At 46.4% G+C, this 136,634-nt stretch overlaps 1 protein-coding gene and 2 non-coding genes across 4 annotated transcripts; 2 read left to right on the top strand and 1 right to left on the bottom strand.

The window, feature by feature from the left end:
- The first annotated feature begins 25,374 nt into the window (after positions 1 to 25,374).
- On the top strand, positions 25,375 to 114,156 carry SLC35F5 (solute carrier family 35 member F5). Of its 2 annotated transcripts, none has more exons than XM_038744463.1 (14): positions 25,375 to 25,582; positions 29,854 to 29,997; positions 42,791 to 42,853; positions 49,028 to 49,109; positions 61,302 to 61,453; positions 70,870 to 70,951; positions 77,052 to 77,139; positions 80,982 to 81,046; positions 81,122 to 81,226; positions 86,231 to 86,390; positions 93,871 to 93,961; positions 100,080 to 100,234; positions 105,128 to 105,215; positions 113,821 to 114,156. In XM_038744463.1, the coding sequence occupies exons 1-13, from the start codon at positions 25,457 to 25,459 to the stop codon at positions 105,210 to 105,212; spliced, it is 1,398 nt and encodes a 465-aa protein (XP_038600391.1). In that variant the 5' UTR covers positions 25,375 to 25,456; the 3' UTR covers positions 105,213 to 105,215; positions 113,821 to 114,156. The 2 variants fall into 2 exon arrangements, with proteins under 2 accessions (XP_038600391.1, XP_038600390.1); XM_038744462.1 differs by having other exon boundaries at positions 61,302 to 61,486.
- On the top strand, positions 40,079 to 40,206 carry LOC119936013. The gene has a single exon (XR_005453612.1). It is a non-coding gene; the product is annotated as a U6atac minor spliceosomal RNA (small nuclear RNA).
- Positions 114,157 to 121,906: 7,750 nt separating the features above from the next.
- TRNAI-AAU lies at positions 121,907 to 121,980 on the bottom strand. Its single transcript has one exon. It is a non-coding gene; the product is annotated as a tRNA-Ile (tRNA).
- Between the last annotated feature and the right edge of the window lie 14,654 nt (positions 121,981 to 136,634).

Raw genomic sequence — 136,634 nt, 5'->3', positions numbered from 1 at the left:
GAATTGTACTTCCCAAGCACTTAGTCCAGTGCTCTGCTCAATAAACATGATTGAATGAATGAATACTAGTCGCTGGGGAGATTACGAGATTGTACACTCATTATGGGCAGGGGACGTGTCTGCTAATTTGACCGTATTGTCCTCTCCCGAGCGCTTAGTATAGTGCTCTGCTCATAGCAGTGTGGCAGAGAAGCAGTGTGGCTCAGTGGAAAGAGCACAGGCTTTGGAGTCAGAGGTCATGGGTTCGAATCCCAGCTCCGCCGCTTGTCAGCTGGGTGACTTTGGGCAAGTCACTTCACCTCCCTGGGCCTCAGGTCCCTCATCTGTAAAATGGGGACGAAGACTGTGAACCCCCCGTGGGACAACCTGATCACCTTGTAACCTCCCCAGCGTTTAGAACGGCACATAGTAAGCGCTTAATAAATGCCAACATTATTATTATTATTATTATAGTAAGTGCTCAATAAATACCACTGATTGATCAATTGACTGATTGATTGAATACAAGAGAGTTGTTAGACCCGTTCCCTGCCCACAAGGCGATTGCAGTCTAGAGGGGGAGACAGACATGAATAAAGCAGAGCACTGTAGTCAGTGTTCGAGAGAGTACAATACCGGAGAGTTGAGTCAATCAATCAATCAACCATATTTATTGAGAAGCAGCCTGGCTCAGTGGAAAGCACCCGGGCTTGGGAGTCAGAGGTCATGGGTTCTAATCCCGGCTCTGCCACTTGTCAGCTGGGTGACTTTGGGCAAGTCATTTCACTTCTCTGGGCCTCAGTTCCCTCATCTGGAAAATGAGGATGAAGTCTGTGAGCCCCACGGGGGACAACCTCATCACCTTGTATCTCCTCCAGTGCTTAGAACAGTGCTTGGCACATAATAAGTGCTTAAGAAATACCATTATTATATATCTTTATTACTCTATTTATTTCACTTGTACATATCTATTCTATTAATTTAATTTTATTAGTATGTTTGGTTTTGTCCTCTGTCTCCCTTTTAGACTGTGAGCCCGCTGTTGGGTAGGGATTGTCTCTATATGTTGCCAGCTTGTACTTCCCAAGTGCTTAGTCCAGTGCTCTGCACACAGTAAGCGCTCAATAAATACGATTGATTGATTGATTGATTATTAGAGAAGCAGCGAGGCTCAGTGGAAAGAGCCCAGGCATGGGAGCCTGAGGTCATGGGTTCAAATCCTGGATCCGCCACTTGTCAGCTGTGTGACTTTGGGCAAGTCACTTCACTTCTCTGAGTCTCAGTTCCCTCATCTGGAAAATGGGGATGAAGACTGTGAGCCCCCCGTGGGACAACCTGATGACCTTGTATCTCCCCTAGTGCTTAGAACAGTGCTTGGCACATAGTAAGCGCTTAACAAATACCATTATTATCATCATCATCATTATCATTATCTCATCCCACCTCGACTGTATTACTTCATCGGCCTCGTCTCTGATGTCCCATCCTCCTGTCTCTCCCCGCTTCAGTCTACACTTCATGCCGCTGCCCGGATCGTCTTTGTCCAGAAACGCTGTGGGCATATTACTCCCCTCCTCAAAAATCTCCAGTGGCTGCCAGTCAACCTACGCACCAGGCAAAAACTCCTCCCCCTGGGCTTCCAGGCTGTCCATCCATCCATCCATCCATCCCCTTGCCCCCTCCTCCCTCACCTCCCTTCTGTCCTTGTCCATCCCAGCCCGCACCCTCCGCTCCTCTGCCGCTAATCTCCTCACCGTTAGGCCTCGCTCTCGCCTGTCCCGCCATCGACCCCCGGCCCACGTCATCCCCCGGGCCTGGAATGCCCCCAATCCCTCTGCCCCTCCGCCAAGCTAGCTCTCTTCCTCCCTTCAAGGCCCTGCTGAGAGCTCACCTCCTCCAGGAGGCCTTCCCACACCCAGCCCCTTCCCTCCTCTCCCCCTCATCCCCCTCTCCATCCCCCCATCTTACCTCCTTCCCTTCCCCACAGCACCTGTATATATGTATATATGGTTGTACATATTTATTACTCTTTATTTATTTATTTATTTATTTATTTATTTATTTATTTATTTATTTATTTAACTTGTACATTTCTATCCTATTTATTTTATTTTGTTGGTATGTTTGGTTCTGTTCTCTGTCTCCCCCTTTTAGACTGTGAGCCCACTGTTGGGTAGGGACTGTCTCTATGTGTTGCCAATTTGTACTTCCCAAGTGCTTAGTACAGTGCTCTGCACATGGTAAGCGCTCAATAAATACAATTGATTGATTGATTGATTGATTTCTCCCTTCAAAGCCCTCCTGAGAGCTCACCTCCTCCAGGAGGCCTTCCCACACTCAGCCCCCTTTTTCCTCTCCTCTTCCCCATCCCCCCCGCCCTACCTCCTTCCCCTCCCCACAGCAGCTGTATATATGTTTGTACAGATTTACTACTCTATTTATTTTACTTGTACATATTTACTATTCTATTTATTTTGTTAATGATGTGCATCTAACTTTATCTCTATTTCTAGAGAAACAGCGTGGCTCAGTGGAAAACAGCCCGGACTTTGGAATCAGAGGTCATGGGGTCAAATCCTGGCTCTGCCAATTGTCAGCTGGGTGATTTTGGGCAAGTCACTTCACTTCTCTGGGCCTCAGTTCCCTCATCTGTAAAATGGGGATTAAGACTGTGAGCCCCCCGTGGGACAACCTGATCACCTTGTAACCTCCCCAGTGCTAAGAACAGTGCTTTGCACATTTCATTTTCATTTCATTTAATAGTACTTATTGAGCACTTACTGTGTGCAGAGCACTGTACTAAGCGCTTGGGAAGGACAATTCAGCAACAAAGAGAGACCCTCCTTGCCCACAGCGGGCTCACAATCTACAAGGGCGGAGGCAGACAGCAAAACAGGCATTAGAGAAGCAGTGTGGCTCAGTGGAAAGAGCCCGGGCTTTGGAGTCAGAGGTCATGGGTTCTAATCCTGACTCCGCCAATTGTGAGCTGCTTGACTTTGGGCAAGTCATTTAACTTCTCTGGGCCTCAGTTCCCTCATCTGCAAAATGGGGATAAAGACTGTGAGCCCCCCGTGGGACAATCTGATCAGCTTGTAACCTCCCCAGCGCTTAGGACAGAGCTTGGCGCGTAGTAAGCGATTAATAAATGCCATTATTATTATTATAGATGAGGTAAACTCAGGCCCAGAGAAGTGAAGTGACCTGCCCAAAATCAGCCAGCTGACAAGGGACGGAGGTGGGATTAGAACCCGCAACCTCTGACTCCCCAAGCCCATGCCCTATCCGCTGAGCCACAATGCTTAGGGTTGATCAGCGCTTAGAACAGTGCTTTGCATATAGTAAGCGACAGTGCTTTGAACATAGTAAGCGCTTAACAAATGCCATTATTATTATTATTATTATTATTATTATTATTATTATTAACAAATGCCATTATTATTATGGACACCTTCATGCCCACACTGAGTTTATTATTAGTAATAATAATAATATTCATTCATTCATAGTATTGAATATTCATTCAATAAGTAATAATAATAATATTCATTCACATAGTAAGTGCTTAATAACTGCTATTATTATTATTATTATTTGTTCTGATGACACCTGTCCACATGCTTTGTTTTGTTGCCTGTCTCCCCCTTCTAGACTGTAAGTCCGTTGTTGGGTAGGGACCGTCTCTCTATATTGCCAACTTGTATTTCCCAAGCGCTTAGTCCAGTGCTCCGCACACAGTAAGCGCTCAATAAATACGATTGAATGGATGAATTATTATTATACTAAGCACTTGGGAAAATGCAGGCTAACAAAAGAACAGACGCATTCCTTGCCCGCAGTTTAGCCAGGAAGACAGATATGAATAGACAGAAAGAAACGAGGGGTGGGGACGTAAGTGGTGTGGGGCTGGGATGGGGGATGAAGAAAGGGAGCGAGTCAGGGCGACGCAGAAGGGAGGGGGAGAAGAGGAAAGGGGGGCGTAGTCTGGGAAGGCCTCTTGGAGGAGGTGGGCCTTCAATAAGGCTTTGAAGAGGGGGAGAGTCATTGTCTGGGGGGTTTGAGGTGGGAGGGTCAGAGGAAGGATGTGGGCGAGAGGTCAGTGGCAACATAGAGGAAATGGAGGCTCAGTGAGAAGATTGGCGTTAGAAGAGCGGAGCGACGGTGAGAAGATTGGAGGAGGAGAGCGGCCAGGGGAGGGAAGAGGGGGCGACCCAATGGACGGCTTTAGATCAATCAATCAATCAATCAATCAATCAATCAATCGTATTTATTGAGCACTGACTGTGTGCAGAGCACCGGACTAAGCACTTGGGAAGTCCAAGTTGGCAACGTATAGAGACGGTCCCTACCCAACAGGGGGCTCACAGTCTAGAAGGGGGAGACAGAGAACAAAACCAAACATATTAACAAAATAAAATAGAATAGATATGTACAAGTAAAATAAATGAATGGAGTACTAAATACGTACAAATATATATAGACATATACAGGTGCTGTGGGGAAGGGAAGGAGGTAAGGCGGGGGGAGAGGAAGGAGGGGGCTTTGTGTGGGAAGGCCTCCTGGAGGAGGTGAGCTCTCAGTAGGGCCTTGAAGGGAGGAAGAGAGCTAGCTTGGCGGTTCAATCAATCAATCAATCATATTTATTGAGCGCTTACTGTGTGCAGAGCACTGGACTAAGCGCTTGGGAAGTCCAAGTTGGCAACATCTAGAGACGGTCCCTACCCAACAACGGGCTCACAGTCTAGAAGGGGGAGACAGACAACAAAACAAAACATATTAACAAAATAAAATAAATAGAATAAATATGTACTCAATCAATCAATCAATCATATTTATTGAGCACTTACTGTGTGCACAGCACTGTACTAAGCGCTTGGGAAGTACAAGTAGGCAACATCTAGAGACAGTCCCTACCCAACAGTGGGCTCACAGTCTAGAAGGGGGAGACAGAGAACAAAACAAAACATATTAACAAAATAAAATAAATAGAATAAATCTGTACTCATCAATCAATCAATCAATCAATCATATTTATTGAGCGCTTACTGTGTGCAGAGCACTGTACTAAGCACTTGGGAAGTCCAAGTTGGCAACATCTAGAGACGGTCCCTACCCAACAGTGGGCTCACAGCCTAGAAGGAGAAGACAGAGAACAAAACGAAACATATTAACAAAATAAAATAAATAGAATAAATATGTACTCAATCAATCAATCAATCATATTTATTGAGCGCTTACTGTGTGGAGAGCACTGGACTAAGTGCTTGGGAAGTCCAAGTTGGCAACATCTAGGGACGGTCCCTACCCAACAGTGGGCTCACAGTCTAGAAGGGGGAGACAGACAACAAAACCAAACATATTAACAAAATAAAATAAACAGAACTCGTCTCTCTCCTTCGACTCACTATTCAATCCATCACTACATCCTGTCATTCATTCATTCATTCAATCGTATTTATTGAGCGCTTACCGTGTGCAGAGCCCTGTCGGTCCCACCTTCACAACATGGCTAAAATCCACCCTTTCTCTCCATCCAAACCGCTACTCCGTTAATTCAGTCGCTCGTCCTCTCCCGCCTGGATGACCGCATCGGCCTCCTTGTTGACCTCCCGGCCTCCCGCCTCTCCCCGCTCCGGTCCACGCTTCACTCTGCTGCCCAAATCATTTTGCTACAAAAACGTTCGGGACCCGTCACCCCGTTCCTCAAACAACTCCAGCGGTTGCCCATCCACTTCCGCATCGAACAAAAACTCGTCACCGTTGGCTTTAAAGACGTCCATCCCCTGGCCCCCTCCTCCCTCACCTCCCTTCTGTCCTTCTCCAGCCCATCCCGCACCCTCCGCTCCTCTGCCGCCGCTCACCTCCTCCCTGGGCCTCCTTCATCATCAACCAACATCAGTCGTATTTATTGAGCGCTTACTATGTGCAGAGCACTGTACTAAGCGCTTGAAAAAAAAATTTACTATGTGCAAAGCACTGTTCTAAGCGCTGGGGAGGTTACAAGGCGATCAGGTTGTCCCACGTGGGGCTCACAGCCTTCATCCCCATTTTGCAGATGAGAGAACTGAGGCCCAGAGAAGTGAAGTGACTTGCCCAAAGTCACACAGCTGACAAGTGGCGGAGCCGGGATTTGAACCCATGACCTCTGACTCCAAAGCCCGGGCTCTTTCCACTGAGCCACGCTGCTTCTCCTTCTCACCTATCCCACCGCCAACCTCTGGCCTACATCTTGCCTCTGGCCCGGAATGCCCCCCACTCCCCTCGCCAAATCAATCAATCAATCAATCAATCAATCGCATTTATTGAGCGCTTACTGCGTGCAGAGCACTGTACTAAGCGCTTGGGAAGTACAAATTGGCAACACATAGAGACAGTCCCTACCCAACAGTGGGCTCACAGTCTAAAAGGGGGAGACAGAGAACAAAACCAAACATACTAACAAAGTGAAATAAATAGAATAGATAGGTACAAGTACAATAAATAAATAAATAAATAGAGTAATAAATATGTACAAACATATATACAGGTGAATATAATACTTATAATACTTACAGTACTTTATATTTATAATATAATACATTCATTCATTCATTCAATCATATTTATTGAGCGCTTACTGTGTGCCAACAGCGGGCTCACAGTCTAGAAGGGGGAATATTTATAATCATCATCATCATCATCAATCGTATTTATTGAGCGCTTACTGTGTGCAGAGCACTGTACTAAGCGCTTGGGAAGTACAAGTCAGCAACATCTAGAGACAGTCCCTACCCAACAGTGGGCTCACAGTCTAAAAGGGGGAGGCAGAGAAGAGAACCAAACATACTAACAAAATAAAATAAATAGAATAGTACTTTATATTTATAATACAATACATTCATTCATTCATTCAATCGTATTTATTGAGCGCTTACTGTGTGCCAACAGCGGGCTCACAGTCTAGAAGGGGGAATATTTATAATACTTATAGTACTTTATACTATAATACATTCATTCATTCATTCATTCAATCGTATTTATTGAGCGCTTACTGTGTGCCCACAGCGGGCTCACAGTCTACAAGGGGGAATATTTATAATACTTATAGTACTTTATACTATAATACATTCATTCATTCATTCAATCGTGTTTATTGAGCACTTACTGTGTGCCAATAGCGGGCTCACAGTCTAGAAGGGGGAATATTTATAATACTTATAGTACTTTATATTTATACTATAATACATTCATTCATTCATTCATTCATTCAATCGTATTTATTGAGCGCTTAGTGTGTGCCAACAGCGGGCTCACAGGCTACAAGGGGGAGACAGACAACAGAACAAAACACGTGGACAGGCGTCAAAATCGGCGGAGCAAATCGAATCAGGAAAAGGTACGAAAGTGGTGCCCACCTGTTCACCCCGGAGGGGTACGAGTGACAGACAGCCCCGATTCCTCTTTTATTCCTCTTTTATTTATTCCGCTTCTTCCTCTTTTATTTGGTTCCCCATCCGAGCTACACGAAGGATTCCCGGGAGCGCAACTGTGAGCCAACTGTTGGGTAGGGACCGTCTCTATATGTTGCCAATTTGTACTTCCCAAGCTCTTAGTACAGTGCTCGGCACACAGTAAGCGCTCAATAAATACGATTAATTGATTCCTAAATCCTTAGTTAAGTTACCCCCGACCTTGTCCATCATGGTCTGGTTAGTGTCAGAATCCCTGTTATCAGGATGTTATCAGGAGATGACGGCACATTCATTCATTCATATTAGTGTCAGAATCCCTGTTATCAGGATGTTATGAGGAGATAACGGCACATTCATTCATTCATATTTATTGAGCGCTTACTGTGTGCATAGTGCTGTACTACTACTACTACTAATGATAATAATGGCATTAATAAGCGCTTACTATGTGCAAAGCCCTGTTCTAAGCGCTGGGGAGGTTACAGAGTGATCAGGTTGTCATCATCATCATCAATCGTATTTATTGAGCGCTTACTATGTGCAGAGCACTGTACTAAGCGCTTGGGAAGTCCAAGTTGGCAACATATAGAGGCAGTCCCTACCCAACAGCGGGCTCACAGTCTAAAAGGGGGAGACAGAGAACAAAACCAAACATACTAACAAAATAAAATAAATATTTTTAAAATATTTAAAATATTTAATATTTAATTAATATTTAATTAATCAATATTTAATTAATAATTATTGACTTTAATGTTTGATCTTTAAATTTAATATTTAATTTAATATTTAATTTAAATTTAATATTTAATTTTATTTAATATTTAATATTTAATATTTTAATGTGAAATATTTAAATATTTAAAATGTCCCACGGGGGGCTCACAGTCACAATCTCCATTTTACGGATGAGGTCACTGAGGCCCAGAGAAGTGAAGTGACTTGCCCAAAGTCCCACAGCTGACAATTGGTGGAGCCAGGATTTGAACCCCTGACCTCTGACTCCCAAGCCCGGGCTCTTTCCACTGAGCCACGCTGCTTCTGCAATAATAATAATGATGATGGCATTTGTTAAGTGCCTACTATGTGCAAAGCACTATTCTAAGCGTTGGGGAGGATACAAGGGGATCAGGTTGTCCCATGTGGGGCTCACAGTCTTCATCCCCATTTTCCAGATGAGGGAACTGAGGCCCACAGAAGTGAATTGACTTGCCCAAAGTCACACAGCTGACAAGTGGCGGAGCCGGGATTTGAACCCATGACCTCTGGCTCCCAAGCCCGGGCTCTTTCCACTGAGCCACGCTGCTTCTCTAAGCGCTTGGGAAGTCCAAGTCGGCAACCTATAGAGACAGTCCCTACCCAACAACGGGCTCCCAGTCTAGAAGGGGGAGACAGACAACAAAACCAAACAGGTGGACAGGTGTCAAGTCATCAGAACAAATAGAATTAAAGCAAAATACACAGCATTAACAAGATAAATAGAATTCAATCGTATTTATTGAGCGCTTACTGTGTGCAGAGCGCTTGGGAAGTACAAGTTGGCAACATATAGAGACGGTCCCTACCCAATAGAATTAAAGCAAAATGCACATCATTAATAAAATAAATAGAATTCAATCGCATTTATTGAGCGCTTACTGCGTGCAGACCGCTTGGGAAGTACAAGTTGGCAACATATAGAGACGGTCCCTATCCAATAGAATTAAAGCAAAATGCACATCATTAACAAAATAAATAGAATTCAATCGTATTTATTGAGCGCTTACTGCGTGCAGAGCGCTTGGGAAGTACAAGTTGGCAACATATAGAGACGGTCCCTACCCAATAGAATTAAAGCAAAATGCACATCATTAATAAAATAAATAGAATTCAATCGTATTTATTGAGCGCTTACTGCGTGCAGAGCGCTTGGGAAGTACAAGTTGGCAACACATAGAGATGGTCCCTACCCAATAGAATTAAAGCAAAATGCACATCATTAATAAAATAAATAGAATTCAATCGTATTTATTGAGCGCTTACTGTGTGCAGAGCGCTTGGGAAGTCCAAGTTGGCAACATATAGAGACGGTCCCTACCCAATAGAATTAAAGCAAAATGCACAGCATTAACAAAATAAATAGAATTCAATCGTATTTATTGAGCGCTTACTGCGTGCAGAGCGCTTGGGAAGTCCAAGTTGGCAACATATAGAGACGGTCCCTACCCAATAGAATAAAAGCAAAATGCACATCATTAACAAAATAAATAGAATTCAATGGTATTTATTGAGCTTTTACTGTGTGCAGAGCGCTTGGGAAGTCCAAGTTGGCAACATAGAGAGACGGTCCCTACCCAATAGAATTAAAGCAAAATGCACATCATTAACAAAATAAATAGAATTCAATCGTATTTATTGAGCGCTTACTGTGTACAGAGTGCTTGGGAAGTACAAGTTGGCAACATATAGAGACGGTCCCTATCCAATAGAATTAAAGCAAAATGCACATCATTAACAAAATAAATAGAATTCAATCGTATTTATTGAGCGCTTACTGTGTGCACAGCGCTTGGGAAGTACAAGTTGGCAACATATAGAGATGGTCCCTACCCACCGGTGGGCTCACGGTCTAAAATAGTAAATCTGTCCAAGTAAACTAGAGTAATAAATCTGTACAAAGATCTATACAGGTGCTGTGGGGAGGGGAAGGAGGTAGGGCTTTGGGGATGAGGAGGAGGAGAGGAAAAGGGGGGCTCAGTGTGGGAAGGCCTCCTGGAGGAGGTGAGCTCTCAGGAGGGCTTTGAAGGGAGGAAGAGAGCTAGATTGGCGGATGGGCGGTTCAACAAGCCGTCGAAGCTGAAAATCCATCAGAGGGCTCAATCAATCAATCGTATTTATTGAGCGCTTACTGTGTGCAGAGCACTGTACTAAGCGCTTGGGAAGTACAAGTTGCCAACATATAGAGACAGTCCCTACCCGACAGTGGGCTCACACTCTAAAAGCTCACACGCGAGAGAAGCCATACATCTGCCCTGTTTGTGGGAGAGGCTTCAGTCAGACTTCCAACCCGAATAGACACACGGGGGAGAATCAATCAATTGATTATTGGTATTTGTTAATCATTTATTCATTTAATAAATGAATCATTGAATTTTTTATTTATCAATTGATTATTGGTATTTACTGAGCGCTTACTGTGTGCAGAGCACTGTACTAAGAGCTTGGGAAGTACAAGTCGGCAACCCATAGAGACGGTCATCATCATCATCAATCGTATTCATTGAGCGCTTACTGTGTGCAGAGCACTGTACTGAGTGCTTGGGAAGTATAAGTTGGCAACATATAGAGACGGTCCCGACCCAACGACGGGCTCACAGTCTAGAAGGGGGAGAAGACCGAAAAATGTCCCACCTGTGGCGAAGGATTCAGCCAGAGCTCCCATATTTATAAACACGAGAGGATCCACTTCAGAGGGGACTCGGGTTAAGAGAGAAATGGGTTGAGGCAGAGTTGGAGTGCTGAGTTAGGACCGCCTAGAAGTAGCGTGGCTCAGTGGAAAATCAATCAATCAATCAATCAATCGTATTTATTGAGCGCTTACTGTGTGCAGAGCACCGTACTAAGCCCTTGGGAAGTCCAAGTTGGTAACATCTAGAGACGGTCCCTACCCAACAGTGGGCTCACAGGCTAGAAGGGGGAGACAGAGAACAAAACCAAACATACTAACAAAATAAAATAAATAGAATAGATATGTACAAGTCAAATAAATAGAGTAATAAATATGTACAGACATATATACATATCAATCAATCAATCAATCGCATTTATTGAGCGCTCACTGTGTGCAGGGCACTGTACTAAGCGCTTGGGAAGTCCAAGTTGGCAACATATAGAGACAGTCCCTACCCAACAGTGGGCTCACAGTTTAAAAGGGGGAGACAGAGAACAAAACCAAACATACTAACAAAATAAAATAAATAGAATACATATGTACAAGTAAAATAAATAAATAAATAGAGTAATAAATATGTAAAAACATATATACGTATATACAGGTGCTGTGAAAAGAACACGGGCTTTGGAGTCAGAGGTCACGGGTTCAAATCCCGGCTCCGCCAATTGCCAACTGTGTGACGTTGGGCAAGTCACTTCTCTTCTCTGGGCCTCAGTTCCCTCATCCGTAAAATGAGGATGAAGACTGTGAGCCCCCCTAGGGACAACCTGATCACCTTGTAACCTCCCCAGCGCTTAGAACAGTGCTTTGCACGTAGTAAGCGCTTAATAAATGCCATCATTATTAGTATTATTATTATAAATGTCCCACCTGTGGCAAAGGATTCAGCCAGAGCTCCCACATTTATAAACACGAGAGGATCCACTTCAGAGAGGACTCAGTTTAAGAGAGAAATGGGCTGAGGCAAAGTTGGAGTGCTGAGTTAGGACCGCCTAGAAGCAGCGTGGCTCAGTGGAAAATCAATCAATCAATCAATCAATCAACCAATCAATCGTATTTATTGAGCACTTACTGTGTGCAGAGCACTGTACTAAGCGCTTGGGAAGTACAAGTGGGCAACATCTAGAGACAGTCCCTACCCAACAGTGGGCTCACAGTCTAAAAGGGGGAGACAGAGAACAAAACCAAACATACTAACAAAATAAAATAGAATAGATATGTACAAGTCAAATAGAGTAATAAATATGTACAGACATATATACATATCAATCAATCAATCAATCGTATTTATTGAGCGCTCACTGTGTGCAGAGCACTGTAGTAAGCACTTGGGAAGTACAAGTTGGCAACACATAGAGACAGTCCCTACCCAACAGTGGGCTCACAGTCTAAAAGGGGGAGACAGAGAACAAAACCAAACATACTAACAAAATAAAATAAATTGAATAGATATGTACAAGTAAAATAAATAAATAAATAAATAGAGTAATAAATATGTACAAACATATATACATATATACAGGTGCTGTGAAAAGAACACGGGCTTTGGAGTCCGAGGTCATGGGTTCAAATCCCGGCTCCGCCAATTGCCGGCTGTGTGACTTTGGGCAAGTCACTTCACTTCTCTGGGCCTCAGTGAGCTCATCTGGAAAATGGGGATAAAGACTGTGAGCCCCCCATGGGACAACCTGATCACCTTGCAACCTTCCCAGCGCTTAGAACAGTGCTTTGCACATAGTAAGCGCTTAATAAATGCCATTATTATTATAGAAGAGGCACCCATAGATTTTTGTTAGGCTCTTAGAACCGCAAAATAAAATAAAATAAATAAAATGAATGATTTCATTCATTCAACTTCTTTTCAACTCAGCGCTTAGGACAGTGCTTTGCACATAGTAAGCACTTAATAAATGCCATTATTATTATTATTACAGAAGAGTCCCCCATAGATTTTTATTAGGCTCTTAGAACTACAAACTAAAATAAAATAAATAAAATGAATGATTTCATTCATTCAACTTCTTTCCAACTCAGCGCTTAGGACAGTGCTTTGCACATAGTAAGCACTTAATAAATGTCATTATTATTATTATTATAGAAGAGGCACCCATAGATTTTTATTAGGCTCTTAGAACCGCAAAATAAAATAAAGTAAATAAAATGAATGATTTCATTCATTCAACTTCTTTTCAACTCAGCGCTTAGAACCGTGCTTTGCACATAGTAAGCACTTAATAAATGCCATTATTATTATTATTATAGAAGAGGCACCCATAGATTTTTATTAGGCTCTTAGAACCGCAAAATAAAATAAAGTAAATAAAATGAATGATTTCATTCATTCAACTTCTTTTCAACTCAGCGCTTAGAACCGTGCTTTGTACATAGTAAGCACTTAATAAATGCCATTATTATTATTATTATAGAAGAGGCACCCATAGATTTTTATTAGGCTCTTAGAACCGCAAAATAAAATAAAATAAATAAAAGGAATTATTTCATTCATTCAACTTCTTTTCAACTCAGCGCTTAGAACAGTGCTTTGCAAATAGTAAGCACTTAATAAATGCCATTATTATTATTATTATAGAAGAGGCACCCATAGATTTTTATTAGGGTCTTAGAACCGCAAAATAAAATAAAATAAATAAAATGAATGATTTTATTCATTCAACTTCTTTTCAACTCAGCGCTTAGAACAGTGCTTTGCAAATAGTAAGCACTTAATAAATGCCATTATTATTATTATTATAGAAGAGGCACCCATAGATTTTTATTAGGGTCTTAGAACCGCAAAATAAAATAAAATAAATAAAATGAATGATTTCATTCATTCAACTTCTTTTCAACTCAGCGCTTAGGACAGTGCTTTGCACATAGTAAGCGCTTAATAAATGCCATTATTATTATTATTATAGAAGAGGCACCCATAGATTTTTATTAGGGTCTTAGAACCGCAAAATAAAATAAAATAAATAAAATGAATGATTTCATTCATTCAACTTCTTTTCAACTCAGCGCTTAGGACAGTGCTTTGCACATAGTAAGCGCTTAATAAATGCCATTATTATTATTATTATTATAGAAGAGGCACCCATAGATTTTTATTAGGGTCTTAGAACCGCAAAATAAAATAAAATAAATAAAATGAATGATTTCATTCATTCAACTTCTTTTCAACTCAGCGCTTAGGACAGTGCTTTGCACATCATCATCATCATCAATCGTATTTATTGAGTGCTTACTATGTGCAGAGCACTGTACTAAGCGCTTGGGAAGTCCAAATTGGCAACATATAGAGACAGTCCCTACCCAACAGTGGGCTCACAGTCTAAAAGGGGGAGACAGAGAACAAAACCAAACATACTAACAAAATAAAATAAATAGAATAGATATGTACAAATAAAATAAATAAATAAGTTTTTAGTAGTAAGCACATAGTAAGCACTTAATAAATGCCATTATTATTATTATTATAGAAGAGGCACCCATAGATTTTTATTAGGGTCTTAGAACCGCAAAATAAAATAAAATAAATAAAATGAATGATTTCATTCGTTCAACTTCTTTTCAACTCAGCGCTTAGAACACTGCTTTGCACATAGTAAGCACTTAATAAATGCCATTATTATTATTATTATAGAAGAGGCACCCTTAGATTTTTATTAGGGTCTTAGAACCGCAAAATAAAATAAAATAAATAAAATGAATGAGTTCATTCATTCAACTTCTTTTCAACTCAGCGCTTAGGACAGTGCTTTGCACATAGTAAGCACTTAATGAATGCCATTATTATTATTATTATAGAAGAGGCACCCATAGATTTTTATTAGGGCCTTAGAACCACAAACTAAAATAAAATAAATAAAATGAATGATTTCATTCATTCAACTTCTTTTCAACTCAGCGCTTAGGACAGTGCTTTGCACATCATCATCATCATCAATCGTATTTATTGAGCGCTTACTATGTGCAGAGCACTGTACTAAGCGCTTGGGAAGTCCAAATTGGCAACATATAGAAACAGTCCCTACCCAACAGTGGGCTCACAGTCTAAAAGGGGGAGACAGAGAACAAAACCAAACATACTAACAAAATAAAATAAATAGAATAGATATGTACAAATAAGTAAGTAAGTTTTTAGTAGTAAGCACATAGTAAGCACTTAATAAATGCCATTATTATTATTATTATAGAAGAGGCACCCATAGATTTTTATTAGGCTCTTAGAACCGCAAAATAAAATAAAGTAAATAAAATGAATGATTTCATTCATTCAACTTCTTTTCAACTCAGCGCTTAGAACACTGCTTTGCACATAGTAAGCACTTAATAAATGCCATTATTATTATTATTATAGAAGAGGCACCCTTAGATTTTTATTAGGGTCTTAGAACCGCAAAATAAAATAAAATAAATAAAATGAATGAGTTCATTCATTCAACTTCTTTTCAACTCAGCGCTTAGGACAGTGCTTTGCACATAGTAAGCACTTAATGAATGCCATTATTATTATTATTATAGAAGAGGCACCCATAGATTTTTATTAGGGCCTTAGAACCACAAACTAAAATAAAATAAATAAAATGAATGATTTCATTCATTCAACTTCTTTTCAACTCAGCGCTTAGGACAGTGCTTTGCACATCATCATCATCATCAATTGTATTTATTGAGCACTTACTATGTGCAGAGCACTGTACTAAGTGCTTGGGAAGTCCAAATTGGCAACATATAGAAACAGTCCCTACCCAGCAGTGGGCTCACAGTCTAAAAGGGGGAGACAGAGAACAAAACCAAACATACTAACAAAATAAAATAAATAGAATAGATATGTACAAATAAAATAAATAAATAAGTTTTTAGTAGTAAGCACATAGTAAGCACTTAATAAATGCCATTATTATTATTATTATAGAAGAGGCACCCATAGATTTTTATTAGGGTCTTAGAACCGCAAAATAAAATAAAATAAATAAAATGAATGATTTCATTCATTCAACTTCTTTTCAACTCAGCACTTAGAACAGTGCTTTGCACATAGTAAGCACTTAATAAATGCCGTTATTATTTTTATTATAGAAGAGGCACCCATAGATTTTTATTAGGGTCTTAGAACCGCAAAATAAAATAAAATAAATAAAATGAATGATTTCATTCATTCAACTTCTTTTCAACTCAGCGCTTAGGACAGTGCTTTGCACATAGTAAACACTTAGTAAATGCCATTATTATTATTATTATAGAAGAGGCACCCATAGATTTTTATTAGGGTCTTAGAACCGCAAAATAAAATAAAATAAATAAAATGAATGATTTCATTCATTCAACTTCTTTTCAACTCAGTGCTTAGGACAGTGCTTTGCACATAGTAAGCGCTTAATAAATGTCATTATTATTATTATTATAGAAGAGGCACCCATAGATTTTTATTAGGCTCTTAGAACTGCAAAATAAAATAAGTAAAATGAATGATTTCATTCATTCAACTTCTTTTCAACTCAGCGCTTAGAACGGTGCTTTGCACATAGTAAGCGCTTAATAAATGCCATTATTATTATTATTATAGAAGAGGCACCCATAGATTTTTATTAGGCTCTTAGAACCGCAAAATAAAATAAAATAAATAAAAGGAATGATTTCATTCATTCAACTTCTTTTCAACTCAGCGCTTAGAACAGTGCTTTGCACATAGTAAGCGCTTCCTAAATGCCATTATAAAATCAAAAAAATAAGAACTCAAAAAGCAACTTTTACATAGGAATCCTTTTGATTCCGGCAGCTGCTGTGTGTGAAATTCCCGAGCTCTTCGAAGGCAGGGACGTCGCCTACCAACTGTCTCACTGGCCTGGGAATCAGAAGGACCTGGGTTCTAATCCCAGCTCCATCTCTGCTCCGTTGTGTGACCTTGGGCAAGTCGCTTCACTTCTCTTTGCCTCAGTTACCTCATCTGTAAAATGGAGATGGAGAATGTGAGCCCCGTGTGGGACAGGGACTGCGTCCAATTAATAAATGCCATCATCATCATCAGGGGGAGGACGTGGGCCGGGGGCCGACGGCGGGACGGGCGAGAACGAGGCCCATCATCATCATCCTCAGTCGTATTTATTGAGCGCTTACTGTGTGCAGAGCACTGTACTAAGCGCTTGGGAAGTACAAATTGGCAACATATAGAGACAGTCCCTAAGCGGAGGCAGAGGAGCGGAGGGTGCGGGCTGGGAAGGAGAAGGACAAAAGGAAGATGAGGTAGGAGGGGGCGAGGGGATGGACGGACGGGCTTGAAGCCGAGATTGCGGAGTTTTTTCCTTGACGCGGAGGTCGACAGGTAGCCAGACCCACACAGGATGGAGATGTCCCCGACAGAGTGGAGCCGCTTTGATTAATGTAGGCCTTTGACACACTGTGCAAAGCACTGCTCTCCGTCCGCGCGAAATGGAGGGTTACTGTCGGAGTGCACAAGATGGAGTCAGTCACGCCAAGTCCGCTGGTGGACAACAGAAAGTGTGTTGAGAGAGAAAGAGGGAAGGGAGAGGGAGAGAAGAGGGTGTGATCAATTTGAAGCTTTTGAGCGTTCTGCCTCCTAATGCACTACACAGAACAGGGATGTCTAATTTTGACATCCCCTTTAAAAACCACAAACTATGGTTAACTTGTACTTGTAACTTGTACTTGTATTTCCCAAGCGTTTAGTACAGTGCTCTGCATACAGTAAGCGCTCAATAAATACGATTGATTGATTGATTGAGAGAAGAGAGAGAAAAGAGTGTGAGAGAAAATACCATCATCATTATTATTATATTATTATACATTATATTATATTATTATATTATATATTATATTGATTATATTATGTTATTATTTTTATTATATTATAATATATATATAGAAGCATTGTGCATTATTATTATATATATAGAAGCAGCGCGGCTCAGTGGAAAGAGCACGGGCTTGAGAGTCAAAGGTCAAGGGTTCGAATCCCTGCTCCGCCACTTGTTGGCTGTGTGATTTTGGGCAAATCACTTAACTTCTCTGTGCCTCATTTACCTCATATGGAAAATGGGAATAAAGTCTGTGAGCCCCACATGGGACAACTTGATTAGCTTGTATCTATCCCAGTGCTTAGAACAGTGCTTTGCACATAGTAAGCGCTCAATACATGCCATCATTCTTCCTTCTGCATCATCATTCCTTCCCCAGCCCAGCCCGCACCCTCCGCTCCTCCGCCGCTAATCTCCTCACCGTTAGGCCTCGTTCTCGCCTGTCCCGCCATCAACCCCCTGCCCACGTCCTCCCCCGGGCCTGGAATGCCCCCAATCCCTCTGCCCATCCGCCAAGCTCGCTCTCTTCCTCCCTTCAAGGCCCTACTGAGAGCTCACCTCCTCCAGGAGGCCTTCCCACACTCAGCCCCCTCCTTCCTCTCCCCCTTCTCCCCATTTTCATGCCCCCCGCCTTACCTCCTTCCCTTCCCCACAGCACCTGCATATATGTATATATGTTTGTACGGATTTATTACTCTATTTATTTATTTATTTATTTTACTTGTGCATATCTATTCTATTTATTTTATTTTGTTAATATGTTTGGTTTTGTCCTCTGTCTCCCCCTTCTAGACTGTGAGCCCACTGTTGGGTAGGGACAGTCTCTATACGTTGCCGACTTGGACTTCCCAAGCGCTTAGTACAGTGCTCTGCACACAGTAAGCGCTCAATAAATACAATTGATTGATTGATCATTATTACTATTATTGTCTGCTGTGTGACCTTGGGCAAGCCACTTCACTACTCTGTGCCTCAGCTCCCTCATCTGTCAAACGGCGATGAAGACTGTGAGCCCCACGTGGGACAACCTGATCACCTTGTATCCCCCCAGGGCTTAGAACAGCCCTTGGCACATAGTAAGTGCTTAACAAATGCCATTATTATTATTATTTATTATTATTTTAAAATGGGGAAGGAGACTGTGAGCTCCACGTGGGACAGGGACTGTGTCCAACCCCCACCCCCCCCGCCCTACCTCCTTCCCCTCCCCACAGCACCTGTATATGTGTTCGTACAGATTTATTACTCTGTTTATTTTACTTGTACATATTTACGGTTCTATTTATTTTGGTTAATATATTTTGTTTTGTTGTGTCTCCTTTCTGGACTGTGAGCCTGTTCATTCATTCATTCAATCGCATTTATTGAGTGCTTACTGTGTGCAGAGCACTGGACTAAGCGCTTGGGAAGTCCAAGTTGGCAACATCTAGAGACGGTCCCTACCCAACAGAGGGCTTCTAGACTGTTTTCTAGACTGTGAGCCCACAGTTGGGTAGGGACCGTCTCTAGATGTTGCCAACTTGGACTTCCCAAGCGCCTAGTCCAGTGCTCTGCACATGGTAAGCGCTCAATAAATACGATCGAAGGAATGAATGAACCCACTCTGCTTGTATGGCTCAGTGGAAAGAGCCTGGGCTTTGGAGTCAGAAGTCATGGGTTCAAATCCCGCCCCCGCCACTTCTCAATCAATCAATCGTATTTATTGAGTGTTTACTGTGTGCAGAGCACTGTACTAAGCTCTTGGGAAGTCCAAGTTGGCAACATATAGAGACAGTCCCTACCCAACAGTGGGCTCACAGTCTAAAAGGGGGAGACAGAGAACAAAACCGAACATACTAACAAAATAAAATAGAATAGATATGTACAAGTAAAATAAATCGAGTAATAAATATGTACAGACATATATACATGTTATCGACAAGTAGGGTGCAAAATAGGTTAACTCGGTGTAAATCGGCCGCAGGGTTCTTGAACCCAGGGTGGTGATGCAGATAGGAAAAATGACTCGGAGACATGAGTTCGGATAGAGCAGGAAAGAAGGAAAGTGGCTACCTGCCCGTTCACCTCCCGGGAGAGGTAGGAGTGACAAGCAGCCCCCATCCCAATATCACTGTGTCTTTTATTGAGTTACAGCAACATGGGAGGGGGCATTTGGGACTTTCAGGAATTGGGACCGGCAGGATGTTACAGATTATCTTTTGTTCTCCGTTCCCACGCCTTGCATAGATAGGTAATAGGGATGTAAATTCTTGTGCCCCATGGCCTTGCATAGGTAGGTAATAGGGATGTAAATTCTTCTCTTCGGATGGGTGTTACTTGTTGATGGCCTTGAAGGCATCCTTTACAGACTTGTTCTCTCAGCCTGCAGAAACGGAGGGTTACTGTCAGCAAGCATATACAAAATGGAGTCAGTCATGTCAAGTCTGCTGTGGACAACAATACATATATACAGGATATATTCTCAGCTGTGTGACTTTGGACAAATCCCTTGACTTCTCTGGGCCTCAGTTCCCTCATCTGTAAAATGGGGATGAAGGCTGTGAGCCCCATGTGGGACAACCTGATGACCTTGTATATGCCCAGTGCTTATAACATTGCTTTGCACAGAGTAAACTTTTAACAAATACCATTATTATTATTGTATCACAGTGTCGGGCCCATAGTAAGAGCTGCACCAATGTCACTATGGCTACTCTCAGAGGCCAAGATGGCCGGCTCGGCCCACATCCGGGGCTCTGGACGAGGGGACGCGACCACGTGACGCAAGCTCGCACCGACGTCGGGGGCAGCCCCGCCCTGCGTCATGACGTCACGGGGCGGGGGGGGCAGAGCCGGAGCGCCCCGCTCGTCTGCGGCTGCGCAGAGACACGGCCCCTTTCCCCGCTCCAGCGTCAGGCCACGCCCCTAGACACGCCCCCTCCATTGCGCACGCTCTATGACCACACCCCTCCATTGCGCATGCGCCTTGGGCACAACTCTCCGCTGCGCATGCTCAGCGACAACGCCCCCTCCCGGGGCGTGTCGTACTGAGTCTGCGCGGAGCGGGCGCTGTGAGTGACGGCCGGGCCGGTGGGGGGCGCCCTGGCTTCCCTGACCCTTGACCCCCTCTGTCTGTCCCCCTCCATCCCCCCAACCTAGACACCCCCCTGCCCCCCATCTAACCCCCTCCATCCTACCCTGACCCCTGACACCCTGTTTTATTTTATTTTATTGTTTTTCATTTTATTTTGTTAACATGTTTTGTTTTGTTGCCTGTCTCCCCTTCCTAGACTGTGATCCCGCTGTTGGGTAGGGACTGTCTCTATATGTTGCCAACTTGGATTTCCCAAGCGCTTAGTCCAGTGTCTGCACACAGTCAGCGCTCCATAAATACGATTGAATGAATGAATGAATGTTGCCAACTTGTACTTCCCAAGCGCTTAGTCTAGTGCTCTGCGCACAGTAAGCGCTCCATAAATACAATTGAATGAATAAATGAATGACCCCCGACCCTCCTCTGTCTGACCCGCCCCCATTCATTCATTCATTCAATCGTATTTTTTGAGCGCTTACTGTGTGCAGAGCACTGGACTAAGCGACCCCCATCCCCCCAGCCTAGACAGCCCCCTGCCCCCCCTCTGTTCTGACCCCTCCCCTCCATCCCCCGGCCTGGCCTGCCCCCTGCCCCCGTCTGCCCCCTCCCCTCCGCTCAGCCAGACTGACCCCTGCCCCCCCTCTGTCTGACCTCCTCCCCCCATTCCCCCGGCCTGGCCTGCCCCCCTGCCCCCCCTCTGTCTGACTCTCCCCCCATCTGACCCCCCCATCCCCTCTGATCCCCTCTTTCTGACCCCTTCCATCCCCCAGCCTAGACTGACCCCTGACCCTCCCCCATCTGACCCCCTCCATCCCCCCAGCCTAGACAGCCCCCTGCCCCCCTCTGTCCAACCCCCTCCATCCTCCAGCCTAGACAGACCCCTGGCCTCCTCTGTCTGACCCCCTCCCCTCCATCCCCCAGCCTAGACAGCCCCCTGGCCCCCTCTGTCTGACCCCCTCCCCTCCATCTCCCCGGCCTAGACAGCCCCCTGACACCCCCCATCTGATTCCCTCCATCCCCCCAGCCTAGACAGCCCCCTGGCCCCCCTCTGTCTGACCCCCTCCATCCCCCAGCCTAGACAGCCCCCTGCCCCCTGCCCCCCCTCTGTCTGACCCCCTCCCCTCCATCCCCCAGCCTAGGCAGCCCCCTGACCCTCCCCCCATGTGACCCCCTTCATCTCCCCAGCCTAGACAGCCCCCTGACCCCCCCATCTGATTCCCTCCATCCCCCCAGCCTAGACAGCCCCCTGCCCTCTGCCCCCCTCTGTCTGCCCCCCTCTCCTCCATCCCCCGGCCTAGACAGCCCCCTGCCCCCTGAGCCTCCCCCCGTCTGATTCCCTCCATCCCCCCAGCCTAGACAGCCCCCTGCCCCCTGACCCCCTCTGTGCAACCCCCTCCCCTCCATCCCCCCGGCCTAGACAGCCCCCTGACCCCCTCTGTCCGACCCCCTCCCCTCCATCCCCCCTGCCTAGACAGACCCCTGACCCCCTCTGTCCGACCCCCTCCCCTCCATCCCCCCTGCCTAGACAGACCCCTGACCCCCCTCTGTCTGACCTCCTCTATCCCCCAGCCTAGGCAGCCCCCTGACCCCTGACCCTCCCCCCATGTGACCCCCTTCACCTCCCCAGCCTAGACAGCCCCCTGACCCCTGATCCCCCACCTGACTCCCTCCATCCCCCCAGCCTAGACAGCCCCCTGACCCCCTCTATCCGACCCCCTCCCCTCCATCCCCCAGCCTAGACAGCCCCCTGACCCCCCATCTGATTCCCTCCATCCCCCCAGCCTAGACAGCCCCCTGACCCCCTCTGTCTGACCCCCTCCCCTCCATCCCCCGGCCTAGACAGACCCTTGATCCCCCATCTGATTCCCTCCATCCCCCCAGTCTAGACAGCCCCCTGACCCCTGATCCCCCATCTGACTCCCTCCATCCCCCCAGCCTAGACAGCCCCCTGACCCCCTTTGTCCGACCCCCTCCCCTCCATCCCCCGGCCTAGACAGCCCCCTGACCCTCCCCCTGTTCATTCAATCGTATTTATTTATTGAGCGCTTACTGTGTGCACAGCACTGTACTAACCGCTTGAATAATAATGATGGTATTTGTTAAGCACTTACTGTGTGCAAAGCACTGTTCTAAGCGCTGGGGAGCTTACCAGGTAATCAGGTTGTCCCACGGGGGGGCTCACAGTCTTCATCCCCATTTTCCAAATGAGGTAGCTGAGGCACAGAAAAGTTAAATGACTTGCCCAGAGTCACACAGCTGACAGTTGGCGGAGCCGGGATTTGAACCCATGACCTCTTACTCCAAAGCCCGGGCTCTTTCCATCATCATCATCATCATCAATCACATTTATTGAGCACTGAGCCACACTGCTTTTTTCTCCATCCCCCCAGCCTAGACAGCCCCCTGACCCCCCCATCTGATTCCCTCCATCCCCCCAGCCCAGACAACCCCCTGCCCCCGATCCCCTCTGTCCGACCCCCTCCCCTCCATCCCCCGGCCTAGACAGCCCCCTGACCCTCCCCCTGTTCATTCAATCGTATTTATTTATTGAGCGCTTACTGTGTGCAGAGCACTGTACTAATCGCTTGAATAATAATGATGGTATTTGTTCATTCATTCATTCAATCGTATTTATTGAGGGCTTACTGTGTGCAGAGCACTGGACTAAGCGCTTGGAAAGTCCAAGTCGGCAACATATAGAGACGGCCCTACCCAACAATGGGTTCACAGTCTAGAGCAGCGTGGCTCAGTGGAAAGAGCCCGGGCTTTGGAGTCAGAGGTCTTAGGTTCAAATCTCGGCTCCGCCAATTGTCATTCATTCATTCAATCCTATTTATTGAGCGCTTACTGTGGGCAGAGCACCGTACTAAGCGCTTGGGAAGTACAAGTTGACAACATATAGAGACGGTCCCTACCCAACAGTCAGTTGGGTGACTTTGGGCAAGTCACTTCCCTTCTCTGTGCCTCAGTTCCCTCATCTGTAAAATGGGGATTAAGACTGTGAGCCCCACGTGGGACAATCTGATCATCTTGTAACCTCCCCAGCACTTTGAAGAGTACTTTGCACATAGTAAGCGTTTAATAAATGCCATTATTATTATTACTATTAGAAAGGGGTGACAGACAACAAAACAAAACATTCATTCATTCATTCAATCGTATTTATTGAGCGCTTACTGTGTTCAGAGCACTGTACTAAGCGCTTGGGAAGTACAAATTGGCAACATCTAGAGACGGTCCCTACCCAACAGTGGGCTCACAGTCTAGAAGGGGGAGACAGACAACAAAACCAAACATATTAACAGAATAAAATAAATAGAATAAATCTGTACAAGTAAAATAAATCAATAAATAGAGTAATAAATCTGTAGAAACATATATACATATATACAGGGGCTGTGGGGAGGGGAAGGAGGTAAGGCGGGGGGGATGGAGAGGGGGGACGAGGGGGAGGGGAAGGAGGGGGTAGGTGTCAAGTCGTCAGAACAAATTCATTCAATCGTATTTATTGAGCACTTACCGTGTGCAGAGCACTGTACTAAGCGCTTGGGAAGTACAAGTTGGCAACATATAGAGACGGTCCCTACCCAACAAAGGGTTCACAGGCTAGAGCAGCGTGACTCAGTGGAAAGAACCCAGGCTTGGGAGCCAGAGGTCATGGGTTCTAATCCCGGCTCCACCACTTATCGGCTGTGTGACGTTGGGCAAGTCACTTCACTTCTCTGGGCCTCAGTGACCTCATCTGTAAAATGGGGATTAAAACTGTGAGCTCACTGTGGGCAAACCTGATCACCTTGTAACCAGTGCTTAGAACAGTGCTTGGCACATAGTAAGCACTTAACAAATACCATTATTATCATTATTATTATTATTATTATTATTGTTGCCAACCTGTACTTCCCAAGCGCTTAGTACGGTGCTCTGCACACAGTGAGCGCTCAATAAATACGATTGATTAATTGATTGTACATATCTATTCTATTTATTTTATTTTGTTAATATGTTTGGTTTGGTGGTCTGTCTCCCCCTTCTAGACTGTGAGCCCGCTGTTGGGTAGGGACCGTCTCTAGATGTTGCCAACCTGTACTTCCCAAGCGCTTAGTACGGTGCTCTGCACACAGTAAGCGCTCAATAAATACGAGTGGTGATGATGATGATGAATAAATATGATTGATTGATTGATTGTACATATCTATTCTATTTTATTTTGTTAATATGTTTGGTTTTGTCGTCTGTCTCCCCCTTCTAGACTGTGAGCCCACTGTTGGGTAGGGACCGTCTCTATATGTTGCCAACTTGGACTTCCCAAGTGCTTAGTACGGTGCTCTGCACACAGTAAGCGCTCAATAAATACGATTGATTGATTGTACATTTCTATTCTATTTATTTTATTTTGTTAATATGTTTTGTTTCGTTGTCCGTCTCCCCCTTCTAGACTGTGAGCCCACTGTTGGGTAGGGACCGTCTCTAGATGTTGCCAACTTGTACTTCCCAAGTGCTTAGTACGGTGCTCTGCACACAGTAAGCGCTCAGTAAATACGATTGATTGATTGATTGATTATTATTATTAATTATCCAGTCTCTCCTCAGGCTTCCCGGGCCTCCCCGAAGCAGTCGCCCTGAGCGTCCTCCCGGTCTCCCCCCGGGTCTGTCGTCGCCGTGGGGTCTGCCAGGAGGTGCCCGCTGCCGCCGTGGGCCGTGGGCCATGCCCCGGGCGGGCCCCCCCGGCGGGCCGGTCGGCGGTCCATCACAGCGTCGCCGCGTGGCCCTCGGGGTCTCCGTCCTCCTCCTCGTCGACGTCATCTGGGTGGCCTCGTCCGAACTCACCTCGGTACGTCTCCTTCGTTCCCTCGCATTTCATTTAGTCAGTCCAGAAGCGGCGTGGCTCGGTGGAAAGAGCCCGGGCTTTGGAGTCAGAGGTCAGGGGTGCGAATCCCGGCTCCGCCACGTGTCTGCTGTGTGACCTTGGGCAAGTCGCTTCTCTGAGCCTCAGTTGCCTCATCTGTAAAATGGGGATTAAGACTGGGAGCCTCATGTGGGACAACTTGATCACCTTGTGTCCCCCCCCCCCAGCGCTTAGAACATCATCATCATCATCAATCGTATTTATTGAGCGCTTACTGGGTGCACAGCGCTGGACTAAGCGCTTGGGAAGTACAAGTTGGCAACGTATAGAGACGGTCCCTACCCAACAGTGGGCTCACAGTCTAAAAGATAATAATGGCATTTGTTGGGTAGGGACTGTCTCTATATGTTGCCAATTTGTACTTCCCAAGCGCTTAGTCCAGCGCTCTGCACACAGTAAGCGCTCAATAAATACGATTGATGATTTGTTAAGCGCCTACTATGTGCAAGTACTATGTACTTGTCCTCTCCCTAACTTTCCCATCTCTGTTGACGGCACTACCATCCTTCCCGTCTCACAAGCCCGCAACCTCGGTGTCATCCTCGACTCCGCTCTCTCATTCCCCCCTCACATCCAAGCCGTCACCAAAACCTGCCGGTCTCAGCTCCGCAACATTGCCAAGATCCGCCCTTTCCTCTCCATCCCAACTGCTACCCTGCTCATTCAAGCTCTCATCCTATCCCGTCTGGACTACTGCATCAGCCTTCTCTCTGATCTCCCATCCTCGTGTCTCTCTCCACTTCAATCCATACTTCATGCTGCTGCCCGGATTATCTTTGTCCAGAAACGCTCTGGACATGTTACTCCCCTCCTCAAAAACCTCCAATGGCTACCGATCAATCTGCGCATCAGGCAGAAACTCCTCACCCTGGGCTTCAAGGCTGTCCATCATCACCTCGCCCCCTCCTACCTCACCTCCCTTCTCTCCTTCTACTGCCCAGCCCGCACCCTCCGCTCCTCCACCACTAATCTCCTCACTGTACCTCGCTCTCGCCTGTCCCGCCATCGACCCCCGGCCCCCGTCCTCCCCCGGGCCTGGAATGCCCCCAGTCCCTCTGCCCATCCGCCAAGCTAGCTCTCTTCCTCCCTTCAAGGCCCTGCTGAGAGCTCACCTCCTCCAGGAGGCCTTCCCAGACTGAGCCCCTTCTTTCCTCTCCCCTCGTCCCCCTCTCCATCCCCCCGTCTTACCTCCTTCCCTTCCCCACAGCACCTGTATATATGTATATATGGTTGTACATATTTATTACTCTATTTATTTATTTATTTATTTATTTTACTTGTACATTTCTATCCTACTTATTTTATTTTGTTGGTATGTTTGGTTCTGTTCTCTGTCTCCCCCTTTTAGACTGTGAGCCCACTGTTGGGTAGGGACTGTCTCTATGTGATGCCAATTTGTACTTCCCAAGCGCTTAGTACAGTGCTCTGCACATAGTAAGCGCTCAATAAATACGATTGATTGATTGATTGATTGCAAAGCACTGTTCAAAGCTCTGGGGGGGATACAAGGTGAGCAGGTTGTCCCCCGTGGGGCTCACAGTCTTCATCCCCATTTTACAGATGAGGTCACTGAGGCTCTGAGAAGTGAAGTGACTTGCCAAGGTCACACAGCAGAGCCGGGACAGTGCTCTGCACATAATAAGTGCTTAACAAGTGCTATTATTCTTATTCTTATTATTATTATTATTATGTCAGCTGGGTGACCTTGGGCGAGTCACTTCACTTCTCTGGGCCTCAGTTCCCTTATCTGTAAAATGGGGGTGAAGACTGTGAGCCTCTCATGGGACAACTTGATCACCTTGTAACCTCCCCAGCGCTTAGAACAGTGCTTTGCAGTCACTCATTCATTCATTCATTCATTCATTGATTCATTCATTCAATCATTCATTCAATCATTCATTCATTCACTCGTATTTATTGAGCGCTTACCGTGTGCAGAGCACTGTACTAAGCGCTTGGGAAGTCCAAGTCGGCAACATATAGGGACGGTCCCTACGCAACAATGGGCTCACAGTCTAGAAGGGGGAGACAGACAACAAAACAAAACCTGTAGACAGGGGTCAAAATCGTCAGAACAAATAGAATTAAAGCTAGGTGCACATCATTAACAAAATCAAAAGAATAGTCAATATGTACTAAACGTTTTCCAATGGCTGTTAACACTGTCCAGATATTTCCTAACAATAGTGTTGTGATGACCCAGCCAAGAGGAAAAAGTCTCAGTTGCATTTTCAACACAGTCTTATAGATGTCTCTTAAATATCTGATGCAGAAAGAAATATTTGATACCACCGGCATCTGAAGTCGTTCCCTCGTATTTCATTTAGTCAGTCAAGAAGCAGCGTGGCTCAGTGGAAAGAGCCCGGGCTTGGGGGGTCAGGGGTCACGGGTTCGAATCCCTGCTCTGCCACTTGTCAGCTGGGTGACTTTGGGCGAGTCACTTCACTTCTCTGGGCCTCAGTTCCCTTATCTGTCAATCAATCAATCAATCAATCGTATTTATTGAGCGCTTACTGTGTGCAGAGCACTGTACTAAGCGCTTGGGAAGTCCAAGTTGGCAACATCTAGAGACGGTCCCTACCCAACAGCGGGCTCACAGTCTAGAAGGGGGAGGCAGAGAACAGAACCAAACATATTAACAAAATAAAATAAATAGAATAGATATGTACAAGTAAAATAAATAAATAGAGTAATAAATATGTACAAACATATATCCATATATACAGGTGCTGTGGGGAAGGGAAGGAGGTAAGATGGGGGGATGGAGAGGGGGACGAAGGGGAGAGGAAGGAGGGGGCTGTAAAATGGGGATGAAGACTGTGAGCCCCCCGTGGGACAACCTGATCACCTTGTAACCTCCCCAGCGCTTAGAACAGTGCTTTGCAGTCATTCATTCATTCAATCGTATTTATAATAATAATAATAATGATGACATTTATTAAGCGCTTACTATGTGCAAAGCACTGTTCTAAGCGCTGGGGAGGTTATTGAGCACTTACTGTGTGCAGAGCAATCAATCAATCAATCATATTTATTGAGCGCTTACTGTGTGCAGAGCACTGTACTAAGCGCTTGGGAAGTACAAGTCGGCAACGGATGGAGACGGTCCCTACCCAACAGCGGGCTCACCGTCTAGAAGGGGGAGACGGACGACAAAACAAAACACGTAGACAGGTGTCAGAGTCGTCTGAACAAATAGACTTATCATCATCAATCATATTTATTGAGTGCTTACTGTGTGCAGAGCACTGTACTAAGCGCTTGGGAAGTACAAGTTGGCAACATATAGAGACAGTCCCTACCCAACAGTGGGCTCACAGTCTAAAAAATTAAATTAAATTTTTAATAGAATTAAAAATTGAATTAAATTAAAAAAATAGAATTAAAGCTATATGCACGTCATATAAGCGCAATTAGTAAGCGCTTAACAAATCCCATCGTTCTTCTTATGATGATGATTAGAGAAGCAGCGTGGCTCAGTGGAAAGAGCCCGGGCTTTGGAGTCAGGGGTCATGGGTTCAAATCCCGGCTCTGCCAACTGTCAGCTGTGGGACTCTGGGCAAGTCACTTCACTTCTCCGGGCCTCAGTGACCTCAGCTGTAAAATGGGGATCATCATCATCAGTCGTATTTTTTGAGCGCTTACTATGTGCAGAGCACTGTACTAAGCGCTTGGGAAGTACAAGCTGGCAACCTATAGAGACAGTCCCTACCCAACAGTGGGCTCACAGTCTAGAAGGGGGGAGACAGAGAACAAAACCAAACATATTAACAAAATAAAATAAATAGAATAGATATGGACAAGTAAAATAAATAAATAAATAAATAGAGTAATAAATATGTACAAACATATATACAGGTGCCGTGGGGAAGGGAAGGAGGTAAGATGGGGGGATGGAGAGGGGGATGAGGGGATCAATCAATCAATCAATCAATCGTATTTATTGAGCGCTTACTATGTGCAGAGCACTGTACTAAGCGCTTGGGAAGTACAAATTGGCAACACATAGAGACAGTCCCTACCCAACAGTGGGCTCACAGTCTAAAAGAAGGGGCTGAAGGGGATGAAGACTATGAGCCCCCCGTGGGACAACCTGATCTCCTTGTAACCTCCCCAGTGCTTAGAACAGTGCTTTGCACATAGTAAGCGCTTAATGAATGCCATTATGATGATGATGATGATTTGCCCCCCGCCAGTACGTGTTCAGTCAGTACAACAAGCCGTTCTTCAGCACGTTCGCCAAGACGTCCATGTTCGTCATCTACCTCCTGGGCTTCGTGGTGTGGAGGCCGTGGCGGAGGCAGTGTGCGCGCCGATTCCACGCCGGGCCCCTGGCTTGGGTGAGTGGCGGGACCCAGGCCGGGTGGGGTGGGCGGGGGGCAGACCCCGGTGGACCCGGAGGCGGGGGCCGTGGGTTCCAATTCTGGCGCCACTGGGGGCATATTTTACTATTCTCTTTATAAAAAATAATAATAATAATGATGGCATTTACTAAGCTCTTACTATGTGCAAAGCACTGTTCTAAGCGCTGGTGAGCTTACAAGGTGCTCAGGTTGTCCCCCGTGGGGCTCACAGTCAATCCCCATTTTACCGATGAGGTCACTGAGGCACAGAGAAGTGAAGTGACTTGCCCAAGGTCACACAGCTGACAATTAGTGGAGCCGGTATTCGAACCCATGACCTCTGACTCCAAAGCCCGGGCTCATTCCACTGAGCCACGCCACTTCTCTGTTTATTTTGTTCATTCATTCGTTCATTCAATCGTATTCCCCCCATCTTACCTCCTTCCCTTCCCCACAGCACCTGTATATATGTATATATGTTTGTACGTATTTATTACTCTATTTATTTATTTATTTTACTTGTACATAGCTATTCTATTTATTTTATTTTGTTAGTATGTTTGGTTTTGTTCTCTGTCTCCCCCTTTTAGACTGTGAGCCCACTGTTGGGTAGGGACTGTCTCTATATGTTGCCAATTTGTACTTCCCAAGCGCTTAGTCCAGTGCTCTGCACATAGTAAGCGCTCAATAAATACGATTGATGGTGATGATGATGATGATTGAGCGCTTACTGTGTGCAGAGCACTGGACTAAGCGCTTGGGAAGTACAAGTCGGCAACATATAGAGACGGTCCCTACCCAACAGCGGGCTCACAGTCTAGAAGGGGGAGACAAGCAACGAAAGAAAACATGTGGACAGGTGTCAAGTCATCAGAAGAAATCGAAATAAAGCTAGATGCACAGCATTAACAAAATAAATAGAATAGGAAATATGTCCAAGTAAATCAATCAATCAATCGTATTTATTGAGCGCTTACTGTGTGCAGAGCACTGGATTAAGCGCTTGGGAAGTACAAGTTGGCAAAATATAGAGACGGTCCCTACCCAACAGTGGGCTCACAGTCTAGAAGGGGGAGACGGAGAACCAAACCAAACGTACTAACAAAATAAAATAAATAGAATAGATATGTACAAGTAAAATAAATAAATAAATAAATAGAATAATAAATATGTGCAAACATATATACATATATACAGGTGCTGTGGGGAAGGGAAGGAGGTAAGATGGGGGAATAAATAGAGTAATAGATCTGTACAAACATATATAGGAGGACTTCCCAGACCGAGCCTCCTCCTTCCTCTCCCTCTCCATCCCCCCCACCTTACCTCCTTCCCTTCCCCACAGCACCTGTATAGATGTATATATGTTTGTATGTATTTATTACTCTATTTATTTATTTATTTTATTTGTACATATTCTATTTATTTTATTTTGTTAATATGTTTTGTTCTCTGTCTCCCCCTTCTAGACTGTGAGCCCACTGCTGGGTAGGGACTGTTTCTATATGTTGCCAACTTGGACTTCCCAAGCGCTTAGTACAGTGCTCTGCACACAGTAAGCGCTCAATAAATACGATTGATTGATTGATGGATTAGTCCAGTGCTCTGCACACAGTAAACGTTCAATAAATACGATTGATTGATTGATACATGCAGGTGCTGTGGGGAGGGGAAGGAGGTAGGGCCGGGGGGATGGGGAGGAGGAGAGGAAAAGGGGGGCTCTGTGGGAAGGCCTCCTGGAGGAGGTGAGCTCTCATCAGGGCCTTGAAGGGAGGAAGAGAGCGAGCTTGGCGGAGGGGCAGAGGGACTGGGGGCATTCCAGGCCCGGGGGAGGACGTGGGCCGGGGGTCGACGGCGGGACGGGCGAGAGCGAGGCCTAACCGTGAGGAGATTAGCGGCGGAGGAGCGGAGGGTGCCGGCTGGGCTGGACAAGGACAGAAGGGAGGTGAGGTAGGAGGGGGCCAGGGGATGGATGGATGGATGGATGGACAGCCTGGAAGCCGAGATTGAGGAGTTTTTGCTTGATGCGTAGGTTGACTGGCAGCCATTGGAGATTTCTGAGGAGGGGAGTAATGTGCCCAGAGCATTTCTGCACAAAGAAACTCCCTCCCTATTGGAGGACTGTGCCACCCATGGCTCCATCTTGACAGCAAGGCAGGTCTGGGCCTTGTTCTGTGTCCATATTAGAAAGATGAGCTTCTCTGCCCATCCGCCAAGCTCGCTCTCTTCCTCCCTTCAAGGCCCTACTGAGAGCTCACCTCCTCCAGGAGGCCATCCCACACTCAGCCCCTTCCTTCCTCTCCCCCTCGCCCCCCTCTCCATCCCCCATCTTACCTCCTTCCCCTCCCCACAGCACCTGTATATATGTATATATGTTTGTACGTATTTATTACTCTATGTATTTATTTGACTTGTACCTATCTATTCTATTTATTTTATTTTGTTAGTATGTTTGGTTTTGTTGTCTGTCTCCCCCTTCTAGACTGTGAGCCCACTGTTGGGTAGGGACCGTCTCTATAGGTTGCCAGCTTGAACTTCCCAAGCGCTTAGTCCAGTGCTCTGCACCCAGTAAGCGCTCAATAAATACGATTGATTGATTGATTGGAGAGATTCATTGAGCAATTTTTTTTTAAAGAGTAGTAGTTAGATTCTCCCCTCGGCCATCCCGCCCTGAGCTGAGGGATGCCAGGGGGTTGGGGCTGTAGGGCTTCGAGCAGACTGGACATGAAATTGTGGGAGAGGGGGGTCCTCAGGACTCACTCAGGCCTCCTCTGGGGATGGACAGGAGAACCTTGGTCTCATAGGAGCGAAGTGACACTGGAGCTTTTCCTCTGGTCCCAGCCCATGGACATTTAGCGCTCCGGACCCTGGTCTTGAGGTACCTGAATTAGCGATCCTGAGGGTCCGATCGGGACACCAATCCCCAAGTTTCCCCAAGATTCGTGAAGACAGACCCCCGGCAGAAGAGTTTCAACGAGTCTGGCCCCCCACAGCATGCCATCCTGGTTCAAGTCTTTGGCCTCGGCCCTGTTAATGATGTGCATCTAGCTTTATTTCTGTTTATTTTGATGACTTAATAATAAGTAATAATAATGGTGGTATTTGCTAAGCGCTTACTGTGTGCATCATCGTCATCATCATCAATCGTATTTATTGAGCGCTTACTATGTGCAGAGCACTGTACTAAGCGCTTGGGAAGTACAAATTGGCAACATCGAGAGACAGTCCCTACAGAGCACTTGACACCCGTCTACGTGTTTTGTTTCATTGTCCGTCTCCCCCTTCTAGACTGTGAGCCCGTTGTTGGGTAGGGGCCGTCTCCACATGTTGCCGACTTGTACTTCCCAAGCGCTTAGTCCAGTGCTCTGCACACAGTAAGGGCTCAATAAATACGATTGAATGAATTATTACTCTATTTACTCTATTTATATTTATTTCTATTTCTATTTATTTATTTTACTCTATTTATTTTACTTGTACCTATCTATTCTATTTATTTTATTTTGTTAGTATGTTTGGTTTTGTTCTCTGTCTCCCCCCTTTTAGACTATGAGCCCACTGTTGGGTAGGGACTGTCTCTATGTGTTGCCAACTTGTCCTTCCCCTATTTCTATTTATTTATATTACACTATTTATTTATATTACACTATTTATTTATTTATTTTACTTGTACATATCTATTCTATTTCTTTTATTTTGTTAGTATGTTTGGTTTTGTTCTCTGTCTCCCCCCTTTTAGACTGTGAGCCCACTGTTGGGTAGGGACTGTCTCTATATGTTGCCAACTTGTACTTCCCAAGCGCTTAGTCCAGTGCTCTGCACACAGTAAGCGCTCAATAAATACGATTGATTGATTGAATGAATGAATGAAAATGAGTGGGGGACCCCGGATGAGTCCCTTCACTTCTCCGGGCCTCAGTTCCCTCATCTGGAAAATGGAGATTCATTCCTTAACAATAATAATAATGATGGCATTTGTTAAGTGCTTACTATATGCCAAGCACTGTTCTAAGTGCCGGGGAGATTACAAGGTGATCAGGTTGTCCCTCAGGGGGCTCACAGTCTTCATCCCCATTTTGCAGATGAAGTAATTGAGGCCCAGAGCAGTTAAGTGAGTTGCCCAAAGTCACCCAGCTGACAATTGGCGGAGCCTGGATTTGAACCCATGACCTCTGACTCCAAAGCCCGAGCTCTTTCCATTGAGCCATGCTGCTTCTCCTTGTTCTCCCTTCTCCTTGGACTGGGTCCGACTTGCTGGCCTCATCTCATAATGATGGTATTTGTTGAGCGCTTACTATGTGCCAAGCACTGTTCTAGATTCCAGGTCATCAGGTTGTCCCACGTGGGGCTCCCAGTCTTCATCCCCATTTACAGATGAGGTCACTGAGGCCCAGAGAAGTGAAGTGAGAAGTGAAGTGTCAGCTGTGTGACTTTGGGCAAGTCATTTCCCTTCTTTGGGCCTCAGTTACCTCATCTGGAAAATGGGGATGAAGACTGGGGGCCCCCCGTGGGACAGCGTGATCACCTTGTAACCTCTCCAGCGCTTAGAACAGTGCTTTGCACATAGTAAGCGCTTAATAAATGCCATCATTATTATTATTAAGTGACTTGCCCAGAGTCACACAGCTGACAAGCGGCGGAGCTGGCATTCATTCATTCATTCAATCGTATTTATTGAGCGCTTACTGTGTGCAGAGCACTGTACTAAGCGCTTGGGAAGTACAAGTTGGCAACATACAGAGACGGTCCCTACCCGACAGCGGGCTCACAGTCTAGAAGGGGGAGACAGAGAACAAAACAAAACATATTAACAAAATAAAATAAATAGAATAAATATGTACAAGTAAAATAAATAAATAGAGTAATACATCTGTACAAACATATATACACATATACAGGTGCTGTGGGGAGGGGAAGGAGGTGAGGCGGGGGGATTCGAACCCATGACCTCCGACTCCCAAGCCCGGGCTCTTTCCGCTGAGCCACACTGCTTCTCATGGCCCAGTGGATGGAGCCCGGGCCTGGAGTCAGGAGGACCTGGGTTCTAATCCCGGCTCTACCACTTGTCCGCTCTGTGACCTTGGGTGAGTCACTTTGCTTCTCTGGGCCTCAGTTTCCTCATCTTTCAAATGGGGATGAAGACTGTGAGCCCCCTCTAGGAAGGGGACCGTGTCCAACCCCGTTATCTTGTATCCCTCCATCCCTGCAGCGCTTAGTTGGGTGCCTGGCACATAGTAAGCGCTTGACAAATACCACAAGTACCATTATTATTATGCCAGCGCTAAACCCAGTGCTTCATTCATTCATTCAGTCGTATTTATTGAGCGCTTACTGTGTGCAGAGCACTGTACTAAGCGCTTGGGAAGTACAAATTGGCAACATATAGAGACGGTCATTCATTCATTCAATCGTATTGAGCGCTTACTATGTGCAGAGCACTGTACTAAGCGCTTGGGAAGTACAAGTTGGCAACATCTAGAGACGGTCCCTACCCAACTGCGGGCTCACAGTCTAGAAGGAGGAGACAGAACAAAGCATTCAGTCATATTTATTGAGCGCTTACTGTGTGCAGAGCACTGTACTAAGCACTTGGAAAGTACAGTTGGGCAACATAAAGAGACGATCCCTTCCTAACAACAGGCTCAGAGTCTAGAAGGGGGAGGCAGACAACAAAACAAGTAGACAAGGGTCAATACTGTCAGAATAAGCAGCGTGGCTCAGTGGAAAGAGCCCGGGCTTTGGAGTCAGAGGTCATGGGTTCGAATTCCGGCTCTGCCACATGTCTGCTGTGTGACCTTGGGCAAGTCACTTGACTTCTCTGAGCCTCAGTTCTCTCAACTGTAAAATGGGAATTAAGACTGTGAGGCCCACGTGGGACAACCTGATCACTTTGTATCCCCCCAGCGCTTAGAACAGTGCTTTGCACATAGTAAGCGCTTAACAAGTGCTATCATCATCATTATTATTTAATAAATAGAATTATAGCTATGGATGAATCATTAATAAGATAGAGTAGTAAATATGCACAAATAAAATAGAGTAATAAATATGTCAGCATAAATAGAACTATAGCTATGGATGCATCATTAATAGGATAGAGTAGTAAACATGTACAAATAAAATAGAGTAATAAATATGTACAAGTGCTGAGGGGAGGGGAAGCAGTAGGGAAGAGGGGGATGGGGAGGAGGAGAGGAAAAAGGGGGCTCAGTGTGGGAAGGCTTCCTGGAGGAGGTGAGCTCTCAGTAGGGCTTTGAAGGGAGAAAGAGAGCGAGCTTGGCGGATGGGCGGAGGGATGGGGGGCATTCCAGGCCTGGGGGAGGACGTGGATCGGGGGTCGACGGCGGGACGGGCAAGAAGGAGGCCCAGTGAGGAGGTGAGCGGCGGCAGAGGAGCGGAGGGTGCGGGATGCGATGGAGAAGGAGAGAAGGGAGGTGAGGGAGGAGGGGGCCAGGGGATGGATGGATGGATGGATGGACAGCCTGGAAGCCCAGGGGGAGGAGTTTCTGCCTGATGCGGAGGGGTACGGGCAACCCCTGGAGGGTCTTGAGGAGTGGGGAAACATGGTCAGAATGTTTTTTGTAGGAAAATAACCCGAGCAGCAGGGTGAAGTCTGGACCGGAGTGGGGAGAGACAGGAGGCAGGGAGGTCAGCGAGGAGGCTGATATAATAATCAAGATGGGCTAGGATAAGTGTTTGGATTAACGTGGTAGCAGTTTGGATGGAGAGGAAAGGGCGGACTGTAGCGATGTTGTGAAGGTCGAACCGACGGGACTGAGGGGTGACGGGAAGCAGTGCGGCTCAGTGGAAAGAGCCCGGGCTTTAGAGTGGGAGGTCACGGGTTCTAATTCCAGCTCTGCCAATTGTTAGCTGGGTGACTTCGGGCAAGTCACTTCTTTGTGCCTCAGTGACCTCATTTGTAAAATGGAGATCAAGACTGTGTGCTCCCTTGGGGACAACCTGATCACCTTGTAACCTCCCCAGTGCTTAGAACAGTGCTTTGCACATGGTAAGCTCTTAATAAATGCCATCATCATTATTATTATAGATTGAATGTGTGCGTGGAGTGTGAGAGAGAGGAGTCAAGATTATGCCAAGGTTACGGGTCTGTGAGACTGGAACGCTGGTGGAGAAACAGCGTGTTTCAGAGGGCTTGGGAGTCAGAGGTCATGGGTTCTAATCCCGGCTCCGCCACTTCTCAGCAGTGTGACTTTGGGCAAGTCACTTCACTTCTCTGGGCCTCAGTTCCCTCATCTGGAAAATGGCGATGAAGACTGAGCCACACGTGGGACAACCTGATGACCTTGTATCCCCCCAGTGCTTAGAACAGTGCTTGAAACATAGCACTTAACAAACAATAATAATAATAATGTTGGTATTTGTTAAGCGCTTACTATGTGCCAAGCACTGTTCTAAGCGCTGGTGGGTGGGGGGGGATGCAAGTTAATCAAGATTGTCCCAAGTGGGGCTCACAGTCTTAATCCTCATTTCACAGATGAGGGAACTGAGGCCCAGAGAAGTGAAGTGACTTGCCCAAAGTCACACAGCTGACAATCAATCAATCAATCGTATTTATTGAGCACTTACTGTGTGCAGAGCACTGTACTAAGCGCTTGGGAGGTACAAGTTGGCAACATATAGAGACAGTCCCTACCCAACAGTGGGCTCACAGTCTAAAAGGGGGAGACAGAGAACAAAACCAAGCATACTAACAAAATAAAATAAATAGAATAGATATGTACAAGTAAAATAAATAAATAAATAAATAGAGTAATAAATATGTACAAACATATATACATCTATACAGGTGCTATGGGGAAGGGAAGGAGGTAAGTTGGGGGGGATGGAGAGGGGGACGAGGGGGAGAGGAAGGAAGGGCCTCAGTCTGGGAAGGCCTCCTGGAAGTGGCAGAGCCGGGATTAGAACCCACAACCTCTGACTCCAAAGCCCGGGCCATTATTATTATTACAGGGATGGGAAAGTCAGGGGGAGGATGCGATTTGGATGGGAAGATGAGGAGATGTGTTTTGGACAGGTTAAGTTTGAGGTGATGGGAGACGTCTTGAAGGCGGGAGGAAACACGAGACTTCAGAGAGGGAGAGAGATCGGAGCTGGAGAGGGAGATTTGGGAATCATCCGCGGAGAGGTGGGAGCTGAAGCCGTGGGAGCGAATGAGTTCTCCGAGGGAGACGGAGACTGGAAGGGGACCCAGAGGGACCCCCACAGTGAGGGGGTGGGAGGCGGAGGAGGAGCCCGCCAAGGAGACGGAGAATGAGCGGCCGGAGAGATAAGAGGAGAACCAGGAGAGGACGGAGTCGATGAAGCCGAGGTTGGCTAACCCCCCCATCTTACCTCCTTCCCTTTCCCACAGCACCTGTTTATATGTATATATGTTTGTACATATTTGTTACTCTATTTATTTATTTATTTTACTTGTACATGTCTATTCTATTTATTTATTTATTTATTTTACTTGTACATTTCTATCCTATTTTATTTTGTTGGTATGTTTGGTTCTGTTCTCTGTCTCCCCCCTTTTAGACTGTGAGCCCACTGTTGGGTAGGGACTTTCTCTATGTGTTGCCAATTTGTACTTCCCAAGCGCTTAGTACAGTGCTCTGCACATAGTAAGCGCTCAATAAATATGATTGATTGATTGATTGATTCTGTTTATTTTATTTTGTTAGTATGTTTGGTTTTGTTCTCTTTCTCCCCCTTTTAGACTGTGAGCCCACTGTTGGGTGGGGACTGTCTCTATATGTTGCCAACCTGTACTTCCCAAGCGCTTAGAACAGTGCTCTGCACACAGTAAGCGCTCAATAAATACGATTGATGATGATGATGTTTCCAGGAGCGGAGGGCGGCCCACAGGGTCGAAGGCCGCCGAGAGGCGGAGGAGGTTGAGGATGGAGTAGAGGCCAGCGGATTTGGCGAGAAGGAGATCGTCGGTGACTTCGGAGAGGACGGTTTCTGTGGCGCGAAGGGGACGGAAACCAGATTGGAGGGGGTCCGGGAGAGAGTCGGAGGAGAGGAAAGCGGAGCCAGCGGGGGTAGACGACGCGCTCGAGGAGTTTGGAGAGGAATCAATCAATCAATCAATCAATCAATCGTATTTATTGAGTGCTTACTGTGTGCAGAGCACTGGACTAAGCGCTTGGGAAGTACAAGTTGGCAACATATAGAGACGGTCCCTACCCAACAGTGGGCTCACAGTCTAGAAGGGGGTGACAGAGAACAAAACCAAACATACTAACAAAATAAAATAAATAGAATAGATATGTACAAGTAAAATAGAGTAATAAATATGTACAAACATATATACATATACATATATATACATATGTATATATATACATATATACATATGTGTATATATATACATATATACATATGTATATATGTATATACATATGTACATATATACATATATACAGGTGCTGTGGGGAAGGGAAGGAGGTAAGAGGAAGGGTAGAAGGGAGACGGGGACCGTCACTGGAGGAGCCGTGGGGTTAAGGGAGCGTTGTTTCAGGCTAGGGTAGGCATGGGCATATTTGAAAGTAGCGGGGAAGAAACCACTGGAGAGCGAACGGTTTAAGATGGAGAAAAGATATGATTGGTTAATAATAATTAATAATAATAACTGAGACATTTAAGTGCTTACTATGTACCAGACACTGAACTAAGCGCTGGAGTGGTTACCAGAAAATCAGTCCCTGTCCCACGTGGGGCTCGCAGTCTCAATCTCCATTTTCCAGATGAGGTAAACTGAGGTACAGAGCATCAATCAATCAATCAGTCGTATTTATTGAGCGCTTACTGTGTGCAGAGCACTGGACTAAGTGCTTGGGAAGTACAAGTTGGCAACATATGGAGACAGTCCCTACCCAACAGTGGGCTCACAGTCTAGAAGGGGGTGACAGACAACAAAACCAAACATATAAAAAAAAAAATAAATAGAATGGATATGTACAAGTAAAATAAATAGAGTAATAAATCTGTACAAACATATATACATATATACAGGTGCTGTGGGGAAGGGAAGGAGGTAAGGCGGGGTGGGATGGAGAGGGGGAGGAGGGTGTTGTATGAAAGGAGAGAAGGTTAGCACTCCCCTTGAGAAGGATGGAAGAGGTCCTAGTGGCCTATACAACACATATATGGTTAAGGCATTGTCACCTACTTCGTGGCATCTAACCAAGTTTTTCCAGGAGGTCTTCCCAGACTGAGCCCCTTCCTTCCTCTCCCCCTCATCCCCCTCTCCATCCCCCCCCATCCTATCTCCTTCCCTTCCCCACAGCACCTGTATATATGGATATATGTTTGTACTTATTTATTACTCTATTTCTTTATTTATTTTACTTGTACATATTTATTCTATCTATTTTATTCTGTTAATATGTTTGGTTTTGTTCTCTGTCTCCCCCTTTTAGACTGTGAGCCCACTGTTGGGTAGGGACTGTCTCTATATGTTTCCAATTTGTACCTCCCAAGCGCTTAGTACAGTGCTCTGCACAGTAAGCGCTCAATAAATACGATTGATGATGAGGGGGAGAGGAAGGAGGGGGCTCAGTCTGGGAAGGCCTCCTGGAGGAGGAGGAGAGAAGACAAGTGACTTGCACAAGGTCACACGTTAGACAAGCGGGGGAGGCGGAATTAGAACCCGTGACCTTCTGACACCCAGGCCCGGGAGCTATCCACTTCACTCCTCTGGGCCTCAGTTCCTTCATCTGCAAAATGGAGGTTCAATCCACGTTTTCTGGGCAATCTGCTACAAGCCAACGCAAAAATTCCTCGCCATCGACTTCCAGGCTGTCCATCCATCCCCTGGCCCCCTCCTCCCTCTCCTCCCTTCTGTCCTTCCCCTAGCCCAGCCCGCACCCTCCGCTCCTCTGCTGCTGCTCACCTCCTCCCTGGGCCTTGTTCTCGCCCATCAATTAATCAATCAATCAATCAATCAATCGTATTGAGCACTTACTGTGTGCAGAGCACTGTACTAAGCGATTGGGAAGTACAAGTCTGCAACACATAGAGACAGTCCCTACCCAATAGTGGGCCCACAGTCTAGAAGGGGGAGACAGAGAACAAAGCCAAACATATTAACAAAATAAAATAAATAGAATAAATATGTACAAGTAAAATAAATAAATAAATAAATAGAGTAACAAATATGTACAAACATATACATATATACAGGTGCTGTGGGGAAGGGAAGGAGGTAAGATGCGGGGGGACGGAGAGGGGGACGAGGGGGGAGAGAAAGGAAGGGGCTCAGTCTGGGAAGGCCTCCTGGAGGAGGTGAGCTCTCTGTAGGGCCTTGGAGGGAGGAAGAGAGCGAGCTTGGTGGATGTGCAGAGGGATTGGGGGCATTCCAGGCCCGGGGGAGGACGGGGGCCGGGGGTCGATGGTGGAACAGGTGAGAACGAGGCCTAACGGTGAGGAGATTAGCGGCGGAGGAGCGGAGGGTGCGGGCTGGGATGGGGAAGGACAGAAGGGAGGTGAGGGAGGAGGGGGCCAGGGGATGGATGGATGGATGGATGGACAGCCTGGAAGCCCAGGGGGAGGAGTTTCTGCCTGATGCGTAGGCTGACTGGCAGCCACTGGAGATTTTTGAGGAGGGGAGTAACATGCCTAGGGCGTTTCTGGACAAAGACGATCCGGGCAGCGGCGTGAAGTCTGGATTGAAGTGGGGAGAGACACGAGGATGGGAGATCGGAGAGGAGGCTGATGCAGTAGTCCAGACGGGATAGGATGAGAGCTTGAACGAGCAGGGTAGCAGTTGGGATGGAGAGGAACCCCTGGCCCACGTCCTCCCCCTGTCCCGGAATGCCCCCAATCCCTCCGCACATCTGCCAAGCTCGCTCTCTTCCTCCCTTCAAAGCCCTACTGAGCGCTCACCTCCTCCAGGAGGCCTTCCCACACTGAGCCCCCCTTTTCCTCAGCTCCCTCTCCCATCTATCACCTCAACTCCCTCCCTCTTCTCTACCCCTCTCCCCGCCCCACAGCACTTGTGTAGATTTGTACGTATCTATAATTCTATTTACATCCATGCCTGTTTACTTGTTTTGATGTCTGTCTCTCCCCTTCTAATAATAATAATAATAATGATAGCATTTATTAAGCGCTTACTATGTGCCAAGCACCGTTCTAAGCGCCGGGGAGGTTACAAGGTGATCACGCTGTCCCACGGGGGGCTCCCAGTCTTCATCCCCATTTGACAGATGAGGGAACTGAGGCCCAGAGAAGTGCAGTGACTTGCCCAAAGTCACACAGCTGAGAATTGGCAGAGCCGGGATTTGAACCCATGGCCTCTGACTCCAAAGCCCGGGCTCTTTCCACTGAGCCACGCTGCTTCTGTTCTAGACTGTGAGCCTGCTGTGGGCAGGGATTAGAGAGGCAGCGTGGCTCAGTGGAAAGAGCCCGGGCTTTGGAGTCAGAGGTCATGGGTTCAAATCCTGGCTCCGCCAACTGTCAGCTGTGTGACTTTGGGCAACTCACTTAACTTCTCTGTGTGCCTCAGTTGCCTCATCTGTAAAATGGGGATTAAGACTGTGAGCCCCCTGTGGGACAACCTGATCACCTTGTAACCTCCCCAGCACTTGGAACAGTGCTCTGCACATAGTAAGCGCTTAATAAATGCCATTATTATTATTATTATTATCATTGTTATTATTTATTGCCAAATTGTACTTTCCAAACGCTTAGTACAGTGCTCTGCACACTGTAAGCGCTCAATAAGTACAATTGAATGAATGAGTGGGCACCAACGTGACGGATCCATTCCCCCGTTCAGTTCACAGATGCCGAGGGCTACTTTGCCACCTGCAATGGAGAGAGCGCGACTGACGGCTCCCTGGTAAGTCAGCCATGTCAATAATAATAAATAATGACGGCATTTATTAAGCGCTTATTATGTGCCAAGCACTGTTCTAAGCGCTGGGGAGGTTACAAGGTGATGAGGTTGTCCCGTGGGGGGCTCGCGGTCTTCATCCCCATTTTACAGATGAGGCAGTTGAGGCCCAGAGAAGTGAAGTGACTTGCCCGAAGTCGCACAGCTGGCAATTGGCTGAGCCGGGATTTGAACCCATGACCTCCGACTCCAAAGCCCGGGCTCTTTCCACTGAGCCACACTGCTGGTATTGACACCCGTCTACTTGTTTTGTTTTGTTGTCTTTCTCCCCCTTCTAGACTTTGAGCCCATTGTTGGGTAGGGACCGTCTCTATCTGTTGCCGATTTGTATTTCCCAAGCGCTTAGTCCAGCGCTCTGCACACAGGAAGCGCTCAATACATAATTATAATAATGATGGTATTTGTTAAGCGCTTACTAAGTGCAAAGCGCTGTTCGAAGCGCTGGGGGGATACAAGGTGATCAGGTTGTCCCACGTGGGGCTCACAGTCTGAATCCCCGTTTTCCAGATGAGGGAACTGAGGCCCAGAGAAGTGAAGTGACTTGCCCGAAGTCGCACAGCTGGCAATTGGCTGAGCCGGGATTTGAACCCATGACCTCCGACTCCAAAGCCCGGGCTCTTTCCACTGAGCCACGCTGCTGGTATTGACACCCGTCTACTTGTTTTGTTTTGTTGTCTTTCTCCCCCTTCTAGACTTTGAGCCCATTGTTGGGTAGGGACCGTCTCTAGATGTTGCCGATTTGTATTTCCCAAGCGCTTAGTCCAGCGCTCTGCACACAGGAAGCGCTCAATACATAATTATAATAATGATGGTATTTGTTAAGCGCTTACTAAGTGCAAAGCGCTGTTCGAAGCGCTGGGGGGATACAAGGTGATCAGGTTGTCCCACGTGGGGCTCACAGTCTGAAACCCCATTTTACAGATGAGGGAACTGAGGCCCAGAGAAGTGAAGTGACTTGCCCAAAGTCACACAGCTGATAAGTGGCGGAGCCGGGATTTGAACCCATGACCTCTGGCTCCAAAGCCCGGGCTCTTTCCACAATAAATGCGACTGAATGAAGGAATGAAGGGAAAAGCCACAGTCGGGGAAGCGGGGGACACGATGATGATGGCGATGGTACTCTCCCCCTTCTAGACTGTGAGCCCACTGTTGGGTAGGGACCGTCTCTATATGTTGCCAACTTGGACTTCCCAAGCGCTTAGTACAGTGCTCTGCACACAGTAAGCGCTCAATAAATACGATTGATGATGATGATGATGATTCGTGAAGCGCTCACCGTGTGCCCGGCACTGCTCTGAGCGCCGGGCGGGGGGAGATACAGGGTCAGTGGGTCCGTCTACATGCGGTTTGCATGTAGACCGTTAATCCTCGTTAATCCTCGTTCGACAGACGAGGAAACCGAGGCCCAGAGAAGTGAAGTGACCCGTCCAAGGTCACACAGCGGAATGAGAAACCGGTTCTGTCCGACTCCCGGGCCCGGGATCCATAATAATAATAATAACAACAACAATAATAATAATAATAATAATAATAATAATAATAATGGCATTTGTTAAGCGCTTACTATGTGCGAAGCACTGTTCTAAGCGCTGATGATGATGGTATTTGTTAAGCACTTACTATGTGCCAAGCACTGTTCTAAGCCCTCGGGGAGATACAAAGTAATCAGGTTGTCCCACGGGGAGCTCACAGTCCTCATCCCCATTTTCCAGATGAGGTCACTGAGGCCCAGAGAGGTGACTTGCCCAAGGTCACACAGCAGAGAAGTGGCAGAGCCGGGATTCGAACCCACGACCTCTGACTCCCAAGCCCGGCCTCTTTCCACTAAACCACGCTGCCGTGCTGCTCCTCAAGCAAGGCACTTTGGGGTGAAATGCCGTCTTTTTGGCGCTATCAGTTAAGGGTCTACTAGGGGGCAGGCACTGTACTAAGCGCCGGGGGAGAGACAAGAAGCAGCGGGGCTTAGCGGAAAGAGCTCAAGCGCATAGTAATAGTAATAATAATAATAATGGCATTTATTAAGCACTTACTATGTGCAAAGCACTGTTCTAAGCGCTGGGGAGGTTACACGGTGATCAGGTTGTCCCACGGGGGGCTCACAGTCTTCATCCCCATTTTGCAGATGAGGGAACTGAGGCCCAGAGAAGTGAAGCGACTTGCCCAAAGTCCCACAGCTGACAAGTGGCGGAGCCGGGATTTGAACCCATGACCTCTGACTCCAAAGCCCGGGCTCTTTCCACTGAGACACGCTACTTCTCCTGCAGTGCTATAGTACAGTGCTCTGCACACAGGAAGCGCTCAATAAATGCGATTGAATGAATGAATGATGTGGGGTCTAATCCCGGCTCTGCCCCTTGTCTGCTGGGTGACCTTGGGCAGGTCACTGAGCTTCTCTGGGCCTCAGTTCCCTCATCTGCAAAATGGGGATGGAGACTGTGAGCCCCACAGGGGACGGGGACTGTGTCCAACCCGATTTGTTTGTAATAATAATAATTATAATGATGGCATTTATTAAGCGCTTACTATGCGCCAAGCACTGTTCTAAGCGCTGGGGGGATGCAAGGTGATCGGGTTGTCCCCCAGGGGGCTCCCAGTCTTCATCCCCATTTTCCAGATGAGGGAACTGAGGCTCAGAGAAGTGAAGTGACTTGCCCAAAGTCACACAGCAGACAAGTGGCGGAGCTGGGATTCGAACCCATGACCTCTGACTCCCAAGCCTGGGCTCTTGCCGCTGAGCCACACTGTTTTTGTAGCTACCTCAGCGCTCAGTACAGTGCCTGCTACCTAGTAGGTGCTCAACATATACCATGATGATGATGATGATGATGATGATGGCATGTATTAAGCGCTTACTATGTGCAAAGCACTGTTCTAAGCGCTGGGGAGGTTACAGGGTGATCAGGTTGTCCCACGGGGGGCTCACAGTCTTCATCTCCATTTTACAGATGAGGGAACTGAGGCACAGAGAATAATAATAATAATAATGCTGGTACTTGTTAAGCACTTACTATGTGCAGAGCACTGTTCTAAGCACTGGGGAGGTTACAAGGTGATCAGGTTGTCCCACGGGGGGCTCACAGTCCTCATCCCCATTTTACAGATGAGGGAACTGAGGCCCAGAGAATAATAATAATAATAATGCTGGTACTTGTTAAGCACTTACTATGTGCAGAGCACTGTTCTAAGCACTGGGGAGGTTACAAGGTGATCAGGTTGTCCCACGGGGGGCTCACAATCCTCATCCCCATTTTACAGATGAGGGAACTGAGGCCCAGAGAATAATAATAATAATAATGCTGGTACTTGTTAAGCACTTACTATGTGAAGAGCACTGTTCTAAGCGCTGGGGAGGTTACAAGGTGATCAGGTTGTCCCGCGGGGGGCTCACAGTCTTCATTCCCATTTTCCAGATGAGGGAACTGAGGCACAGAGAAGTTAAGTGACTTGTCCAAAGTCACACAGCTGACATGTCCATGAGGGACGTGGACTGTGTCCAGCCTAATTAGGTGCATCTACGCCAGTGCTTAGAACAGTCCCTGGCACATGGTAGGTGCTTACCAAATACCACATTTATTGATTCTGTAATACAAGCTAATAATAATAATAATAATGATGGTATTTGTTAAGCACTTACTATGTGCAAAGCACTGTTCTAAGCGCTGTGGGGATACAAGGTGATCAGGTTGTCCCCCGGGGGGCTCACAATCTTAATCCCCATTTTCCAGATGAGGGAACTGAGGCCCAAAAAAGTGAAGTGACTTGCCCACAGTCCCACAGCTGACAATTGGCGGCGCAGGATTTGAACCCATGACCTCTGACTCCAAAGCCCGGGCTCTTTCCACTGAGCCACGCTGCTTCTCTGATCATGTTCATTCATTCATTCAGTCATATTTATTGAGCGCTTACTGTGTGCAGAGCACTGTACTAAGTGCCTGGGAGGTCCAAGTTGGCAACATATAGAGACGGTCCCTACCCAACAGCGGGCTCACAGTCTAGAAGGGGGAGACAGACGACAAAACAAAACATATTAACAAAATAAAATAAATAGAATAAATATGTACAAATAAAATAAATAGAGTAATAAATCCGTACAAACATATATACATATATACAGGTGCTGTGGGGGGGGGGAAGGAGGTAAGGCGGGGTGAGCCCACTGTTGGGTAGGGACTGTCTCTATATGTTGCCAACTTGTACTTCCCAAGCGCTTAGTCCAGTGCTCTGCACACAGTAAGCGCTCAATAAATACGATTGATTGATTGATTGAGGGGGCTGAGTGTGGGAAGGCCTCTCATTAGGCCTCTCAATAATGCTTCTCATTAGGATGGAGTAGGAGCACAAACTGTGTGCAGGGCACTGTACTAAGCGCTTGGGAAGTACAAGCTGGCAACATCTAGAGACGGTCCCTACCCAACGGCGGGCTCACAGTCTAAAAGGGGGAGACAGAGAACAAAACCAAACATATTAGCAAAATAAAATAAATGGAATAAGTGTACAAATGAAATAGAGTAATAAATATGTACAAACATATATACAGGTGCTGTGCGGAGGGGAAGGTGGTAAGGCGGGGGGGATGGGGAATGGGAGAGGGGGAGACAGTCTAGAAGGGGGAAACAGAGAACAAAACAAAACATAGTAGCAAAATAAAATAAATAGAATAAATATGTACAAATAAAATAAATAGAGTAATAAATTTGTACAAACATATATACATATATACAGGTGCTGTGGGGAGGGGAAGGAGGTAAGGCGGAGGGGAGGGGGAGAGGAAGGAGGGGGCTCAGTGTGGGAAGGCCTCTCATCATCATCAATCATATTTATTGAGCGCTTACTGTGTGCAGAGCACTGTACTAAGCGCTTGGGAAGTACAAGTTGGTAACATATAGAGACAGTCCCTACCCAGCAGTGGGCTCACAGTCTAAAAGGGGGAGACAGAGAACAAAACCAAACGTACTAACAAAATAAAATAAATAGAATAGATATGTACAGGTAAAATAAATAGAGTAATAAATCTGTACAAACATATATACCTATATACAGGTGCTGTGGGGAAGGGAAGGAGGTGAGATGGGGGGGATGGAGGTGAGATGGGGGGGATGGCCTCTCAATAATGCTTCTCATTAAGATGGAGTAGGAGCACAAACTATGTGCAGAGCACTGTACTAAGCACTTGGGAAGTGTTGGGTAGGGACTGTCTCTATATGTTGCCAACTTGAACTTCCCAAGCACTTAGCACAGTGCTCTGCACACAGTAAGCACTCAATAAATGCGATTGATTGATCTAGAGACGGTCCCTACCCAACAGCGGGCTCACAGTCTAGAAGGGGGAGACATCATCAATCGTATTTATTGAGCGCTTACTGTGTGCAGAGCACTGGACTAAGCGCTTGGGAAGTCCAAGTTGGCAACATATAGAGACAGTCCCTACCCAACAGTGGGCTCACAGTCTAAAAGGGGCAGACAGAGAACAAAACCAAACATACTAACAAAATAAAATAAATAGAAGAGATATGTACAAGTAAAATAAATAAATAGAGTAACAAATATGTACAAACATATATACAGTCTAAAAGGGGGGAGACAACAAAACAAAACATATTAACAAAATAAAATAAATAGAATAGATATATACAAGTAAAATAGAGTAACAAGTACAAACATATATATATATATACAGTCTAAAAGGGGGAGACAACAAAACCAAACATATTAACAAAATAAAATAAATAGAATAGATATGTACAAGTAAAATAAATAGAGTAACAAATATGTACAAACATATATACATACATATATATATATATATATATATATATATACAGTCTAAAAGGGGGAGACAGACAACAAAACAAAATATATTAACAAAATAAAATAAATAGAATAAATACGTACAAATATAATAGAGTAATAAATCCGTACAAACATATATACATCTATACAGGGGCTGTGGGGAGGGGAAGGAGGTAAGGCGGGGGGGGATGGGGAGAGGATGGAGGGGGCTGAGTGTGGGAAGGCCTCCTGGAGGAGGTGAGCTCTCAGTAGGGCTTTGAAGGGAGGAAAAGAGGGGGTCCGGCGGGGGGCTCCCGGGAGGTATAACCGCACGCACCCCCTTCCTTCCAGAGCGAACCCCTCTACGTCCCCGTCAGATTTCACGACCTGCCGGGGGGGAAGCCCGACGCGGCCCAGAGCGACGCGGAAACGAGTGAGTGCGCGGCCCAAAGGGCCGCTCCCGGGGAAATCATCCTCATCAATCGTATTTATTCTTCATCATCATCATCAGTCAGCGTGGCTCAGTGGAAAGAGCCCGGGCTTTGGAGTCAGAGGTCATGGGTTCGAATCCCGACTCCTCCACGTGTCTGCTGTGTGACCTCGGGCAAGTCACTTAACTTCTCTGCGCCTCAGTTCCCTCATCTGTAAAATGGGGATTAAGACTGTGAGCCCCGCGTGGGACAACTTGATCACCTTGTATCCCCCCAGCGCTTAGAACAGTGCTCTGCACATAGTAAGCGCTTAATAAATGCCATCATTATTATTATTATTATTATCAGTCGTATTTATTGAGTGCTTACTGTGTGCAGAGCACTGTACTAAGCTCTTGGAAAGTCCAAGTTGGCAACATATAGAGACAGTCCCTACCCAGCAGTGGGCTCACAGTCTAAAAGGGGGAGACAGAGGACAAAACCAAACATACTAACAAAATAAAATAAATAGAATAGATATGTACAAGTAAAATAAATAAATAAATAGAGTAATAAATATGTACAAACTTATATACATATATACAGGTGCTGTGGGGAAGGGAAGGAGGTAAGATGGGGGGGATGGAGAGGGGGGTGAGGGGGAGAGGGAGGAAGGGGCTCAGTCTGGGAAGGCCTCCTGGAGGAGGCCTTACTGTGTGTGCTTACTGTGTGCTGAGCACTGGACTAAGCGCTTGGGAAGTACAAGTTGGGAAATCCGTCCCCATGCCAATCCCGCACAGACCCCCGCCCCCAACTGAGCTCAGGGGGGAGACGATGCCCTTAGAAAGCACGGGCCCTGCCCTCAAGGAGCTGACCGTCTCCTGCGTGCAGAGCACTGGGGTAAACGCTGGGGAGAAGAAATTAGAGGTAGTAGATGCGATCCCTGCCCTCAGGGAGGTGGCAGTCGACTGTGTGCAGAGCACTGCGCTGAGCAGTTGGGCGAGAACGATAGAGTTAGGAGATAATAATAATAGTAATGGCATTTATTAAGCACTTACTATGAGCCCACTGTTGGGTAGGGACTGTCTCTATATGTTGCCAATTTGTACTTCCCAAGCGCTTAGTACAGTGCTCTGCACACAGTAAGCGCTCAATAAATACGATTGATGATGCAAGGCACCGTTCTAAACACTGGGGATGTTACAAGGGAATAATAATAATAATGATGGTATTTGTTAAGCACTTACTATGTGCAAAGCACTGTTCTGAGCACTGGGGGGGGTTACAAGGTGATCAGTTTGTCCCACGGGGGGGCTCACAGCTTTAATCCCCATTTTACAGATGAGGGAACTGAGGCCCAGAGAAGTGAAGTGACTCGCCCAAAGTCACACAGCTGACAACTTGTACTTCCCAAGCGCTTAGTACAGTGCTCTGCACACAGTAAGCGCTCAATAAATATGATTGATTGATTGATTGACAACTGGCAGAGCCAGGATTTGAACCCATGACCTATGACTCCAAAGCCCGGGCTCTTTCCACTGAGCCAGGCTGCTTCTCTATGATCCCTGCCCTCAGGAAGCTGGCTATCTACTGTGTGCAGAGCACTGTGCTGAGCACTTGGGAGAGAACAATAGAGTTGGGAAGTAGAGAAGCAGCGTGGCTCAGTGGAAAGAGCCCGGGCTTTGGCATTAGAGGTCATGGGTTCGAATCCCGACCCCGCCACATCTGCTGTGTGACCCTGGGCAGGTCACTTAACTTCTCTGAGCCTCCGTTACCTTATCTGTAAAATGGGGATTAAGACTGTGAGCCCCACGTGGGACAACTTGATCACCTTGTATCCCCCCCCAGCGCTTAGAACAGTGCTCTGCTCAAAGTAAGCGCTTAGCAAATGCCATTATTATTATTATTATTATTATTGGGAGATATGATCCCTGCCCTCAGGAAGCTGGCAGTCTACTGTGTGCAGAGCACTGGGCTGAGCGCCTGGGAGTGGAAAATACAACAGGGTTGGTAGCCATGTTCCCTGCCTACAACAAGTTTACAGACTAATAATAATAATAGCGATGGCATTTGTTAAGCGCTTACTATGTGCAAAGCACTGTTCTAAGCGCTGGGGAGGTTACAAGGCGATCAGGTTGTCCCACGGGGGGCTCACAGTCTTCATCCCCATTTTCCAGATGAGGGAACTGAGGCCCAGAGAAGTGAAGTGACTCGCCCAAAGTCACACAGCGGACAATTGGCAGAGTCAGGATTTGAACCCATGACCCCGGACTCCCAAGCCTGGGCTCTTTCCACTGAGCCACACTGCTTCTCTAGAGGGGGAGAAACCAGTGCAGAAGTGCTGCAGTCAGGAGGGAGAAAGGGGCGGAAAGAGGAGAGAATTCCCGGTTCCTGAGAGGAGGCAGGTGGACTTCTTCTGGGCCCTGAGAGGAATTGGGGGAAATTCTTGTGATCATCATCATCAATCGTATTTATTGAGCGCTTACTATGTGCAGAGCACTGTGATCCTTGAGAGGAAATTAGGAAACTCTTGTGGTCCCTGAGAGGAATCAGGGGACGCTCTCTTGGTCCCGGAGGAGGCAAGTGAAACTCTCCTTGTCCCTGAGAGGAGTCAGGTGAAGCTCATCTTAGCATGGCTCAGTGGAAAGAGCCCGGGCTTGGGAGTCAGAGGTCATGGGTTCTAATTCCGACTCTGCCACTTGTCAGCTGTGTGACTTTGGGGACGACATTTAACTTCTCTGGGCCTCAGTTCCCTCATCTGTAAAATGAAGATAATAATAATAATAATGATGGTATTTGTTAAGCGCTTACTATGTGCAGAGCACCATTCTAAGCGCTGGGGAGGTTACAAGGTGATCAGGTTGTCCCATGGGGGGGCTCACATCTTCATCCCCATTTTACAGATGAGGTAACTGGGGCCCAGAGAAGTGAAGTGACTTGCCCAAAGTCACACAGCTGACAGTTGGTGGAGCTGGGATTTGAACCCACGACCTCTGACTCCAAAGCCCGGGCTCTTTCCACTGAGCCACTGTAAGCCCTATGGGGGACAACCTTGATTGCCTTGTATCCCCCCGAGTGCTTAGAACAGTGCTTGGCACATAGTAAGTGCTTCGGAGAAGCTTCATGACTCAGTGGAAGGAGCCCAGGCTTTGGATTCAGAGGTCATGGGTTCAAATCCCCGCTCTACCAATTGTCAGCTGGGTGACTTTGGGCAAGTCAATTCACTTCTCTGTGCCTCAGTTACCTCATCTGTAAAATGAAGATGAAGACGACTGTGAGCCCTATGGGGGACAACCTTGATTGCCTTGTATCCCCCCGATTGCTTAGAACAGTGCTTGGCACATAGTAAGTGCTTCGGAGAAGCATCATGACTCAGTGGAAGGAGCCCAGGCTTTGGAGTCAGAGGTCATGGGTTCAAATCCCCGCTCTACCAATTGTCAGCTAGGTGACTGGGCAAGTCACTTCACTTCTCTGTGTCTCGGTTACCTCATCTGTAAAATAGGGGATTAAGATTGCGAGCCCCCTGTGGGACAACTTGATCACCTTGTTACCTCCCCAGTGCTTAGAACAGTGCTTTGCACATAGTAAGTGCTTAATAAATGCCATTTATTATTATTATTATTATCCCTGTGAGGAGGCAGGTGAAATGTTCTTGCATGGTCCCTGAGAGGAGACAGGTGAGACTCTTTTTAATTTCTAAGAGGAGGCAGGTGAAACTCTTCTGGACTCTGAGAAGGAGGCAAGTGAAGCTCCCCTCGTCTCTGAGAGGAATCAGGGGAAACTCTCGTGGTCCCCAAGAGGAGTCAGGTGAAGCTCTCTTGGTCCTCAGAGGAGGCAAGTGAAACTCTCCTAGTCCCTGACAGGAGTCAGGTGAGACTATCTTGATCCCTGAGAGGAGTCAGGTGAGACTATCTTGATCCCTGAGAGGAGGCTGGTGAAACTTTCTTGCATGGCCCCTGAGAGGAGGCAGGTGAGACTCTTTTTAATCTCTAAGAGGAGGCAGGTGAAACTCTTCTGGACTCCGAGGAGGCAAGTGAAGCTCTCCTGGTCCCTGAGAAGAGACCAGTGAAGTTCTCTGTCCTCATCCCTGAGAGGAATCAGGGGAAGCTCTCCTGGTCCCTGAGAGGAGGCAGGTGAGGTTCTCTTGCTCCTTGAGAGAAATCAGGTGACACTCCCCAGGTTCCTGAGAGGAGTCCTGTGAAGTTCTCCTCGTCCCTGAGGATTCAGGGGAAGCTCTTGTGGTCCCTCAGAGGAGGCAAGTGACATTCTCCTGGACCCTGAGAGGAGGCAGGTGAGGCTTTCTTGGTCCCTGAGAGGAGGCAGGTGATGCTTTCTTTTTCCCTGAGAGGAATCAAGTGAAGATCTCCTGGTCCTAGAAAGGAGGCAGTTGAAGCTCCCCTGGTACCTGAGAGGAGGCAGGTGAAATTTTCTCTCTTGGTTCCTTGGAGGAATCAGGTGAGGCTCATTTTGTCCCTAAGAGGAGGCAGGTGAAACTCTTCTGGACCCTGAGAGGAGGCAGGTGAAACTCTCCTGGTCCTTGAGAGGAATTAGTTGAAGTGTTTCTGGTCCCTGAAAGGATTCAGGGGAAGCTCTTGTGGTCCTTGAGAGGAGGCAGGTGAAACTTTCTCTCTTGGTTTCTTAGAGGAATCAGGTGAGGCTCTTTTTGGTCCCAAAGAGGAATCAGGTGAAACTCTTCTGGACCCTGAGAGGAGGCAGGTGAAACTCTCCTGGTCTGTGAGAGGAATCAGTTGAAGTGTTTCTGGTCCTTGAGAGGAGGTAGGTGACACTCTCTTGGCCCATGAGTGGAGGTAGGTGAAGCTGTCCTGGACCCTGAGAGGAGTCAGGGGGAGCTCTTATGGGCCCTGAGAAGAGGCAGGGGAAGCTTTCATGATCCCAGAGAGGAGTCAGGGGAAGCTCTCTTGGTCCTTGAGAGAAATCAGGTGAAGCTCTCCTGGTTTCTGAGTGGAGTCTGGTGAAGCTTTCCTCATCCCTGAGAGGAAGGTGATGAAGCTCTCTTCATTCCTGAGAGGACTCAGGAGAAGCTCTTGTGGTCCTTGAGAGGAGGCAAGTGAAGCTCTCTTGGTCCCTGAGAGGAGGCAGGTGAAGCTCTCTTGGATCCTGAGAGGAGTCAGCTAAGACCTTCTCTCTTGGTCCCTTCGGGGAGGCAGGTGAAGTTCTCCTGGTCCTTGAGAGGAGGCAGGTGAATCTCCCCTGGTCCCTGAGAGGAATCAGGTGAAACTCTCCTGGTCCTAGAGAGGAGGCAGATAAAGTTCTCTTGGACCCTGAGAAGAGTCAGGTGATGCCCTCCTGGCTCCTAAGAGGAGGCAGGTGAAGCTCTCTTCATCCCTGAGAGAAGTTTTGTGAAGCTCTTGAGGTCTTTGAGAGGAGGCAAGTGAAAATTTCTCTCTTGGTTCCTTCAAGGAATCAGGTGAGGCTCTTTTTGTCCCAAAGAGGAGGTAGGTGAAGTTCTTCTGGACCCTGAGAGGAGGAGGTGAAGCTCTTCTGGTCCCTGAGAGGAGTTAGTTGAAGCTTTCCTGGTCCCTGCGAGGAGGCAGGTGACACTCTCTTGGTCCATGAGTAGAGGTAGGTGAAGCTCTCTTGGACCCTGAGAGGAGTCGGAAGAAGTTGTCCTCATCCCTGAGAGGATTTGGGAAGAGCGCTCTCCTGGGCCCTGAGAGGAGACAGGTGAAGTTCTCCTGGTCACTGATGGGAAGCAGGGGAAGCCCTCTTAGTTCATGAGAGGAGTCGAGGGAAGCTTTCGTGGTCCCTGAGAGAAGACAACTGAAGCTTCCATAGTCCCTGAAAGGAGGCAGGTGAAACTGTCGCCATCCCTGAGAGGAGGCAGGGGAAGCTCTCTCTCCAGGACCCTGAGAGGAGACAGGTGAAGTTCTCCTTGTCAATCAATCAATCGTATTTATTGAGTGCTCACTGTGCAGAGCACTGTACTAAGCGCTTGGGAAGTACAAGTTGGCAACATATAGAGACAGTCCCTACCCAACAGTGGGAAGTGTTCCTGGTCCCTGAGAGGAGGTAGGTGACACTCTCTTGGTCCCTGAGTGGAGGTAGATGAAGCTCTCCTGGACCCTGAGAGGAGTCAGGGGAAGATGTCCTCATCCCTGAGGGAAGTCAGGGGAAGATCTCTCTCCTGGGCCCTGAGAGGAGACAGGTGAAGATCTCCTGGTCACTGATGGGAAGCAGGGGAAGCTCTCTTGGTTCATGAGAGGAGTTGAGAGAAGCTCTCGTGGTCTCTGAGAGAAGACAAATGATGCTTCCGTAGGCCCTGAGAGGAGGAAGCTCTCCTTGTCCCTGAGAGGAGTTAGTTGAAGTGTTCCTGGTCCCTGAGAGGAGGCAGGTGACATTCTCTTGGTCCATTAGTAGAGGTAGGTGAAGCTCTCCTTATCGATGAGAGGAGTCAGGGGAAGCTGTCCTCATCCCTGAGAGGAGTCGGGAAAAGCACTCTCCTGGGCCCCGAGAGGAGACAGGTGAAGCTCTCCCGGTCACTGATGGGAAGCAGGGGAAGCCCTCTGTACTTCTCAAGTGCTTAGTACAGTGCTCTGCACACAGTAAGCGCTCAATAAATATGAATGAATGAATGAGAGGAGTCGAGGGAAGCTCTCGTGGTCCCTGAGAGAAGACAAGTGTAACTTCCATAGTCCCTGAGAGGAGGCAGGTGAAATCAATCAATCGTATTTATTGAGCACTTACTGTGTGCAGAGCACTGTACTGAGCGCTTGGGAAGTACAAGTTGGCCACATATAGAGACAGTCCCTACCCAACAGTGGGCTCACAGTCTAAAAGACTGTACTCTGCACATAGTAAACGCTCAATAAATACGATTGATTGATTGATTGATTAAAAGAAACTGGTGAAACTGTCCCCATCCCTGAGAGGAGGCAGGGGAAGGTTTCGTGGTCCCTGAGAAACCTCTCCTCGCCTTCCAAACACCAAAGTCTACGCATTTCAGGTTAAAATTGCATTTTTCATATAAATAAAGCGAATTGGGTAAATTAGATGCTCCAGTTTCCTCTCATCCGGGTGAGATCGGACTTCTCTAAATAGAGAAGCAGCGTGGCTCAGTGGAAAGAGCACGGGCTTTGGAGTCAGAGGCCATGGGTTCAAATCCTGACTCTGCCAATTAGCTGTGTGATTTTGGGCAAGTCACTTTACTTCTCTCTGCCTCAGTTACGTCATCTGTAAAATGGGGATGAAGACTGTGAGCCCCCCGTTGGACAACCTGATCACCTTGTAACCTCCCCAGTGCTTAGAACAGCGCTTTGCACATAGTAAGCACTTAATAAATGTCATCATTATTATTATTAGACAAGCGGCGTGGCTCAGTGGAATGAGCCCGGGTTTTTGTAGTCAGAGGTCATGGGTTCAAATCCCGGCTCCACTAATTGTCAGCTGTGTGACCTTGGGCAAGTCACTTAACTTCTCTGTGCCTTAGTTACCTCATCTGTAAAATGGGGATTGACTGTGAGCCCCACGGGGGACAACCTGATCACCTTGTAACCTCACCAGCGCTTAGAACAGTGCTTTGCATATAATAAGTGCTTAATAAATGCCATTATTATTATTATTATTATTATTATTGGGAAGTACCATGGCCTAACGGAAATATCCCCGACATGGGAGCCGCGGAACTTGGGTCCTAATCCCAGCTCCGCCACTGGTCTGCTGTGTGAGTTGGGCGAATCACATCACTTTCTTTTTTAAAAAAATAATTTGTTAAGTGCTTATTATGTACCAGTCACTGTACTAAGCACTGGGGAAAGTATAAGATAATCAAGTCAGACACAGTCCCTGTCATTCATTCATTCAGTCGTATTTATTGAGCGCTTACTGTGTCCAGAGCACTGGACTAAGCGCTTGGAAAGTACAAGTCGGCAGCATATAGAGACGGTCCCTACCCAGCAATGGGCTCACAGTCTAGAAAGGGGAGACAGACAACAAAACAAAACAAGTAGACAGGTGTCATAGTCATCCAGCGCTTAGAACAGTGCTTTGCACATAGTAAGCGCTTAATAAATACCATTATTATTATTATTATTATCAGAACAAATAGAATTAAAGCTAGATGCACATCATTAACAAAATAAATAGAATAGTAAATATGTACAAGTAAAATAAATAGAGTAATAAATCTGTACAAATATATATACAACTGCTGTGGGGAGGGGAAGGAGGTAGGGCGGTGGGGGATGGGGCTCACAGTCTCCATTTTCCATTCATTAATTCATTCAATCATATTTATTGAGCGCTTACTGTGTGCAGAGCACTGGACTAAGCGCTTGGAAAGGACAGTTCAGCAACAGATAGAGACAGTCCCTACCCAACAATGGGCTCACAGTCTAGAATGTTGCCAATGTTGTTGTTATGTTGCCAACTTGTACTTCCCAAGCGCTTAGTACAGTGCTCTGCACACAGTAAGCGCTCAATAAATACGATGGATTGATTGATAGAAGGGGGGAGACAGACTGACAACAAAACAGAACAAACCAAGAAGACAGACATCAGTAGCAGAGGAGGGAACTGAGGCAGAGAGAAGTGAAGTGACTCACCCTAGGTCACTCAGCAGACAGGTGGCGGAGGCAGGATTAGAATCCAGGTCCTTCTGACTCCCGGGCCAGTCCTAAAAATGATAATAATCGTGGCATTTGTTAAGCACTGATGTAGAAACAAGCTAATCGGGTCAGACACAGTCCCTGTCCCACAAGGGGCTCACAGTCTTCATCTCCATTTTCCAGATGAGGGAACTGAGGCCCGGAGAAGTGAAGTGACTGGCCCAAGGTCCCACAGCAGACAAGTGGTAGAGCCAGGATTAGAACCCAGGTCCTTCTGATTTCCAGGCCCGGGCTCTAACCATTAGGTCACACCGCTTCTGGGAAATAGCCTTATCTGGAGCGGGAAAACCGAGCCTGGTCCGTTTGGGAATTTTCTTGACTGTGGGTGAAAGGAGGGCTTTCTTAATAAGCAACTTGATTTGCTTATTAATAGTAATGATAATGGTATTTGTTAATAATGGTGGTATTTGTTAAGCACTTACTATGTGCAAAGCACTGTTCTAAGCGCCGGAGCAAAGCGCTTACTATGTGCCAGGCACTGTTGTAAGCGCTGGCGTGGATACAAGCCAATCAGGTTGAACACAGTCCCCGTCCCACAACCAGATGAGGGAACTGAGGCCCGGAGAAGTGAAGTGACTGGCCCAAGGTCCCACAGCAGACAAGTGGTAGAGCCAGAATTAGAACCCAGGTCCTTCTGATTTCCAGGCCCGGGCTCTAACCACTAGGTCACACCGCTTCTGGGAAATAGCCTTATCTGGAGCGGGAAATAGCCTTATCTGGAGCAGGAAAACCGAGCCTGGTCCGTTTGGGAATTTTCTTGACTATGGGTGAAAGGAGGGCTTTCTTAATAAGCAACTTGATTTGCTTATTAATAGTAATGATAATGGTATTTGTTAATAATGGTGGTATTTGTTAAGCACTTACTATGTGCAAAGCGCTGTTCTAAGCTCTGGAGCAAAGCGCTTACTATGTGCCAGGCACTGTTGTAAGCGCTGGCGTGGATACAAGCCAATCAGGTTGAACACAGTCCCCGTCCCACAACCAGATGAGGGAACTGAGGCCCGGAGAAGTGAAGTGACTGGCCCAAGGTCCCACAGCAGACAAGTGGTAGAGCCAGAATTAGAACCCAGGTCCTTCTGATTTCCAGGCCCGGGCTCTAACCACTAGGTCACACCGCTTCTGGGAAATAGCCTTATCTGGAGCGGGAAATAGCCTTATCTGGAGCAGGAAAACCGAGCCTGGTCCGTTTGGGAATTTTCTTGACTATGGGTGAAAGGAGGGCTTTCTTAATAAGCAACTTGATTTGCTTATTAATAGTAATGATAATGGTATTTGTTAATAATGGTGGTATTTGTTAAGCACTTACTATGTGCAAAGCGCTGTTCTAAGCGCTGGAGCAAAGCGCTTACTATGTGCCAGGCACTGTTGTAAGCGCTGTCGTGGATACAAGCCAATCAGGTTGAACACAGTCCCCGTCCCACAACCAGATGAGGGAACTGAGGCCCGGAGAAGTGAAGTGACTGGCCCAAGGTCCCACAGCAGACAAGTGGTAGAGCCAGGATTAGAACCCAGGTCCTTCTGATTTCCAGGCCCGGGCTCTAACCACTAGGTCACACCGCTTCTGGGAAATAGCCTTATCTGGAGCGGGAAATAGCCTTATCTGGATCAGGAAAACCGAGCCTGGTCCGTTTGGGAATTTTCTTGACTGTGGGTGAAAGGAGGGCTTTCTTAATAAGCAACTTGATTTGCTTATTAATAATAACGATAATGGTATTTGTTAATAATGATGGTATTTGTTAAGCACTTACTATGTGCAAAGCGCTGTTCTAAGCGCTGGAGCAAAGCGCTTACTATGTGCCAGGCACTGTTGTAAGCGCTGTTCAGGTTGAACACAGTCCCCGTCCCACATGGGGCTCATGTCATAACCACCCCAATAATAATAATGAAAATGATGGTATTAAGAGCTTACTATGTGTCAAGCACTGTTCTAAGCGCTGGGATAGCTGCAAGGTCATCAGGTTGTCCCACGTGGGGCTCACAGTCTTAATCCCCATTTCCCAGATGAGGGAACGGAGGCCCAGAGAAGTGAAGTGACTTGCCCAAGGTCACACAGTAGACAATAATAATAATAATGATAGCATTTGTTAAGCGCTTACTATGTGCAAAGCACTGTTCTAAGCGCTGGGGAGGTTACGAGGTGATGAGGTTGTCCCACGGGGGGCTCACAGTCTTCACCCCCATTTTACAGATGAGGGAACTGAGGCCCAGAGAAGTGAAGTAACTTGCCCAAAGTCACACAGCTGACAATTGGCGGAGCCGAGGTTTGAACCCATGACCTCTGACTCCAAAGCCCGGGCTCTTCTCCACCGAGCCACGCTGCTTCTCTAATAATAATGATATAATAATAATATAATAATTATAACAATTATAATAATATATTATTAATATATTAATAGAATTAATACAATATATCAATATATTAATAACTGTAATAATTATAATAATATTATTATCATAATAATAATATCTCATAATAATAATGATAGCATGTATTAAGCGCTTACTATGTGCAAAGCACTGTTCTAAGCGCCGGGGAGGTTACAAGGTGATGAGGTTGTCCCACGGGGGGCTCCCAGTCTTCATCCCCATTTTACAGATGAGGGAACTGAGGCCCAGAGAAGTGAAGTAACTTGCCCAAAGTCACACAGCTGACAAGTGGCGGAGCCGGGATTTGAACCCATGACCTCTGACTCCAAAGCCCGGGCTCTTTCCACTGAGCCACGCTGCTTCTCCTGGCTTCTCACCCCAGTGCTCAGTACAGTGCCTGGCACGCAGTAAGCGCTTTAACCGATAATAATAATCATGATAGTGTTTGTTAAGCGCTTACTCTGTGCCAATAATAATAATGGCATTTATTAAGCGCTTACTATGTGCAAAGCACTGTTCTAAGCGCTGAAATAATAATGGCATTTGTTAAGCGCTTACTATGTGCAAAGCACTGTTCTAAGCGCTGAAATAACAATGGCATTTGTTAAGCGCTTACTATGTGCAAAGCACTGTTCTAAGCGCTGAAATAATAATGGCATTGTTAAGTGCTTACTATGTACAAAGCACTGTTCTAAGCGCTGGGGGGATACAAGGTGATCAGGTTGTCCCGTGTGGGGCTCACAGTCATCATCCCCATTTTACAGACGAGGTAACTGAGGCTCTGAGAAGTTAAGTGACTTGCCCAAGGTCACACAGCAGACAGTGCCAGCAGTGCCAAGCACTGGGGGAGATACAAGGTCATCGGGTCGTGCCACGGTGGGCTCACAGTCTTCATCCCCATTTTCCAGATGAGGGAACGGAGGCCCAGAGAATAATAATAATAATGATGGTATTTGTTAAGCGCTTACTATGTGCAAAGCACTGTTCTAAGCGCTGGGGAGGTTACAAGGTGGTCAGGTTGTCCCACGGGGGGCTCACAGCTTTAATCCCCATTTTCCAGATGAGGGAACTGAGGCCCAGAGAAGTGAAGTGACTTGCACAAAGTCACACGGCTGACAGTTGGCGGAGCCGGGATTTGAACCCACGACCTCGGACTCCCAAGCCCGGGCTCTGGCCGCCGAGCCACGCCGCTTCTTCTCCCTTTCTCCTCCATGTCCCGCACAGCCGCGAAAAAGTCCCGGGTCCGGTTCAGTCACGTCATGGAAGTCCGGCAGCTTCCCTGGAGCGCCGGGGCGGAAGGCGCCCCCCAGCCCGCGGACCCCCCGGACTCCCCGGGCCTCGAACCCAAGACCCCCGACAAGCTGCCGCCCTCGCAGGTGGCCAAGATCAGCTTCTGCTTCTGCTTCGTGGTAATAATAATAATAATAATAATGGCATTTATTAAGCGCTTACTATGTGCAAAGCACTGTTCTAAGCGCTGGGGAGGTTACAGGGTGATCAGGTTGTCCCACGGGGGGCTCACAGTCTTCAACCCCATTTTACAGAGGAGGTAACTGGGGCCCAGAGAAGTGAAGCGACTTGCCCAGAGTCACACAGCTGACGATTGGCAGAGCCGGGATTCGAACCCATGACCTCTGAGTCCAAAGCTCATGCTCTTTCCACTGAGCCATGCTGCTCCTCCATCCCTTGCCTCCTCCTACCTTACCTCGCTACTCTCCCATTCCAACCCAGCCCGCACACTTCGCTCCTCTAATACTAACCTTCTCACTCTACCTCGATCTGGTTTATCTAATAATAATAACAATAATGCCGTTTCTTAAGTGCTTATTATGTGCAAAGCACTGTTCTAAGCGCTGGGATAATGTCACTTATCAAGTGCTTACCATGTGCAAAGCACCGTTCCAAGCGCTGGGGAGGTTACAAGGTGATCAGGTTGTCCCACGCGGGGGGGGCTCACAGTCTTCATCCCCATTCTACAGATGAGGTAACTGAGGCCCAGAGAATCAGTCAATCAATCGTATTTATTGAGCGCTTACTGTGTGCAGAGCACTGTACTAAGCCTTGGGAAGTACAAGTTGGCAACATATAGAGACAGTCCCTACCCAACAGCGGGCTCACAGTCTAGAAGGGGGAGACGGAGAACAAAACCGAACGTACTAACAAAATAAAATAAATAGAATAGATATGTGCAAGTAAAATAAATAAATAGAGTAATAAATATGTACAAACATATATGCAGGTGCTGTGGGGAAGGGAAGGAGGTAAGACGGGGTGGGGGGATGGAGACTATATACATACACCCACATAAACACTATACGTGTATATATATAGTGTGAGGGTGTGTGTATGTAGATATTCCTACAGAATATCTGTATATCAATCAGTCAATCGTATTTATTGAGCGCTTACTGTGTGCAAAGCACTGCACTGAGCGCTTGGGGAGTACAAGTTGGCAACATATAGAGACAGTCCCTACCCAACAGCGGGCTCACAGTCGAAAAGGGGGAGACAGAGAACAAAACCAAACATACTAACAAAATAAAATAAATAGAATAGATATGTACAAGTAAAATAAATAAATAGAGTAATAAATATGTACAAACATATATGCAGGTGCTGTGGGGAAGGGAAGGAGGTAAGACGGGGTGGGGGGGATGGAGACTATATACATACGCCCACATAAACACTATATGTGTATATATATAGTGTGAGGGTGTGTGTATGTAAATATTCCTACGGAATATCTGTATATCAATCAGTCAGTCGTATTTATTGAGCGCTTACTGTGTGCAGAGCACTGCACTGAGCGCTTGGGAAGTACAAGTTGGCAACATATAGAGACGGTCCCTGCCCAACAGTGCCCAACAGAGAAGTGAAGTGATTGCCCAAAGTCACACAGCAGACATGTGGAGGAGCCGGGATTCGAACCCATGACCTCTGACTCCAAAGCCCGGGCTCTTTCCGCTGAGCTACGCTGCTTCTCTCTCAGCCAACCTCTTGCTCGTCATCATTTATTTATTTTACCTGTACGTATTTATTCTGTTTATTTTATTTGGTTTATTTGTTTTGTTCTGTTGTCTGTCTCCCCCCTTCTAGACTGTGAGCCCGCTGTTGGGTGGGGACCGTCTCTAGATGTCGCCAACTTGGACTTCCCAAGCGCTTAGTACAGTGCTGTGCACACAGTAAGTGCTCAATAAATACGAATGAACGACAGTCCAGCCTCTGGCTTGGAACACCCTCCCTCCTCAGATCTGAGAGACAATTACTCTCAGATTACTCTCTGCGGCAGGTCCGCGGCTCGCGGTCGGGTTGATTGAGAAGCAGCGTGGCTCGGTGGAAAGAGCCCCTGCTTTGGGGTCAGAGGTCGTGGGTTCAAATCCCGGCTCCGCCACTTGTCACCTGGGTGACTTCGAGCAAGTCACTTCCCTTCCCTGGGCCTCAGTGACCTCACCTGGAAAATTCATTCGTTCATTCAGTCGTATTTATTGAGCGCTTACTGTGTGCCGAGCACCGGACTAAGCGCTGGGATGTCCAGGTCGGTAACATCTAGAGACGGTCCCTCATCAATCAGCATCAGCAATCGTATTTATTGAGCGCTTACTATACCCTAACACGGGCTCACAGTCTAGAAGGGGGAGACAGACAATCAATCAATCAATCGTATTTATTGAGCGCTTACTATGTGCAGAGCACTGTACTAAGCGCTTACAAAACAAAACGTGGAGACAGGTGTCAAAATCGACAGAACAAATAGAATTAAAGCTAGATGCGCATCATTGACAAAATAAATAGTAAGTATGTACAAGTAATAAATAGAGTAATAAATCTGTACAAATATATATATATATATATATACATATGTATATATATATATATATATATACAGGTTCTGTGGGGAGGGGAAGGAGGTAGGTATCACATCACTATGGTTTAGTCCAAGCTCCCAGACAGGGGATAATGTCTATTAACTTGTGTGCATGGGGATGAAGACCGTGAGCCCCCCCGTGGGACAATCTGATCACCTTGTAGTAATAATAATAATAATAATAATAATAATAATAATAATAATAATAACGGTATTTGTTAAGCGCTTACTATGTGCCAAGCACTGTTCTAAGCGCTGGGGAGGTTACAAGTTGTAACCTCCCCAGCGCTTAGAACAGTGCTTGGCACTTAGTAAGCGCTTAACAAATGCCTTTATTATTATTATAAATAAAGCACTGTTCTAAGTGCTGGGGTAGAGACAAGTTCATCAGGCTGGACACTATCCCTGTTCATTCAATTGTATTTATTGAGCACTTACTGTGTGCAGAGCACTGGACTAAATGCATAATAATAATAATAATAATGGTATCTTTGTGGTGCTGATTAGGTGTCCAGCACTGTGCTAAGCGCTGGGGGAGAGATAAGTTCATCAGGCTGGACACTATCCCTGTTCATTCAATTGTATTTATTGAGCGCTTACTGTATGCAGAGCACTGGACTAAATGCATAATAATAATAATAATAATGGTATCTTTACGGTGCTGATTAGGTGTCCAGCACTGTTCTAAGTGCTGAGGTAGAGATAAGTTCATCAGGTTGGACACAATCCCTGTTCATTCAATTGTATTTATTGAGCGCTTACTGTATGCAGAGCACTGGACTAAATGCATAATAATAATAATAATAATGGTATCTTTGCGGTGCTGATTAGGTGGCAAACACTGTGCTAAGCGCTGGGGTAGAGATAAGTTCATCAGGTTGGACACAATCCCTGTTCATTTAATTGTATTTATTGAGCGCTTATTGTATGCAGAGCACTGGACTAAGTACCTAATAATAATGGTATCTTTGCGGTGCTGATTAGGTGTCCAGCACTGTGCTAAGCGCTGGGGGAGAGATAAGTTCATCAGGTTGGACACAATCCCTGTTCATTCAATTGTATTTATTGAGCGCTTACTGTATGCAGAGCACTGGACTAAATGCATAATAATAATAATAATGGTATCTTTGTGGTGCTGATTAGGTGTCCAGCACTGTGCTAAGCGCTAGGGTAGAGATTAGTTCATCAGGTTGGACACAATCCCTGTTCATTCAATTGTATTCATTGAGTGCTTACTGTATGCAGAGCACTGGACTAAATGCATAATAATAATAATAATAATAATAATAATAATAATAATAATAATAATAATAATAATAATGATGGTATCTTTGCAGTGCTGATTAGGTGTCCAGCACTGTGCTAAGTGCTGGGGTAGAGATAAGTTCATCAGGTTGCACACAATCCCTGTTCATTCAATCGTATGTATTGAGCGCTTACTGTATGCAGAGCACTGGACTAAATGCATAATAATAATAATAATGGTATCTTTGCGGTGCTGATTAGTTGTCAAGCACTGTGCTAAGCGCTGGGGTAGAGATAAGTTCATCATGTTGGACACAATCCCTGTTCATTCAATCTTATTTATTGAGCGCCTACTGTATGCAGAGCACTGGACTAAGTACTTAATAATAATAATGATAATAATAATGATATTTGTAAGGTGCTAAGTGTCAAACACTGTGCTGAGCGCTGGGGTAGAGATAAATTCATCAGGTTGGACACAATCCCTGTTCATTCAATCGTATTTATTGAGCGCTTACTGTATGCAGAGCACTGGACTAAGTACTTAATAATAATAATGATAATAATAATGATATTTGTAAGGTGCTATGTGCCAAGCACTGTGCTAAGCGCTGGGGTAGAGATAAGTTCATCAGGTTGGGCACAATCCCTGTTCATTCAGTTGTATTGAGCGCTTACTGTTTGCAGAGCACTGGACTAAATGCATAATGATAATAATAATAATAGTAATAATAATGGTATTAGGTGCTGACTGTCAACCACTGTTAATAACAATAATAATAATAATAATGATGGCATTTGTTAAGCACTTACTATGTGCAAAGCACTGTTCTAAGCGCTGGGGAGGTTACAAGTTGATCAGGTTGTCCCACGGGGGGCTCACTGTCTTAATCCCCATTTTACAGATGAGGGAACTGAGGCACAGAGAAGTTAAGTGAGTTGCCCAGAGTCACACAGCTGACAAGTGGCGGAGCCGGGATTTGAACCCATGACCTCTGACTCCCAAGCCCGGCCTCTTTCCATTGAGCCACGCTGCTTCACTGTTTTAAGCGCTGGGGTAGAGACATGTGAATCGGGTTCATGCATTCATTCATTCAGTCGTATTTATTGAGCGCTTACTGTGTGCAGAGCACTGTACTAAGCGCTTGCACTGCACTAACACAGTCCCTGTTCATTCATTCAATCATATTTATTGAGCGCTTACTGTGTGCAGAGCACTGTACTAAGTGCTTGCACTGTGCTAAGCGCTTGACACTGTACTAACACAGTCCCTGTTCATTCATTCAATCATATTAATTGAGCGCTTACTGTGTGCTGAGCACTGTAGTAAGTGCTTGGGAGGGACAATTCACCAATAAGTAGCCCCATTCCCTGCCCTCAGTGTGCTTACAATCTAGAGGGAGACCGGCCACGTGGGGCTCCCAGTCTTCATCCCCATTTTCCAGATGAGGGAACCGAGGCCCGGAGAAGTGAAGTGACTGGCCCAGGGTCCCACAGCAGACAAGTGGTGGAGCCGGAATTCAATCAATCAATCGATCGTATTTATTGAGCGCTTACTGTGTGCAGAGCACTGTACTAAGCGCTTGGGAAGTACAAGTTGGCAACATATCATCATCATCATCAATCGTATTGAGCGCTTACTATGTGCAGAGCACTGTACTAAGCGCTTGGGAAGTACAAATTGGCAACATATAGAGATAGTCCCTACTCAACAGTGGGCTCACAGTCTAAATTCGAACCCATGACCTATATCTCCCAGGGCTGGGCTCCATCTTCTAGACTGTGAGCCCGCTGTTGGGTAGGGACCGTCTCTAGATGTTCCCAACTTGGGACTTCCCAAGCGCTTAGTCCAGTGCTCTGCGCACGGTAAGCGCTCAATAAATACGATTGAATGAATGAATGAATGAATCTATTAGGTTCCATTCGGAGAGTACAATATAAAAGACGCCTTCCCTGCCCACAGGGTGCTGACAGTCTAGAGGGGGAGACGGGCATGAGTAGAAATAAATAAAATGAAGGATGGGGACATAAGTGATGTGGGGTTGGGACGGGGGGGATGAAGAAAGGGAGCGAGTCGGGACGACGCGGAAGGGAGGGGGAGAAGAGGAAAGGAGGGTGCAGTCGGGGAAGGCTTCTTGGAGGAGGTGGGCCTTCCATAAGGCTTTGAAGGCGGGGAGAGCAAAGAGGAGGCGGTCTCGGCAGCGTGGTTCAGTGGCAAGAGCCCAGGCTTTTCATTCATTCAGTCGCATTTAGTGAGCGCTTACTGTGTGCAATCAATTAATCAATCAATCAATTGTATTTATTGAGCGCTTACTGTGTGCAGAGCACTGGACTGAGCGCTTGGGAAGGACAAGTCGGCAACGTCTAGAGACGGTCCCTACCCGACAACGGGCTCACGGTCTAGAAGGGGGAGACGGACAACAAAGCAAAACAAGTGGACAGGTGTCAAGTCGCTAGAATAAATAAAAATAAAGTTAGATAATAATAATAATAATGATGGCATGTATTAAGCGCTTACTATGTGCACTGTTCTAAGCGCTGGGGAGGTTACAAGGTGATCAGGCTGCCCCACGGGGGGCTCCCAGTCTTCATCCCCATTTTGCAGATGAGGGAACGGAGGCCCAGAGAAGTGAAGTGACTTGCCCAAAGTCACGCAGCTGACAGTTGGTAGAGCCGGAATTCGAACCCATGACCTCTGACTCCAAAGCCTGTGCTCTTTCCACTGAGCAGTCGTTTAGACTGTGAGCCCACTGTTGGGTAGGGACCGTCTCTAGATGTTGCCAACTTGGACTTCCCAAGCGCTTAGTACAGTGCTCTGCACACAGTAAGCGCTCAATAAATACGACTGATGATGATGATGATGAGCCACGCTGCTTTCCCTGTTGTACACATCGTTAGCAAAATAAATAGAATAGTAAATGTGTACAAGAGAATAGAGCAGTGCTTTGCACATAGTAAGCGCTTAACAAATGCCATCGTTATTATTATTAGTAAATATGTACAAGTAAATATGTACGGGCTTGGGAGTCAGAGGTCGTGGGTTCTAATCCTGGCTCCGCCACTTTTATTCGATCATATTCATTGAGTGCTTACTGTATGCCGAGGTAGCTGGGTGACCTTGGGCAAGTCACTTCACTTCTCTGGGCCTCAGTTCCCTCATCTGTAAAATGGGGACGAAGACTGTGAGCTCCATGGGGCACAACCTGATCACCTTGTATCTCCCACAGCGCTTAGAACAGTGCTTTGCACATAGTAAGTGCTTAATAAACGCCATCATTATTATTATCGTTATTATTCAGTCGTATTTATTGAGCGCTTACTGTGTGCAGAGTTAGCTGGGTGACCTTGGGCAAGTCGCTTCACTTCTCTGGGCCTCACTTCCCTCATCTGTAAAATGGGGACAAAGACTGTGAGCCCCACGGGGGACAACCTGATCACCTTGTATCTCCCCCAGCGCTTAGAACGGTACTTTGCACAAAGTAAGCGCTTAATAAATGCCACCATTGTTATTATCGTTATTATTCATTCAGTCATATTTATTGAGCACTTACTGTGTGCAGAGTTAGCTGGGTGACCTTGGGCAAGTCACTTCACTTCTCTGGGCCTCCGTTCCCTCATCTGTAAAATGGGGATGAAGACTGTGAGCCCCACGGGGCACAACCTGATCACCTTGTATCTCCCCCAGTGCTTAGAACAGTGCTTTGCACAGAGTAAGCGCTTAACAAATGCCATCATTATTATTATCGTTATTATTCATTCAGTTGTATTTATTGAGCACTTACTGTGTGCAGAGTTAGCTGGGTGACCTTGGGCAAGTCGCTTCACTTCTCTGGGCCTCAGTTCCCTCATCTGTAAAATGGGGACGAAGACTGTGAGCCCCACGGGGGACAACCTGATCACCTTGTATCTCCCCCAGCGCTTAGAACAGTGCTTGGCACATAGTAAGCGCTTAACAAATACCGTCATTATTATTATTATTACTGTGTACAGAGCACTATGCTGAGCTCTTGAGAAAGTTGATAGACCCGTTCCCTGCCCACAGTGAGCTTACAATCTATCAATCAATGGCATTTATTGGGTGCTTACTATATGCAGCCAATCGTATTTATTCATTCATTCATTCAATCGTATTTATTGAGCGCTTACTGTGTGCAGAGCACTGTACTAAGCGCTTGGGAAGTACAAGTTGGCAACATGTAGAGACAGTCCCTACCCAACAGCGGGCTCAAAGTCGAGTTTATTGAGCGCTTCCTTTTTGCAGAGCACTTTGCTAAGCGTTTGGGAGAGTCCAGTAAAACAGACACAATCCCCGCCCACATGAAGCTTACAGGCTTGGAAGAGTACAGTGTAACAGAGTTGGTAGACGCTTTCCCTGCCCATGTGGAGTTTACAACCTATCCATCAGTGGTATTTATTGAGCGCTTTCTGCGGGCGGAGCACTGAACTGAGCGCTTGGGAGAGCGCAGTCCTCCAGAGTTGGTAAACACGATCCTTGCCCCCGAGGTCTGGTCCAGAGGAGGGCCAGATAATAATAATAATAATAATGGCATTTATTAAGCGCTTACTATGTGCCAAGCACTGTTCTAAGCTCTGGGGAGGTTACAGAGTGATCAGATTGTCATCATCAATCGTATTTATTGAGCGCTTACTGTGTGCAGAGCACTGGACTAAGCGCTTCGGAAGTACAAGTTGGCAACATATAGAGACGGTCCCTACCCAACAGTGGGCTCACGATTGTCCCACGTGGGGCTCACAGTCTTCTTCCCCGTTTTTCAAATGAGGGAACTGAGGCACAGAGAAGTGAAGTGACTTGCCCAAGGTCACCCAGCTAACTCTGCGCACAGTAAGTGCCCAATAAATACGACTGAATGAATAATAACGATAATAATAATGATGGCATTTATTAAGCGCTTACTATGTGCAAAGCACTGTTCTAAGCGCTGGGGGAGATACAAGGTGATCAGGTTGTCCCCCGGGGGGCTCACAGTCTTTGCCCCCATTTTACAGACGAGGGAACTGAGGCCCAGAGAAGTGAAGTGACTTGCCCAAGGTCACCCACCTGACACACAGTCACACAGTCTTCTAGACTGTGAGCCCACTGTTGGGTAGGGACTGTCTCTATATGTTGCCAACTTGGACTTCCCAAGCGCTTAGTACAGTGCTCTGCACACAGTAAGCGCTCAATAAATACGATTGAATGAGTCAGTCAATCGATTTGAATCATATCGATTCAGCATGGCTCAGTGGAAAGAGCCAGGGCTTTGGAGTCAGAGGTCATGGGTTCAAATCCCAGCTCCGCCACTTGTCAGCTGTGTGACTTTGGGCAAGTCACTTCACTTCTCTGGGTCTCAGTTACCTCATCTGTAAAATGGGGATGAAGACGGTGAGCCCCCTGTGGGACAAACTGATCACCTTGTAACCTCCCCAGCGCTTAGAACAGTGCTTTGCACATAGTAAGTGCTTAATAAATGCCATCATTATTATTATATGAATGAATGACAATTGGCAGAGGCGGGATTTGAACCCGTGACCTCTGACTCCAAAGCCCGGGCTTTTTCCACTGAGCCACGCTGCTTCTCTGATTCGCCGTTTCGGCTGATTCGGCCGAAACCCAAGATGGAAAGGACACGGATTAAGTCCTGGGTTAATTTGTCTTCTGTTTGTTTTTTTTTTCCTCCTCAGTGGTTTCTGGCCAACTTTTCTTACCAAGAGGCCCTCTCCGACGCTCAGGTCGCCCTCGTTAACATCTTGTCTTCTACTTCTGGTAAGCGATTCCCACGGGAAACGGGATTACTTCCGGGAAACGATTCCCCCAGGGAATGGGATTAATTCTGGTAAGCGATGCCCCAGGAAACGGGATTACTTCCGGTAAGCGATTCCCCCGGGGAGCGGGATTACTTCTGGTAAAGAATTCCCCTGGGGAATGGGATTAATTCTGGTAAGCGATGCTCCAGGAACCGGGATTACTTCCGGTAAGCGATTCCCCCGGGGAACGGGATTAATTCTGGTAAACGATGCCCCAGGAAACGGGATTGCTTCCGGTAAGCGATTCCCCCGGGGAATGGGATTAATTCTGGTAAACAATTCCCGCGGGGAATGGGATTAATTCTGGTAAACGATGCCCCAGGAAACGGGATTACTTCCGGTAAGCGATTCCCCCAGGGAATGGGATTAATTCTGTTAAGCGATGCCCCAGGAAACGGGATTACTTCCGGTAAGCGGTTCCCCCGGGGAATGAGATTAATTCTGGTAAATGATGCCCCAGGAAATGGGATTACTTCCGGTAAGTGATTCCCCTGGGGAAAGGGATTACTTCTGGTAAACAATTCCCCCGGGGAATGGGATTAATTCTGGTAAGTGATGCCCCAGGAAACGGGATTACTTCCGGTAAGCGATTCCCCCGGGGAATGGGATTAATTCTGGTAAACAATGCCCCAGGAAACGGGATTACTTCTGGTAAGCGATTCCCCGGGGGAACGGGATTACTTCTGGTAAACAATTCCCCTGGGGAATGGGATTAATTCTGTTAAGCGATGCCCCAGGAAACGGGATTACTTCCGGTAAGCGGTTCCCCCGGGGAATGGGATTAATTCTGGTAAATGATGCCCCAGTAAATGGGATTACTTCCGGTAAGTGATTCCCCTGGGGAAAGGGATTACTTCTGGTAAACAATTCCCCCGGGGAATGGGATTAATTCTGGTAAGTGATGCCCCAGGAAACGGGATTACTTCCGGTAAGCGATTCCCCCGGGGAACGGGATTACTTCTGTTAAGCGATGCCCCAGGAAACGGGATTACTTCCGGTAAGTGATTCCCCCGGGGGACGGGTTTAATTCTGGTAAGCGATGCCCCAGGAAACGGGATTACTTCCGTTAAGCGATTACCCCAGGAAATGGGATTAAGCGGTTCTTCCCCTGGGGACGGGATTACTTCTGGTAAGCGATTCCCCCGGAGGGACAGGATGACTTCTGGTAAGTGATTCCCCCGGGGGAGAGGATCACTTCCGGTAATAATGATGGCATTTGTTAAGTGCTTACTATGTGCAGAGCACTGTTCTAAGCACTGGGAGGGATACAAGGTGATCAAGTTGTCCCACATGGGGCTCACAGTTTTAATCCCCATTTTACAGATGAGGTAACAGGCTCAGAGAAGTTAAGTGACTTGCCCAAGGTCACACAGCAGACATGTGGTGGAGCAGGGATTCGAACCCATGACCTCTGACTCCAAAGCCCGTGCTCTTTCCACTGAGCCATGCTGCTTCTCTAAGATATGTTTGTAGCGATCCCCCAGGGGAATGGGATTACTTCTGGTAAGCGATTCCCTCAGGGAATGGGATTATTCATTCATTCATTCATTCATTCAATCCTATTTATTGAGCACTTACTGTGTGCAGAGCACTGGACTGAGCACTTGGGAGAGGACAAATCGGCAACAGAGACGGTCCCTACCCAACAACGGGCTCACAGTCTAGAAGGGGGAGACAGACAACAAAACGAGGAGACAGGTGGCCAGATTCCCCTTTTAGACTGTGAGCCCGTTGTTGGGTAGGGACCGTCTCTATGTGTTGCCAACTCGGACTTCCCAGGCGCTTATTACAGTGCTCTGCACACAGTAAGCGCTCAATAAATAGGATTGAATGAATGAATGAATTACTTCCGGTAAGTGATCCCCCCAGAGGGGACGTGATTACTTCCGGTAAGCGATTCCCCCAGGAAATGGGATTACTTCCAGTAAGCGATGCCCCCGTGGGAACAAGATTACTTCCGGTAAGCAATTCGCTTGGGAAATGGGATTACTTCTGGTAAGCGATCCCCCTGGGGGAAATGGGATTACTTCCGGTAAGCAATGCCCCCGGGGGAACGGGATTACTTCTGGTAAGCAATTCCCCCGGGGGAATGGGATTACTTCCGGTAAGTGGTTCCCCCAGGGAGACGGGATTACTTCCGGTAAATGATGCCCCTGGTGAATGGGATTAATTCTGGTAAACGATGCCCCAGGAAATGGGATTACTTCCGGTAAGCGATTCCCCTGGGGAACAGGATTAATTCTGGTAAGTGATGCCCCAGGAAACGGGATTACTTCCGGTAAGCGATTTCCCCCAGGAAATGGGATTAAGCGATTCTTCCCCTGGGGATGGGATTACTTCTGGTAAGCGATTCCCCTGGGGGGACGGGATTACTTCCGGTAAGTGATTCCCCTGGGAAACGGGATTACTTCTGGTAAGTGGTTCCCCCGGGAAACGGGATTGCTTCCGGTAAGCAATGCCCCCGGGGGAACAGATTACTTCTGGGGGAACGGGATTACTTCTGGTAAGCATTTCCCCCGGGAAATGGGATTACTTGTGGTAAGCGATTCCCCTGGAGGGACGGGATTACTTCCGGTAAGTGATTCCCCTGGGAAACGGGATTACTTCTGGTAAGCGGTTCCCCCGGGAAACGGGATTACTTCCGGTAAGCAATGCCCCCGGGGGAACGGGATTACTTCCGGTAAGCAATGCCCCCGGGGGAACGGGATTACTTCCAGTAAGCGATGCCCCCGGCGAACAGGAGGGTCCCTACCCAACATCAGGCTCACAGTCTAGAAGGGGGAGACAGACAACAAAACAGAACACGTGGACATGTGTCAAGTCATCAGAATAAATAGAAATAAAGCCAGATACACATCATTAACACAATAAATAGAATAGTAAATATGGACAAGTAAAATAGAATAATAAATCTGTAAATTCATTCATTCATTCACACTTATTGAGCGCTTACTGTGTGCAGAGCACTGTACTAAGTGCTTGGGAAGTACAAGTCGGCAACATCTAGAGACGGTCCCTACCCAACAGTGGGCTCACAGTCTAGAAGGGGGAGACAGACAACAAATCAAAACATCCGGACAGGTGTCAAGTCATCAGAATAAATAGAAATAAAGCTAGATACACATAATTAGCACAATAAATAGAATAGTAAATATGGACAAGTAAAATAGAGTAATAAATCTGTAAATTAATTAATTCATTTAATCATATTTATTGAGCGCTTACTGTGTGCAGAGCACTGTACTAAGCACTTGGGAAGTACAAGTCGGCAACGTATAGAGATGGTCCCTACCCAACAGTGGGCTCACAGTCTAGAAGGGGGAGACAGACAACAAAACAAAACACGTGGACAGGTGTCAAGTCATCAAAATAAATAGAAATAAAGCCAGATACACATAATAATAATAATAATAATAATTATGGCATTTATTAAGCGCTTACTATGTGCAAAGCACTGTTCTAAGTGCTGTGGAGTTTACAAGGTGATCAGGTAGTCCCACGGGGGGGCTCACAATCTAAATCCCCATTTTACAGATGAGGGAACTGAGGCCCAGAGAAGTGAAGTGACTTGCCCAAAGTCACACAGCTGACCAGTGGCGGAGCCGGGATTTGAACCGATGACCTCTGACTCCAAAGCCCGGGCTCTTTCCACTGAGCCACGCTGCTTCCCCTAACACATTATTAACACAATAAATAGAATAGTAAATATGTACAAGTAAAATAAATAGAGTAATAAATCTGTAAATTCCTTCATTCAGTCGTATTTATTGAGCGCTTACTGTGTGCAGAGCACTAGGCTAAGCGCTTGGGAAGTCCAAGTCGGCAACGTATAGAGACGGTCCCTACCCAACAACGGGCTCACAGTCTAGAAGGGGGAGACGGACAACAAAACAAAACACGTGGACAGGTGTCAAGTCATCAGAATAAATAGAAGTAAAGCTAGATACACATCATTAACACAATAAATAGAATAGTAAATATGGACAAGTAAAATAAATAGAGCAATAAATCTGTAAATTCATTCATTTAATCGTATTTGTTGAGTGCTCACTGTGTGCAGAGCTCTGGGCTAAGCACTTGGGAAGTCCAGGTCGGCGACATATAGAGACGGTCCCTACCCAACAGCAGGCTCACAGTCTAGAAGTGGGGGGGAATTCATTCATTCAATCTTATTTATTGAGCGCTTACTGTGTGCAGAGCACTGGACTAAACGCTTGGGAAGCACAAGTTGGCAACAAATAGAGACGGTCCCTACCCAACAATGGGCTCACGGTCTAGAAGCGGGAGACGGACAACAAAACAAAACACGTGGACAGGTGTCAAGTCATCAGAATAAATCGAAATAAAGCTAGATGCACATCATTAACACAATAAATAGAATAGTAAATATGGACAAGTAAAATAGAATAATAAATCTGTAAATTCATTCATTCAATCGTATTTATTGAGCGCTTACTGTGTGCAGAGCACTGGGCTAAGCGCTTGGGAAGTCCAAGTTGGCAACATATAGAGATGGTCCCTCCCTAACAACGGGCTCACGGTCTAGAAGGGGGAGACGGACAATAAAACCAAACAAGTGGACAGGTCTCAAGTCATCAGAATAAATCAAAATAAAGCTAGATACACATAATTAGCACAATAAATAGAATAGTAAATATGGACAAGTAAAATAGAGCAATAAATCTGTAAATTCATTCACTCAATCGTAGTTATTGAGCACTTACTGTGTGCAGAGCACTGGACTAAGCGCTTGGGAAGTCCAAGTCGGCAACATATAGAGATGGTCCCTCCCCAACAACGGGCTCACGGTCTAGAAGGGGGAGACGGACAATAAAACCAAACAAGTGGACAGGTCTCAAGTCATCAGAATAAATCAAAATAAAGCTAGATACACATAATTAGCACAATAAATAGAATAGTAAATATGGACAAGTAAAATAGAGCAATAAATCTGTAAATTAATTCACTCAATCGTAGTTATTGAGCACTTACTGTGTGCAGAGCACTGGACTAAGTGCTTGGGAAGTCCAAGTTGGTAACATATAGAGATGGTCCCTACGCAACAACGGGCTCACGGTCTAGAAGGGGGAGACGGACAATAAAACCAAACAAGTGGACAGGTCTCAAGTCATCAGAATAAATCAAAATAAAGCTAGATACACATAATTAGCACAATAAATAGAATAGTAAATATGGACAAGTAAAATAGAGCAATAAATCTGTAAATTCATTCACTCAATCGTAGTTATTGAGCACTTACTGTGTGCAGAGCACTGGACTAAGCGCTTGGGAAGTCCAAGTCGGCAACATCTAGAGATGGTCCCTCCCCAACAACGGGCTCACGGTCTAGAAGGGGGAGACGGATTATAAAACCAAACAAGTGGACAGGTCTCAAGTCATCAGAATAAATCAAAATAAAGCTAGATACACATAATTAGCACAATAAATAGAATAGTAAATATGGACAAGTAAAATAAATAGAGCAATAAATCTGTAAATTCATTCACTCAATCGTATTTATTGAGCGCTTACTGTGTGCAGAGCACTGGACTAAGCACTTGGGAAGCACAAGTAGGCAACATCTAGAGACGGTCCCTACCCAACAACGAGCTCACGGTCTAGAAGGGGGAGACGGACAACAAAACCAAACATGTGGACAGGTCTCAAGTCATCAGAATAAATCAAAATAAAGCTAGATACACATAATTAGCGCAATAAATAGAATAGTAAATATGGGCAAGTAAAATAGAGCAATAAATCTGTAAATTCATTCACTCAATCGTATTTATTGAGCGCTTACTGTGTGCAGAGCACTGGACTAAGCGCTTGGGAAGTCCAAGTTGGCAACATATAGAGACGGTCCCTACGCAACAACGGGCTCACGGTCTAGAAGGGGGAGATGGACAATAAAACAAAAGATGTGGACGGGTGTCAAAAGGATCAGAATTGTCCCCGTTGTCTTTTGTCAAGCCGGTGGGCATGGGGCGAGCGGCGGGCACCGGGGGTGATGGGGTGGACGGGCATCGGGCCCGAGCCTCGCTTCTCTCTGTGTCCGGCAGGCCTGTTTACCCTCTTCCTGGCCGCGATGTTTCCCAGCAACGCCGGAGACAGGTTTACGCTCTCCAAACTACTCGCCGTCCTCTTAAGGTAAAAACCATCACGCCGTCTGCTGGGGCTAGAATAATAATAACGATAATAATAATAATAATAATGGCATTTGATAAGCGCTTACTATGTGCAGAGCACTGTTCTAAGCGCCGGGGAGGACACAAGGTGATCAGGTTGTCCCACGGGGGGGCTCACAGTCTTCACCCCCATTTTCCAGAAGAGGGAACTGAGGCCCGGAGAAGTGAAGTGACTCGCCCAAAGTCACACAGCTGACCAGTGGCGGAGCCGGGATTTGAACCCGTGACCTCTGACTCCCAAGCACCAGGCTCTTTCCACTGAGCCACCTGCTTTACTAACTCGGGAGACTGGGACTGTGGTGAAGAGACAGGGAGACCGGGGGGAGAAATTGGTGGAGACCCAGGGAGATTGCCAACTTGTAATAATGATGGCATTTATTAAGCGCTTACTATGTGCAAAGCACTGTTCTAAGCGCTGGGGAGGTTACAAGGTGATCAGGTTGTACAAGTTGGCGACATATAGAGACGGTCCCTACCCAACAGCGGGCTCACAGTCTCCAGTGTGCAGGGCCCTGTGCTGAGTGCTTGGGAGAGAAACACCCAATTACTAGACAAGATCCCTTCCCTTAGAATAATGATAATAATGATGGCATTTATTAAGCGCTTACTATTTGCAAAGCACCGTTCTAAGCGCTGGGGAGGTTACAGGGTGATCAGGTTGTCCCACGGAGGGCTCACAGTCTTCATCCCCATTTAACAGATGAGGGAACTGAGGCCCAGAGAAGCGAAGTGACTTGCCCAAAGTCACACAGCTGACAGTTGGCGGAGCCGGGATTCGAACCCATGAACTCTGACTCCAAAGCCCGGGCTCTTTCCACTGAGCCATGCTATCTAGTGGGTGCCTGTCGGGTGGCATACTGAGCGCTTGGGAGGGAACGATAATAATAATAACGATGATGGCATTTGTTAAGCGCTTGCTATGTGCCGAGCGGTGTTCTGAGCGCTGGGGAGGATACAAGGTGATCAGGTTGTCCCACGGGGGGCTCACAGTCTTCATCCCCATTTGACGGATGAGGGAACTGAGGCACAGGGAAGCAGCGTGGCTCAGTGGCAGGAGCCCGGGCTTTGGAGTCAGAGTTCAGGGGTTCAAATCCCGGCTCCTCCAACTGTCAGCTGTGTGACTTTGGGCAAGTCACTTCACTTTTCTGGGCCTCAGTTCCCTCATCTGGAAAATGGGGATGAAGTCTGTGAGCCCCCCGTGGGGCAACCAGATCACCTTGTAACCTCCCTAGCACTTAGAACAGTGATTTGCACGTAGCAAGTGCTTAATACATGCTATCATTATTATTACTATTAATACATGCTATCATTAATATTATTATTATTATTAATAATTATTAACATTATTATTAATAATAATAATGATGATGGCATTTGTTAAGCTCTCGGGGAAGCAGCGTGGCTCAGTGGAAAGAGCAGGGCTTTGGAGTCAGAGTTCAGGGGTTCAAATCCCGGGTCCTCCAACTGTCAGCTGTGTGACTTTGGGCAAGTCACTTCACTTCTCTGGGCCTCAGTTCCCTCCCTCCGACTGTCTGCCTCCCTGCCTGACCGACTGACTGCCTCCCTCCCTGCCTGTCTCCCTGCCTGGCTGACTGACTGACTGACCGAATGTCTGCCTTCCTGACTGACCGACTGCTTCCCTGCCTGACTGAGTGATTGACTTCCTCCCTCCCTGTCTGACTGACCGACTGTCTGCCTTCCTGCCCGACTGCCTCCCTGCCTGCCTGACCAACTGACTGCCTCCCTCCCTGCCTATCTCCCTCCCTGCCTGACTTACTGACTGACTGCTTGACTGGCTGACTGGCTGCCTCCCTGCCTGACCGACTGACTGCCTCCCTCCCTACCTGTCTCCCTGCCTGGCTGACTGACTGACTGCTTGACTGGCTGACTGTCTGCCTCCCTGCCTGACCGACTGACTGCCTCCCTCCCTACCTGTCTCCCTGCCTGGCTGACTGACTGACTGCTTGACTGACGACTGACTGTCTGCCTCCCTGCCTGACCGACTGTCTGCCTGCCTCCCTCCCTCCCTGCCTGCCTGACTGCTTGACTGACCGACTATCTGCCTCCCTGTCTGACTTACTGACTGCCTCCCTGACGGACCGACTGACTGCCTCCCTCCCTGCCTGTCTCCCTGCCTGCCTGACTGCCTCCCTGCCTGAGTGATTGATTTCCTCCCTCCCTCCCTGCCTGACTGACTGACTCCCTCCCTGACTGACAGATGTACTGCCTGTCTGCCTCCCTGCCCGCCTGACTGAGGACTGATGGCCTCCCTGCCTCCCTGCTTGACTGACTGACAGACCAACTGTCTGCCTCCCTACCTCCCTACTGTCTGACTGCCTCCCTCCCTGCCTCCCTGCCTGACTGACCGATTGACTGCCTGCCTGACTGACCGACTGACTGTCTGCCTCCCTGCCTGACTGACCGACGGACCAACTGTCTGCCTCCCTACTGTCTGACTGCCTCCCTCCCTGCCACCCTACTGTCTGACTGCCTCCCTCCCTGCCTGACTGACTGCCTGTCTGCCTCCCTGCTTGACTGACTGTCTGCCTGTCTGCCTCTGTACTGACTGCCTCCCTGCCTGACCTCCCTGCCTGACTGTCTGCCTGTCTGCCTCCCGGCTTGACTGCCTGACGGACCAACTGTCTGCCTCCCTGCCTCCCTACTGTCCGACTGCCTGCCTCCCTGCCTCCCTACTGTCCGACTGCCTGCCTCCCTGCCTCCCTACTGTCCGACTGCCTCCCTCCCTGCCTCCCTACTGACTGCCTCCCTCCCTGCCTCCCTACTGACTGCCTCCCTCCCTGCCTCCCTACTGTCTGACTGCCTCCCTCCCTGCCTCCCTGCCTGACTGACTGCCTGTCTGCCTCCCTGCTTGACTGATTGTCTGCCTCCCTGCTTGACTGATTGTCTGCCTCCCTGCCTCCCTACTGTCTGGCTGCCTCCCTGCCTGACCGACTGCCTGACTGATTGGCTGTCTACCTCCCTGCCTGACTGTCTGCCTCTCTGCCTCCCTGCTTGACTGACTGACCAACCAACTGTCTGCCTCCCTGCCTCCCTACTGTCTGACTGCCTCCCTGCCTCCCTACTGTCTGACTGCCTGCCTCTCTGCCTCCCTACTGTCTGACTGCCTCCCTGCCTCCCTACTGTCTGACTGCCTGCCTCCCTACTGTCTGACTGCCTGCCTCCCTACTGTCTGACTGCCTGCCTCCCTGCCTTCCTACTGTCTGACTGTCTACCTCCATGCCTGACTGTCTGCCTCTCAGCCTCCCTGCTTGACTGACTGATGGACCGACTGTCTGCCTCCCTGCCTCCCTACTGTCTGACTGCCTCCCTGCCTTCCTACTGTCTGACTGCCTGCCTCCCTGCCTCCCTACTATCTGACTGCCTCCCTCCCTGCCTCCCTACTGTCTGACTGCCTCCCTCCCTGCCTGACTGACTGCCTGTCTGCCTCCCTGCTTGACTGACTGTCTGCCTGTCTGCCTCCATACTGTCTGACTACCTCCCTGCCCGGCTTGACTGACTGACGGCCCAACTGTCTGCCTCCCTGCCTCCCTACTGTCTGACTGCCTCCCTGCCTCCCTGCCTGACTGACCGATTGACTGACTGGCTGCCTGTCTGCCTCCCTACTGTCTGGCTGCCTCCCTGCCTGCCCAGCTGACCGCCCGCCCACCCCACTCCCTCCCTCCTTCTCTGACTGACCGCTTGACTCCCTGACGGCCCGACTGTCTACCTCCCCGCTTGACCAACTAACCGACTGATTGCCTGCATCCTTCCCCTCCCATGCGGCCGCCCCTCTGGACCCCGCAGCATCGGTGGCGTCGTCCTGGTCAGCCTGGCCGGCCCGGACCCCTCGCCGCAAAAAGATGCCCTCGGTAGGTAGCCGGCCGGGGGTGGACGGGGCAGGCGGCCCCCCGCTCGCCCCCCGACTGAGCGGGCCTCCTCCGCAGGGTCGGCCTGGGCCCTGGCCGGAGCGGCCCTCTACGCCGTCTACGTCGTCATGATCAAGAGGAAGGTGGAGCGCGAAGACAGGCTGGACATCGCCATGTTCTTCGGTAAGAAAGGGGACAGAGACAGCGCGAGGGACAGAGAGATACACAGAGAGGCGGAGGGACACCCGGCCATTACAGCCCCAGGCCACCACCCGCCCCCAAAACGCCAAGCAGCAGCTCCCGGCCGTTCATTCCTTCATTCAATCGTATTTATTGAGCGCTTACTGTGTGCAGAGCGCTGGACTGTGCGCTTGGGAAGTACAAGTCGGCCACATATTCATTCATTCAGTCGTATTTATTGAGCGCTTACTGTGTGCAATCAATCAATCAATCGTATTGAGCACTTACTGTGTGCAGAGCACTGGACTAAGCGCTTGGGAAGTACAAGTCGGCAACATATTCATTCATTCAATCGTATTCATTGAGCGCTTACTGTGTGCAATCAATCAATCAATCAATCGTATTTATTGAGTGGTTACTGTGTGCAGAGCACTGGACTGTGCGCTTGGGAAGTACAAGTCGGCAACATATTCACTCATTCAGTCGTATTTATTGAGCGCTTACTGTGTGCAATCAATCAATCAATCGTATTGAGCACTTACTGTGTGCAGAGGACTGGACTAAGCGCTTGGGAAGTACAAGTCGGCAACATATTCATTCATTCAATCATATTTATTGAGCGCTTACTGTGTGCAATCAATCAATCAATCAATTAATCATATTTATTGGGCGCTTACTGTGTGCAGAGCACTGGACTATGCGCTTGGGAAGTACAAGTCAGCAACATATTCATTCATTCAATCGTATTTATTGAGCGCTTACTGTGTGCCATCAATCAGTCAATCAATCATATTTATTGAGTGCTTACTGTGTACAGAGCACTGGACTATGCGCTTGGGAAGTACAAGTCGGCAACATATTCTTCATTCAATCGTATTTATTGAGTGCTTACTGTGTGCAATCAATCAATCGTATTGAGCGCTTAGTGTGTGCAGAGCACTGGACTAAGCGTTTGGGAAGTACAAGTCGGCAACATATTCATTCATTCAATCATATTTATTGAGCGCTTACTGTGTGCAATCAATCAATCAATCAATTAATCGTATTTATTGAGCGCTTACTGTGTGCAGAGCACTGGACTATGCACTTGGGAAGTACAAGTCAGCAACATATTCATTCATTCAATCGTATTTATTGAGCGCTTTCTGTGTGCCATCAATCAATCAATCAATCGTATTTATTGAGCACTTACTGTGTGCAGAGCACTGGACTATGCGCTTGGGAAGTACAAGTCGGCAACATATTCATTCATTCAATCATATTTATTGAGCGCTTACTGTGTGCAATCAATCAATCCATCAATCAATCAATCAATCATATTCACTGAGCGCTTACTGTGTGCAGAGCACTGTACTAAGCACTTGGGAAGTACAAGTTGGCAACATATAGAGACGGGTCCCTATCCAACAGTGGGCTCACAGTCTAGAAATGGGAGACAGAGAACTAAACAAAACATATTAACAAAATAAAATAAATAGAATAGATATGTACAAGTAAAATAAATAAATAGAGTAATAAATATGTACAGACATATATACATATATACAGGTGCTGTGACTAAGCGCTTGGGAAGTACAAGTTGGCAACATATTCGTTCATTCAGTCGTATTTAGTGAGCGCTTACTGTGTGCAATCAATTAATCAATCAATCGATCAATTGTATTTATTGAGCGGTTACTGTGTGCAGAGCACTGTACTAAGCACTTGGGAAGTACAAGTTGGCAACATATAGAGACGGTCCCTACCCAACAGCGGGCTCACAGTCTAGAAGGGGGAGACGGACAACAAAACCAAACATATTAACAAAATAAAATAAATAGAATAGATATGTACAAGTAAAATAAATAAATAAATAGAGTAATAAATCTGTACAAACATATATACAGGTGCTATGACTAAGCGCTTGGGAAGCACAAGTCGGCAACATATTCGTTCATTCATTCAGTCGTATTTAGTGAGCACTTACTGTGTGCAGAGCACTGGACTAAGCGCTTGGGAAGTCCAAGTTGGCAACATATAGAGACGGTTCCTACCCAACAGTGGGCTCACAGTCTAGAACATATAATAATAATAATAATGGCACTTATTAAGCGCTTACTATGTGCAAAGCACTGTTCTAAGCGCTGGGGAGGCTACAAGATGATCAGGTTGGCCCCCAGGGGGTTCCCAGTCAATCCCCATTTTCCAGGTGAGGTAAGTGAGGCACAGAGAAGTGAAGTGACTTCCCCAAAGTCACACAGCTGACAACTGTGAGAAGCAGCGTGGCTCAGTGGAAAGAGCCCGGGCTTTGGAGTCAGAGGTCATGGGTTCGAATCCTGGCTCCGCCACATGTCTGCTGTGTGACCTTGGGCAAGTCACTTCGCTTCTCTGAGCCTCAGTTCCCTCATCTGGAAAGTGGGGATGAAGACTGTGAGCCCCACGGGGGACAACTTGATCACCTTGTATTCCCCCCCATCGCTTAGAAAAGTGCTGTGCACATAGTAAGTGCTTAACAAATGCCATTATTATTATTATTATTATTATTAATTGGCGGAGCCGGGATTTGAACCCATGACCTCTGACTCTAAATCCCGGGCTCTTTCCACTGAGCCACGCTGCTTCTCATCTAGAGACGGTCCCTACCCGACAACGGGCTCACGGTCTAGAAGGGGGAGACAGACAACAAAACAAAACACTCAAGAAATACACCTGAATGAATTCGGGTGACTGTGCTATTTGTTAGGCGCTTACTAGATGCCAAGCACTGTGCTAAACCCTGGGGCAGATACAAGATCATCAGGTCGGACACTGTCCCTATCCCAAGCCGTGCTCTCAGTTTGACGGGAGGGGAGAGCAGTTATCGAATCCCCATTTTATAGCTGAGGGAACTGAGGCCCAGAGAAGCGAAGTGATTTGCTTCTAATAATAATAATAATGATGATGATAGCATTTATTAAGCGTTTACTGTGTGCAAAGCACTGTTCTAAGCGCTGGGGAGGTTACAAGGTGACCAGGTTGTCCCACGGGGGGTTCACAGTCTTCATCCCCATTTGACAGATGAGGTCACTGAGGCCCGGAGAAGTGAAGTGACTTGCCCAAAGTCACACAGCTGGCAATTGGCAGAGCCGGGATTTGAACCCATGACCTCGGACTCCAAAGCCCGGGCTCTTTCCACTGAGCCACGCTGTTTCTTCTAGACTGTGAGCCTGCTGTTGGGTAGGGACCGTCTCTATATGCTGCCAACTTTTACTTCCCAAGCGCTTAGTACAGTGCTCTGCACACAGTAAGCGCTCAATAAATACGATTGAATGAATTTGCTGTGTATTAATAATAATAAGTAATTCTGGTATTTGTTAAGCACTTACCATGAGCCAGGCACTGTTCTAAGCACTGAGATAGATACAGCAGAAGCAGCTGTAGAAGAAGCAGCGTGGCTCAGTGGAAAGAGCCTGGGCTTTGGAGTCAGTGGTCATGGGTTCAAATTCCGACTCCACCGCTTGTCAGCTGGGTGACTTTGGGCAAGTCACTTCACTTCTCTGGGCCTCAGTTCCCTCAGCTGTAAATTGGGGATGAAGACTGGGAGCCCCACGGGGGGACAACCTGATCGCCTTGTATCCCCCCAGTGCTTATAACTGTGCTTTGCACATAGTAAGCGCTTAACAAATACCATTATTATTATTATTTTTATTACTATTATTGGGCGTGTGTGTCCCGCAGGATCTGTTGGCCTCTTTAACCTCGTCCTGCATCTCCTCCTGAGATGTCTCTACTTGGGTGTCCTCCCATCACTTCAAACTGAACATTAATTATTATTATTATTATTATTGTTGGGCTTGTGCATCCCACAGTATTTGTCGGACTGTTTAACCTCCTCCTGCATCTCCTCCTGCCCTCAAATGTCTCTACTTGGGTGTCCTTCCATCACCTCAAACTGAACATCTATTATTATTATTATTATTATTATTATTATTATTATTATTATTATTATTATTATGTGTGTGCATCCCACAGGATTCGTCGGACTGTTTAACCTCCTCCTGCATCTCCTGCCCTCAAGATGTCTCTACTTGGGTGCCCTCCCGTCACCTCAAACTGAACATTAATTATTATTATTATTATTATTATTATTATGCGTGTGCATCCCACAGGATTCGTCAGACTGTTTAACCTCCTCCTGCGTCTCCTGCCCTCAAGATGTCTCTACTTGGGTGTCCTCCCGTCACCTCAAACTGAACATTAATCATTATTATTATTATTATTATTATTATTATTATTATTATTATTATTATTATGCGTGTGCATCCCACAGGATTCGTTGGACTGTTTAACCTCGTCCTGCATCTCCTCCTGCCCCCAATATGTCTCTACTTGGGTGTCCTCCCGTCACCTCAAACTAAACATTAATTATTATTATTATTACCATTATTATGCGTGTGCATCCCACAGGATTCGTCGGACTGTTTAACCTCATCCTGCATCTCCTCCTGCCCTCAAGATGTCTCTACTTGGGTGTCCTCCCGTCACCTCAAACTGAACATTAATCATATTATTATTATTATGCATGTGCATCACACAGGCTTCGTCGGACTGTTTAACCTCATCCTGAATCTCCTCCTGCCCTCAAGATGTCTCTACTTTGGTGTCCTCCCGTCACCTCAAACTGAACATTAGTCATTATTATTATTATTATTATTATTATTATTATTATTATTATTATTATTATTATTATGCGTGTGCATCCCACAGGATTTGTCGGACTGTTTAACCTCGTCCTGCATCCCCTCCTGCCCTCAAGATGTGTCTACTTGGGTGTCCTCCTGTCACCTCAAACTGAACATTAATCATTATTATCATTATTATTATTAATTGGGCGCTTGCGTCCTGCAGGATTCGTCGGACTGTTTAACCTCGTCCTGCATCTCCTCCTGCCCTCAAGATGTCTCTACTTGGGGGTCCTCCCGTCACCTCAACCTGAACATTAATCATTATTATTACTATTATTATTAATTGGGCGCTTGCGTCCCGCAGGATTCGTCGGACTGTTTAACCTCGTCCTGCTGTGGCCCGGTTTCTTGCTGCTTCACTACACGGGCTGGGAGGCCTTTGAGCTCCCCAGCAAGTCGGTGTGGCTCTACATCTTCCTCAACGGGCTCATCGGGACGGTCCTCTCGGAGTTCCTGTGGCTGTGGTAGGTGCCCCCCCGGGGGTCCCCCGTCACCCTCCCCTTCCCCTCCGTCCAGCGAATTCAGGGGTGAGGGGAAGTGATGGAAGCAGCATTTGCGTTCCCCAAGCTGAGGGATGGGACCCACCCGCCTCCACCTGCCCCCGCCTCCTGTGTAGGGTGAGGAATATTTAGGGGTTTTTCCAAACAGGCACAGAGAGATGGGATCGGGTGGAGGGAGCGTTCTCGGGACACGGGGACACCGAGTTCAGACAGGGCCGCGGCCCTGGTGGGCTCTGGGAGCCCGTGGACGAGGATGGAGTGGCTCGGGGCCGCTCACGCCAACCAGGAGGCCGCTTTCTGCCTCCAAGAGCCGGGCACGCACGGAGAGATGGGATCGGGAGCCGGGAGGGTGGAGGGAGCATTCCCGGGACACGGGGACACTGAGCTCAGATAGGGCTGTGGCCCTTGTGGATTCTGGGAGCCCGTGGACAAGGATGGAGTGGCTCGGGGCCGCTAACGCCAACCAGGAGGCCGCTCTCTGCCTCCAAGAGCCGGGCACACACAGATAGAAGAGATGGGGAACTGGAAAGGTGGAGGGAGCGTTCTCGGGACACGGGGACACTGAGGTCAGACAGGGCCGCGGCCCAGAGGGATTCTGGGAGCCCGTGGACAAGGACGGAGCGGCCCGGGGCCACTGATGCCAACCAGGAGAACGCTCTCTCCCTCCAAGAGCCGGGCACGCAAAGAGAGAGGGGATCGGGAGGCGGGAGAGTGGAGGGAGTGTTCTTGGGACACGGGGACACCGAGCTTAGGCAGGGCCGCAGCCCAGATGGATTCTGGGAGCCTGTGGACAAGGATGGAGCGGCTCGGGGCCGCTAACGCCAACCAGGAGGCCGCTCTCTGCCTCCAAGAGCCGGGCACGCACAGGGAGACGGGATCGGGATCCGGAAGGGTGGAAGGAGCGTTCCCGGTACACGGTGACACTGAGCTCAGACAGGGCCGCGGCCCAGAGGGATTCTGGGAGCCCGTGGACAAGGATGGAGCGGCCTGGGGCCGCTAACGCCAACCAGGAGGCCGCTCTCTCCCTCCAAGAGCAGGGCACGCAAAGAGAGAGGGGATCGGGAGGCGGGAGGGTGGAGGGAGTGTTCTTGGGATACGGGGACACTGAGCTTAGGCAGGGCCGCAGCCCAGATGGATTCTGGGAGCCCGGGGACAAGGATGGAGCGGCCTGGGGCCGCTAACGCCAACCAGGAGGCCGCTCTCTGCCTCCAAGAGCTGGGCATGCACAGAGAAATGGGATCAGGGAGCCGGAAGGGTGGAGGGAGCGTTCCCGGGACAAGGGGACACTGAGCTCAGACAGGGCCGCGGCCCAGGTAGATTGTGGGAGCTCATGGCCCAGGATGGAGCGCCCCGGGGCCACTGACGCCAACCAGGAGGCCGCTCTCTGCCTCCAAGAGCCGGGCGTGCACGGATAGAAGAGATGGGGAGCAGGGAGAGCGGAGGGAGCATTCTCAGGTCATGGGGACACCGAGCTCAGACAGGGCCATGGCCCAGAGCAATTCTGGGAGCCCGTGGACAAGGACGGAGCGGCCCAGGGCCGCTAACGCCAACCAGGAGGCCGCTCTCTGCCTCCAAGAGCCGGGCACGCACAGGGAGACGGGATCGGGAGCCGGAAGGGTGGAGGGAGCGTTCCCGGGACACGGGGACACCGAGCTCAGACAGGGCCGCGGCCCAGAGAGATTCTGGGAGCCCGTGGCACTGACGCCAACCAGGAGGCCTCTCTCTGCCTCCTAAAGCCGCGCACGTTCAGACAGATGAGGAGACTCGAGAGAAAACAGCGCCGGGCGCTGCCCACAACACACACAACGACACAATGAGAGGCAGCCGTTTTGTGTTTCCAGTGTGGCCAGTACCGTGTGTCCCACATGGGCCCTCTCAGCCACACACACGTGCTCAGAGGTGAACGACACCCTCGGTGGCGTCTGCTTCGGGTGATAAGGACGGCTCTATTTAATTAGCCAGGATTTGTGGGGGCAGAGAGCGGTAGCGGGAGAAATCATCATCATTATCATCATCATCAATCGTATTTATTGAGCGCTTACTGTGTGCAGAGCACTGGACTAAGCGCTTGGGAAGTACAAGTTGGTAACATATAGAGACAGTCCCTACCCAACAGTGGGCTCACAGTCTAAAAAGGGGAGACAGAGAACCAAACCAAACATATTAACAAAATAAAATAAATAGAATAGATATGTACAAGTAAAATAAATAGAGTAATAAATATGTACAAACATATCCGTGGTATTTATCGAGCACGGACTGTATAATAATAATCATTAATGATAATTTTGGCATTTGTTAAGCGCTTCCTGTGTGCCAGGCACTGTACTAAGCGCCGGGGTGGATACAAGCAAATGGGGTTGGACACAGTCCCCGTCCCACGGGGGGCTCACAGTCTCCATCCCCATTGTAGAGATGAGAGAACTGAGGCCCTGAGAAGTGAAGTGACTTGCCCAAAGTCACACAGCTGACAAGTGGGGGAGCCGGGATTAGAACCCACGACCTTCTGACGCCCAAGCCCGTCCTCTATCCACTAAGCCATGCTGCTTCCCAAAATGCAGGGCGCTGTACTAAGCGCTTGGGAGAGTGCAGCTCAGTGAAGGTGGTAGGCAAATTCCCTGCCCACAATGAGTCTACGGTCTACAGGAGGCTCTAGCAGCGTGGCTCAGTGGAAAGAGCCCGGGCTTTGGAGTCAGAGGTCACGGGTTCAAATCCCAGCTCCGCCAATTGTCAGCTGCGTGACTTTGGGCAAGTCACTTCTCTGTGCCTCAGTTACCTCATCTGTAAAATGGGGATGAAGACTGTGAGCCCCCCACGGGACAATTTGATCACCTTGTGACCTTCCCAGCACTTAGAACAGTGCTTTGCACATAGTAAGTGCTTAATAAATGCCATTATTATTATTATTATTACTAAATATGGGAAGCAATCAGTCATATTTATTGAGTGCTTACTGGTGCAGAGCACTGTACTAAGCGCTTGGGAAGTCCAAGTTGGCAACATAGAGAGACTTTCCCTACCCAACAGTGGGCTCACAGTCTAGAAGCAGCGTGGCTTAGTGGCTAGAGAAGCAGTGTGGCTCAGTGGAAAGAGCCCGGCCTTTGGAGTCAGAGGTCATGGGTTCAAATCCCGGCTCCGCCAACTGTTAGCTGTGTGACTTTGGGCAAGTCATTTAACTTCTCTGTGCCTCAGTTCCCTCTTCTGTAAAATGGGGATTAAGACTGTGAGCCCCCCGTGGGACAACCTGATCACCTTGTAACCTCCCCAGCGCTTAGAACAGTGCTTTGCACATAGTAAGTGCTTAATAAATGCCATTATTATTATTATTATTATTATTATTATTAGAGCCCAGGCCTGGTGTCATGAAGACCTGGGTTCTAATCCTGGCTCTGCCACTTGTCCGCTGGGTAACCATGGGCGAGTCACTTCACTTCTCAGTGTGGCTCAGTGGAAAGAGCCCGGGCTTTGGAGTCAGAGGTCATGGGTTTGAATCCCGGCTCTGCCAATTGTCAGCTGTGTGACTTTGGGCAAGTCACTTAGCTTCTCTGGGCCTCAGTGACCTCATCTGTAAAATGGGGATGAAGACTGTGAGCCCCCCGTGGGACAACCTGATCACCTTGTAACCTCCCTAGTGCTTAGAACAGTGCTTTGCACATAGTAAGCGCTTAACAAATACCATTATTATTATTATTCTCGGGGCCTCAGGCTCATCCAGAGAACGGGGGTAAACACTGTGAGCCCCACGTGGGACAGGGACTGTGTCCAACCCGATTTGTTTGGATCTCCCCCAGCGCCTAGTACAGCGCCTGGCACATAGTAAGCGCTTTGACCTTTGAGCCAAGGCCGATCCTGTGGGGAAGACCCTGAATGGGAGTGGGGGAGAAGTTGAGATGACGCCAAAAAAATTTCACATCTAAACTCCTGGATCTGCTTAAGGCTGGGATGCTCGTTGCCGTAGCAACAGGGATTTTTTTTTAATGGTATTTGTTAAAAGTTTACTCCGTGTCAGCCCTCGTACTAAGCGCTGAAATCATGGCGGTAGTTGTTAAGCGCTTACTATGTACCGGGCCTAAGCCCTGGGGTAGATTTGAGGTCAGCAGGTTGTCCCCCTGGTTCATCCCCATTTTCCAGATGAGGCCCCTGAGGCCCAGAGAAGTGAATAATAATAATAAGAATGATGGCATTTATTAAGCACTTACTGTGTGCAAAGCACTGTTCTAAGCACTGAGGGGGTTACAAGGTGATCAGGTTATCCCACAGGGGATTCACAGTCTTCATCCCCATTTTACAGACGAAGTAACTGAAGCCCAGAGAAATGAAGTGACTTGCCCAAAGTCACCGAGCTGACAGTTGGCAGAGCCGGGATTTTTTTTTTAATAATGGCATTTATTGAGCGCTTACTATGTGCCAAGCACTGTTCTAAGCGCTGGGGAGGTTACAAGGTGATCAGGTGGTCCCACGGGGGGCTCACAGTCTTCATCCCGGTTTTCTAGATGAGGGAACTGAGGATGAGAGAATAATAATAATAATGGCATTTATTTATTCATTCATTCATTCATTCAATCATATTGAGCACTTACTGTGTGCAGAACACTGGACTAAGCGCTTGGGAAGTACAAGTTGGCAACGTATAGAGACGGTCCCTACCCAACAACGGGCTCACGGTCTAGAAGGGGGAGACTGACAACAAAACAAAACATGTATTGTTTTTATTTATGTATTTATTAAGCACTTACTATGTGCAAAGCACTGTTCCAAGTGCTGGGGAGGTTATAAGGTGATCAGGTTATCCCACGGGGGGCTCACAGTCTTAATCCCCATTTTACAGATGAGGTAGCTGAGGCCCAGAGAAGTGAAGTGACTTCCCCAGAGTCACACAGCTGACAAGTTGTTGCCAACTTGTACTTCCCAAGCGCTTAGTCCAGTGCTGTGCACACATTAAGCGCTCACTAAAGATGATTGAATGAATGAATGAATGAATGAGTCCGCTGTTGGGTAGGGACCGTCTCTAGATGTTGCCGGCTTGTACTTCCCAAGTGTTTAGTCCAGTGCTCTGCACGCAGTAAGCGCTCAATAAATGCGATTGAATGAAGGAATGAATGACAATTGGCGGAGCCAGAATTTGTACCCATGACCTCTGACTCCCAAGCTCTTTCCAGTGAGCCACGCCGCTTCTGCAGTGAGGCAGCTTAAGTAGAAGCGAATCAATCAATCAATCGTATTTATTGAGCACTTACTCTGTGCAGAGCACTGTACTAAGCGCTTGGGAAGTACAAGATGGCAACATCTAGAGACAGTCCCTACCCAACAGTGGGCTCACAGTCTAAAAGGGGGAGACAGAGAACAAAACCAAACATACTAACAAAATAAAATAAATAGAATAGATATGTACAAGTAAAATAAATAAATCACATCGGACACAGTCCCTGTCCCCTTTCTCAGTGCTTTGCACATAGTAAGTGCTTAATAAATGCCATCATTACTATTATTATTATTATTCTCAATCCCCCTTCTACCGGACACAGTCCCTGTCCCCCTTCTCAGTGCTTTGCACATAGTAAGCGCTTAATAAATGCCATTATTATTACTATTATTATTATTCTCAATCCCCCTTCTACCGGACGCAGTCCCTGTCCCCCTTCTCAGTGCTTTGAACATAGTAAGCGCTTAATAAATGCCATTATCATTATTATTATTTTTATTATTATTATTCTCAATCCCCCTTCTACCGGACGCAGTCCCTGTCCCCCTTCTCAGTGCTGTGCACATAGTAAGCGCTTAATAAATGCCATTATCATTATTATTATTTTTATTATTATTATTCTCAATCCCCCTTCTACCGGACACAGTCCCTGTCCCCCTTCTCAGTGCTTTGCACATAGTAAGCGCTTAATAAATGCCATCATTACTATTATTATTATATGATTCTCAATCCCCCTTCTACCGGGCACGGTCCCTGTCCCCCTTCTCAGTGCTTTGCACATAGTAAGTGCTCAATAAATGCCATTATTATTATTATTATTATTATTAATAATAATATTTTCAATCCCCCTTCTACCGGACACAGTCCCTGTCCCCCTTCTCAGTGCTTTGCACATAGTAAGCGCTTAATAAATGCCATCATTACTATTCTTATTATATGATTCTCAATCCCCCTTCTCAGTGCTTTGCACATAGTAAGTGCTTAATAAATGCCACTATTATTATTATTATTATTATTATTAATATTTTCAATCCCCCTTCTACTGGACACAGTCCCTGTCCCCCTTCTCAGTGCTTTGCACATAGTAAGTGCTTAATAAATACCATCATTTCTATTATTATTATTATTCTCAATCCCCCTTCTACCGGACGCAGTCCCTGTCCCCCTTCTCAGTGCTTTGCACATAGTAAGTGCTTAATAAATGCCATTATTATTATTATTATTATTATTATTCTCAATCCCCCTTCTACCGGACGTAGTCCCTGTCCCCCTTCTCAGTGCTTTGCACATAGTAAGTGCTTAATAAATGCCATTATTATTATTATTATTATTATTCTCAATCCCCCTTCTACCGGACACAGTCTCTGTCCCCCTTCTCAGTGCTTTGCACATAGTAAGTGCTTAATACATGCCATCATTATTATTATTATTATTATCATTATTATTCTCAATCCCCCTTCTCAGTGCTTTGCACATAGTAAGCGCTTAATAAATGCCATTATTATTATTATTATTATTATTATTATTATTATTCTCAATCCCCCTTCTACCGGACACCTGTCCCCCTTCTCAGTGCTTTGCACATAGTAAGCGCTTAATAAATGCTATTATTATTATTATTATTATTATTATTGTTATTATTATTATTATTGTTCTCAATCCCCCTTCTACCGGGCACCTGTCCCCCTTCTCAGTGCTTTGCACATAGTAAGCGCTTAATAAATGCCATCATTATTATTATTATTATTATTATTATTATTATTATTATTCTCAATTCCCCTTCTACCGGACACAGTCCCTGTCCCCCTTCTCAGTGCTTTGCACATAGTGAGCGCTTAATAAATGCCATTATTATTATTATTATTATTATTATTCTCAATCCCCCTTCTACAGATGAGGAAACCGAGGCACGGGGGGATGAAGGCGACTCGCCCAAGGTCACCCAAAGGCGAAAGCGGCGATGCCGGGCTGAGAAGCCAAGCCCTCCGACTCCCGTGCCCTAGTTCTGACTAGGCCCCGTCGCTCCTTTCCCGCCCGCGATAGAGGGGAACGGCCAATTTGGGGGTTTAAACGGCCAAGAGGGAGGGAACCCACGGGGAGGCCGCAAGATGGGTAGGGACCGTCTCTATACGTTGCCAACTTCTACTTCCCAAGCGCTTAGTACAGTGCTCTGCACGTAATAAGCGCTCAATAAGTACGACTGAATGAATGAAAGATGGGTTCGCCTTCCGCTTTTTTCAGGGGCTGCTTCCTCACCTCCTCGCTGATGGGCACCCTCGCCCTGAGCCTGACAATCCCCCTGTCCATTACGGCCGACATGTGCGTACATAAGGTAACGTATCCCCGCCTCGAGCGAGTGTCACTTAAAATTAATAGTAATAATGGCATTTGTTCATTCAATCGTATTTATTCGTTCAATCAATCAATCAATTGTATTTATTGAGCGCTTACTGTGTGCAGAGCACTGAACTAAGCGCTTGGGAAGTACAAGTTGGCAACATCTAGAGACGGTCCCTATCCAACAGTGGGCTCACAGTCTAAAAGGGGGAGACGGAAAACCAAACCAAACGTACTAACAAAATAAAATAAATAGAATAAATATGTACAAGTAAAATAAATAGAGTAATAAATATGTACAAACATATATATATATATATATATATATATATATATATGTTGGCAGCATATAGAGACAGTCCCTACCCAAAAACGGGCTCACAGTCTAGAAGGGGGAGATGGACAACGAAACAGAACAAGTAGATGGGTGTAAATCTACGCCTGTATATATGTAGGGTTATCAAAGCCGTGTGGCTCAGTGGAAAGAGCACCGGCTTTGGAGTCAGAGGTCATGGGTTCAAATCCCGGCCCCGCCAGTTGTCAGCTGGGTGACTTTGGGCAAAGTCACTTCACTTCTCTGGGCCTCAGTGACCTCTTCTGTCAAATGGGGATGAAGACTGTGAGCCCCCCGTGGGACAACCTGATCACCTTGCAACCTCCCCAGTACTTAGAACAGTGCTTGGCACATAGTAAGCGCTTAACAAATACCATCATTATTATTATTATATATTTGTATGTATTTATTACTCTAAGGACCAGAGAATAATAATAAAAATGGCATTTGTTAAGCACTTACTATGTGCCAAGCACTGTTCTAAGCGCTGGGGAGGTTACAAGGTGATCAGGTTGTCCCACGGGGGACTCACAGTCTTCATCCCCGTTTTCCAGATGAGGGAACTGAGGACCAGAGAATAATAATAATAATGGCATTTTTTCATTCATCCAATCGTATATATTGAGTGCTTACTGTGTGCAGAGCACTGTACTAAGCGCTTGGGAAGTCGAAGTCGGCAACATGTAGAGACGGTCCCTACCCAACAGCGGGCTCGCAGTCTAGAAGGGGGAGACAGACAACAAAACAAAACATGTATTGTTTTTATTTATGTATTCATAATAATAATAATAATAATGGTATTTATTAAGCACTTACTATGTGCAAAGCACTGTTCTAAGCACTAGAAGGTTACAAGATGATCAGGTTGTCCCACAGGGGGCTCACAATCTTCCTCCCCATTTTCCAGATGAGGGAACTGAGGCCCAGAGAATAATAATAATAATGGCATTTATTAAGCACTTACTATGTGCAAAGCACTGTTCTAAGCGCTGCGGAGGTTACAAGGTGATCAGGTTGTCCCACGGAGGGCTCACAGTCTTCATCCACGTTTTCCAGATGAGGGAACTGAGGACCAGAGAATAATAATAATAATGGCATTTATTAAGCACTTACTATGTGCAAAGCACTGTTCTAAGTGCTGGGGAATAATAATAATAATGGCATTTATTCATTCATTCATTCAATCGTATTTATTGAGCACTTACTGTGTGCAGAGCACTGGACTAAGCTCTTGGGAAGTCCAAGTCAGCAACATATAGAGATGGTCCCTACCCAACAACGGGCTCACGATCTAGGAGGAGAAGACAGACAACAAAACAAAACATGTATTGTTTTTATTTATGTATTTATAATAATAATAATAATAATAATAATGGTATTAAGCACTTACTATGTGCATAGCACTGTTCTAAACACTGGGAGTTTACAAGGTGATCAGCTTGTCCCTCGGGGGGCTCACAGTCTTAATCCCCATTTTACAGATGAGGTAGCTGAGGCCCAGAGAGGTGAAGTGACTTGCCCAAAGTCACGCAGTTGACAATTGATGGAGCCACGATTTGAACCCATGACCTCTGACTCGGGCCTGGAATGCCCCCAATCCCTCTGCCCATCCACCAAGCAAGCTCTCTTCCTCCCTTCAAGGCCCTGCTGAGAGCTCACCTCCTCCAGGAGGCCTTCCCAGACTGAGCCCCTTCCTTCCTCTCCCCCTCGTCCCGCTCTCCATCCCCCCATCTTACCTCCTTCCCTTCCCCACAGCACCTGTATATATGTATATATGTTTGTACAGATTTACTACTCTATTTATTTTACTTGTACATATCTATTCTATTTATTTTATTTTGTGAGTCTGTTTGGTTTTGTTCTCTGTCTCCCCCTTTTAGACTGTGAGCCCACTGTTGGGTAGGGACTGTCTCTATGTGTCGCCAACTTGTACTTCCCAAGCGCTTAGTACAGTGCTCTGCACACAGTAAGCGCTCAATAAATACGATTGATGATGATGATGACGACTCCTAAAGCCCGGGCTCTTTCCATTGAGCCACGTTGCTTCTCTGAAGTGAAGTGGCTTTCCCAATGTCACGTAGCAGACAAGTGGCAGAGCCAGAATTAGAACCCACGACCCCTGACTCCCAAGCCTGGGCTCTTTCCGCTGAGCCACGCTGCTTCTGTTAAGGGCTTACTATGTTCCAGCGACTGTACTAAGCGCTAGGGGCGATCCAAGCTAATCAGTGGGCAGGGGGGACGTGTCTGTCGGTTGTTCATTCATTCAATCGTATTTCTTGAGCGCTTATTGTGTGCAGAGCACTGTACTACTACTGCTACTACTACTAATAATAATGATGGTATTTGTTAAGCGCTTACTATGTGCAAAGCACTGTTCGAAGCCCTGGGGGATACAAGGTGATCGGGTTGTCCCATGTGGGGCTCACAGTCTTAATCCCCATTTTACAGATGAGGTGACTGAGGCTCAGAGAAGTGAAGTGACTTGCCCAAGGGCACACAGCAGACATGTGGCAGAGCTGGGATTCGAACCCATGACCTCTGACTCCAAAGCCCGGGCTCTTTCCAAGCGCTTACTATGTGCCAAGCACTGTTCTAAGCGCTGGGGAGGTTACAAGTCTTCTAGACTGTGAGCCCGCTGTTGGGTAGGGACTGTCTCTATATGTTGACAACTTGTACTTCCCAAGCGCTTAGTACAGTGCTCTGCACACAGGAAGCGCTCAATAAATACAATTGAATGAATGAGTGAAGGTGATCGGGTTGTCCCTCGGGGGGCTCACACTTTTAATCTCCATTTTACAGACGAGGTCACTGAGGCCCAGGGAAGTGAAGCGACTTGCCCAAAGTCACACAGCTGACAGTTGGCAGAGCCGGGATTTGAACCCGTGACCTCTGACTCCAAAGCCCGGGCTCTTTCCACTGAGCCACGCTGCTTCTCTGGAATCGTACTTTCCAAGCGCTTAGTACAGTGCTCCGCACACAGGAAGCGCTCAATACATATGATTGAATGAATGTATGAATGAATGGCAGGGACTGTATTCAACCCGATTTGCTTGTATCCACCCCAACGCTTAGTATAGTGCCTAGCACATGGTAAATGCTTAACATCATCATCATCATCAATCGTATTTATTGAGCGCTTACTATGTGCAGAGCACTGTACTAAGCGCTTGGGAAGTACAAATTGGCAACATATAAAGACAGTCCCTACCCAACAGTGGGCTCACAGTCTAAAAGGGGGAGACAAAACCAAACATACTAACAAAATAAAACAAATAGAATAGATATGTACTAATATTATTGTTATTAGAAGATCCGAGTTCTAATCCCAGCACCACCACTTGCCCGCTCTGTGACCCTGGGTGTGTCCCTTCACTTCTTCGAGCCTTAGTTTCCTCATCTGCAAAATGGGGATGCACTTTCCAGTGCTTAGAACAGCAACAACAATAATATGTTTGTACAGATTTATTACTCTATTTTAGTTGTACACATTTACTATTCTGTTGATTTTGTTAATGATGTGCATCTAGCTTTACTTCTATTTATTCTGATCAATCAATCAATCAATCGTATTTATTGAGCGCTTACTGTGTGCAGAGCACTGTACTAAGCGCTTGGGAAGTACAAGTTGGCAACATCTAGAGACGGTCCCTACCCAACAGTGGGCTCACAGTCTGAAAGGGGGAGACAGAGAACAAAACCAAACATACTAACAAAATAAAATAAATAGAATAGATATGTACAAGTAAAATAAATAAATAAATAGAGTAATAAATATGTACAAACATATATACATATATACAATGATGACACCTGTCCATATGTTTTGTTTTGTTCTCTGTCTTCCCCTTCTAGACTGTGAGCCTGTTGTTGGGCCGAGACCATCTCTATATGTTGCCAACTTGTACTTCCCAAGCGCTTAGTACAGTGCTCTGCACACAGTAAGCGCGCAATAAATATGATTGAATGAATTGAATGAAATGAATTAATTAATAATAACAATAATAATGATGGTATTTGTTAAGCGCTTACTATGTGCCAAGCACCATTCTTAGCACTGGAGTAGATTTACTGTGTGCTAGGCACTATACTAAGTGTTGGGGTGGATATGAGCAAATTGGGTTGAATACAGTCCCTGTCATTCATTCAGACATTCATGCAAGGTGATGAGGTTGTCCCACGGGGGGCTCACAGTCTTAATCCCCATTTTACAGATGAGGAAACTGAGGCCCAGAGAAGTGAAGTGACTTGTCCAAAGTCACATTCATTCATTCATTTATTTATTCAATCGTATTTATTGAGCACTAACTGTGTGCAGAGCACTGTACTAAGTGCTTGGGAAGTACAAGTTGGCAACATATAGAGACGGTCCCTACCCGACAATGGGCTCACAGTCACATAGCAGCAGCGTAGCTCAGTGGAAAGAGCCTGGGCTTTGGAGTCAGAGGTCATGGGTTCAAATCGTGGCTCCGCCACTTGTCACCTGTGTGACTTTGGGCAAGACACTTCACTTCTCTGGGCCTCAGTTCCCTCATCTGTAAATGGGGATTAAGACTGTGAGCCCCCCCCCATGGGACAACCTGATCATCTTGTAACCTCCCCAGCGCTTAGAACAGTGCTTTGCATAGTAAGCGCTTAATAAATGCCATCATTATTATTATTATTATTACATAGCTGACAAGCGGCGGAGCCAGGATTAGAACCCATGACCTCTGACTCCCAAGCCCGGGCTCTTTCCACTGAGCCACGCCGCTTCTCAGTGCCCAGCGCTTAGGACGGTGCCCGGCACCTAGTAAGCGCTTAACAAATACCGTAATTCATTCATTCATTCATTCAATCGTATTTCTTGAGCGCTTACTGTGTGCAGAGCACTGTACTAAGCGCTTGGGAAGTCCAAGTTGGCAACATATAGAGACGGTCCCTACCCAACAGTGGGCTCACAGTCTAGAAGGGGGAGACAGACGACAAAACAAAACATAGTAACAAAATAAAATAAATAGAATAAATATGTACAAGTAAAAGAAATTCATTCATTCATTCAATCGTATTTACTGAGCGCTTACTGTGTGCAGAGCACTGGACTAAGCGCTAGGGAGGGATACAAGGTGATCAGGTTGTCCCACATGGGGCTCACAGTCATCATCCCCATTTTCCAGTTGAGGGAACTGAGGCTCAGAGAAGTGAAATCAATCAATCGTATTTATTGAGCGCTTACTGTGTGCAGAGCACTGTAGAAATGACTGTGCACCGTGCAGAAATGACTTGCCCAAAGTCACACAGCTGACAAGCAAAGCACTGTTCTAAGCGCTGGGGGATACGAGGTGATCAGGTTGTCCCACGGGGGGCTCACAGTCTATTTATTTAATTTATTTTATTTTGTTAGTATGTTTGATTTAGTTCTCTGTCTCCCACTTTTAGACTGTGAGCCCACTGCTGGGTAGGGACTGTCTCTATATGTTGCCAATTTGTACTTCCCAAGCGCTTAGTACGGTGCTCTGCACATAGTAAGCGCTCAATAAATACGATTGATGATGATGAAGTGGCGGAGCCGGGATTTGAACCCATGACCCCTGACTCCAAAGCCCGGGCTCTTTCCACTGAGCCGCGCTGCTTCTCTGTTATAGTTGTTCATTATTAATAATTATAATTATTCGTTATTACTACAGAGGAGGAAACCGAGGCCCAGAGAAGTGGAGCGACCCACCCGAGGACACGCAGCGGAGACGTGGCGGCCACGTTTCTGCGTTGCTGATGGGATTTTTTCCCCCCCGTCCCTTTCCAGGTGCAGTTTTCCTGGCTGTTCCTAGCCGGAGCCGTGTCAGTTTTCCTGTCCTTCGTGACGGTCACGCTGTTGTGCCACTATAATAACTGGGATCCGGTGACGGTGGGCATCCGGAGGGTCTTCGCCTTTATCTGTCGGAAGCACCGGATTCCCAGGTGACGGGAAGATCGGGAGCGGGGAATTCAGCCGCTGGGGTGGAAAGGGCGGCCTCCTCTTCCCTTTGGAGTCATTTCTTTTCAAGGGATCATCATCAATCGTATTTATTTATTGAGCGCTTACCGTGTGCAGAGCACTGTACTAAGCGCTGGGGAAGTACAAATTGGCAACGTATCGAGACAGTTCGTTTCCAACACAAAAGGGATTTGTTAAGCGCTTAATAAGAATAATTATATATTATTATTAACACAAGATATTATATGAACACTATAATAATAATAAAGATGGTATGTGTAAAGCGCTGGGGGAGATACAAGGTAATCAGGTTGCCCCACGTGGGGCTCACAGTCTCCACTCCCATTTTACAGATGAGGGAACTGAGGCACAGAGAATAATAATAATAATGAGGGCATTTGTTAAGCGCTTACTATGTGCCATGCACTGTTCTAAGCGCTGGAATAGTAATGATGGTATTTGTTAAGCGCTTACTCTGTGCCAAGCACTGTTCTAACCACTGGGGTAGTTGCAAGTTAATCAGGTTGTCCCATGTGGGGCTCACAGTCTTCACCCCCATTTTACAGATGAGGGAACTGAGGCACAGAGAATAATAATAATAATGAGGGCATTTGTTAAGCGCTTACTATGTGCCATGCACTGTTCTAAGCGCTGGAATAATAATGATGGTATTTGTTAAGCGCTTACTCCGTGCCAAGCACTGATCTAACCACTGGGGTAGTTGCAAGTTAATCAGGTTGTCCCATGTAGGGCTCACAGTCTTCACCCCCATTTTACAGATGAGGGAACTGAGGCACAGAGAATAATAATAATGAGGGTATTTGTTAAGCGCTTACTATGTGCCATGCACTGATCTAACCACTGGGGTAGTTGCAAGTTAATCCGGTTGTCCCACGTGGGGCTCACAGTCTCCACCCCCATTTTACAGATGAGGGAACTGAGGCACAGAGAATAATAATAATGAGGGCATTTGTTAAGTACTTACCATGTGCCATGCACTGTTCTAAGCGCTGCAATAATAATGATGGTATTTGTTAAGCGCTTACTCTGTGCCAAGCACTGTTCTAACCACTGGGGTAGTTGCAAGTTAATCTGATTGTCCCACGTGGGGCTCACAGTCTCCACCCCCATTTTACAGATGAGGAAACTGAGGCACAGAGAATAATAATAATGAGGGCATTTAAGTACTTACCATGTGCCATGCACTGTTCTAAGCGCTGCAATAATAATGATGGTATTTGTTAAGCGCTTACTCTGTGCCAAGCACTGTTCTAAGCGCCGTGGTAGGTACAAGTTGATCAGTTTGTCCCTCATGGGGCTCACAGTCTTCATCCCCATTTTACAGATGAGGGAACTGAGGCCCAGAGAAGGGAAGTGACTTGCCCAAGGTCACACAGCTGACAAGAGGCAGAGGCAGGATGTGCCACACACTGAGAGAAGCAGCGTGGCTTAGTGGAAAGAGCCCAAGCTTTGAAGTCAGAGGTCATGGGTTCGAATTCCGACTCCGCCACATGTCTGCTGTGTGATCTTGGGCAAGTCACTTAACTTCTCTGGGCCTCGGTTATCTCATCTGTAAAATGAGGATTAAGACCGTGAGCCCCACGTGGGACAACCTGATCACCCTGTATCCTCCCCAGCGCTTAGGACAGTGCTTTGCACATAGTAAGCGCTTAACAAATGCCAATTAAAAAAAAAAAAAAAGAAATCCCGGCTCCGCCAACCATCAGCTGTGTGACTTTGGGCAAGTCACTCCACTTCTCTGGGCCTCAGTTCCCTCATCTGTAAAATGGGGATTGAGACTGTGAGCCCCCCGTGGGACAACCTGATCAGCTTGTATCCTCCCCAGCGCTTAGAACAGTGCTTTGCACATAGTAAGCGCTTAATAAATGTCATCATTATTACTAAGCTCTGGGGTAGGTACGTGATAATTGGGTCGGACACAGTCCACGTAGTAGTAATAATAATAATAATAATGATGGTGTTTGTTAAGCGCTTACTATGTGCGCTGTTCTATGCGCTGGGGGGATACGAGGTCATCAGGTTGTCATCATCATCATCATCAATCGTATTTATTGAGCGCTTACTATGTGCAGAGCACTGTACTAAGCGCTTGGGAAGTACAAATTGGCAACATATAGAGACAGTCCCTACCCAACAGTGGGCTCACAGTCTAAAAGTTGTCCCCCGTGGGGCTCACAGTCTCCATCCCCATTATACAGATGAGGGAACTGAGGCCCAGAGAAGTGAAGCAACTTGCCCAAAGCCACACAGCCGTCAAGTGGCAGAGCCGGGATTAGAACCCAGGTCCTTCTGAATCCCAGGCCCGGGCTCTGCCCACTAGGCCCCACTGTGCCTCTCCATATCTCGAATCTAACCTCCTGGAGGGCAGGGATGGTGTCTACTAACTCTTGTTTCCCTCTCCCAAGCGCTCAGTACAGTGCCCTGCACACTGTAGACTGTCAGCTCCTTGAGGGCAGAGATCGAGCCAACTCTGTCATCCTCCCCCAGAGCTCGGCACATAGTGAGCTCTCAATAAAAATAAGAATGATGGTAGTTGTTAAGCGCTTGCTATGTGCCAGGCACTGTACTAAGCGCTGGGATAGATACAAACAAATCAAGTCAAGCGCTTAGTACAGTGCTCTGCACACAGTAAGCGCTCAATAAATATACTTGAATGAATGTACGAGTTGGACGCTGTCCCTGTCCCACGTGGGGCTCACAGTTTCCATCCCCATTTTACCGATGAGGGAAACTGAGGCGCAGAGAAGTGAAGTGACTTGCCCACCATCTATTGATTGGTAATTAATAATAATAATGAAGGCATTTATTAAGCACTTACTGTGTCCGAAGCACTGTTCTAAGCGCTGGGGAGGTTAGAAGGTGATCAGGTTGTCCCACGGGGGGCTCACAGCTTTAACCCCCATTTTCCAGATGAGGTCACTGAGGCCCAGAGAAGTGAAGTGACTTGCCCACCATCTATTGATTGGTAATTAATAATAATAATAATGGCATTTATTAAGCACTTACTGTGCCCGAAGCACTGTTCTAAGCGCTGGGGAGGTTAGAAGGTGATCAGGTTGTCCCACGGGGGGCTCACAGCTTTAACCCCCATTTTCCAGATGAGGTCACTGAGGCCCAGAGAAGTGAAGCGACTTGCCCAAAGTCACACAGCTGACAAGTGGCGGAGCCGGGATTTGAACCCAGGACCTCTGACTCCATAGCCTGGGCTCTTTCCATTCAGCCACGCTGCTTCTCTAATTCTAATTCGTCAGATAAAGCAAGGTCACAGAGTCATCAATCAATCAATCATATTTATTGAGCGCTTACTATGTGCAGAGCACTGTACTAAGCGCTTGGGAAGTACAAATTGGCAACATCTAGAGAGAGTCCCTACCCAATATTGGGCTCACAGTCTAAAAGGGGGAGACAGAGAACAAAACCAAACATACTAACAAAATAAAATAAATAGAATAGATATGTACAGGTAAAATAAATAGAGTAATAAATCTGTACAAACATATATACATATATACAGGTGCTGTGGGGAAGGGAAGGAGGTAAGATGGGGGAGATGGAGAGTCATCGAGTCCCGGCCCGAGTCCCACTTGTCAGCTGGGTGACTTTGGGCAAGTCACTTCACTTCCCTGGGCCTCAGTTCCCTCAACTGTCAAATGGGGATGAAGACTGTGAGTCCCCCCGTGGGACAACCTGATCACCTTGTAACTTCCCCAGCGCTTAGAACAGTGCTTGGCACGTAGTAAGCATTTAATAAATGTCATCATGATTATTATTATTCTGTGGGCCTCAGTTCCCTCATCTGTAAAATGGGGATTAAGACTGTGAGCCCCCCACTGTGGGACAACCTGATCACCTTGTATCCCCCCCCAGCACTTAGAACAGTGCTTTGCACATAGTAAGTGCTTAATAAGTGCCATTATTATTATTAATAATAATAATTGTGGTTATTCGTTAAGTCCTACTGTGTGCCACGCACTTTACTAAGCGTAGTAAGCGCTTAATAAATGCCATCATCATCATTCCTCTCCCCCTCGTCCCCCTCTCCATCCCCCCCATCTTACCTCCTTCCCTTCCCCACAGCACCTGTATATATGTATATATGTTTGTACATATTTATTACTCTATTTATTTATTTTACTTGTACATATCTATTCTATTTATTTTATTTTGTTAGTATGTTTGGTTTTGTTCTCTGTCTCCCCCTTTTAGACTGTGAGCCCACTGGTGGGTAGGGACTGTCTCTATATGTTGCCAATTTGTACTTCCCAAGCGCTTAGTACAGTGCTCTGCACATAGTAAGCGCTCAATAAATACGATTGATGATGATGATGATGATATTATGGTTGTTATTATTCATTCATTCATTCAATTTTATTGAGTGCTTACTGTGTGCAGAGCACTGTACTAAGCGCTTGGGAAGTCCAAGTGGGAAACAGAGATGGTCCCTACCCAACAGTGGGCTCACAGTCTAGAAATGATTATTATCACCATCATTATTAGAAGGAAATAAATGATGGCTGTGGACATCAGCGGCGTGGGGCTGGGTGATCAATCAATCAATCAATCAATCGTATTTATTGAGCGCTTACTATGTGCAGAGCACTGTACTAAGCGCTTGGGAAGTACAAGTTGGCAACACATAGCGACAGTCCCTACCCAACAGTGGGCTCACAGTCTAAAAGGGGGAGACAGAGAACAGAACCAAACATACCAACAAAATAAAATAAATAGGATAGAAATGTACAAGTAAAATAAATAAATATATCTCCATCATCCCATCCCTTGGTCACCAGGGGAAACGCACGTATCCAACCGTCCGTTTCCCTGGAAGTCACTGAGCCCCCGTGAAATTTTCCCAGGTTTTCCGAAGACGGGGAGCAGCGTCAGAGCCTCATCCCTCTGCACCACACCCAGCCCGAAGACGAGACCACCTCCTCCTCGTGATCCGTAAGTTCACCCCAAAACCCGCACTCTCTGCCTTGCCGGGGTTTCTTTTTTTATTCATTCATTCATTCATTCATTCAATCCTATTTATTGAGCGCTTACTGTGTGCAGAGCACTGGACTAAGCGCTTGGGAAGTCCAAGTCGGCAACAGATAGAGACGGTCCCTACCCGAAACGGGCTCACAGGCTAGGAGGGGGAGACAGACAACAGAACAAAACATATAAACCAAATAAAATAAATGGAATAAATATGTACAAGTAAAATAAATAGAGTAATAAATATGTACAAACATATATTTTTATGCATTCAATCGTATTTACTGAGCACTTACTGGGCACAGAGCGCTGGACTAAGCGCTTGGGAAGTCCAAGTCGGCAACATCTAGAGACGGTCCCTACCTGACAATGGGCTCACAGGCTAGAAGGGGGAGACAGACAATAAAACAAAACATATAAACCAAATAAAATAAATAGAATAAATATGTACAAGTAAAATGGAGTAATAAATATGTACAAACATATATACATATATATTTTTGCATTCAGTCGTATTTACTGAGCACTTACTGGGCACAGAGCGCTGGACTAAGCGCTTGGGAAGTCCAAGTTGGCAACAGATAGAGATGGTCCCTACCCGACAACGGGCTCACAGCCTAGAAGGGGGAGACAGACAATCAATCAATCAATCAACCAATCGTATTTCTTGACTGCTTACTGTGTGCAGAGCACTGTACTAAGCGCTTGGGAAGTACAAGTTGGCAACATATAGGGACGGTCCCTACCCAACAGTGGGCTCACAGTCTAGAAGGTTGGGGGGGCATGAAACATATAAACCAAATGAATAGAATAAATATGTACAAGTAAAATAAATAGAGTAATAAATATGTACAAACATATATACATATATTTTTATGCATTCAATTGTATTTACTGAGCACTTACTGGGCGCAGAGCGCTGGACTAAGCACTTGGGAAGTCCAAGTCGGCAACAAATAGAGACGGTCCCTACCCAACAGCGGGCTCACAGGCTAGAAGGGGGAGACAGACAATCAATCAATCAATCAATCAATCAATCGTATTTATTGAGCCCTTACTGTGTGCAGAGCACTGTACTAAGCGCTTGGGAAGTGCAAGTTGGCAACATCTAGAGGCAGTCCCTACCCAACAGTGGGCTTACAGTCTAGAAGGTTGGGGGGGCACAAAACATATAAACCAAATAAAATGAATAGAATAAATATGTACAAGTAAAATAAATAGAGTAATAAATGTGTACAAACATATATACATATATTTTTATTCATTCAATCGTATTTACTGAGCACTTACTGGGCGCAGAGCGCTGGACTAAGTGCTTGGGAAGTCCAAGTCGGCAACAGATAAAGCTGGTCCCTACCCGACAACGGACTCACAGGCTAGAAGGGGGAGACAGACAACAAAACGAAACACATAAACCAAATAAAATAAATAGAATAAATATGTACAAGTAAAACATATAGAGTAATACATATGTACAAACATATATACATACATTTTTATTCATTCAATCGTATTTACTGAGCATTTACTGGGCGCAGAGCGCTGGACTAAGCGTTTGGGAAGTCCAAGTCGGCAACAGATAGAGACGGTCCCTACCCGACGGTGGGCTCACAGGCTAGAAGGGGGAGACAGACAATCAATCAATCAATCAATTGTATTTATTGAGTGTTTACTGTGTGCAGAGCACTGTACTAAGCGCTTGGGAAGTACAAGTTGGCAACATAGAGACGGTCCCTACCCAACAGTGGGCTCACAGTCTAGAAGGTTGGGGGGGGCACAAAACATATAAACCAAATAAAATAAATAGAATAAATATGTACAAGTAAAATATATAAAGTAGTAAATATGTACAAACATATCTACATATATTTTTATTCATTCAATCATATTTACTGGGCGCAGTGCGCTGGACTAAACGCTTGGGAAGTCCAAGTCGGCAACAGATAGAGACGGTCCCTACCCGACAACGGGCTCACAGGCTAGAAGGGGGAGACAGACAACAAAACAAAGCATATAAACCAAATAAAATAAGTAGAATAAATATGTACAAATAAAATGAATAGAGTAATAAATATGTACAAACATATATACATACATTTTTATTCATTCAATCGTACTTACTGAGCACTTACTGGGCGCAGAGTTCTGAACTAAGCGTTTGGGAAGTCCAAGTTGGCAACAGCTAGAGACGGTCCCTACCCAACAACGGGCTCACAGGCTAGAAGGGGGAGACAGACAACAAAACAAAGCATATAAACCAAATGAAATAAGTAGAATAAATATGTACGAGTAAAATAGAGTAATAAATATGTACAAACATATATACATATATTTTTATGCATTCAATCGTATTTACTGCGTGCTCTGCACACAGTGAGCGCTCAATGAATACGATTGATTGATTGATTGATTTACTGAGCACTTACTGGGCACAGAGCGCTGGACTAAGCGCTTGGGAAGTCCAAGTAGGCAACAGATAGAGACGGTCCCTACCCAACAGCGGGCTCACAGGCTGGAAGGGGGAGACAGGTGACAAAACAAAATATGGAGACGGGTGTCAAAATCGTCAGAATAAATAGAAGTAAAGCTAGATGCACATCATTAACAAAATAAATAGAATAGTAAATATGGACAAGTCAAATAAAGTAATAAATCTGGACAAATATATATATACAGGTGCTGTGGGGAGGGGAAAGAGGTAGGGCGGGGGGGGATGGGGAGAAGGAGAGGAAAATGGGGGTCCGAGGTCCCACTTCTCCCTGTCCTCCCAGAGTTCACAGCTTCCCGATTTGACCGCTCTTTGTGGCTCCAAACACAGTCCTTCATTCAGTCATTCAATCGTATTTATTGAGCACTTACTGTGTGCAGAGCACTGGACTAAGTGCTTGGGAAGTACAGTCGATCACTCCATCAATCAGTGGTATTTATTCATTCATTCATTGTCAGTCGTATTTATTGAGCGCTTACTGTGTGCAGAGCACTGGACTAAGCGCTTGGGAAGTACAGTCGATCATCAATCAGTGGTATTTATTCATTCATTCATTGTCAGTCGTATTTATTGAGCGTTTACTGTGTGCAGAGCACTGGACTCAGAGCTTGGGAAGTACAGTCGATCACTCCATCAATCAGTGGTATTTATTCATTCATTCATTGTCAGTCGTATTTATTGAGCACTTACTGTGTGCAGAGCACTGGACTCAGAGCTTGGGAAGTACAGTCGATCAATCCGTCAATCAGTGGTATTCATTCATTCAGTCAGTCGTATTTATTGAGCGCTTACTGTGTGCACAGCACTGGACTAAGGGCTTGGGAAGTACATTTGATCAGTCCATCAATCATCAGTGGTATTTATTCATTCGGTTCATTCATTCAATCGTATTTATTGAGCACCTACTGTATGCAGAGCACCGTATTAAGCGCTTGGGAGGGTACACTATAACAGTCTTGGTAGACGCATTCCCTGCCCATAAGGAGCTTATGGTCCAGATGGGGAGACAGATGTTAATAATAAGAATGATGGCATTTATTAAGCGCTTACTATATGCCAAGCACTGGACTAAGCGCTTGGGAAGTACAGTCGATCAATCCATCAATCATCAGTGGTATTTATTCATTTGGTTCATTCATTCAATCGTATTTATTGAGCACCTGCTGTGTGCAGAGCACCGTATTAAGCGCTTGAGAGGGTACGCTATAACAGTCTTGGTAGACGCATTCCCTGCCCATAAGGAGCTTACGGTCCAGATGGGGAGACAGATGTTAATAATAAGAATGATGGCATTTATTAAGCGCTTACTATATGCCAAGCACTGGACTAAGCGCTTGGGAAGTACAGTCGATCAATCCATCAATCATCAGTGGTATTTATTCATTCGGTTCATTCATTCAATCATATTTATTGAGCACCTACTGTGTGCAAGGCACCGTATTAAGCACTTGGGAGGGTACGCTATAACAGTCATGGTAGATGCATTCCCTGCCCATAAGGAGCTTACGGTCCAGATGGGAAGACAGATGTTAATAATAAGAATGATGGCATTTATTAAGCGCTTACTATATGCCAAGCACTGGACTAAGCGCTTGGGAAGTACAGTCGATCAATCCATCAATCATCAGTGGTATTTATTCATTCGGTTCATTCAATTGTATTTATTGAGCACCTACTGTGTTCAGAGCACCGTATTAAGCGCTTGGGAGGGTATGCGATAACAGTCTTGGTAGACGCATTCCCTGCCCATAAGGAGCTTACGGTCCAGATGGGGAGACAGATGTTAATAATAAGAATGGTGGCATTTATTGAGCGCTTACTATATGCCAAGCACTGGACTAAGCGCTTGGGAAGTACAGTCGATCAATCCATCAATCATCAGTGGTATTTATTCATTCGGTTCATTCATTCAATTGTATTTATTGAGCACCTACTGTGTGCAGAGCACCATATTAAGCTCTTGGGAGGGTACGCTACGACAGTCTTGGTAGATGCATTCCCTGCCCATAAGGAGCTTACGGTCCAGATGGGAAGACAGATGTTAATAATAATAATGATGGCATTTATTAAGCGCTTGCTATGTGCCAAGCACTGGACTAAGCGCTTGGGAAGTACAGTCGATCAATCCATCAATCATCAGTGCTATTTATTCATTCGGTTCATTCATTCAATCGTATTTATTGAGCACCTGCTGTGTGCAGAGCACCGTATTAAGCGCTTGGGATGGTACGCTACGACAGTCTTGGTAGACGCATTCCCTGCCCATACGGAGCTTACGGTCCAGATGGGGAGACAGATGTTAATAATAAGAATGATGGCATTTATTAAGCGCTTACTATATGCCAAGCACTGGACTAAGCGCTTGGGAAGTACAGTCGATCAATCCATCAATCATCAGTGGTATTTATTCATTCGGTTCATTCATTCAATCGTATTTATTGAGCACCTACTGTGTGCAGAGCACCGTATTAAGCGCTTGGGAGGGTACGCTACAACAGTCTTGGTAGACGCATTCCCTGCCCATAGGGAGCTTACGGTCCAGATGGGGAGACAGATGTTAATAATAAGAATGATGGCATTTATTAAGCGCTTACTATATGCCAAGCACTGGACTAAGCAGTTGGGAAGTACAGTCGATCAATCCATCAATCATCAGTGGTATTCATTCGGTTCATTCATTCAATTGTATTTATTGAGCACCTACTGGGTGCAGAGCACCGAATTAAGTGCTTGGGAGGGTACGGGAAGTACAGTCGATCAATCCATCAATCATCAGTGGTATTTATTCATTCAGTTCATTCATTCAATCGTATTTATTGAGCACCTACTGTGTGCAGTGCACCGTATTAAGCGCTTGGGAGGGTACGCTACAACAGTCTTGGTAGACGCATTCCCTGCCCATAAGGAGCTTACGGTCCAGATGGGAAGACAGATGTTACTAATAATAATAATGTGGCATTTATTAAGCGCTTACTATGTGCCAAGCACTGTATTAAGCGCTTGGGAGGGTACGTGATAACAGTCTTGGTAGATGCATTCCCTGCCCATATGGAGCTTATGGTCCAGATGGGGAGACAGATGTTAATAATAAGAATGATGGCATTTATTAAGCGCTTACTATGTGCCAAGCACTGTATTAAGCGCTTGGGAGGTTACAAGGTAATCAGGGTGTTCCATAGCGGGCTCACAGTCTTAATCCCCACTTTGCAGATGAGGGAACTGAGGCCCAGAGAAGTGATGCGACTTGCCCAGAGTCACACAGCTGACAATTGGCCGAGTCGGGATTTGAACCCATGACCTCTGACTCCAAAGCCCGGGCTCTTTCCACTGAGCCACGCTGCTTCTCTGAGGCAGGGACAGGGAATCAAGACTGTGAGGTCATTGCGGAAGGGGAAGCCCACTGTTGGGTAGGGACCGTCTCTATCTGTTGCCAACTTGGACTTCCCAAGCGCTCAGTACAGTGCTCTGCACACAGTAAGCGCTCCATAAATATGATTGAATGAATGAAAGAAAGGGGAATGTGTCAGTTGATGGTCATATCGTCCTCTCCCGAGCATTCAGTACAGTGCCCCGCATGCAGCAAGCGCTCAATAAATTCGACAGAATAAATGACTGAATGAAACTTGTACTTCCCAAGCGCTTAGTCCAGTGCTCTGCACACAGTAAGCGCTCCATAAATACAATTGAATGAATGAATGAAAGAAAGGGGAGCGTGTCAGTTGATGGTCATATCGTCCTCTCCCGAGCGTTCAGTAAAGTGCCCCGCATGCAGCAAGCGCTCAATAAATTCGATAGAATGAATGACTGAATGAAACCTGTACTTCCCAAGCGCTTAGTCCAGTGCTCTGCACACAGTAAGCACTCCATAAATACGATTGAATGAATGAATGAAAGGCGAATGGGTCGGTTGATTGTCATATCGTCCTCTCCCGAGCGTTCAGTACAGTGCCCCATATGCAGCAAGCGCTCAATAAATTCGACAGAATGAATGACTGAGTGAAACTTGTATTTCCCAAGTGCTTAGTCCAGTGCTCTGCACACAGTAAGCGCTCCATAAATATGAATGAATGAATGAAAGAAAGGAGAATGTGTCATATCGTCCTCTCCCGAGCGTTCAGTACAGTGCCCCGCATGCAGCAAGCACTCAATAAATTCGACAGAATGAATGACTGAATGAAACTTGTACTTCCCAAGCGCTTAGTCCAGTGCTCTGCACACAGTAAGCGCTCCATAAATATGAATGAATGAATGAAAGAAAGGGGAACGTGTCAGTTGATTGTCATATCGTCCTCTCCCGAGCGTTCAGTACAGTGCCCCGCATGCAGCAAGCCCTCAATAAATTTGACAGAATGAATGACTGAATGAAGCTTGTGCTTCCCAAGCGCTTAGTCCAGTGCTCTGCACACAGTAAGCGCTCCATAAATACGATTGAATGAATGAATGAATGAATGAATGAAAGGGGAACGTGTCAGTTGATTGTCATATCGTCCTCTCCCAAGCGTTCAGTACAGTGCCCCGCATGCAGCAAGCCCTCAATAAATTCGACAGAATGAATGACTGAATGAAGCTTGTGCTTCCCAAGCGCTTAGTCCAGTGCTCTGCACACAGTAAGCGCTCCATAAATACGATTGAATGAATGAATGAATGAATGAATGAAAGGGAACGTGTCAGTTGATTGTCATATCGTCCTCTCCCAAGCGTTCAGTACAGTGCCCCGCATGCAGCAAGCCCTCAATAAATTCGACAGAATGAATGACTGAATGAAGCTTGTGCTTCCCAAGCGCTTAGTCCCGTGCTCTGCACACAGTAAGCGCTCCATAAATACGATTGAATGAATGAATGAATGAATGAAAGGGGAATGTGTCAGTTGATTGTCATTTCGTCCTCTCCCGAGCGTTCAGTACAGTGCCCCGCATGCAGCAAGTGCTCAATAAATTCGACAGAATTAATGACTGAATGAAACTTGTGCTTCGCAAGTGCTTAGTCCAGTGCTCTGCACACAGTAAGCGCTCCATAAATACGATTGAATGAATGAATGAATGAAAGGGGAATGTGTCAGTTGATTGTCATATCGTCCTCTCCCAAGCGTTCAGTACAGTGCCCCTCATGCTGCAAGCGCTCAATAAATTAGACAGAATGAATGACTGAATGAAACTTGTACTTCCCAAGCGCTTAGTCCAGTGCTCTGCGCACAGTAAGTGCTCCATAAATACGATTGAATGAATGAATGAATGAAAGGGGAATGTGTAAGTTGATTGTCATTTCGTCCTCTGCTGAGCGTTCAGTAAAGTGCCCCGCATGCAGCAAGCGCTCAATAAATTCGACAGAATGAATGACTGAATGAAACTTGTGCTTCCCAAGCGCTTAGTCCAGTGCTCTGCACACAGAAAGCGCTCAATAAATACGATGGAATGAATGAATGACTGAATGAAAGGGAGCAAATCCAAGTGCAAGGAGGACACAGAAGGGAGCGGTAGAAGACTGTGAGCCCGTTGTTGGATAGGGACCGTCTCTACATGTTGCCAACTTGTACTTCCCAAGCGCTTAGTACAGTGCTCCGCACACAGTAAGCGCTCAATAAATACGATTGAATGAATGAATGACTGAATGAAAGGGAGCAAATCCAAGTGCAAGGAGGACGCAGAAGGGAGCGGGAGAAGACTGTGAGCCTGGTGTTGGGTTGGGACCGTCTCTGTATGTTGCCAACTTGTACTTCCCAAGGGCTTAGTCCAGTGCTCTGCACACAGTAAGCGCTCAATAAATACGATTGAATGAATGAATGACTGAATGAAAGGGAGCAAATCCAAGTGCAAGGAGGACGCAGAAGGGAGCGGGAGAAGACTGTGGGCCTGGTGTTGGGTAGGGACCGTCTCTGTATGTTGCCAACTTGTACTTCCCAAGGGCTTAGTCCAGTGCTCTGCACACAGTAAGCGCTCAATAAATACGATTGATTGATTGATTGATTCCCAAGCGCTCAGTACAGTGCTCTGCACCCAGGAAGCGCTCAATAAATACGATTGAATGAATGAACAAATGAATGAGAAGGGGAATGTGGTTATCTCTCTGAATCCCTCCTCTCCCAAGCGACCCACAGCCCGGAAGAAGCGGTCGGCGAGGCGGAAAGCCGACCCCGGGGTCGTCTCCCACACCGCCCCTCAGCCCGGCCCTGGATGGAGACCCCGAACCCCGGGAAGAGACCACCTCCAGCGACCTCCCCGGGGCAACATTTCAGCTCCCGAAAGGTCCAAAACTCAACTTGGATTTCCCGAAGCCCTCGATGGGACGTTCGTTCCCCTTCCGCCTCGCCTGCCGTCGAGGGGGACGCCGCGACCTCTGACCTCTGAGGGGCCTCCATCCCGGGGGCGACCCCCGGACCGTCACCACCTGCCCGGAGAGGGGTCGGGATCCATCCCTGGGACCCCCGCGCTCCGTGGCCGGGCTGGACGCGTGTCCGGAGGGCGTCCACACAGTTGTCTCCTTTCAGGACAGGGAGATCATCCCGGAGCCGCCGAGGGGGGCGGAGGGGCAGAATCGGGGGCCGGTGGGAGGGTCTGGGGGTGACAGGCGACGGCGGGACTCGCCGGGATGGGGTTTCCGGGATGGTGTGGAGCCCTGTGGGAATAAATCACCAGACAAATGTTACTATTATCATCATTATTATTATTACTAATAAATAATAGCCTGGACGGGTTGGGCCGCCGGAAGCGGGGAGGGCCCGCAGGGGGTTCATTCCATCATTCAATCGTATTTATTGCGCGCTTACTGTCTCTCAGCGCTTGGAAAGGACAAGTCATTCATTCATTTAATCGTATTTATTGAGCGCTTACTATGAGCCGAGCACTGGACTAAGCGCTTGGGGAGTACAAGTTGGCAACATATATTACTGTAACTTGGTTACTATTATCATTGTTATTATCCAGCGCTTAGAACAGTGCTTTGCACATAGTAAGCGCTTAATAAATGCCATAATTATTATTATTGCTAATGAATAATAGCCTGGACCAGTTGGGCCCCCAGAAGCGGGGAGGGCCCCTAGGGGGTTCATTCCTTCATTCAATCGTATTTATTGAGCGCTTACAGTGTGCCGAGCACTGGACTAAGCGCTTGGGAAGTACAAGTTGGCAACATATATTACTGTAACATGGTTACTATTATCATTGTTATTATTATTGCTAATAAATAATAGCCTGGACCGGTTGGGCCGCCGGAAGCGGGGAGGGCCCGCAGCGGGTTCTTTCCTTCATTCAATCGTATTTATTGAGCACTTACTCTGTGCTGAGCACTGGACTAAGCGCTTGGGAAGTACAAGCTGGCAACATATATTACTGTAACATGGTTACTATCATCATTGTTATTATTATTGCTAATAAATAATAGCCTGGATGGGTTGGGCCGCCGGAAGCGGGGAGGGCCCGCAGGGGGTTCATTCCTTCATTCAATCATATTTATTGAGCGCTTACTGTCTCTCAGCGCTTGGAAAGGACAAGTCATTCATTCATTTAATCGTATTTATTGAGCGCTTACTGTGTGCCGAGCACTGGACTAAGCACTTGGGAAGTATAAGTTGGCAACATATATTACTGTAACTTAGTTACTATTATCATTGTGATTATTATTGCTAATAAATAGTAGCCTGGAGCAGTTGGGCCCCCAAAAGCGGGAAGGGCCCGCAGGGGGTTCATTCCTTCATTCAATCATATTGAGCGCTTACTGTGTGCCAAGCACTGGACTAAGCGCTTGGGAAGTACAAGTTGGCAACATATACTACTGTAACATGGTTACTATTATCATTGATATTATTATTGCTAATAAATAATAGCCTGGGCCGCCGGAAGCGGGGAGGGCCCCCGGGGGTTCATTCCTTCATTCAATCGTATTTACTGAGCGCTTACTGTCTCTCAGCGTTTGGAAAGAACAAGTCATTCATTCATTTAATCATATATATTGAGTGCTTACGGTGTGCAGAGCACTGGACTAAGCGCTTGGGAAGTACAAGTTGGCAAAATATATTACTGTAACATGGTTACTATTATCATTGTGATTATTATTGCTAATAAATAATAGCCTGGACCGGTTGGGCTTCCGGAAGCGGGGAGGGCCCCCAGGGGGTTCATTCCTTCATTCAATCGTATTTATTGAGCGCTTACTGTCTCTCAGCGCTTGGAAAGGACAAGTCATTCATTCATTTAATCATATTTATTGAGTGCTTACAGTGTGCAGAGCACTGGACTAAGCGCTTGGGAAGTACAAGTTGGCAAAATATATCACTGTAACATAGTTACTATTATCATCATTATTATTACTAATAAATAATAGCCTGGACCGGTTGGGCCGCCGGAAGCGGGGAGGGCCCGCAGGGGGTTCATTCCTTCATTCAATTGTATTTATTGAGCGCTTACTGTCTCTCAGCGCTTGGAAAGGACAAGTCATTCATTCATTTAATCGTATTTATTGAGCGCTTACTGTGTGCCGAGCACTGGACTAAGCGCTTGGGAAGTATAAGTTGGCAACATATATTACTGTAACTTGGTTACTATTATCATTGTGATTATTATTGCTAATAAATAGTAGCCTGGAGCAGTTGGGCCCCCAAAAGCGGGGAGGGCCCGCAGGGGGTTCATTCCTTCATTCAATCGTATTTATTGAGTGCTTACTGTGTGCTGAGCACTGGACTAAGCGCTTGGGATGTACAAGTTGGCAACATATATTACTGTAACTTGGTTACTATTATCATTGATATTATTATTGCTAATAAATAATAGCCTGGGCCGCCGGAAGCGGGGAGGGCCCACAGGGGGTTCATTCCTTCATTCACTCATATTTATTGAGCACTCACTGTCTCTCAGCGCTTGGAAAGGACAAGTCATTCAGTCATTTAATCGTATATATTGAGCGCTTACTATGTGCCAAGCACTGTACCAAGCGCTTGGGAAGTACAAGTTGGCAACATATATTACTGTAACTTGGTTACTATTATCATTGTGATTATTATTGCTGATAAATAGTAGCCTGGAGCAGTTGGGCCCCCAGTAGCGGGGAGGGCCCGCAGGGGGTTCATTCCTTCATTCAATCGTATTTATTGAGCACTTACTGTCTCTCAGCGCTTGGAAAGGACAAGTCAATCATTCATTTAATCGTATATATTGAGCGCTTACGGTGTACAGAGCACTGGACTAAGCTCTTAGGAAGTACAAGTTGGCAACATATATTACTGTAGCATGGTTACTATTATCATTGTTATTATTATTGCTAATAAATAATAGCCTGGACCGGTTGGGCCGCCAGAAGCGGGGAGGGCCCCCAGGGGGTTCATTCCGTCTTTCAATCGTATTTATTGAGCGCTCACTGTCTCTCAGCGCTTGGAAAGGACAAGTCATTCAGTCATTTAATCGTATTTATTGAGCGCTTACTATGTGCCAAGCACTGGACTAAGCGCTTGGGAAGTACAAGTTGGCAACATATATTACTGTAACATGGTTACTATTATCATTGTTATTATTATTGCTAATAAATAATAGACTGGACCGGTTGGGCCGCCGGAAGCGGGGAGGGCCCCCAGGGGGTTCATTCCTTCATTCAATTGTATTTATTGAGCGTTTACTGTGTGCCGAGCACTGGACTAAGCACTTGGGCAACATATAGTACTGTAACATGATTACTATTATCATTGTTATTATTATTGCTAATAAATTAAACCTGGACCAGTTGGGCCTCTGGAAGCGGGGAGGGCCCCCAGGGGGTTCATGCCTTCATTCAGTCGTATTGATTGAGCGCTTACTATGTGCCAAGCACTGGACTAAGCGCTTGGGAAGTACAAGTTGGCAACATATATTACTGTAACATGGTTACTATTATCATCGTTATTATAATATATATAATATATATATATATATATATATATATATATATATAATATATAATAGCCTGGACCGGTTGGGCCGCCAGAAGCGGGGAGGGCCCGCAGGGGGTTCATTCCTTCATTCGATCGTATTTATTGAGCGCTCACTGTCTCTCAGCGCTTGGAAAGGACAAGTCATTCAGTCATTTAATCGTATTTATTGAGCGCTTTCTATGTGCCGAGCACTGGACTAAGCGCTTGGGAAGTACAAGTTGGCAACATATATTACTGCAACATGGTTACTATTATCATTGTGATTATTATTGCTGATAAATAGTAGCCTGGAGCAGTTGGGCCCCCAGAAGCGGGGAGGGCCCGCAGGGGGGTTCATTCCTTCATTCAATCGTATTTATTGAGCACTTACTGTGTGCTGAGCACTGGACTAAGCGCTTGGGAAGTACAAGTTGGCAACATATATTACTGTAACATGGTTACTATCATCATTGTGATTATTATTGCTAATAAATAGTAGCCTGGAGCAGTTGGGCCCCCAGAAGCGGGGAGGGCCCCAGGGGGTTCATTCCTTCATTCAATCATATTTATTGAGCACTTACTATGTGCTGAGCACTGGACTAAGCGCTTGGGAAGTACAAGTTGGCAACATATATTACTGTAACATGGTTACTATCATCGTTATTATTATTGCTAATAAATAATAGCCTGGACCGGTTGGGCTTCCGGAAGCGGGGAGGGCCCGCAGGGGGTTCATTCCGTCGTTCAATCGTATTTATTGAGCACTTACTATGTGCCGAGCACTGGACTAAGCGCTTGGGAAGTACAAGTTGGCAACATATATTACTGTAACATGGTTACTATTATCATTGTTATTATTATTGCTAATAAATAATAGCCTGGACGGGTTGGGCCGCCGGAAGCGGGGAGGGCCCGCAGCGGGTTCTTTCCTTCATTCAATCGTATTTATTGAGCGCTTACTGTGTGCCGAGCTCTGGACTAAGCACTTGGGAAGTACAAGTTTGCAACATATTTTACTGTTAACATGGTTACTATTATCATTGTTATTATTATTGCTAATAAATAATAGCCTGGACCAGTTGTTCCACCGGAAGCGGGGAGGGCCCGCAGGGGGTTCATTCCTTCATTCAATCGTATTTATTGAGCGCTTACTGTCTCTCAGCGCTTGGAAAAGACAAGTCATTCAGTCATTTAATTGTATTTATTGAGCGATTACTATGTGCCGAGCACTGGATTAAGCGCTTGGGAAGTACAAGTTGGCAACATATACTACTGTAACATGGTTACTATTATCATTGATATTATTATTGCTAATAAATAATAGCCTGGGCCGCCGGAAGCGGGGAGGGCCCCCGGGGGTTCATTCCTTCATTCAATCGTATTTACTGAGCGCTTACTGTCTCTCAGCGTTTGGAAAGAACAAGTCATTCATTCATTTAATCATATATATTGAGTGCTTACGGTGTGCAGAGCACTGGACTAAGCGCTTGGGAAGTACAAGTTGGCAAAATATATTACTGTAACATGGTTACTATTATCATTGTTATTATTATTGCTAATAAATAATAGCCTGGACCGGTTGGGCTTCCGGAAGCGGGGAGGGCCCCCAGGGGGTTCATTCCTTCATTCAATCGTATTTATTGAGTGCTTACTGTCTCTCAGCGCTTGGAAAGAACAAGTCATTCATTCATTTGATCATATATATTGAGCGCTTACTGTGTGCCGAGCACTGGACTAAGCGCTTGGGAAGTACAAGTTGGCAACATATATTACTGCAACATGGTTACTATTATCATTGTTATTATTATTGCTAATAAATAATAGCCTGGACCAGTTGGGCCCCCAGAAGCGGGGAGGGCGCCCAGGGGGTTCATTCCTTCATTCAATCGTATTTATTGAGCACTTATTGTGTGCCGAGCACTGGACTAAGCGCTTGGGAGGTACAAGTTGGCAACATATATTACTGCAACATGGTTACTATTATCATTGTTATTATTATCGCTAATAAATAATAGCCTGGACTGGTTGGGCCGCCGGAAGCGGGGAGGGCCCGCAGGGGGTTCATTCCTTCATTCAATCATATTTATTGAGCGCTTACTATGTGCCGAGCACTGGACTAAGCGCTTGGGAAGTACAAGTTGGCAACATATATTAATGCAACTTGGTTACTATTATCATTGTCATTATTATTGCTAATAAATAATAGCCTGGACCGGTTGGGCCGCCGGAAGCGGGGAGGGCCCTCAGGGGGTTCATTCCGTCATTCAATTGTATTTATTGAGCGCTTATTGTCTCTCAGCGCTTGGAAAGAACATTCATTCGTTTAATCGTATTTATTGAGCGCTTACTATGAGCCGAGCACTGGACTAAGCGCTTGGGAAGTACAAGTTGGCAACATATATTACTGTAACATGGTTAGTATTATCATCGTTATTATTATTGCTAATAAATAATAGCCTGGACCAGTTGGGCCCCCAGAAGCGGGGAGGGCCCGCAGGGGGTTCATTCCTTCATTCAATCGTATTTATTGAGCGCTTACTATGTGCCGAGCACTGGACTAAGCGCTTGGGAAGTACAAGTTGGCAACATATATTACTGTAACATGGTTACTATTATCATTGTTATTATTATTGCTAATAAATAATAGCCTGGACCGGTTGGGCCGCCGGAAGCGGGGAGGGCCCGCAGCGGGTTCATTCCGTCATTCAATCGTATTTATTGAGCGCTTATTGTCTCTCAGCATTTGGAAAGGACAAGTCATTCAGTCATTTAATTGTATATATTAAGTGCTTACGGTGTGCCGAGCACTGGACTAAGCGCTTGGGAAGTACAAGTTGGCAACATATATTACTATAACTTGGTTACTATTATCATTGTGATTATTATTGCTAATAAATAGTAGCCTGGAGCAGTTGGGCCCCCAGAAGCGGGGAGGGCCCGCAGGGGGTTCATTCCTTCATTCAATCGTATTTATTGAGCACTTATTCTGTGCTGAGCACTGGACTAAGCACTTGGGAAGTACAAGTTGGCAACATATATTACTGTAACATGGTTACTATTATCATCGTTATTATTATTGCTAATAAATAATAGACTGGACCGGTTGGGCCGCCGGAAGCGGGGAGGGCCCGCAGGGGGTTCATTCCTTCATTCAGTCGTATTTATTGAGCGCTTACTGTGGGCTGAGCACTGGACTAAGCGCTTGGGAAGCACAAGTTGGCAACATATATTACTGTAACATGGTTACTATTATCATTGTTATTATTATTGCTAATAAATAATAGCCTGGATGGGTTGGGCCGCCGGAAGCGGGGAGGGCCCCCAGGGGGTTCATTCCTTCATTCAATCGTATTTATTGAGCGCTTACTGTCTCTCAGCGTGTGCAAAGGACAAGTCATTTAGTCATTTAATCGTATATATTGAGCGCTTACGGTGTGCAGAGCACTGGACTAAGCGCTTGGGAAGTACAAGTTGGCAACAGAGAGAGACAATCCCTACCCAACAATGGGAATTCAGCAACAAGGAGAGACAATCCCTGCCCACAGCGGGCTCACAGTCTAGAAGGGGGGAGACAGCAAGACAGAGGAACTGGCATCAATAGCATAAACAGAAATCAATAGAAATATATATATATATAATAATGATGGCATTTATTAAGCGCTTACTATGTGCAAAGCACTGTTCTAAACGCTGGGGAGGTTACAAGGTGATCAGGCTGTCCCCCGGGGGGCTCACAGTCTTCATCCCCATTTGACAGATGAGGCCACTGAGGCAAGGAGAAGTGAAGCGACTTGCACAAAGTCACACAGCTGACAATTGGCGGAGCCAGAATTTGAACCCATGACCTCTCACTCCCAAGCCCGGGCTCCTTTCCACTGAGCTACAAAGCTTCTCTACTGATAATGATATATATATATTAATAAAATAAATAGAATTATAAATATGTATTTATAGACTGTGACTTCTAGACTGTGAGCCCACGGTTAGGTAGGGACTGTCTCTATATGTTGCCAACTTGTACTTCCCAAGCGCTTAGTCCAGTGCTCTGCACACAGTAAGCGCTCAATAAATACGATTGAATGAGTGAATGTATTTAGTAATAATAATAATGATGGTATTTGTTAAGCGCTTACTATGTGCAAAGCCCTGTTCTAAGCGCTGGGGGGATACAAGGTGATCAGGTTGTCCCACGCGGGGCTTACAGTCTTAATCCCCATTTTACAGATAAGGTAACTGAGGCTCAGAGAAGTTAAGCGCTTACTATGTGCAAAGCACTGTTCTAAGCGCTGAAAACATAGCTGGCCCGTACGGGGATCAAACCCGCGACCTTGGCGTTATTAGTACCACGCTCTAACCAACTGAGCTAACCGGCCAATATGTTGTATTTATGTATTTATATAATAATAATAATAATGGTATTTGTTAAGTGCTTACTATGTGCAAAGCACTGTTCTAAGCGCTGGGGAGGTGACAAGGTGATCAGGTTGTCCCACAGGGGGTGGCTCACAGTCTTCATCCCCATTTTGCAGATGAGGGAACTGAGGCCCAGAGAAGTGAAGTGACTTGCCCAAAGTCACACAGCTGAGAACTGGCGGAGTCAGGATTTGAACCCGTGACCTCTGACTCCAAAGCCCGGGCTCTTTCCACTGAGCCACGCTGCTTCTCTGTGGGACTTTGGGAAAGTCACTTCACTTCTTGTGGCTCAGTGGAAAGAGCCGGGGCTTTGGAGTCAGAGGTCATGGGTTCAAATTCCAGCTCCACCAATTGTCGGCTGTGTGACTTTGGGCAAGTCACTTCACTTCTCTGGGCCTCAGTGACCTCATCTGGAAAATGGGGATGAAGACCGTGAGCCCCCCCGTGGAACAACCTGATCATCTTGAAACCTCCCCAGCGCTTAGAACAGTGCTTTGCGCATAGTAAGCGCTTAATAAATGGCATTATTATTATTATTCTCTAAGCCTCAGTGACCTCATCTGTAAAATGGGGATAAAGACTGTGAGCCCCACGTGGGACAACCTGATCACCTTGTATCCCCCCTCAGTGCTTAGAACGGTGCTTGGCACATAGTAAGCGCTTTACAAATGCCATTATTATTTATCATTTTACAGATGAGGTAACTGAGGCACAGAGGAAATTGTGACTCGTCCAAGGTCACACAGCAGACAAGTGGCGGAGCCGGGATTAGAACCCATGACCTTCTGACTCTCAGGACCGGGCTCTATCCTCTACGCCATGGTGCCACGTGTCTGCTGTGTGACCTTGGGCAAGTCACTTCACTTCTCTGTGCCTCAGTTCCCTCATCTGGAAAATGGGGATGTGAGACTGTGAGCCCCACATGGGACAACCTCATCTCCTTGTATTCCCCCCAGCGCTTAGAACAGTGCTTTGCACGTAGTAAGTGCTTAACAAATACCAACATTATTATTATTACTATATGTATATATAAATGATGTGTCCATAGCTGTAATTCTATTTATTAATATAATTAATATAATAGATATAATATAATATATATAATATATCTATCATATATATATAATGTATAATGTATATATTATATATATATAATGTGTGTGTGTGTATATAAACTGAGAAGCAGCTTGGCTCAGTGGAAAGAGCCCGGGCTTGGGAGTCAGAGGTCGTGGGTTCTAATCCCGGCTCTGCCACTGGTCAGCTGGGTGACTTTGGGCAAGTCACTTCACTTCTCTGGGCCTCAGTTAACCTCATCTGTAAAATGGGGATGAAGACTGGGAGCCCCTCATGGGACAACCTGATCACCTTGTATCTCCCCCAGCGCTTAGAGCAGTGCTTGGCACATACTAAGCGTTTAACAAATGCTATTATTATTATTATTGTATACACATACATATAATTATAATAATCATAATAATGATGATTATATATATACATATATATATATATATTTAATTATCTTTGTTCTGATGAGTTTGACACCTGTCTCCCCCTTTTAGACTGTGAGCCCACTGTTGGGTAGGGACTGTCTCTATATGTTGCCAGTTTGTACTTCCCAAGCGCTTAGTACAGTGCTCTGCACATAGTAAGCGCTCAATAAATACGATTGATGATGATAATGATGATGATGTCTCCATGTTTTGTTTTGTGGTCTGTCTCCCCCTTCTAGACTGTGAGCCCTTGTTGGGTAGGAACCGTCTCTAGATGTTGCCGACTTGTACTTTCCAAGCGTTTAGTCCAGTGCTCTGCACACAGTAAGCGCTCAATAAATACGATTGAATGAATGAATATAAAAAGCTCAATATATCATATATAACATTATATAGTAATAATGATGGCATTTGTTAAGCGCTTACTATGTGCAAAGAACTGTACTAAGCCCTGGAGGGGGATACAAGGTGATCAGGTTGTCCCAGGTGGGGCTCACAGGCTTAATACCCATTTAACAGATGAGGTAACTGAGACCCAAGAAATGAAGTGACTTGCCGAAGGTCACAGAGCTGACAATTGGGGGAGCTCGGATTTGAACCCACGACCTCTGACTCCCAAACCCGGGCTCTTTCCATTGAGCCACGCTGCTTCTCTCTGTATTACTATAAACTAGTATAATTATATATAATGTTCAATATAGAATATATATAGAGAACGTTAGTGATTGCTGTAATATATTAAGAGCTGGCACTCTATAATAATCGTGGCTCAATGAAAAGGGCTCGGGCTTGGGAGTCAGAGGTCATGGGTTCAAATCCCGGCTCCGCCAATTGTCAGCTGTGTGACTCTGGGCAAGTCACTTCACTTCTCTGTGCTTTAGTGACGTCATCTGTCAAATGGGGATGAAGACTGTGAGCCCCCCGTGGGACAACCCGATCACTTTGTAACCTCCCCAGCGCTTAGAACAGTGCTTTGCACATAGTAAGCGCTTAACAAATGCCGTTATTAACATTATTATTAATCGAGTCCTATTACAAATAATGGCAATGAGCCGCCCTGACGCTTTCCCACCACTAGAGGGGGCCCCTGCCTCGCCCGCGCCCCGGTTTCCCGGCCTCCCCTGCTGTTCTTAGCAGTATTACCGAATATATGATATTAATATGTGCTATATAGGGCATAATGATAACTATGAATACATAATGATTTATAATAATAATAATGAAATTTATTAAGCGCTTACTTTGTGCCGGGCACGTTACTATTCTTCTTCTCCTCCTCCTCCTCTTCTTCTTTTTCTTTTCTTCTTTCTCCTTTCTCTTTTTCTTTCTCTTTCTCTTCTTTTTCTTCTTTTCTTCTTTTTCTTCTTTTTCTTTACTTTCTCTTCTTTTCTTTTCTTCTTTTTTTCTGCTTTCTTTTTCTTCTTTCTCTTTCTCTTCTTTTTCTTTTCTTTTCTTTCTCTTTCTCTTTTCTTATTTTTCTTATTTTCCTTTTCTTTCTCTTCTTTCTCTTTTTCTTTTCTTCTTCTTTCTCTTCTTTTTTCTTCTTTCTCCTTTTTTCTTCTTCCTCTTCTTTTTCTTCTTTTTCTTTTCTTTTCTTTTCTTCTTTTTTCTGCTTTCTTCTTTTTTCTTCTTTCTCTTTCTCTTCTTTTCTTCTTTTTCTTATTCTCCTTTTCTTTCTCTTCTTTCTCTTCTTTTTCTTTTCTTCTTTCTCTTTTTCTTCTTCCTTTTCTTCTTTTTCTTTTCTTCTTTTCTTTCTCTTTTCTTTCTCTTCTTTTTTCTTCTTTCTCTTTTTCTTTCTCTTTCTCTTCTTTTTCTTCTTCCTTTTCTTCTTTTTCTTTACTTTCTCTTCTTTTCTTTGCTTTCTTTCTCTTCTTTCTCTTCTTTTCTTCTTTCTCTTATTTTTCTTTTCTTCTTTTCTTTCTCTTTTATTTTTCTTATTTTCCTTTTCTTTCTCTTCTTTCTCTTCTTTTTCTTTTCTTCTTCTTTCTCTTCTTTTTCTTTTCTTCTTTCTCCTTTTTTCTTTCTTTTTTCTTCTTTCTCTTTTTCTTCCTTTTCTTCTTTTTCTTTTCTTTACTTTCTCTTCTTTTCTTTTCTTCTTTTTTCTGCTTTCTTCTTTTTTCTTCTTTTTCTCTTTTCTTCTTTTTCTTATTCTCCTTTTCTTTCTCTTCTTTCTCTTTTTCTTTTCTTCTTTCTCTTCTTTTTCTTTTCTTTTTCTCTTTTTCTTTTCTTTCTCTTTTTATTTTCTTCTTTTCTTTCTCTTCTTTTCTTCTTTTTTCTGCTTTCTTCTTTTTTCTTCTTTTTCTCTTTTCTTCTTTTTCTTTTCTTTCTCTTTTCTTTTCTTTCTCTTCTTTTCTTCTTTCTCTTTTTCTTTTCTTTTCTTTCTCCTCTTCTTTTTCTTATTTCTGCTTTCTTTTTCCTTCTTTCTCTTTCTCTTCTTTCTCTTTTCTTCTTTTTCTTATTTTCCTTTTCTTTCTCTTCTTTCTCTTTTTCTTTTCTTCTTTCTCTTCTTTTTCTTCCTTTTCTTCTTTCTCTTTTTCTTTTCTTCTTTTCTTTCTCTTTTCTTCTTTTTCTTCTTCCTTTTCTACTTTTCTTCTTCTTTTCTTTCTCTTCTTTTCTTCTTTTTTCTTCCTTTTCTTCTTTTCTTCTTTCTCTTCTTTTTCTTCTTTTCTTTCTCTTATTTTTTCTTTTTCTTCTTTTCTTCTTTCTCTTTTTATTTTCTTTTCTTTCTCTTCTTTTCTTCTTTTTGCTTTCTTTTTTCTTCTTTCTCTTTCTCTTCTTTTCTTCTTCTTTCTCTTCTTTTCTTTCTCTTCTTTCTCTTCTTTTCTTTTTCTTATTTTCCTTTCCTTTCTCTTCTTTTCTTCTTTCTCTTCTTTTTCTTCTTCCTTTTCTTCTTTTTCTTCTTTTCTTCTTTCTCTTCTTTTTCTTCTTTTCTTTTTCTTTCTCTTTCTCTTTTCTTTCTCTTTTCTTCTTTTTCTTCTTCCTTTTCTTCTTTTCTTCTTTTTCTTCTTTTCTTTCTCTTCTCTTCTTTTTTCTTCCTTTTCTTCTCCTTTTCTTCTTTCTCTTCTTTTTCTTCTTTTCTTTCTCTTCTTTTTTCTTCTTTCTCTTTTTCTTCTCTTCTTTTCTTTCTCTTCTTTTCCTTTTTTCTTTTTTCTGTTTTTTCTTTTTTCTTCTTTTTCTTCTTTTCTTTCTCTTTCTCTTCTTTTTTCTTCCTTTTCTTCTTTTCTTTCTCTTCTTTCTCTTCTTTTCTTCTTCTGTTCTTTCTGTTCTTTCTTCTTTTTCTTCTTTTTCCTTTTTCTTTTCTTCTTTTTTCTGTTTTTTCTTTTTTCTTCTTTTTCTTCTTTTCTTTTTTCTTCTTTTTCTTTTCTTCTTTTTTTCTTTTCTTTTCTTTCTCTTCTTTCTCTTCTGTTCTGTTCTTTCTCTTCTTTCTCTTCTTTTTCCTTTTTCTTTTCTTCTTTCTCCTTCTTTCTCTTCTTTTTCTTCTTTCTCTTCTTTTTCTTCTTCTTTCTCTTCTTTTTATTTTTTTCTTTTCTTTCTCTTCTTTTCTTTTCTTCTTTTTTCTGTTTTTTTCTTTTTTCTTTTTCTTTTTCTTCTTTCTCTTCTTTTTTCTTTTTCTTTTCTTCTTTTCTTTCTCTTCTTTTCTTCTTTTTCTTTTCTTTCTCTTCTTTTTCCTTTTTCTTTTCTTCTTTCTCCTTCTTTCTCTTCTTTTTCTTCTTTTTTCTCTTCTTTTTTCTTCTTTTTCTTTTATTTTTCTTCTTCCTTTTCTTCTTTTCTTTCTCTTCTTTTTTTCCTTCTTTTCTTCTTCTTTCTCTTTTTCTTTTCTATCTCTTTTCTTCTTTTTCTTCTTTTCTTTTCTTTACTTCTTTCTGTTCTCTTCTTTTCTTTCTCTTCTTTTTCTTGTTTTTCTTTTCTTTTTTTCTTCTTCCTTTTCTTCTTCCTTTTCTTCTCTTTCTTTTTCTTCTCCTTTTCTTCTTCTTCTTTTTCTTCTTTTCTTCTTCTTCTTCTTCTCCTTCTTCTTCTTCTTCTTCTTCTCATGATTATCATGATTATTAAAGAGCCCGGGCTTTGGAGTCAGAGGTCATGGGTTCATTCATTCATTCAATCGTATTTATTGAGCACTTACTGTGTGCAGAGCACTGTACTAAGCGCTTGGGAAGTCCAAGTTGGCAACATATAGAGACGGTCCCCACCCAACAGTGGGCTCACAGTCTAGGAGGGGGAGACAGAGAACAAAACAAAACATATTAACAAAATAAAATAAATAGAATCAATATGTACAAATAAAATAAATAAATAGAGTAATAAATCCGTACAGACACATATACAGGTGCTGTGGGGAGGGGAAGGAGGTAAGGCGGGGGGGATGGAGAGGGGGACGAGGGGGAGAGGAAGAAGGGGGCTCAGTCCGGGAAGGCCTCCTGGAGGAGGTGAGCTCTCAGTAGGGCCTTGAAGGGAGGAAGAGAGCGAGCTTGGCAGAGGGGCAGAGGGATTGGGGGCATTCCAGGCCCGGGGGAGGACGTGGGCTGGGGGTCGATGGTGGGACAGGCGAGAATGAGGTACGGTGAGGAGATTAGCGGCAGAGGAGCGGAGGGTGCGGGCTGGGCTGGAGAAGGACAGAAGGGAGGGGAGGTAGGAGGGGGCCAGGGGATGGATGGACAGCCTTGAAGCCAACGGTGATGTGCCAGCCATTGTAATGATAATAATAATAAAAATAATAATAATGATGGCATTTGTTAAGTGCTTACTATGTATCGCCGAGGGGGGATACAAAGTGATCAGTTTGTCCCCCGTGGGGCTTACAGTCTTCATCCCCATTTCCCAGATGAGGGAACTGAGGCCCCGAGAAGTGAAGTGACTTGCCCAAGGTCACACAGCGGACATGGGGCAGAGCTGGGATTAGAACCCATGACCACTGACTCCCAAGCCCGGGCTCTTTCCACTGCGCCACGCTGCTTCCCACTGTACTGAGCGCTAAAGGAGAGCCAAGCTAATCGGGTAGGACAGGGATTTGTGGGGTGGGGGCTGACAGTCTAGAAGGGGGTGACAGACAACAAAACAAAACATATTAACAAAATAAAATAATTAGAATAAATATGTACAAGTAAAATAAATAGAGTAATAAATATGTACAAACAGATATACAGGTGATGGGGGGGTCACCGGGGTCAGGGGGAGGGGAAGGGTCAGGAGGAGGGAATGAGGGGGTGGGCGGGGGACCTGGGGTCACTGGGGTCAGGAGGTGGGGGGTCACCGGGGTCAGGGGAGAGGTCAGGAGGAGTGCTTTGCACGTAGTAAGCGCTTAATAAATGTCATTATTATTATGGTATGTTGTTAAGAGCTTACTATGTGCCAGGCAGACAAGTGGAGGAGGCGGAATTAGAACCCACAACCTTCTGACCTGCAGGCCCGGGCTCTAGCCACTGCGCCATGGGTTAGTTACGAGATAATCAGACCCCTACTTACTTGTACATATTTATTACTCTATTTATTTATTTATTTTACCTGTCCATATCTATTCTATTTATTTTATTTTGTTAGTATGTTTGGTTTTGTTCTCTGTCTCCCCCTTTTAGACTGTGAGCCCACTGTTGGGTAGGGACTGTCTCTATGTGTTGCCAATTTGTACTTCCCAAGCGCTTAGTACAGTGCTCTGCACATAGTAAGCGCTCAATAAATATGATTGATTGATTGATTGATCTAGCCACTGCGCCATGGGTTAGTTACGAGATAATCGGACCCCTACTTACTTGTACATATTTATTACTCTATTTATTTATTTATTTATTTTACCTGTACATATCTATTCTATTTATTTTATTTTGTTAGTACGTTTGGTTTTGTTCTCTGTCTCCCCCATTTAGACTGTGAGCCCACTGTTGGGTAGGGACCGTCTCTATATGTTGCCAACTTGTACTTCCCAAGCACTTAGTACAGTGCTCTGCACACAGTAAGCGCTCAATATATATGATTGATTGATTGATTGACTGTGAGCTCCAGTCTAAGTAGGAGGGAGGACGGGGATTGAATCCCCATTTTACAGTTGAGGAAACTGAGGCCCAGAGAAGTGAAACGAGGCCCGGGCTCTACCCACTGAGCCTGGCCCTAAGCTGCCTTAGTGACTGTTGCATCCTGCTCTCCCGAGGGGCCTGAGTCTTAGAAGCAGTGTGGCTCAGTGGAAAGAGCCCGGGCTCTGGAGTCAGAGGTCGTGGGTTCAAATCCCGGCTCTGCCAATTGTCAGCTGGGTGACTTTGGGCTAGTCACTTCACTTCTCCGTGCCTCAGTTACCTCATCTGTAAAATGGGGATGGAGACTGTGAGCCCCACGGGGGACAACCTGATGACCTTGTAGCCTCCCCAGCACTTAGAACAGTGCTTTGAACATAGTAAGTGCTTAATAAATGCCATTATTATTGTTATTCACCATAGTGCTCTACACCCAGTAAATGCTCAGTAAGTACCAGTTTGATTCCCCCTCCTCGCCCTTCTCCTCTTCCTCCCCCTCATTCTCCCCCTCCCCCTCAGTCGGTCTGTCCATCAATCATATTTACTGAGCGCTTACTGTGTGCACAGCACTCTACTAAGCGCTTGGGAGAGGACAATAGAACAAGATAACAGACACATTCCCTGCTTCCTCTTCCACCTGTCCTCCCTCCTCCTCCTCAGCTCCTTCTTCCTTTCCCCCACCCCCTTCTTCTCCTCTTCCTCCTCCTTCCTTCCCTTCTTCATCCTTCCCCTCCTCCTCTTCTTCCCCATTTCCCTCATCTTCCTCCTCCTTCCTCTTCCCATTCCCATCCTCTTCCTCTCCCTTCTCCTCTTCCTTTCCCTCCTCTTCCCTTTGTCCCTCTCCTCCTCTTTTCCCTCCTTTCTCCTTCCTTTACTCCTCCTGCTCCTCTCTCCTCTGCCCGCTTCCTCCTCTTCCTCCCCCCTTACCTGCTTCCTCCTTCCCTTCCTCTTCTCCACCTCCTTTTCCTCCTCTCTCCTTCCCTCCCCCTTTTCCTCCTCTCCTTCCCTTCCTCTCCCTCCTCCTTCTTCTCCTTTTCCTACTCTCCTTCCCTCCTCCTTTTTCTCCTCTCTTCTTCCCTTCCTCTCCCTCCTCCTCCTTCTTCTCCTTTCCCTCCTCTCTCCTTCCCTCCTCCCTCCTTCCCTCCTCCTTTTCCTCCTCTCCTGTGCCCTTCATCTTCTTCCTCCTCCTCCTCTTCTCTCCTTCCCTCCTCCTTTCCCTCCTCTCTCCTTCCCTCCTTTTCCTCTTCTCTCCTTCCCTGCTTCTTTTCCTCCTCTCTCCATCCCTCCTTCTTTTCCTCCTCTCCTTCCCTCCTCCTCCTTTTCCTCCTCTCTCCTTCCCTCCTCCTTTTCCTCCTCTTTTCTTCCCCTCCTCCTCCTCCTCCTTTTCCTCATCTCTCCTTCCCTCCTCCTTTTCCTCCTCTTTTCTTCCCTTCCTCCTCCTCCTCCTCCTCCTCCTTTTCCTCCTCTTTTATTCCCTTCCTCCTCCTCCTCCTCCTTTTCCTCCTCTCTTCTTCCCTTCCTCTTACTCCTCCTCCTCCTCCTCCTTTTCCTCGTCTCTCCTTCCCTCCTCCTTTTCCTCCTCTTTTCTTCCCTTCCTCCTCCTCCTCCTCCTTTTCCTCCTCTCTCCTTCCCTCCTCCTTTTCCTCCTCTTTACTTCCCTTCCTCCTCCTCCTCATCCTTTTCCTCCTCTCTTCTTCCCTTCCTCTTCCTCCTCCTCCTCCTCCTCCCCCTTTTCCTCCTCTCTCCTTCCCTCCACCTTTTCCTCCTTTCTCCTTCCCTCCTCCATTTCCTCCTCTCTCCTTCCCTTCCTCCTCCTCCTCCTTTTCCTCCTCTGTCTCCTTCCCTTAGGCCCGGGCCAGCGCAGCAGCAGCGGGGTGTCAGAGGAAGAGGAGATGGGTTTTTTTTTTTTTGGGGGGGGGGGGAGGGTGTGGATGGGCATCTTTGGAATTGGCCATTTCTCTCCCATCACACCCGACGACAGAATGCCCAACCACCCTCAGCTGCAGGGCTGCTGGGCGGCCAGACGGTCGGTCCACTGGCCTTTTCCAAATCCCAGCTTGCCAGAGTGCATGCCTGCACGCACACCCACACACCCACCCAATAGTGGCAAGAACCCGAGCTTGGGAATCAGAGGTCGTGGGTTCAAATCCCGGCTCCGCCACTTGTCAGCTGGGTGACTTTGGGCAAGTCACTTCTCTGGGCCTCAGTTCCCTCGTCTGTCAAATGAGGATGAAAACTGGGAGCCCCACGGGGGACAATTTGATGACCTTGTATCGACCCCAGCGCTTAGAACAGTGCTTGGCCCATAGTAAGCGCCTAACAAATACCATAATAATGATAAGACACACTCCAAATGTGCACACACACCACACTAAACCACCTACAAAGAGGAACACACACCACACACCCTCCGGGAAAGACGCATCACGCACACAAATGGTGCACACCCTCGCATGCCCCAAACGTTCACTCAATCATATTTCTTGAGCGCTTACTGTGTGCAGAGCACTGGACTAAGTGCTTAACTTGTCTGCCCAACAGGGCAGACACACACTCACTCACCTACACAAACACCACGCCAGTCAGTTGTGTTGACTCCCCCCAGCCCCGCCACGGCTTTAGTGTGAGAGTCTGGTCTGCGGAGAGGAGCTAGGCCTCAGGCCCAGGTGTGAAGGATCATTTGGGGCCTAGAGGGGCAAACCTTAACCTGAAGCCGGGTTAACCCGGGACCCCTGTTAGACTCCACCCCCGGCCCGGCTTAATCGGGGAAGGCCTTTTGGAGGAGGTGGGATTTTTAAGAGGGTTTTTGAAGGTGGGGAGAGCAATGGTCTGTGGGATAACATGTCGAAGACTGAACTCCTTGTCTTCCCTCCCAAACCTTGTCCTCTCCCTGACTTTCCCATCTCTGTTGACAGCACTACCATCCTTCCCGTCTCACAAGCCCGCAACCTTGGTGTCATCCTCGACTCCGCTCTCTCATTCACCCCTCACATCCAAGCCGTCACCAAAACCTGTCGGTCTCAGCTCCGCAACGTTGCCAAACTCCGCCCTTTCCTCTCCATCCCAACCGCTACCCTGCTCATTCAAGCTCTTATCCTATCCCGTCTGGACTACTGCATCAGCCTTCTCTCTGATCTCCCATCCTCGTGTCTCTCTCCACTTCAATCCAGACTTCATGCTGCTGCCCGGAATATCTTTGTCCAGAAACGCTCTGGGCATATTACTCCCCTCCTCAAAAATCTCCAGTGGCTACCAATCAATCTGCGCATCAGGCAGAAACTCCTCCCCCTGGGCTTCCAGGCTGTCCATCCATCCCTCCCCTCGCCCCCTCCTCCCTCACCTCCCTTCTGTCCTTCTCCAGCCCAGTCCGCACCCTCCGCTCCTCCGCCACTGATCTCCTCACCGTTAGGCCTCGTTCTCGCCTGTCCCGCCATTGACCCCCTGCCCACGTCCTCCCCCGGGCCTGGAATGCCCCCAATCCCTCTGCCCATCCGCCAAGCTCGCTCTCTTCCTCCCTTCAAGGCCCTGCTGAGAGCTCACCTCCTCCAGGAGGCCTTCCCACACTCAGCCCCTTCGTTCCTCTCCCCCTCGTCCCCCTCTCCATCCCCCCATCTTACCTCCTTCCCTTCCCCACAGCACCTGTATATATGTATATATGTTTGTACATATTTATTACTCTATTTATTTATTTATTTTACTTGTCCATATCTATTCTATTTATTTTATTTTGTTAGTATGTTTGGTTTTGTTCTCTGTCTCCCCCGTTTAGACTGTGAGCCCACTGTTGGGTAGGGACTGTCTCTAGATGTTGCCAATTTGTACTTCCCAAGCGCTTAGTACAGTGCTCTGCACACAGTAAGCGCTCAATAAATACGATTGATGATGATGATGATGATGATGATGATAATAATTCATTCATTCAATCGTATTTATGGAGTGCTTACTGTGTGCAGAGCACTGTACTAAGCCCTTGGGAAGTCCAAGTTGGCAACATCTAGAGACGGTCTCTACCCAACAGTGGGCTCACAGTCTAGAAGGGGGAGACAGAGAACGAAACAAAATATATTAACAAAATAAAATAAATAGAATATGTCCAAGTAAAATAAATAAATAAATAGAGTAATAAATCCATACAAACATATATACATCTATACAGGTGCTGTGGGGAAGGGAAGGAGGTAAGGCGGGGGGGGATGGAGAGGGGGAGGAGGGAGAGAAGAAGGAGGGGGCTCAGTCTGGGAAGGCCTCCTGGAAAGCCTTCCAGGAGGCGCATTTATTAAGCGCTTACTATGTGCAAAGCACTGTTTTAAGCGCTGGGGAGGTTACAAGGTGCTCAAGTTGTCCCACGGGGGGCTCACGGTCTTCATCCCCCATTTTACAGATGAGGGAACTGAGGCCCACAGAAGTGAAGTGACTTGCCCAAAGTCACCAAGCTGACAATTGGCAGAGCCAGGATTTGAACCCATGACCTCTGACTCCGAAGCCCGGGCTCTTTCCACTGAGCCACGCTGAAGGGGGAAGGAATTCTGGACTAGAGGCAGGACAAGGGAAAGGGAGCAGTTGGGAAACTTTCACTTATTCAGCCATTCATTGAGTGCCTATTCATCATCATCAATCGTATTTATTGAGTGCTTACTGTGTGCAGAGCACTGTACTAAGCGCTTGGGAAGTACAAGTTGGCAACATAGAGAGACAGTCCCTACCCAACAGTGGGCTCACAGTCTAACAGTGGGCTCACAGTGATTCCTACTGTGTGCAGAGCACTGGACTAAGCGCTTGGGAGAGGACAATACAACAATAAACAGTGACATTCCCTGTCCACAACGAGCTCACAGTCTAGAGTGGGGGAGACAGATGTCCATACAAATAAATAAATGAGGGATGTGGACGTAAGCGGTGTGGGGCTGGGATGGCGGATGAAGAAAGGGAGTGAGGCAGGGTGACGCAGAAGGGAGGGGGAGAAGAGGAAAGGAGGGCGCAGTCAGGGAAGGCTTCCTGGAGGAGGTGAGCTCTCAGTAGGGCTTTGAAGGGAGGAACAGAGCTAGTTTGGCGGATGTGAGGATAATAATAATAATGGCATTTATTAAGCGCTTACTATGTGGAAAGCACTGTTCTAAATGCTGGGGAGGTTACAAGGTGGTCAAGTTGTCCCCCGTGGGGCTCACAGTCTTCATCCCCATTTTCCAGATGAGGTCACTGAGGCCCAGAGAAGTGAAGTGACTTGCCCAAAGTCACCCAGCTGACAATTGGCGGAGCCGGGATTCGAACCCATGACCTCTGACTCCAAAGCCCGGGCTCTTTCCACCGAGCCACGCTGCTTCTCTGGATGGAGGATGGAGGGCATTCCGGGCCAGGGGAAGGACGTGGGCCGGGGGTCGACGGCGGGATGGGCGAGAACGAGGCCCGGTGAAGAGGTGAGCGGCGGCAGAGGAGTGGAGGGTGCGGGCTGGGAGAGAGAAGGACAGATTTAATGTCTGTCAGGAATGCCCACCTTTTACCAGTCTCCCTGAGACCTATCCAATCAAGCCACCAGTGGTATTTATTTGCTCAGTGGAAAGAGCCCGGGCTTTGGAGTCAGAGGTCATCATCATCATCAATCGTATTTATTGAGCGCTTACTATGTGCAGAGCACTGTACTAAGCGCTTGGGAAGTACAAATTGGCAACATATAGAGACAGTCCCTACCCAACAGTGGGCTCACAGTCTAAAAGAGGTCATGGGTTCAAGTCCCGGCCCCGCCAATTGCCAGCTGTGTGACTTCGGGCAAGTCACTTCACTTCTCTGGGCCTCAGTTCCCTCATCTGGAAAATGAGGATAAAGACTGTGAGCCCCGTGTGGGACCACCTAATCACCTTGTAACCTCTCCAGCGCTTAGAACAGTGCTTTGCACATAGTAAGCGCTTAATCAATGCCATTATTAGTATTATTATTTCTTTATAGGTACTTCCTAAGCACTAATTAGGGTACAAGCACTGTAATGATAATAATAGTAATGATGGCATTTGTTAAGCGCTTCCTATGTGCCAAACACTGTTCTAAACGCTGGGGTAGATACGAGATCATCAGGTTGTCCAACGTGGGGCTCACAGTCTTCATTGCCATTTTAGAGGTGAGGTTAAGCGCTTCCTATGTGCCAAACACTGTTCTAAACGCTGGGGTAGATACGAGATCATCAGGTTTTCCAACGTGGGGCTCTCAGTCTTCATTCCCATTTTAGAGGTGAGGTCTCTGAGGCCCAGAGAAGTGAAGTGACTCCCCCAAAGTCACACAGCTGACAAGCGGTAGAGCTGTGATTCGAACCCATGACCTCTGCCTCCAAAGCCCGGGCTCTTGCCGCTAGGCCATGCTGCTCCTCATAAGAACCCAACTCCTTGTTTGTCTGGCAGTCAGAAGGTCATGGGTTCTAATCCCGGCTCTGCCACTTGTTTTGTCGTCTGTCTCCCCCTTCTAGACTGTGAGCCCGCTGTTGGGTGGGGACCGTCTCTATATGTTGCCAACTTGGACTTCCCAAGCGCTTAGTACAGTGCTCTGCACACAGTAAGCGCTCAATACGATTGAATGAATGTTAATATGTTTTGTTCTCTGTCTCCCCCTTCTCGACTGTGAGCCCACTGTTGGGTAGGGACCATCTCTATATGTTGCCGACTTGGACTTCCCAAGCGCTTAGTACAGTGCTCTGCACACAGTAAGCGCTCAATAAATACGACTGAATGAATGAATGAATGCTTTGTGACCTTGGGCGAGCCACTTTACTTCTTTGGGCCTCCGTGACCTCATTTGTAAAATGGGGGTGAAGACTGTGAGCCCCACGGGGGACAGGGGACTGTGCCCAACGTGATTAGCTTGTATCTCCCCAGCATTTAGAACAGTGCCTAGCACATAGTAAGCACTTAACGAATACCATCATTTTATTATTATTATTATTATTTGCTCCTTTTATCCCCCCGCCCCGCAGCCCCACAGCACTTATGATGTCCAGATCGCTCATCGTCATCATCATAATGGCATTTGTTAAGCGCTTACTACGTGCAAAGCACTGTTCTAAGCTCTCATTTATTCATTTCTCTTCATGCCCGTCTCCCCCTCTAGATTGTCAGCTCCTTGTGGGCAGGGAATGTGTCTACC

The sequence above is a fragment of the Tachyglossus aculeatus genome, chromosome 1, assembly GCF_015852505.1.
Source record: "Tachyglossus aculeatus isolate mTacAcu1 chromosome 1, mTacAcu1.pri, whole genome shotgun sequence".
NCBI lineage: Eukaryota > Metazoa > Chordata > Mammalia > Monotremata > Tachyglossidae > Tachyglossus > Tachyglossus aculeatus.
The sequence above is the reverse complement of the archived record's forward strand: the minus strand, read 5'-3'. Positions and strand labels throughout refer to the sequence as shown.

Bases quoted from the DNA above. Each gene is read 5' to 3' on its own strand.
- SLC35F5 (XM_038744462.1), top strand. From the start codon at position 25,457: ATGCCCCGGGCGGGCCCCCCCGGCGGGCCGGTCGGCGGTCCATCACAG. The intron at 77,140-80,981 runs GTAAAAACCATC...TGGACCCCGCAG, and splicing joins CTACTCGCCGTCCTCTTAAG to CATCGGTGGCGTCGTCCTGG. The intron at 86,391-93,870 runs GTAGGTGCCCCC...CGCTTTTTTCAG, and splicing joins TCGGAGTTCCTGTGGCTGTG to GGGCTGCTTCCTCACCTCCT.